Source organism: Mirounga angustirostris, unplaced genomic scaffold (assembly GCF_029215605.1).
Source record: "Mirounga angustirostris isolate CCGP_5_RB_7025 unplaced genomic scaffold, mMirAng1.0.hap1 SCAF_6, whole genome shotgun sequence".
Lineage (NCBI taxonomy): Eukaryota > Metazoa > Chordata > Mammalia > Carnivora > Phocidae > Mirounga > Mirounga angustirostris.
In genome coordinates, this window is record NW_026991714.1 from 120,185,344 (window position 1) to 120,324,637 (window position 139,294).

The window sequence follows — 139,294 nt, forward strand, 5'->3', positions numbered from 1 at the left end:
GACAAGCCTGCTCAGGGCACTAGTGGAGGCAGCGTTGGTGTGAGAACAGATGAGTAAATGCAGACAGTAGCCAGCCTCCTTTCCCACCAGAAGCCCTGGCATCCATGCCTGCTCATCCCATAGAACCTCTGCCAGCCCTTCATAGAACCAAGCAAAGGGCAGCTTTGCTTCAGGCCAAATCGTAGGCAATGGGCCAGGCCCAGCTACCTTGAGTCAATTGGATCACAGAGAGGCCCTGCTCAAATCTGTGCCCCCTCCCACACTCTTTGCCAGGGCAGACTTTTGTGGGGGCGTGTTGGCCAGGAGCCTAGTATAACTTTCACATGTGGGTCTCCCTGTAAGAATCAACAATTACCAACCTCTTGGCTCTGAGGATGGGGACACTAAGAAGCTCTGCTCTCAGCCTCCTCAGGACAAGCATGGCCCAAAGACCCACACAGTCTCTTGCAGGGATCCAGACAAATTGGGCTGTGACTGTATGGGAGGGGAAGGCTCTGTTTTCACTGTGGCAGTGCTGGAGGAAGGACAGAGCTTATCCCAGGACAGGGGTCAGTTCTCCTGTAAGGCCTGCACTGCCTCATCAAGTAAGCATCATCTGTCCTCAAGGCAACTCCTTCTTCAGGCAGAAGGACGGAATTGACCTGGGTTCTGCTCATTCTCCTCTCCTTGATGCCCTGTTGCCTCTGTGGATCCTCAGGATAATGTCCATCCCCAGCCCCCTGTTCCTCAAGGCCAAAGGGAAGGCAGGATCTCAAAACCTGGGCTTGGGACTTAAACCAACAGGGCTGCCCAAGGGAGAAATTTGCAAATGGCCAGGCCTGAGAAATCAGATTACTCAGAAAGGAATCCAAGGAGACAAGCCATCAACTTAGAGATTTACCTGTGCTTACAAGCCGAACACAGAGGCTCCATAACCACAAACAGGGCAAAAGAAAGCAAAAACTTATAGGACAATGAGAGTCAGGCATGGAGCAGACAGAGGCAGGCTGGCCCAAATGGGTAGTGTGGGTGGTTCATGACAAACCCTACAGGGGCCTAACATCTCTGTGAAATTCTGGAATGCTTCATTGGCTCAGGTCAGGGTCCTAAAGGGGTAGCTTCCCTGGACAAAAGGACCCCATCAGCCACTCTTGAGAAAACAACATTCAATTTCAAATACTAATTAAGCACCACTGTATGCTGGGGGCTGTGCCAGGCACTGGGGTACAGCTGTGAATAAGACTGACCTATTCTTGTCCTCATAGCTTCCTCATAGCAGAAAGTATAGACGTGGTACTAGCAGTTACAGGTGCAGTGAGCATTGCAAAGAAGTCCAGTTAGCAAAGAAAATAACATTTTTCAACACTTCTCCACTCAGTTCCCTAATGAAGAGAATTTGAAAATAGGTGTCAGACTTAGAAACTACCCAGCCTAGTCTCATGAGAGGTTAAAAAAAAAAAAGTTATTTTAAAGGGAGTCCTTTATGCTGGTGACTTCATGGTGGCTTACCCTAAAAATTTACCCTAACATTAGGTTTACGTAAATGTATAGCTTTACCCTAAACATTTCCAAAGCTGCTCATCAATTTTATCAGCTATGAATATCTAAATCCCTCTCGAACCTTACCTATTTCCTACTTGATTCTGTTATAGTATTGCTGGGTTCAATCCTTCTTATTAGTTTATTCCTAGTCTCTCAGTTTTCATCTTTCTGTTTGGGAGAACCCTTACCTCCTTACCGGATCTTCTAGAAATTACTCTCTTCCTTTTACCACTTACTCTCCTCCCCTGGATTTTTGCCAACCCCTTTAGGTCATGCTAGAGAGGGGTGGTCAGAAATGGTAGAAAACCTAGTTTTATTGCCAATGCCCTTTGCCAGAATCTGCCCACATCCTCCCCTGGCCAAGAGCAGCCCCTTCCCTGCTGCTACAGGCCCAAGAAGGCCATGGCCAGTGCCTGCTCCTACAGGCCAGAAGCCCTCATTAATAACATCTTTCTTGGGCCTAGGTTTCCTAGTTTTTAAAGATCTTTCATGGACATTTTCTCATTTGATACAACAATATTGAGAGGTAGACAAGAGAGATGCTGGCATCCCTATGTTACATAAAGAGAACAAAGGTTCACAAAGCTTAAATTAATTGTCCAGCATCATAAAACTACCAGTGACAGATGCAGAAATTGAACTCAGATCTCCTGGTTCAATGCTGGAGGCTAGAAGTCCAAGATCAAGGTGTCCACAGGTTTGGTTTCTTCTGAGGCCTCTCTCCTGGGCTTGCAGATGGCCACCTTCTTACTTTGTCCTCACATGGTTTTCCCTCTGTGCTCACCTGTGTCCTAATGTCTTCTTATATGGACCCCAGTCATATTGAATTAGCGTTCACATTAATGTACCTATTTTAACTTAAATACCACTTTCAAGGCTCTATTTCCAAATATAGTAACATAAGGTACTAGGGGTTAGGGCTTCAACATAGGAGGTGAGGGGGTAAGGACACAATTCAGCCATAACAATGAGTGACAAGAGAGTGTATTCATAGATGCATAGGGAAAGCAATGTTATGACGGTTATCTGGATGCTAAAGGATGAATTCACAGCACAAATAGGGAGAGAAGGCAATCCAGGCAGAAGGAATAAATAAGCATTATTCCTTCCGAAATGTCAATCATGACAGAGTTCCTTGGGTCACAAAACCTATATCATGAGCAGAGTCTCATGTCCATTCTGATGCTCATTCATCGAGCTCCTGCCCAGGCATACAGTTTGCCAGATACCTCTTCAGTGGGTCACCTCTAGCTTGTTATTCATACATCCTGCAGTCAGTGGAAACAGAAGTGAGGGTCCCTTCCAGATCGGTGAGGAATATGTTCAGCTGCCTCATCATTGTAGCCCTGGCCCATAAAGGAATCCCAACACTAAATTAATACTCTGCAGCTGTCCCCATGGTGGAATACTATGCAGTTGTTTTACTGTGATAGTCCCAATGACAATGGGGAAATGCTTGCAATATAGCATTAAGTGAAGAGACACACCACAAAGTTGCGTTATAACTTTCATGCTGTTAAAAAAAAAAAAAAGCCTAGAAGACATTTCAAGAGGATGCCAATAACAGTGGTCTATGAGAGTAATGGGATTGACCTATCTAGTTTTCCAAATTTTCTATAAAAATACTTCATCTTTGATTTTTCCATATTGCCAAGAATTATAGTGAAAATAACTTAACAGCCCATAATTTTCCCATGGGCACCCGTGGAACTTCCTAATAGATGTCTTACATTGCTAATCCACCAGTTATCTGATAACTTGTAGTAATTTTAAACTTTATATTTTAGCCAATGATTCCACAGTTTTACCTCCAGAAACAGCTGGGTGGATGCCATATGCTCAAATGGTTTATGTACATCTAAATTGTCATTCTGTTCTAGAGCATTTTGTGCATGTATCATCATTTGGCACACACCATCTGGTTTGGCAGCTACCAAAAGTAATTTATTTGTCCAGCATCTTGTCTAAGGTGCCATTCGTGGAGCATCTCAGGGATACTAGACAATAACCATGTGTGAAATGTGCCAGTAAAAGGAAGCCAAGTCAAATTTAAGGTAAAAAAGAAAATAGTAACCATAATAGGGAATCTTCCTGAAATCCAGTACTGTCTTCATTTATTAGTCAGGAGTCAGTGGATTTAATTCAGTAATAGGAAGGTGTTTTCAGTATTTAGAGCATATATTACTCAGGGTTGTCTCAGGAAAATGGAGCTCATGCCAGATGGTTCAGTGGAGATAAGTTAATATAGGGAACCCATTATAAAGGTGTTAGAACAATTGGGAGGCTGAATAAAGAACAATGGGATAACCCAGAGATTCAGAACAGTGGAAAGTTGCTACACCATATTATCAAAACCCAGAAGCCAGAGTAACAGAGCAGAAACTAAAAACACGAGATGCCCCCTGAAACAGAGAAAGTTGAAATGCAGTACCCTGGATTCTACCTTTCTTTTTTCTCTAATCTCTCTCCTGGGTTCCCCACAGGTGAAATGTAAACAGAAGCCAGTTGGCAAAGAAACCTGGGAAAAGATAGTCTACAGGGGGCAGCCCTGCTGGGATTCAGAAAAGAATAGAGGAAGTAGATGTGGGATATCAGATCAGATAAGCAAATGAGCAGCACAGCATATGAGCAAAGAGCTAGAATTTTGCCATGAAGAGGGTACTTCTCTCGTATGGAAGAGAGCCCATTGTCTCAATTTCCCCAGAGGTCCAAATTTCTTGCCCTCAAACTCCAGTCTCCCCATGAATAGGTCCCCCCCCACTTATACTTCTCACTTTTTATCTGTTTGCACTTTGACCAGTGGTACTTACATTTCATCATCTGTGTCCACGGAGGCTTACCTAGACTTTGACCAGCTTTGCACTCTGTGCCTCTTCAATGGCTCTGGACTTTGGGCCCATATCCAGACTTCTGACCTTTACCCAACCCCATGGATCTGTCTGTACTTCCCAGTTCCAGGTGTTCTTTCCCCAAATCACAATGAAACCACAAATAGAGGCTTATATGTATTAAGGTTATAATGGCAACTCATGACATGACTAAAAAATCATGCATATCTATCAGACTGTCACTGTTGACTATATGAATAAATTGTGTGTGTGTGTGTGTGTGTGTGTTTTACTAGGTAGGGAAAAAAATTTAATGACCAAAAAGTATTTTAAAGAAATACTTTCTTTTGCATGTCTGATTTTGTTTTATTTTTTACATTGAGTTAGTTTTGGGAAGATTAAAACTATACCTGAAGTTTTCCAAGTGGGTTACTCCTTTATACACTTGCCCTTGAGAGATTCCTTTAAGTTCAGTCTAACAAAGCTTCAGTCTGGCCTAAGTGCAGGGAACTGGCATCACTGGGAAAAAGGAGAAGAGATTCCTTGGCAGAACACTTCCTTCCCCATGAGGATACAGGTTCCCTAGAATGTCACCCAAGAGAAGAACCTTTAAAATGAGGGCAAGCTCCATTGAGAAATGACATAACCAAAACAACATAATGTCTTAATGAGTAGTTCATTTTGTTTGTTTTCTTAAAATCAGAGTTTCAATGATTTAAATCCTAGAAGCTAAAGAATTAAAAGTTAGCCTTGTTAATGTATAGGTCTTTAGATATCAGAGTCTAAAAACTGTACCTTTTGAGGTTTTTAAATTTATTGTGGTCATTGTACTCTTACCCAATTTCTTCTGAAAAGACAAGCAATTTCTCCCAAAGGAATCCACCAGTATTAACAATATCAGAGGGCGCCTGGGTGGCTCAGTTGGTTAGGCGACTGCCTTCGGCTCAGGTCATGATCCTGGAGTCCCAGGATCGAGTCCCGCATCGGGCTCCCTGCTCGGCGGGGAGCCTGCTTCTCCCTCTGACCCTCCCCCCTCGCATGCTCTCTGTCTCTCATTCTCTCTGTCTCAAATAAATAAATAAAATCTTTAAAAAAAAAAAAAAAAAAAAAAAACAATATCAGAAACACCCAATCTGAAAAGGTTGAAAAACCCCTTCAAAGATTCCACTCTGAACTTTGCTGATGAGTCCTCCCACTAATGTGACTGAATCACTGATATAGTCAAGGAGAGAAGATCCAGAATGCAGAGCAAGACATTCCAGTGTGGTTCAAGACCAACTTACCATTTACAACAGTGTGACTGTGGAAGGACCTCCCTATTCCGAGGACTGGCCCCTTCAAGCCTCCATTTCCTCAACTCTGGCAGGAGTAATGGAACCCACTTCACAGGGTTATAAGGACTAGATAGAATAAGGCACATAAAATGCTTCCCACAATGCCTAAAGCATAGTAAGTATTCAAGAAGTGGGTATTTTTATGATTGTTACCATTATTGGGTAACTGTGATATTTTGTAAAGTCAGGAAATGTCTCTCAAATAAATACTGACTTTAAGTGTGATGTGATACCCATCACCTCACCAATATATTCCTTGCAAATTGCCAGTCCTTAGAACCTATTGAGTAAACAAACATATTTAAGCTTTAATTACATGTCTCTTCTGGAATAGATTATACCCTTACCTTTGACTCAAAACAAGTTCACCCAGTGTTGGTAGACTTGTGCTTTGTTGGAAAAGCAAGTCCCATATATTCTGCTGCTAGTTCCCATGCTGTGTCCCCTAAAATTCTATACTTTAGGATGATTAACAGATGTCCATCTATTGACAACCATTTGCTGGGTAGTGGTTAGATTTTAAGATGACCAACATCTATGTTTAGATTTCATCAGGCAGGACAAACACAACTCAAGAGCTTGGTTTGATCAGAAATTTCTAAGAGGAAAAGGCTACTACCTCTTTCCCTTTCTTGGGGGAAATATGAACAGATTACTAGCCAAGTCCCTGACTCAACAAGGCCCAGGTGCCCTAGAATTAGAGTTTCTAGATAAAATAAGAATGCCCAATAAAATATGAATTTCAGATAAACAATAAATAATTTTTAGTATTATAAGTATGTCCCAACTATTACATCATTATCTGAAATTCAAATATAACAGGGATCCTATATTTTTATTTGCTGGATCTGGCAATCCTACCCAGAGTATAGAGATAACCACTAACCTCCCCCACTCTCCATCCCCCATGATATTATCTTCCCTACTAAATTTTTAGTTTCTTGAAGCAGGCCATTCATCTTTTTGTTTCTCATGCTGGCTGGAATAGTTCAGTTGTTCAGTGAATGTATCTCAAATGAATGAATGAATGAAGCATTTAAATCTTTGAGGACACAGTGAGGGTCAGATTGTCAAATTGCAATACGAGTGCTGCTTCCCTGAGCCCAACAGGAGATTGACCCCAGCTTCTAATCATGTGTCCTGACCCCAGTATCCCTGTGGACAGGACAAAGGCAAGTGATCTGAACTGCATAACTCATACACTTCAAGGGCGCTAATAAATAGCACTGACACTGGTCCACAGTGCTGGAGACTCAATAAGGAAAAGAAGGGTCTGGATAGAACTGGAGAAGAGGCCAACACTCTGTAGTTCCAGCCCATTGTTGCCAACCAGAAGTACCCATTCTTGGCATAGCCAAATAATCCAGCTTTTCAAGTGAAGCCAGAAATCCATGCATTTATGTGAAATCTCCCAGTTTCTAGTTACAGACACTAATTCAAAAATTATTTTATTTTCCTCTGGCCAAATAAAACATATCTGCTGGCTGGATTTGGCCCCCAACCCACAGTTCACATCTTTGGACTTGGTAACTCAAATTTTCTGTCTGCAAAGTTTTTGATCAGTTAATGAACTGTTTTGATTGAAGTTACTGCTATACTAAATAAGTAACTTGAAGGCATCACACCACTTTTGTGGCTATTTAGTTCAGCTGGTTTTACAGTAGTGCTGAGGAGATCAAGGGCAAAGTAGCAACCATCCTATTTTTAAAACAGCACATTTCATTCTCAGTCTTGACCAGTCCTCCCACCTACTTGGCTACATAAAGACAAGAAAGGAAAAAAAGAGAGAATATGGATGGTGCAACATAAATCCACCCCAACTCCTAGAAAGTCAACCCAGAATGTAGTCTTTGGACATCAGGAAATCATCTGTGTTGTTACCTTTAAAGATCATAAAGTTTTTAAATATTTAAACTCCCATGAACCATTTATAAATCCAAATCTCTTTTTTTTCATTCTGTCCTATTCTTTCATTATGGTTTTTATTACTTCTATTATGTATTTTATAATTTTAAACATACTTTTTTTTAAAGTAGCTCTTTTTTTTTTAAGATTTTATTTATTTGTCAGAGAGGGAGAGAGCACAAGCGGGGGGGCGGGCGGCGGCAGCAGGCAGAGGGAGAAGCAGGCTCCCCACTGAGCAGGGAGCCTGACGTGAGGCTTGATCCCAGGTGGGGAGACAGTTTCTAATCCCATTTCACTAAGGGTACAGCCCTTTAAGTGTTTTAGCTCCACGGAAAAGTCTCAGATCTACTTTCCTATTGTACAAGAGTCCAAGACCACAGCTCCGTGCTCAAGTGAACATAAATAGTAAGTCCCCAATTACTAGTCCCTTTGGTCTATGTCCAGACCAATATCTTCCTGAGCCATTGTAGCATCAGATCATGAAGTTACACATGTGGCTTCACATTCCCTCATTGTTTTTGGCAACCAAGGAATGCTCTTTCTTTATTTTGAGCTCAGCCTTTGCATTCAGACTCTGTTGCAAGAGTTTGTCCTGCATTTATATGTGCTTAGAGTGAAGAAAGAAGATAATATGGGGTATCTCAGTAAGCCGTATTACCAGAACCCAGGAAAAAATATTTTTATAAATTGTCCTACTAAATAGAAAGCATACATTGTCTTGCCAAATTCTTACCAGAAAATGGTGTTTCCGGGACACCTGGCTGGCTCAGTCAGAGGAGTGTGCGACTCTTGATCTCGGGGTTGTGAATTCGAGCCCCATGCTGGCTGTAGATAGTACATAAATGAATAAATAAACTTTAAAGAAAATTATGTTTCCATTCCCCAAATCACTTTGGCTTATTTCTTTAGCTTAAAATCCTTTGCTAAAAGTAAGTAGTTGATCCAAAATTGGGTAGATGTTGTATATAACATTTTATGAACTGCCTTTTTTGTATATGGTTTTTATCTTGAAATATTAGACAATTACCATTTCCTGTATGATTAAAAATTCATTTTAAGAAACTAATTTTTATGGGACACCTGGGCTCAGTCGGTTAAGTGTCTGCCTTTGGCTCAGGTCACAATCCCAGGGTCCTGGGATCGAGCCCCACATCGGGCTCCCTGCTCAACGGGGAGTCCACCTCTCCTCTGCCTGCCGCTCCCCCTGCTTGTGCTCACTCTCTCTCTCTCTCTGATAAATAAATAAATAAGTAAATAAAATCTTTTTTAAAAAAGAAAAAAACTAATTTTTAGGACCTGGATATTATTTCACTGCAGTACTATAATTTATTTAATAATTACCCTATAGTGAACATTTCATAATACTTTATATTGGACATTTTCCCAATGTTTTATATAAATAATACTATGGTGACTATCGTCATATTGAAGTATTTGTCCACACTTTTTATTATTTTCTTAAGATATATTCATAGAAATGTCTGTACTAGGAAGTTGCATTAATTCATTTAAACCCATGTATTACATGGGAAATGATTGTTTAAATTGTATCATTGCCAAGAACCTAACTGACTAATTTGCTAACAGGAAGAGAATGATTAGCAACTACCCTCTAGTAAACCACAATTTCATAAGATTATTTTTTGTTTTACTAAAAGTTGGCCCTTGATTGCAAATCATTAGGAGCCAATCATAATGAAAACCCTGTATGAGTTCACAAGAGTGTTTAAATTTCACAAGCTTTGTATATCCCAGCACAAAGCTGAATTCAGTTTGGTGCTTTCATACAGTCTCTCAACCTTGCTTTTCAAAGAGTGCCCTTCATTTCCTTCTCCACATTTCCAAATGTCATAAGTCCATAAAGGTCCAAATCAAATGCTCTTTCCTTTAGGATCCCACCTTACCAAGAGAAACATCTGCCAAATCCTGCCCTCCTCTGTTCTCCTCCTCAGCCCTCATGGCACTCTTACAACATCGAGCACTCTCTGCTCCATCTTACAATAGTTGTGCCCATATCCCATCTCCTATATTAGGCCATATGCTTTCAGGACACAATCTTTTATTCCCAGCTTTACTGAGAAATAATTGGCATACATCACCGTGTAAGTTTCAGGTGTGTCGCATAATGGTTTGACACACATCCGTTGTGAAATGATTACCACAATAGGTTTAGTTAACATCCATCATCTCATATAAATACAATAAGGAGAAAAGAAAAAAATTTGTCCTCGTGACAAGAATTCTTAGGATCTACTCTCTTAACTACTTTCCTATATATCATCCAGTAGAGTTGACTATAGTCATCATGTTGTACATGACATCCCTAGTACTTATTTTCCTTATGACTGGAAGTTGGTACCTTCTGATCACCTTCCTCCAGTTACCCCTCCACTCACCCCCTGCATCTAGTAACCACAAGTCTGATCTCTTTTTCTATGACTTTGGTCTTTTTTGGTTTGGGGGCAGGGAGGTTTAGATTCCACATATAAGTGAGAATCATACAGTATTGGTCTTTTTCTGTCTGACCTATTTCACTTAGCATAATACCCTCTGGGTACATCCATGTTGTTGCAAATGGTAGGATTTCCTTGGTTTTTTTAATGGCTGAATAATACGGCTGAGTAATACTACTATATATATATGTATATATTTATGTCTCAAAACTTCTTTATCTATTCATCCATCAATGGACATTTAAGGTTCTTTCCATATCTTGGCTACTGTAAATAAGGCTGCTATGAACATGGGGGTGCAGATGTCTTTTTTGAGTTAGTGTTTTCATCGAGGACAGAATCATTGATTCATCTTCACATCCCACAAAATACCTAAGGCATAGAAAAGACTCAATAAATAATTCTTGTAGACTTAAATGCACAAACGGTAACAACCCTAACTACACACAATTTCATTAACAACTAACCAAAAATATATATTTCTAGTATTAAAGAGTGAAAAATTAGCTTTTACTCAATGGTATTGAGGAAGTTTGTCTCGAAGAACATAAAGACTACCTTGATAAAAGCTGCCTAGTACTAGATTTGGACACATCAAAACCTAAGTAATTCAATATGATTCACACAGAAATAACGTACAATTCAGAAATTTAGTTAATCTGAATTTTGCATCTAACATCATAACTAACTTTATCTACCTAAGGGCTGAGAATAAGCCTAATTATACTTCCAAATAGCAAAGTTTCATGATTTTTCTTCCTTTTAAATTACTTTTTTCCTGGAGTTCCTGGGTGGCTCAGTCGTTAAGCGTCTGCCTTCGGCTCAGGTCATGGTCCCAGGGTCCTGGGATCGAGCCCCGCATCGGGCTCCCTGCTCGGCGGGGAGCCTGCTTCTCTCTCTCCCACTTACCCTGCTTGTGTTCTCTATTTCTCTGTCTCTTTCTGTCAAATAAATAAATAAAATATTTTTAAAAATAATAAATAAATAATTACTTTTTTCCTTTGGAATTTTTAATACTAATCCTTAACTACTTGATAAATGAATCTGACCACCAGTGACTATTTTGGTGTTCTCTTTTCCCCTGTCAACAGTAAGTTTATAATGGATTGATATGTGACAATACAAATACAGCGGCCTGTTAACTTCGGTATGATTTAAGTCAAAGGTTGGCAAACTTTGTCCATAGGGGGTCCTACGGTAAGGACTTTAGGCTTTGCAATCTCCCTTGCAGCTACTCAACTCTGATGATGTAGCACAAAAGCAGCCAGAAACAATACATAAACTAATGGGCACCACTGTGTTCCAGTGAAATTTTATTTACAAAAACAGGCAAGCAACTGGATTTGGCCCGAGGACTGTAGTTTGCTGACTTCTGATCAGAATGGTGGGTATATTACTATACATTCTTTTGAATTTTCAGTGTGTTTTAAAGCTTTCATAATAAACTATTGGCAGGAAAAATATGTCTATGAATTATCCAAAGGTTTTAACTATTATGCAAAGGTTTAAATATTAAAAGCTTATAATTGTCCCCAAGTCTTTGTTTTTATATATGTTCTTTGTTAAAGCCTTCAGATGGTAGACACTCTATCAAATTGTCTCAAGTGTCTTTAGGTTTGGATGTTGAAATCATCCTGATGATTAATCCAAAATGGCAATAGGAAGAAGAAAATTTTCCTCCTTACTTTTCTCCCTCCGTGCTGCATGGTGACTTTCCACTCAAATGGGACCTTTCTGTTCCTGTCGTGGGGGGAGGTGGATGTTTTTGTGGCACAGTTATTTTATATGCAGTGGATGTGCCTTTTTCTGGGCTTGTTTTTTAATGTTCCATTATTTAAAGTTGACATTATCTGAAGTTGACAGCAGTGACTTTTCAAGTTGTGTTATTTCCCTGAATATTTCTGTCTTCATAGTGCTTAAATAATTTGACATATTTTCATTTTCTTCACAATGTGGATTTTTTAAACAGTTTTATCTGATAGTTGTGACATTGATTATTTAAAGACATTAAAAAGAACCTCAATTTGTAGGTGTTTATAATTTCAGCCTGCTGGATAGAGCAAGATGACAAGCAAGACCTAAGACATCATTTAGGGTATATGTAGCCTTCTTGAATTCAGGCAGAAAAAATTCTGTTTCGTCATTGGCTTAATTCATAATCACAGTCAGACCTTGAGAGACAATCATAGTGTCTTTGTTCCTGACAGAATTTTTCTTCAGGCCTATGAAGTCCTTCTGGCCCTAGGGCCAAAACTGTTCCCCATAGAAAACAAAAAATGGGAACACGGAAAAAAATTGTCTATGTGGTAGTATCATTCCCAGCACAATCACAGGTGCTTCTCTTGTGACTCCCAGTCCTCCAGGATGCTAAATGTTGCCTCTCTGCCAAAACTGAGGGTCCTGCCCAGGCTTCCTGCCTCTGGGCTCCTTCATGGAGACCCTTCCCTTAAGGTCTCCCCAGAGGGCTTGGCCCTCTTCCTGTGCTGCAGTCACCTGCACTAAAACCATGGTCGTTCTGGAGAGGCACCATTTTATTTTATTTTATTTTATTTTATTTTATTTTATTTTTAAGGTTATTTATTTTAGAGAGGGAACATGTGTGTATGAGTTGGAAGGAGGGACAGAGGGAGAAGGAGAATCTCCAGCAGACTCCCTGATGAGCACGGAGCCCAATGCAGGGCTCAATCCCACAACCTGAGATCATGACCTGAGCCAAAATCAAGAGTCAGAGGTTTAACCGACTGAGTCACCCAGGTGCCCCGGCACCATTTTAAATAAAGAAACTGAGGCCGAGAGAGGTTAGATTACTATCCTGCCTTCCCTCCTGCTGGGGTGAATCCCCCCCCTTCTGGAATGCTTCTGCCTGGCAGCCCACTACCGTTTCCTGACAAGACTACTCTCTTCATGAAATGGTGCAGACAGTACAAATTCTGAACTCAAAGAGATCAGGGTTCAGCTCACACAACTGCCACTTACTAGTTATGGATTTGGTCAACTTACTTAACCCTACTGTTGTGGCCTGGTGATGGCTCCTAAGACACATCCACATCCTAATCCTGGAACCCATGAATGTTACTTTATTATATGGCAAAGTTTTTGCAGGTATGATTAATTAAGGATCTTGAACTGAGGAGATTATCCTGATTATCTGGGTCGGCCCTAAAGGCCATCCAAGTGTCCATATAAAAAAGAGACAGGGAATGTAGACACCACACACACTGAGGAGAAAGCTGTGTGAAGATGGAGGTGGGGATTGGAGTGTTGGGGCCACAAGCCAAAGAATACGACAGCCACCAGAAGCTGGAAGAGGCAAGGAATGGATGCTCCCCTGAAGCCTCCAGAGGAACCAGCCCCACTGACTTCTTGACTGCAGGCTCCTGGCCTTCAGAACCGTGCGAGAATTAATCTCTGTTGTTTTAAACCACAATTTCATGGTAGTTTGTTACAGCAGCCACAGGAGATTAATACACCTGCTCAGACTCCATTTCCTTATCTGTTTGACAGAAATAAAATATGTGCCTTGCTGGCTGTTTTGATAAGATTAACAAATGTAAAATACTAGCTCAATCTCCTGGCACATGGTAGGCGCACACAGCCGCTATTGTTCCTAATTACCTTCATCATTTCTGAATATGGATAGAAGAGTATAGGCAGCTTATCCTAAACCCATCACCACTGTTTTAAAAATCAGTCAACCAAATCCCCAGTGGTTTATCTTTGTATAGGAAGAACTGCATATTTATTTACAGTTTGTATCAAAATACTGCCTCTCATCAAAAAGCTCTTTTCTATACTGTTGCTATATTATTATGAAGTGCCGGATTTATTCATGCCAATAACCAAATAAGCCATGTTGCATTTTTCCAAGTATTTAATTGTGCATTTTATTGTAAATTACATGTTTAAAAACGGAAAATAAACATTTCCAGCTGTTTTGAGGACAGCAAATCTAAATTCAAACTGCTGAATTCTGGAAAAACTGCGGATCTCTTAAAGTATACTGCAATTAAGAAAAAAAACAACAATGTCAACTTTTGCTTATTCAAGACTTGAACATTCACTGAGGTGTAATTAGGGGAGGGTGGGAGTTTTATGTGATGAAAAATTGCCTCCCCACACACAGAAGTGTAGTAGTAGGGGAGTACTCATTCATTTCACCAACGATTATTACGGCACAGTGCCAGACAATGGAGCATGCAAGGATATGACAGAGCCTCTTTACCATGGAGGGATTCACAGGACAGTGAAGGACATAAACATATAAACAGACAGAGTAAAATTCAGAATAAGTGAAGCTAACATTTACCCTGTGTCTGCTCTGTGCAAGATACTGTATGACCCTTTACATGCATTCTCATCTCATCCTTACAACAACCCTATGAAGTAGGGTTTTGACAAGGCTAACTCCCCAAAGGCCACATGGCTAGTTTAAGAAGAATCTAATTCCTGAGCCCTCTCCCTTAACCAATCCTGCAGAGGCATAAACTACATAATATGAGAACACAGAAAAGGAAGAAACTTACTATGCCTGAAGGAAGTGAGGGGGTTTCGTCTCACAGCTACATTTAAGCTGGACCAAGGATGAATGAATAGGAGTTAAGACTTCATTTTTTAAGGTGGAGAAAAAGTCAAAAGGCACCCCAGCAGGGAGAAGGCTGTGCAAGTAGGAGGCATCAAGAAAGGACTATGTGTTCAAGATGGCTAGAGTGTCATTGAGCTTAGTGGTCAGGAGTAGTACCCTGTACACAAAGAAGGACATCGAATATTTAAATGTTTTGGCGAGAGACCAGATCATATTTGCATTTTGGAAAAATGCCTAAAGATCCTGGAGGATGGGCTACACAAAAAGAAGTCAGTCCTGGAAGCAGGGACTTCTAGTTCAAGATGGGAATCAGAGCATTACCCACTTAACAATTCCAGTTGGATAATCAAACAAATGCAAAAGAAAACATTTTATATTATTGTTGGAAATCAGGGAAGAATGCCATGCACATACCAGAAGACACTGTGGCAGAAGAGATGGCCCTGGTTGGTCACACTCATCTAAAAATGTCTGAAACAAATTTGAAGCTCAGCTGAGAAACTCCCTCCACACACACTACATTAATATTAGACAAAATAGAATCCAATGGAAAAAATAATTTTTAAAAAAGAAAAAAGGGTAATATTAGGTGGATAAAAGGGAAAATTCAACCAAGAATACAGTCATGAGAGCGCCTGGGTGGCTCAGTTGTTAAGCGTCTGCCTTCGGCTCAGGTCATGATCCCAGAGTCCTGGGATGGAGCCCCATGTCGGGCTCCCTGCTCCGTGGGAAGCCTGCTTCTCCCTCTCCCACTCCCCCTGCTGGTGTTCCCTCTCTCACTGTGTCTCTCTCTGTCAAATAAATAAATAAAATCTTAAAAAAAAAAAGAATACAGTCATGAATGATCATGTACCATATAACATAGCGTCAAAATAGATAAAGCCAAAGCTGCTGTAAATACAGAGAAAAGTCTAAAATTGCAACCGTAATAGAAGGCTTCAACATACCTCTCTCTTCTTAGTAGATCTAGTTAACAGAAACAAACATGGTTAGTGTATAAAAGCATAATTGAAAGCTTGAGTTAATAATATATATCACACTTTGTACCATAAGCTTTATGTATTGTATCACATCCTAGTCAACAAGATTTCCACACATTTCAAAAACTAAAATATTGTACAGGCTACATTTCCTAACCATAATACAATTAATAAAAGGAAAAAAACCCAAAAAGGTAAGTCATTTGGTATTATTAAACACTGTCTTAAATAGTTTGAGCCACAAAAGAATATAATACTGCAGTTACAGAATTGAAGAAATAAATAGAACACTACATATCTAAACATGTGGAGAAAAAATGTGAGAAAACTCAGAGGAAAATGTGAAGCTGCAAGTATTTGTATTAAACAAACAAATAAATAATTCAAATATACTTTATTCGAGGAGCTGTAAAAAGCACCAAGAAATAAAGGAAATATGAGGAAAGACACAATGCAGCAGCTCACAGCGTAACCTAATCAATTCAAAGTATTAATTATTTTAAGAAATGGTTCATTTTTAAAGATCAATAAAACTGGGCACCTGGGTGGCTCAGTTGGTTAAGCGACTGCCCTCGGCTCAGGTCATGATCCTGGAGTTCCCTGGATCGAGTCCCGCATCGGGCTCCCTGCTCGGCAGGGAGTCTGCTTTGCCCTCTGACCCTATCCCCTCTCATGTGTTCTCTCTCATTCTCTCTCTCACAAATAAATAAATAAAATCTTTAAAAAAAAAAAGATCAGTAAAACTTAACTCTGGAAAGCTTAATCAAGGTAAGAAGAAAAAACACAAATGTACTACATAAGGAATGAGAAATGGGACACAAACAAATTTTTTAAATTTCAACTAAATAGACAATTTTCTGAAAATATGTATAGATATATATTATAAAATCTTTGGTGAAAAGATGATAAATCTAGTAGGATAGTAACCACAGGGGAAGCTTTTTAATGAATCAAAAATATCCCCTCAAAGATACCAAGTTAAAGTCTCATGTTGTTTCACAGATTGGTTCTTGCAAATCTTAAAGAGGAATACATAATTTATATGCTCAAGAACACAGAAAAAGAAGGAATGTTGCCCAATTCATTTTACCAGATGATATGACTTTGGTACTTAAACCTGAAAAAATATGCAAAAAATACAATTATCTAACATATAGATTCAAAATTCTAAATAAAATATTGAAATTATAGCCTAGCAGTATATCTTTAGAATAACTTAATTTAGAATTCAATTAATGTAATTCACCATGTTAACAAACTAAAAATGTAAAAGCCATGTGATCATCTCAATAGACCTAAAGAAAGCATTTGACATCTAATTCTCAGTGAACTAGGAATACAAGGGAACTTTCTCAACACATTAAAAAATACCTATGAAAAATGTACAGCTAATATCAAACTCAGTGGTGAAGGTCAGGAACAAGACAAGGCACTCTTAGCACTTCTAGTCACCATTGTACTGGAGATGCTGGCCAGTGCAATAGGTAAGGATAAAATAAAAAGCATCCAGATTGTTAAAGAAGAGGTAAAACTGTTGTTACTCACAGATGGCATATTTGTCTGTGTAAAAGTCTGACGGAATCTACAAAAAAGGTACCAGAAACTCATAAGTGAGTCTAGCAACATTGCAGGATACAAGATCAATACAAAAGAAAAAAATCAATTGTATTTATATACTGCAATGAACAATGAAAATTTTATATTTTAAAATAATACTATTCACAATAACAAAATAATATTTTAGGGGGGGCACCTGGGTGGCTCAGTCGGTTAAGCATCTGCCTTTGGCTTAGGTCATGATCTGGGGTCCTGGGATCAAGCCCCAGGTTGTCATCGGGTCCCCGCTCAGCGGAGGTCTGCTTCTCCCTCTCCCTCTGCCCCTCCCTCTGCTTGTGCTCTCTCTCAAATAAATAAATGATTTTTTCAATTTTTTAAATATTTTAGGGATAAATCTGACAAAAGATGTAGAGTGTCTATGCTCTGAAATCTACAAAACCTTGAGAAAAAAAATTAAAGAAAAACTAAATACATAGGCATACCATGTTCCTAAGTTTGAAAATTCAATATTGTTAAGATGGTGATTTTTCCCAAATTGGTCTATAGATTCAACACAATCCCAATCAAAATATCGGCAATTTTTTTAAGAAGTGAACAAGCTAATTCTAAAATTCACATGGAAATACAAAGGACCTAAAAGCTGAAATAACACTGAAAAAGACCAAAGTTGGAGGACTAACACTAACTGATTTCAATACCTTTTAAAGAGCTATAATAATCAAGATAGTGTGGTATTGGCTTAAAGATAGATAAATTGACAATGGAACAGAATAGAGAATTTAGAAAAAAATGCATACATTAAGAACTAATTTTTGGCAAGTGCAAAGGCGTGAAAAAATTCTTCAAAGAATAGTCTTTCCAACAAAGGGTGCTGGAAACTTAAATACTCTATACAAAAAAACAGCAACATCTGATCCATACCTTGCACCATATACAAAGATTAACTCAAATGGATCATAGACCCAAATGTAAGACCTAAAGGTATAAAACTTACAGAAGAAAATAGAGGATATATTTGAGACCTTGGGTTGGGCCAAGATATCTTAAATATGACAATGAAAGCACAATCCATAAAAGAAAAAAATGATAAATTGGACTTCATCAAAATTAAAAACGGTTATTCTGCAAAAGACACTGTTAAGAAATGAAAAAGATAAGCAACAGAAAGGGAGAACATATTTGCCAAGCATGTACCTGAGAAAAGATTTATATGCTGAATATATAAAGAATTCTCAAAATTTAACAGTAAGGAGACAAAGAACCCACTTTTTTAAAATAGGCAAAATTTTTAGGCACTTCACCAACAAAGATATATGGATGGCAAATAAGCACATAAAAAGATGCTCAACATCACTGGTCATTATGGAAATGCAAATTAAAGCCACAAGGAACTACCACTATATACCTATTAGAATAGCTTAAATTTAAAAGACTGACCATACCAAGTGTTGGTAAGGATGTGAAGGAACTGGAACTCTCATACAATGCTGAAGGAAGTGTTAAGTGGTACCACAATTTTGGAAAATAGGTTGGCTCTTTGTTTTAAAAGTTAAACATTCTTCTCAGGTTTCCCACCACAGATTCTTTTGCCTGTTTCAGAATTTCATCTAAATAGAATCACACAGTATTATTAAATCATTTTGGATAAAGCTTCTTTCATTCATCACAATGCCTTTTAAGTTTATCTGTATTGTTGCATGTATCAGTAGTTCTTTTCTTTTTACCACTGAACAGTATTCAACTGTATGAATAAACTGTAGTGTGTTTATCTATTCTCTTATGCATGGACATCTGGGCTGTTTCCAGCTTGGGGTTATTATGAGTAAGGCTATGAATGTTCTTGCACAAGTCTTTCTGTGGACCATGTTTTCATTTCTCTTGGGTAGATGCCTAGGAATTAAATATCTGGATCATAAAGTGAGTCCGTTTCCTTTAATAAGGTATTGCCAGAACTTTTTCCAAAGTGGTTGTACTATCTTAGATCTTCACCAACAATGTACAGAAGTTTCTGTTCTGAGTAGGTACTGACAGAGCACAATTGTGAGCAACTTTCTGGGGTGCTGGAAATGTCCAAATCTTTATATGGGTTCTGGGAGGCACATATGCATGTATTTGTCAAAACTCAGCATAGGTACACTTTTGTGTACATTTCATTTCATGTAAACTTTGTATCACAAGAAAAAACTGCAAACAATACTGAATACTGGCTAATGATTTGGTTACTGAAATATATAGGGGGAATCATACTGGTGTTTGTAATTTACTTTGTAACGCATCAAAAAAAAAAAAAGACTGGACAGAAGGAGGTGGACAGAGTGATGATTGCATTGATATTTGTCTCATAAAGCAAGTAAATAAAATGTTAATGACAGAATTTTATACTGGGTAGAAAGGAGGTCACTGTAAAAATCTTTTCAACTTCACTATATGTTTAAAATATTTCAAAAAAATGCTGAAACTGAAAAAAGGTGCAATAAACATATACCTACAACAGGAGCCAACTATTCCACTCCACTCCTGGGTATCTACCCAAGAGAAATTAAAGCATACATCCATACAAAGACTTGTACACGGATGTTCAAAGCCACCCCCCCCCCAAAAAAAGTTCATACTGTATGATTTCACTTACATAAAATTCTAGAAGATGAAAACTAATCTATGGTGACAGAAAGCAGAACACTAACTGCCTGGAGATAGGATGTGGGATGGATTGTGGGGAAGGGCAGGGAGGGGAAGAGGGAAAGATTACAAATGAGAATGAGGAAGTATTTGGGCCTGACTGTGGTGATGGTTTCACAGTTATGTACATGTGTCAAAACTTATCAGATTTTACACTTTAAGTAGACACAATTTAGGGTTTATCAGTTGTACCTCAATAAAGCTAGGGGGTGATTTGTTTGGGTTTTTAAATCCTAAAGAAAATATCAGAAATTTTAATCCATCTAAAAAATGTTTTAGAAGATTTTAATAATGTAAGATTTAAGCAATGAATGAAAAGATTATATAATATTGGAAAATTATTAATTGCTAAATTATATTTAAAATTTTACATTTTAAATATTTATTTATTTGAGATAGAGAGAATGAGAGAGACAGAGAAAACACGAGTTGGGGGCAGAGGAAGAGAAGCAGGCTCCCCGCTGAGCAGTGAGTCTGATGCAGGCTCAATCCCAGGACCCTGGGATCCTGACCTGAGCTGAAGGCAGACGCTTAACTGACTGAGCCGCCCCGGTGTACTGAAATTTTAAATTTTAATTAATATTTAAAATTCTGTATTTTTTTTTAAAGATTTTATTTATTTATTTGAGAGAGAGAGAATGAGAGAGAGCAAGCACATGAGAGGGGGGAGGGTCAGAGGGAGAAGCAGGCTCCCTGCCGAGCAGGGAGCCCGATGCGGGACTCAATCCAGGGACTCCAGGATCATGGCCTGAGCCGAAGGCAGTCGCTTAACCAACTGAGCCACCCAGGCGCCCAAAATTCTGTATTTTTAATTCTAAGATAATTCATAAATATTTCGTAAAATGATTTTTAGAAGTTTCTCAAGCTGATATCCAAAATGGTATTAATGGTAAAATCCTATATGGTTTCCCATGAAGTCAAGAATGCCCAATATTGCTACTTTTATTGTTTTTTTAATTAATCTGACATTCCTAACTAATAAAATTAAATAAGTAAATTGAATAAGAGATATAAATTTTGGAAAAGAAGTGATAGAAATGTCATTATTTGTACATGAACTGGTTTTCTACCAAAATTTGTAAAAATAAATCAAATGGAAGAGTAGTGGAAGAAATTCCAGTAAGTAGGTGGTTTGTTATGAAACATGTAAAAATAATCATTTTCATATTTACTAAAAACAACAAAAATACAGAATATTCCAGAATACCTTTAAAATAAATATGCAGACCTGGGGCACCTGGGTGGCTCAGTCAATCAAGTGTCTGACTCTTGATTTTGGCTCAGGTCATGATCTCATGGGTCACGAGATCAAGCCCAGCATCAGGCTCTGCATGGGGCATGGAGCCAGCTTGGAATTTTCTCTCTCCTTCTCCCTCTGTCCCGCCCCCGACCCCCCACCCACCACCCCACACCCTCACGCTTTCTCTAAATAAATAAATAAAAATGCAGACTTAATATGGAAAAAAGTTGCAAGTCTTTATTGGACTTGGAAAACTAGAGAGATGTTTTATGATCCTGGAATAGGAAGGTTCGGTGGTAAGATGTAAATTCTGTAGAAATTAATCCAAAACAACACTATGACAGTAAAAATATCAACAGAATTTCTCTTCAGTTTGACATGATTCAAAATTTTATCTGCAAGAATAAACATACAAGAACAAAAAACAACAATGTTGAGAAGGAATATCAGTGGAAACCTGGAAACCTGCCCAACAAGTTAATAAAATGTACTAAGAAAGCACAATAACTTAAATATTAGGCTGGAATTTGGACAGTTGTAGGCAGATCAGTGGAACAGAGTTTAACATCCAGAGAAAGACCAGGATCTGATGCCAGTAGCACCTCAAATCAACTCAACATTAAAAGTGTAAAAACTGACAATAAAGACTGTAAACTTCTAACAGAAAATACCACAAACAAAAATGAAAAGACAGGTTGTGGGGAGAAAAATACAACATGTGTGACAGAAAAGAAGGTTAGTTATTCACATACAAAAGGATCTCTAACAAAATAATGTGCCTCATTAGAAAAATGTGCAAAATGCTAAACAGTGAATTTTTAAGAAATAATAATGATGAATAGACAAAGAATGAACATAATCATTATTATAAATCTGAGAAATGCATATTAAAATAATGAGATAAAGATTTTCACCTGTCGAATGGGCAAAGATACAAAAGCATAATAATACCAAATATTCACGAAAGTGACTTTTTGTTGCATTTGGCCAAAGGGAGGCACCAGAAAGAGATAGGAAGCAGGGGAGAAAGATTGGAATTTTTATTCCCCACATTAGGGCTGCTGTTTGCCATGCTGTTCTTCTACCTCTATCCACAATACCCGTTAGATGGCCCACCAAGAAGCTACAGCTCCCATCAGGTTCTAATAATAGCTTCCTCCCCATACCTCTTCAGACCCACGGGCCTTAGGTAGAAAAGATTTCCTGCGATACCTAGTCCCTGGATATTCCAGCCTGCTGGTTCCCCTAACCCTGTCCCCACCCTTCTGTAAATGCTCCCTTTATTAAACTAACTCCCTTTAGCAACCTGGTTTCCTGACAGGACCCTGACTGATACATAACCCTACAGTATGAATTTATTGTTTAATTTAGTGTGTGTGTGTATAAATGCAAATGTGCACTTACATGTAGGTAGAGACACTCAGAAAAATATCAGGATGTTTAAACACTAAAATGTGTTACGACAGATAACTTAGAAACACACACACACATATATATATACACATACACATATACATAATATAAATTCAATAAATGATAAAGAACGTAGAAAAGAATCAGTTCAAAAAATGCCATCACTTAGCTTTTTGTCCAAAAAGTCTATTTACACCTTAACTATAAAAAGATTATTTTAGGGGCACCTGGCTGGGTCAGTCGGTAGAGTGTGCAACTCTTGATCTCAGGATTCTGAATTCGAGCCCCACATTGGCTATAGAGATTACTTTAAAAAAATAAAATCTTTAAAAATATATATGCAAAGACTATTCTAAAATTGCATGTGAAAAAATTAAAACCTTAAAAGAAGAAAATATAAATTAAAATTTACCCAATCTCGGAGCAATAGGAATTTATAAGCTCCACAGGAAGGTTGGATGGGGAAGGTTTGGAAAAGATGAATCAACCTACCATTTAAAAAACTTAATTTATACTGGCTATAAATGAAACTAAATAAAAGTGTATACAAAAAAATAATTATTATAAGACCAACAAGAAGTTCAGATCATTAATATAGAAAGGACAATAGCCAATGAGAAAAGAACTTGAATGGAAAGTCCACAATTTTTATACCTCCTTTCGAAACATTCAAGCCCCATCTCTTGTGGCCCCTTCTCAAACCTATGCCTGTTCCTTTGGCTTAGAATTCTCACCCCTTCCCAACCAAATGTTATCCCAAAACCCCACCTCCCTGGCAAGTCTCACCGTATCTGCCAACTTCACAGGCAAACATCTTACCTGGCAAAACCCCAGCCAGAAACCCCCCACCCACCTCTGTGCCTACACCCAGGCAACTTATGTTGCTGGGGAAAACCACACAACCATGCAGATGATTTGGCTTTGAGTGAATGACCGTAAATCCCAATCAGATAGATATCCCGCCTGTCCTGCTCTTAAAGACAGTAACTGAATTTTAAAGCATTGTCTACAAACTGGATCCACTTCCTTATCTCTCGTTCACTTTCAGTCTCCCCCCATCTACCCCCTTCACTCACCCACTCTAATAATGTGTTTCTTAATCAGGTTGCCAAATCCCATAGACACTTTTCAGTCTTCAATCCTATTAAACCTCTCAACTGACCACATCCTCCGCATTGAAACGTCATTCTCTTCTGATTCCGTGAAACTTCACTCTGCTTTGTTTCCTCTTTACCTTCCTGCTTGCCCTTTCTCAGTCTCATTTTCCAGCTTCCCTTCTCTTGCCAATGTCTAAAGAGTAGAGTATTCCAGGCCTCTATTCTGGGGTCTTCTCATTCTATATTGGATGATCTCATCCATTCACATTTATTCTAACATCAGTTCTGTGCTACCAACTTCCAGATTTTTACCTCCAAACCAGGTTTCTCTCCTGACCTCAAGACCCATATCACCGCTACATTCTTGACATCTCCATCTGGATGTCTTGTAAGCTTCTCAGATCTGATGTGTTCAAAGCGGAGCTCTTCCCTTTCTACACCCTCCCCCATCCAAGCCTGTTGCTCCACATGTCAGTAAATGACACCTCCATCAAACCAGTTGCTTAAACCAAAAACCTGGAAGTCCTCATTGATATTTCCCTCTTCCTTACCTTCCAGATCTAATCCATTACCAGTTTTTGCTCATTCAACCTCCAAAATAGATCTCAAACCTATTCTCCTCTACTGAGGACTTGGCCCCATCCAAGCCACCTTCATTTCCCTGCTAGACTACTTTCAGAGCCTTTTGACACTTCTCACTCCCACTGTTCCCTTTCTCCAATCCATTCATCACATAATGGCCAGGAAAATACTCTTGAAATGTAAATCTGATCAAAACTCTTCATTGGCTTCCTATTAAAATTAGGATAAAAATCCAGACTCCTCACCATGATTCTACAATATCTGGCTCCATGTATGTTTTTTACTTCATTTCGTATCCTTTCTGACTTCTCATTCTACTCCAGCGACACTGCTCTTCTTTCAAGTCCTCAAACATACCAAACTCTTCCCATGTCAGGGAGGTCACGTGTGCTTTTCTCTCTACCAAACCATTTCCCATGACTCCTTGCCTGTCTAACCCCTATTTGTCCTTCTGGTCTCAGTTTAAAAGTCATTCCCTCTAAGCCAAGAGGCTTTCCCCAACCACCACTAACCCCCCCCAATCTAAATTTGGTCTATCTATTATACCATCTTATACTTTGCTTTCATAGAAGTTACTTTGGTTTGTATTATATACTTATTTATGCAATTATTTCTAAGTGTTTTCCCACTAGAGCTAGATCATATACTGCATGAGGACAGGTGCCAGCAAATATTTGCTTGGCTCATCACTTTTATAACCAGCACTCTGCCAGCACCTGGCACACGGTCTTGCTTTTTTTTTTTTTTTCCCCCAACAATTGGATTAATGAATACATGAAGATTCAGCTCAAGCCTTACTTCTTCTATAATTTCTTTCTCAATCACCCTTCTGTTCCCCCACACTGGTAAATTTCAGCATGTGTTTCCTTGTTCCCCACTGGGTACTGTACATATAACTCACACTTGACAGTCTCACTGAACTTCTTTTGGGTCCTTAGATGAGCCATTACTCTGTTGTTTCTGTGTCTTCACATATGCTATTCCCTCTACCTGCAATACTGCTTTGCTCATTTAACTAAATAATCCTACTCACATGGTCAGGGTCAATTAATGTTAAAGAATGAATTGTGAACCTGCTTGAACAGCTCCCTCCCTAAGAAGGTGAGAGTAGATCTGCTTAGAAGATCTACTTCTTACACTAAAATTTTCAATGTGATAATCACATTAGAAATAGGAAATTCTAGGGGCACCTGGGTGGTTCAGTCAGTTGAGCGTCTGACTCGATTTCAGCTCAGGTCATGATCTCAGAGTGGTGTAATCAAGCTCCGCATCAGGCTCTGTGCTGGGCATGGAGCCTGCTTGAGATTCTCTCCTTCTCCCTCAGCCCCTCCCTGCCCCAACTCTCTCTCTCTAAATAATAATAATAATAATAATAATAATAATAATAATAATAATAATAATAAAAAAAATTGGAAATTCTAAAATGACCGACTACTGTTCCCAGAATCACACTTTGCTGCTGAAAGTATTACAGACTTAACTCTACCTCCAGCCAATGGAGAGGAAATAAATAAACCAGTTTCTCTGAATTGGCCTCAAGGGACAGTGTCAGTGCTATCTGTGCTAACAAAATTTCAGGCAAAAAAGTAATGATTACATGAGAGTGCCTAATTTTCTACATAGCTGATTGGCTTTTTCAGAAGAACAGCCTTGAAAGTATCCAGAAATCAATTGGGTAATGCACACTCAGCAACCCCAAAGTTGACATAGGATGAAAACCAGGGAGACCTTAATAGGCACTGTCCAAGTAAAGATGTGCCCTGAGAACAGAGAAAAAGGAAATGACTGACATATACTGATACAGAGTCAATCATCAATGATATGGCATGCGCTATTTTTTTATAATAACTATGTCGCAGTCACCATAGGTTGGCTTACTTGGCATCCATCGCTACCCTTTGTTCCTTGGCTTCCTCTACTGTAGAAGCTAGGGAAGCTAAATAATCACTTTCCCAGCCTTTCTCAAAACTAAGGATGGCTAGATAAAAAGTTTTGGCTGAATAAGATACCTCCATTCTCCCATTAGCTTAAATCAAAAACTTGGAGTCATCCCTGACTCCTCTCTCCCACACCCCACATCTGCTCCATTAGCAAATTGTTTGCTCCATTTGTGTGATATATTCCAAGTCCAAATATTCCTCACACTTCCACCACTATTATCTTGCTCTAAGTCAGCATTATCTGTTGTCTGAGCTATGGCAATGGTCTCCTATTTGGTCTTTCTGCTTCCATCCTCCCCCCTACAACCTATTTTCCAAAGAACCCCTGAAGATCTTTTTAAAAATGCAAGCCTCATCATATTACTCCTTTGCTCAAAACTTTCCAATGTCTTGGGGCGCCTGGGTGGCTCAGTCGTTAAGTGTCTGCCTTCGGCTCAGGTCATGATCCCAGTGTCCTGGGATCGAGCCCCTCATCGGGCTCCCTGCTTAGCAGGAAGCCTGCTTCCCACTCCCACTCCCCTGCTTGTGTTCCCTCTCTCACTGTGTCTCTATCTGTCAAATAAATAAATAAAATCTTTAAAAAAAAAAAACTTTCCAATGTCTTTAAATACAGTAAAATATAAACTCCTTGCCATAATCTACAAGGCCTTGCATGATCTGACTTCCAGCTTCCTCTGTGGCCACCCCTCTGCTGCTTGCTCACTCTGTCCAGCATCACTGGCCTCCTTGCTCTTACTCAAACATGCCAAGCACATTCCTCATTAGAGCCTTTCTGTTTGCTGTTCCCTTTGCCTGGAACACTCTTCCTCCAGACACATTTCCCCCTCATTTATTCAGACCTCTACTCAACTATCACCCTATCAGGGGCAACTTCCCCAAACACTATTATCTAAAATAGCATGCTGCCCATCATTCTCTACCATCTACCTTTCCTAACTTCGTTGCACACATTGCTACTTGGCTTTATCTTTAATATGTATTGATTTCTTTATTATCTCTCTAACACATACATACACACATACACACGTATATACATGCACACTATTTTATTTACCAGTATATCCCCAGCATCTAAAAAAGTGCTTCACATGTAGTAGGAGCTCAATAATTATATTTGTTGAGTTAGTAAAGTTTCCATAGACCTCTGCCCATACTTGAGTTATACCATATCACCATTCTTTATCATTTCTTTTATATTTTCTAGGTTAATAATTATGGCAGACATTGTTCATTGTCCACCCATCACTTAAGCCTCATACCCTGCTTCCATGACAATAAAATTTTGATCTGTTTGGGCAACCATAGAGCCATTGATCTATCCCAATCCTAAATGATGAATCATGATTTTCCTAGACTAGTCATGGTTATTCTATTCCACTTTGCCATGATTGTTATACAATAGACATGCGATCTGATTTTGTCAAAGGGAAAGTTAACTAAAAGGTTTCTCTTCTCAAATAAAAGACAGAGTCTTAGAAGTAGCTAATCTTTTGTGCCTGTCTCTTCTTTCCTTCTTGGAGTATGAGTGTGAAGATAAATGTTCAGAGCTGTAGCAGTTATCTTGCAGCCATGAGGTGACATGCATGAAGACTAAAAGTCACTCAGTGAGGATAGTAAAATGGAAAAGTAGAAAGACAATAGGTCCCTGATGACATCATTGAGCCAGTGACTAAACTTGGAACTGCCTACTTCCAAAGTTTTTATTAAGTGAACAATAAATGTCCTTATGGCTTGGGGTGCCTGGGTGGCTCAGTTGGTTAAGCGACTGCCTTCGGCTCAGGTCATGATCCTGGAGTCCCGGGATCGAGTCCCGCATCGGGCTCTCTGCTCTGCAGGGAGTCTGCTTCTCCCTCTGCCCCTCCCCCTCTCATGCTCTCTCTCTCTCATTCTCTCTCTCAAATAAATAAATAAAATCTTTAAAAAAAAAATGTCCTTATGGCTTAAGCTATTGTTAGTTTGGTTTTCCTTCATTAACTACCAAATGAAATCCTAACTGATTCAGTTATTTTATTTATGAGTGTGTTTGTGAGAACAAATGTATTTTTCCTTTACATAGAACATTCTAGTTAAGAAAAGGAAAGGAAGGGCGCCTGGGTGGCTCAGTCGTTAAGCGTCTGCCTTCGGCTCAGGTCATGATCCCAGGGTCCTGGGATTGAGCCCCACATCTGGTTCCCTGCTCAGCAGGAAGCCTGCTCCTCCTCCTTCCACTCCCCCTGCTTGTGTTCCCTCTCTCGCTGTGTCTCTCTCTGTCGAATAAATAAATAAAATCTTAAAAAAAAAAAAAAAGAAAAGGGAAGGAAGAAGGGAGAGAGGAAAGGGAGAAACAAACTCAACAAACTAACTTGTGGATGACATAATCCTGGAAGTGGAATAAATTACAGGAAGGATAATTACGTGTGTGTGTATGTGTGTGTGTATGTATATATATGTATGTATGTAGATATATGTATATATATCTCCCTCACTCATCACCTAGTCTCAACCTCCTCCACTTTGTCTTTATCCAATCTTTCCACTGATATTGAAGGATCATAAACTAAGCCACTGTTTTCATACATCTACCACCACACTATAAAACCTTTAATGGCTTCTCCTAATTTATCAGAGAATGTTCATCTAGTTAGCATTGAAAGATTCTAAGATCCAGTCACACCAATTCATTGAATTTACCTCCCACTATCTCCTAACCTAAGCCTTCCTGCTCAAATAAACAAATAAGAACAAACTCTCCTTACTGAATTCTTATTCCTTATTACATCTAAGTAATTGATCTTGACATTCCTAGTTGCTGAATGACCCAGTAGACAAAGTAGGTATTTAAAACACTAGCAAAGCAGAAAGAGAGAGATGACTATAATGGACTTACCCCAAATTTTGCAACCAGAAAATATGGAATAAGCCATTTTAATTTCATCATATATGCAGGTTTTGTGCTTTACAGTTTTAGAATTGTTTATTTTGAATTACATCTGGTATACAAACATCATAAATTTTCTTCTAAAGGTTAAATTAAGTGCTGACCATTTAGAACACATCTTCTATCTAAAGCCTGCTCCATCCCTCGAGTGCAAGTCAAAATCCAATCTTCTCCAAATAACCTAAGACCACAATAGGATCTTCTTAATTGCATTTTTAGTTTTTATTAAAAACAGTTCATTAAAAATAATATTTGTTAAGAATATTAAAAACTGGACTCAAGTTTTCACTTAAATATACACACTTATTTGTATTGTAAACTGTTCTATGTGAGTTATAGCTCCTCTCTCTTATTAGACTCAAAATTTCCCACTCACAAAATCACCCTCTAGAACGCATCGTACTTTCGCTTTTGTCTCCCACATTGCAACTAGAACAGTAAGAATGCAATGAATACCTTTTGAACCCCTGACCCGCCAGTTTACATAACCAGTGTGCAAATGAATGTTTGAATAAAAATATTTTATGTTTCAAGAGTTATCAGCAAACTATTAGGCTAAAGATAAATCTCGGATTAAGTTATAAAGCAAGATACTATAATCAGCATCAATAAATGAAGAACTGAATCCTCCTTTATGAAGTTCTGCAGGAGTCCACCAATTTTAACCAATTGCTCTTGCAGAGTCTCTCCTAACAGGCAAGGGAAGAGCCACCCAGGAACTCCTTTGGTCAGACATTAATCATCCTTACCCATTCCCGCTCCTGTCCCTCTCACCCAGCACTACTATTACCCGCATCATCAAAAATATGTCTGTTTTAAATCAGAACATAGATTGGCAACCAACAGCATCTATGCCTTATCAGAACTGATTGCCAACACATGCCAACCCCCCTGCTGCCTATGATTGTCTGCTACCTGCCTCACTGACAAAAACTGGCGGCCAGCTTGCTTCTTCCTCCACTTCATTGTTAGCGGGCTATCCTGCTCCCTCCCTGTTTGGAAATCATGTCCAAAGATGCTCTCCATGAGCTGCCTCCAACATGCCAAAGGGAAGGGAGGAGTACTTTGGCACCCTAATTTTAAAAAGGTGCCAGCCCATGATGTAAAAGGAAGACAATATTCTTCTGCAAATGTGGACACTGCCTATTTCCGTTACTGCAGTCATTAGCTGATGTCCTTGGCAGAGAACATATCGAGTAAGCATTTCCAGGATGGGCCTGCAGCCTTGGAAATATATCATCCAAAACAAAAAGCCAAACTTCTGATTGTTTCTCAACTTGCACCCACATATTTGCCAAGACACCTCATTTTAAAACAAATTTTTTAACAAAGCAAGAGCCAAATTCATATTCCCTCTATCCCCATGCCAATGACAGGTCATTCTGATTTTTACTTTTCTTTTTGGCCTGTTTTCTTTCCCTTCTCAATTAAACATTTTCTGTCACCAGTAACTACTGCATTTCCCATTTGCCCATTTCTGTTCCCTGGCCTCATTTTTCCTGTCCTCTACCTGAACAATAGAAATTTAAAAAACTAAACTGAATTTTGGGTAATCTATAATTGAGATTTTAAGGTCAGTATATTAAAAACTGGATATGAATAGGACCTGACTCAATAGATAATTTATTTCCTTATAAATCTGAATATAGATGTGTTTAAGATTCATTATACTTCTAAAGAGAAATGTAAAGTTTTTCTCAGGAAACTTATTTTGGAAAGTTGTGTACTCACATTATGCCAATGTCACATTATGATAGATAATAAAATTGAACTATTATAAACTCTTTTCTATTAGATTCAATGACATGAGTTTAACAGGCAATCCAGAGCTCCAACTTCAACTTCAAGTCCAGTGTTAAAATACCTGATTATCATATGCTCCACTTAATGAGTAACTAGCTGGAGAGTGAGATCTCTTTGATTGCAGCATGATATGTACATACCAGACCACTGTTTTTTCCTATTTTTAGCACAGTTAAAGAGTAACAAGTATGTTTTAGAAGGCCATGGAAAAATACCACATAGCTAGGAATGTTGAAAAAAAATAAATGCTTCTAATTACAAGTTAAGTTGCTCTCATTCTGGGCTTGATTTTCCTTAGGGTCTTAGAAGGATATTATATGATATATCAAGCCACAGAAACAAAAAATAACTTCCACCAACATCCTATTATTTAAGGCTGGGTTGTCTAGTGTGAAAACTAGGTCTTCAAGCACTGATTCAAGCATACCCATAATTTTTAACCTTTTCCTAAGAATTGATCAAGATCTGAGTCCCAATTCTACCACTCAATAGCTGTGACATTAGCTTTTCTGGATTTCAGTTTTCTTCATTTGTAAAACAGAGTTAATAACCCACTTCACAGAACTGTTGTGAGGATTAAATGAGAGAATATATATGAAATACCTAGTTCAGAGGCTAGAATCTAGTGAATTTCCTTCAAACCCCTCTTTATCTTCAAACTTCCATGCTTACTATTATGAGCCAATAGGGATGTATGTGAGCGTCCTTTCCACTCCTCTATAGCGATGAGTTAAATGAGTATCTTTGTTTATAGGTGGTCTTGCAAAAAATATTGTTTTGTGTGTGCACATAATTTTAATTTATATAAATAGTATTATATAATATATCTCATTCTACTCCTTACCCTTTTTATTTTTTGGTTTAGGGCATGGAGGAGTTCTTTGTTTCTTATTACTGTAGTTTGGGAAAAATATAAAACTGTTATGAATTAGTCCTTCATAGCTCCTTTTCAAAAGAGAGACTTTCTAAGTCAGGTATGCCCAGACTTGCTTGGAACAACTTTATCTGAAAAGATTAGATATACGTGCAAAGCAAATACATGATGAAAGCATGCAGGAGGTTTTTTTTATCTGCAGAGGTGGGAGGGTGCGGTGGATGCTCCAGGGTTGAGTTAATCATATTCTTCACAGTCCATTATCATCATTGGTCTGTGCAAGGCCTCGCCCTTATTTAATTTATTTATTCCCTTTAATCATCATTCTTCATGCCTTGTTCCTTCACCCCCTGATAGGCAGCCATGCCGATGAGTTGAATGGGTATCTTTTTGTTTATTAAGTGTACTTGCAAAATATATTGTTTTGTGGAAAGATAATTTTAATTTGTTTAAACAGTATCACTCTGTATCTTTTCATTTCTTATTTTTGTCACTCTGCACTATGCTTTTAAGTTCATCTTTAGTGCCATGTGTAAATCTAAAATCTACTTAGCCATTTCTAATTCTTTTTTGTTCCCATGGTGTGCAACGATCATATGTTACCTAACCACTTTCCCAGCAATGGACACTCAAGAAAGCATCAAACCACCTACCACCACAAATAATGCTGAAATGAAAATTTCTATGAGTTCCTACATTTACCTGTATGACATTTCTTTGACATATATACCCAAGAGTAGAACTGCTATATACTAGCAATATAACTATATGCTATGTACTAGTATACAAGTAGAGTATAATATACTCGCTATAAACCTCTAATTTTATCAAGTAATGCTGGATAATGCCTGTCTAACAGTACCAGCAGTACCTGGGAGTTCCTATAACATCAAACCTGGCATGACATAGCTTTCTAATAAGTGAAAACTGATATCTCATTGTTTTAACTTGCATTTCTCAATTACTGATACATTTCTTCATGTGCTTGTTGGAGTTTCCTATACTGTAAATCAGGCAATTTGTGTTCCTGTCCTTTGCACATTTTCCTATTAGAATTATTGTCTTTTTCTTGTTGATTTGTAGGCGTTCTTTGGATATATTAAATATTAATTTCTTGTCAGTTTTAAAATTTCAAAATATATTCACATTATGTCATCTATTAATTTTGTCCACAGTATCCTTTGTGGTAACTGTTAATTTTGATGTAATACCTTTGTCTTATGATCTGTGCTTTTGGACTTTTGTTAAGTCTTCTTTCCTTGCCCCTGGGTTACAAAAAATATTCTTTTAAGTTGGCTTCTATTAGCTTTGTAGCTTACCTTCCTCATGTCAGTCTTTCAGCCATCGAGACTCCAACTTTGCATGTGAGCTTAGGTAGGAATTCAGTTTTATTTTTCTTCATGTACTGAGCCAATTTTCCCAACACCACTGCTAATAAAATCTATAACACCCAGTGCTCATCACATCACGTGTCCTCCTTAATGCCCGTCACTCAGTTACCCCATCCCCTACTTACCTCCCCTCCAGCAACCCTCAGTTTGTTTCCTGTAGTTGAGTCTCTCCATGGTTTATCTCCCTCTCTGATTTCTTCCCATTCTGTTTTCCCTCCCTTACCTATGATCCTCTGCACTGTTTCTTATATTCCACATACCAGGATGTTTATAATGCTGAGGTTAAAATACTGAGATTTCATAAGAAAAGTGAATTGTAGTGAAAATGATTCAATAGTCAAGAATTTCACACTGCCAACACTTGATTCTCTTTACTCTTCAAAGAAAGAAATCTATGGTATATTAATGGGCATATTTTAAAACTGCAACCAGATGCTGCAAGAGGATACCAAGAAATATTTCTTAGAGCCATATACAACCGAGGAGTGTGTTATTAGATATTCAAATGTTTGAAAAACTTGAAGCATTAGCATCTGACTGAGAACTAAATGTGCTGTTCAGAGAAAAATCTCCCCACACTTTCAGATCTGTATTCAATCCAAAAATCCAAAACTATCTGACAAAGTCTGCAAACACTTTTTCCCACTTCTAATGACTTAAAAGCATTTAGCATTTTCTAATTTAGAAGAAAATAAAGAGTAAGAAAACAGCTACATAAAACCTGAACTACAGTTCAAGTCATCCATGATCAAACCTGTCAGAGAGTATTATTAATTTAATATGCTTTACTTTTTTAAATGCCAATAGATTTTAAACCTAAAATTGGTGATTTATATATGCTCTAAAAATCCATTAAGTGGCCCATGGACATCCAAAGTTAGAGAAACACAGGTGATAATAAGTTATGATGAGAGAGCGTTTTACTCTGTGCCTCTGCATACCACTGATTCACAGCTTGCATCCAAGGTTTCCGGCAGGAGCCAGAAGAGAGTCACTCTCTTCCTCGAAACATGTTGTTACTATACCAAACTATTTTTATAAACAAGAAAACTGTAATTTGGATAAGTAAAACGAGCAGAGTCATATAGATTGCACATACCAGAAGCAGATCTAACTCAGGTCTTCCCACCCCTAATTCAGATTCTGCTTTGCACCATTCCTTCTCAGAATTGGAGCCTTTGGGTGCATTTGGCATAGTACAGTGCTTTTCGGTTTTGTTTTTTGTTTGTTTGTTGCTTTTTTCTTATTTAGTATTGTTCTTCTCCTCCTCCTTTTTCCTCTCCTCCTTCTCCTCCTCTACCCTCCCCCTCCTCGTCCTCCTTCTCCACCTCCTCCTCCTTCTTCTTCTTTAATATAGGTGGCACATTGCTTTAGCTATTTAAACCATCAACTTAAAGGAATACTTATCCTAGAACTCTAACTGGGTTAATGGCTGCTAACTCACTAAAGTTCCTACATCTCAACCAGCTGCAAAGCACTTATTCTCTCTTTTGCACCTATTAATGCAAAGCATCGGTTTCTCTCCCTACCCGACAGCCTGCCTCCACTTCACTTCCAGACCTGCACATAAAATAAGAAAGCATGTGAGTACTGGATATTTTTTTATTTCTTTTTATGCCTTGAACCAACATTGTGGTTTGTAGTTGGGCTGAAGGTTCGTATTCATCCTCTCTGCCAGTCTTTAAAACTCAGTATTACTAACTATTGCCACTAGATGGCGGTCTTTACCAAGAACTGTAAGAGCTATGCCAGCTGGTGGCAATTTACAAGTTTGAAAGCCTACCTTTTACAGAAGTTAAGTATATATGTGGCCATTTAGTAGACTTACTCATACAAAGCTTCTATCTAGGATCCCATTTTTTAACCCCCACTTTGGAAAAAGTCAATAAATGTTTAAAAATATAATGTGCTTTCCGGCGCCTGGGTGGCTCAGTCAGTTAAGCATCTGACTCTTGATTTTGGCTCAGGTCATGATCTCAAGGTCTTGATCAGCCCTGCTTTGGGCTCTGTGCTCAGCCCAGAATCTGCTTGAGATTCTCTCTCTTCCTCTCCCTCTGTCCCTCCCCCAGCTCGCCCACTAAATAAATAAATAAATGAATGAATGAATGAATATCTTTTAAAAATGTAATGTGGTTTTGGGCGCCTGGGTGGCTCAGTCGTTAAGCGTCTGTCTTCGGCTCAGGTCATGATCCCAGGGTCCTGGGATCCAGCCCAGCATCGGGCTCCCTGCTCAGAGGGAGGCCTGCTTCTCCCTCTCCCACTCCCCCGGCTTGTGTTCCTGCTCTCGCTGTGTCTCTCTCAGTCAAATAAATAAATAAAATCTTTAAAAAAAAAAAAATGTAATGTGGTTTTTAAAACATAGAACAACTGTGTTTCAAGTTGAAGTTTTTTGTTTTTTTCTTTTTTTGTTGAAATATATTTGACCTATAACTGTGTCAAGATATCAACATGTTAATTTGCTGTATTCATATAATATGTTTGTAGCAATAATTAGCACCTCTATCATGTTACATATTTGTCATTTCTTTTTAGTAATTGGAATAATTAAGTTCTAGTCTCTTAGCAAATTTGATGATAAAACAATAGAGTTGTTTATATTCACTGTACTGTGCATTAGATCTCTAGGACTCATTTACTATTCAGTGCAAGTTTGTTGCCTTAAACAACATCTGAAAATTTTCTTAAAGAAATAGGGAGTTTTGGGGCGCCTGGGTGGCTCATTCGGTTAAGCATCCTGACTTTGGCTCCAATCATGATCCCAGGATCCTGGGATTGAGTCCCGCATTTGTTTTGCATCTTTTCTCCAGGTGATAAAAATATTTTTAAGTTAAAATATAATCTATTGAGGGCCACCTGGGTGGCTCAGTTGGTTAAGCATCTGACTTTTGGTTTCAGCTCAGGTCATGATCTCATGGGTTGCAGGATCAAGCCCCTTGTGGAGCTACTCCCTGACCACCCCCCAACCCTTGCGCTCAACGGGGAGTCTGCTTGAAGATTCTCTCTCTCTGCCCCTCCCCACACGAGTGCTCTTGTGCACATGCTCACTCGATCTCTAAGTAAATAAATCTTTTAAAATCTATTATAGAATTTATTATGTGCTACAATTTTTCCTCTGGTCATCAATGAGATTGTTTCTTCCCCTCAGATGCCCTCTTATTTATTAATATTTAACAACTTATTATTTGATTAGTAGAAAAAATTGAGCACCTTGTTTGAAGGAGGATTGGTTGGTTGATAGTTTTTCAGTAAACTTTTTATTGAAGTATAACATAGCTAAAGAAAAGTACACAGATCATAAGCATATAGTTTGATTAATTTTCACAAAGTGAAATGAGTGTGTTTTTGTGCAATTGCAGATTTTATGTTTTTAAAATTAATTTGCTATTTGTTTGGTTACACCCAAGTAATCAGCACCTAGATCAAGAATTAGGACACTACCAGCCACTCAGAAGCCTATCTGTGCTCCTTCCTGGTGGTCACTTCCCTGCAATGGTGACCATTATCCTGACTTCTAATACCATACATGACTTTTGCCTCTATTTGAAGCTTATATGAATCTTCTTGCTTCTGTTGCTTCCCATGGTGTTTGTGAGACTTATCATGTTGTTTTCATTGCTGCATATCACAACTTTTTATTCATTCTACTATTAATGGACATTGGTCTTATTTCCAGTTTGGAACTATTATGAATACTGCTTCTTTGAAGTTCATAAATATACCTTGGATCAAAGTATGTATGCATTTCTTGGGGTGAGTATATACCTAGAATAGGTGGGATTGCTGCGTCATGTGATTTGCATATGTTCAGCTTTGGTAAATACTGCCAGTTTTCTGAAATGGTTGTACCAATCTACACTCCCACCAGCAAGACATGAGTTCCATTGTTCTATTTCCTCCCCAGTATTTGGTATTGTCAGTCTTTTTATATTGTAGCCTTTCTGATGGATAAGTAGTGATTGATATCTTACTGTGGTTTTATTTTTTTTTAAAGATTTTATTTATTTGAGAGAGAGAGAATGAGAGAGAGAGAGCATGAAAGGGGGAAGGGTCAGAGGGAGAAGCAAGCTCCCTGCCAAGCAGGGAGCCTGATGAGGGACTGATCCTGGGACTCCAGGATCATGACCTGAGCTGAAGGCAGTCGCTCAACCCAGGAGCCCCTCACTGCGGTTTTAAATTGTGTTTCCGTGAAGACTAATGAAATTGTTTATATGCCTATTAAGAATGTTCCAGGCTTTTGTTCACTTTCTTATCATCTTCTGTATCATTTTTAAAATTAATTTATAGGACTTCTTTATATATCTGAGGCTTTTCAAGTCAGTGGTCAGACATAAATATACTCTATCTTTTCCCACTCTGGGGCTTGACCTTTTTATTCTCTTAAAGGTATTTACCAACTTTTTTCCTATGTTAGCACATTCTTTGGGCCCTCTTTTTAAAACTTTGCTTATTCCAGGAGTGCCTGGGTGGCTCAGTTGGTTGAGTGCCTGACTCTTGATTTCAGCTCAGGTCATGATCTCGGGGTCTTGGGATCAAGCCCCACATTGGGCTCTGCACTCAGCATGGAATCTGCTTGAGATTCTCTCTCTCCCTCTCTCTCTGCCCCTCACCCCACTCATGCACTCTCTAAATTAAATAAATTAAATAAATTAATAAATAAATAAATAATTTTTAAAAAACTTTGTTTGAATTTCATGAATGTATTACTCTATGCTTTCTTCTTAAAGTTTTATTATTTAACTATTTATATTTAAATCTAATGCATCTGCAATTGTTTTTTGTGTGAGGTATGAGGCAAGAGCAAAAACTCATTTTATTTTTGTTAACACCAACACCATTTATTAAAAAGACCATCATGGGGCACCTGGCTGGCTGAGTTGGTAGAGCATGTGACTTGATCTCAGGGTTATAAGTTCGAGCTCCACTTTGGGTGTAGAGATCACTTAAAAATAATAAAAAATCTTTTGGAGTACCTGACTGGCTCTGTTGGAGGAGTGTGCAACTCTTGATCTTAGGGTCATGAGTTCAAGTCCCGCATGGGGTGTAGAGCTTACTTAAATAAATAAAAAACCTTAAAAATAATAATAATGGGGCACCTGAGTGACTCAGACGGTTAAACGTCTGCCTTCAGCTCAGGTCATGATCCCAGGGGCCTGGGATGGAGCCCCATATCAGGCTCCCTGCTCAGCGGGAAGTCTGCTTCTCTCCTTCTCCCTCTCCCTCTGTGTGTGCTCTCTCTCTCTGTATCTCTCACTCTCTCCCAAATAAATAAATACAATCTTTAAATAATAATAATAATAATAAATCTTCTAAAAAATAAATTAAAAGACCATCATTCCACTACTGTACTGCAGTTTTTTATCTTTGTCATAAATGAGGTAACTATTTGTGGGTTTCTTTCTGGAATTTTTGTTTTCTTTCATTGGTCTATTTGTCTTTCCCTGGCTCTTCATTATTATAACAACATAACAAGTCTTGACAACTGGTATTCCAAATCACCAGCCTTGTTCTTCTTCAAGATTATAGTATTGACTATTCTTGGTCCTTTGCATTTGCAGATAAATTTTTGATTCAACTTATCAATTTCTGGGCGCCTGGGTGGCTCAGTTGGTTAAGCGACTGCCTTCGGCTCAGGTCATGATCCTGGAGTCCCGGGATCAAGTCCCGCATTGGGCTCCCTGCTCGGCAGGGAGTCTGCTTCTCCCTCTCCCGCTCCCCCCTCTTGTGCTCTTTCTCTCTCTCACTCTCTCTCTCAAATAAATAAATAAAATCTTTAAAAAAAAAACTTATCAATTTCTATGGGGCAATAAAAACAACTGCTAGGATTGCTATTAGAATTGAATTAAATCAGTAAGTTAATTCGGGAAAAATTGATACCTGTGGTAGCTTTATAATGTGTCAATTTAGGCAGGCAAAACTACATCTTCCAGAATTCCCTTCCCTGATGGTTTTTTGTTAGAGTGGGCCACAAGAGACTTTTTTGGGGGGGGTGGCGGGCATGAGATTTGAAGGGCAGAAGTAATGCAGCAGTCATAATTTTTATGTTTAGAATTCTGGAGCAGGCACTGTTACAGCTCGTGCACGTTGTCACTTACCTCATGGCTCACCTTGTTGTGGTAACAGCAGTGGCGCCTGCAATTTTTCCAACTTCCTGCGAGTGCTCTTCCAGCTTCTCTGACTTCTATTAATTTGGTCATCTTTAATTTATCTCAACAATTATTTGTAGTCTTTTGGTGTGATGGTCTTGCCCACCTTTTTTATATTTATTACTAGATATTTGATGTTTTTGATGCAATTGTAGATTTTATCTTTTTAAATTTTATTTGCTATTGTTTGTGGCTGGTAGATAAAAAAACAAATTGATTTTTACATTGTGACCATGTATCCTACAACCTTGCTTAAATTTAGTTTTAATAGTTCATGAACACTTTTGGATTTTCTACATACACAATCATGTCATCTGAGATTAATCTGTTTCCTTCTTCTTCCTTTTCTTGCCTTTTTTGGACTGTCTGGGACCTCCAGGACAGTGTTGAGTAGAAGTGATGATAAAAGGTAACCTGTGGAGGCACCTGGGTGGCTTGGTTGGTTAAGCATCTGTCTTCAGCTCAGGTCATGATCTCAGGGTCCTGGGATCAGCCCTGCATCACGCTCCCTGTTCAGCGGGGAGTCTGCTTCTCCCTCTGCCCCTCCCTCTGCTTGGTAAACAAGGTAAACTTGTTTCATTGCCCATCTCAAGGGGGTGTTTTTAAATAACTTACTCTTACGTATTATGTTTTCTCCAGGTTTTTTGTAGATATTCCTTATCAGTTAAAAGAAATTCCTTCTAGGGACGCCTGGGTGGCTCAGTCGCTTAACTATCTGCCTTCAGCTCAAGTCATGATCCCAGGATCCTGGGCTGGAGTCCCACATTGGGCTCCTTGCTCAGCAGGGAAACTGCTTCTCCCTCTGCCTGCCACTCCCCCTGCTTGTGCTCTCTCTCTCTGACAAATAAATAAATAAATAACCTTAAAAAAAAAAAAAAAAGAAGTTCCTTTTACTCTAAATTTGCTAGGAGTTTTTATCATCAATGATTTTTGCATGATCAAATGCTTTTTCTGCATCTACTGAGATGATCATGCATTTCCTCTTTTTTCCATTAATATGGTGAGTTACACTGATTAATTTTCAAATGCCAAACCAACCTCAATTTGGTCGTGATATATCATTCTCTTTATACATTGATGGATTTAATTTGCTAATATTTTGTTTAGGATTTCTGCATATCTCCTGTTGTAAGAGATTGTAATGAAAATCATTTCATTTCTTAACGTCCTTTTCAAGCTTTGGTACCAGAGGTTATGCTAACCTCTTAAAATGAGTTGGAAGTGCTTCATATTTTTCTATTCTCTGGAGGAACTGTATAAAAGTAATGTTATTTCTTCCTGAAATATTTGTAAGAATTCACCCATAAGGCCATGTGGGCCTGAAAACATCTTTATGGGAAAGTTTTTAATTACAGAATCAACTTATTTAGTAGATATGGGACTATACAATCTATGTTGTATATATCATCTTATTTTTTTTAATGTCATATGATCTGTAGAAATGGCCTCTTTTTATTCCTGCTTTGGAATTTTGTGCTTTCTTTCTCTTTTTTCCTTGATTTACCTTGCCACAGGTCTCTCAAATTTACTAGTCTTTTCAAAGACCCAACTTTTGGTTCTGTTGGTTTTCTCTATTGTGCATTTGTTTTCTATTTAATTAATTTCTGCTCATATCTTTAATTACTTCTTTTTTTTTTTAAGATTTTATTTATTTATTTGACAGAGACAGAGATAGCGAGAGCAGGAACACAAGCAGTGGGAGCGGGAGAGGGAGAAGCAGGTTTCCCTTCGAGGAGGGAGCCCGATGTGGGACTCGATCCCAGGACCCTGGGATCATGACCTGAGCCGAAGGCAGATGCCTAACGACTGAACCACCCAGGCACCCTCTTTAATTACTTCTTCCTACTTTTATAGATGTATTTGCTGTTGTTTTTCTAAATTTTCAAAGTGACTATTTAGATACTTCATTTTCAGTCTTTCTTCTTTTCCAATATATGAATTTATTTTATTTTTTTATTATTTTCAGTTAGCCAGCATATAGTACATCATTAGTTTTTGATGTAGTGTTCAGTGATTCATTAGTTGCATATAACACCCAGTGCTCATCACATCATGTGCCCTCCTTAATACCCATCACCTGGTTACCCCTTCCCTCCACCCCTTTTCCTTCTGTAGCCCTCAGTTTGTTTCCCAGAGTCCAGAGTCTCTCATGGTTTGTCTCCCTCTCTGATTTCTTCCCATTCAGTTTTCCCTCCCTTCCCCTCTGGTCGTCTGCGCTATTCCTTATATTCCACATATGAGTGAAACCATATGATAATTGTCTTCTCTGCTTGACTTATTTCACTTAGCATAATCCCCTCCGGTTCCATCCATGTCAACGCAAATGATAGGTATTCATCCTTTCTGATGGCTGAGTAATATTCCATTGTATATATGAACCACATCTTCTTTATCCATTCTTCTGTTGAAGGACATCTTGGCTCCTTCCCCAATAGATGCATTTAAAGCTATAAATTTCCCTGTATCTTTTTGGAGGAACACAAGTTAACCCATGACACAGCCTTAAATTAATTGTTATTTTTACTACTTCCCTGACAATGCTAGGACTTTAGAACACTTTAACTCCATTTACCACCTCCTGCCTTTTGTGTTATTGTTATTGTACATTAATTCTATATATTTTAAATTGCAAAGAACATTACTGCTATTTTATATAGTCAAAATCCATTTATATTTACACATATATTTAGCTTTTTCATTGCCCTTCATTTGTTTTCTGCATTTTATTTTTCCATCTTGAAGCATTTGCTTTGCCTTTTGCTCTTAGTCTGCTGGGACTTAAATTACATGTATGTCAGACCCGTTCACTATGTCCCATTTGTCTCTGCTGAGATTCTCTTAATCTATTTTCTCCCTTTTTTCTATTTTCTTGACTATCCTCGTCATAGTTATATTTTAAAAATTGGCTGATATCTATAATTCTAAATCACCTGTCTGATTTTTCTCTTGTGTTCATGGTCATTTTGTCTTATTTCTTGGTATGCCTGATATTTTTGATTGATAGTCAGGTATTGTATTGAAAAACCATAGAGGCTCTGGATCATGAGGGAATTTCCAGGGAGGGTTCATCATTTCCTCTGCTAGGTAGGTAGAGTTAAGGCAATCACCTTAATCTAATCGAGACTGACGACTCAAGGTTAGGCTGCAGTTTTACTATAGGCTTTTTCTACCTCTTCATTATTCCCACCCCAGAGTACAGGCTGCAGAGTTCCAACCAACAACTTGGGCAGTTCCCCACAGTCCCCCCTTCATGAACTATCTTGAACTCTAATCCTTAACTCCTTGGTAGACTTAGATGACCAAAAAACTCCACTCTGCTTTTCAGAAACTTTCTCCCTAGCTTCTTGCCCCCTATACTTTGTTACTTCAGGATTCAGCAAAATGGCTTGGAATAAACCTAATCAATGGGGCTCAGTTTTCTGCCCCTCCAGCCTCCAGTTTGTGTCTGTTTAGATCCACAGGACTACCAAAAGCTTTGATGGTTTCTCTGCCTTCCAGCAGCAACCCTTTCCCCCAAGACTCTTAGGGGTTTCCAGCCACATTCCTTGAGCCCATATTTGTGAAATTCCTCATGGAAAAACATGACTGCAGAATGTTAGTTCAGCTCTCCATGGTTTTCCCCTGTTCAGAATCTTGACCTCTCAAGTTCTAAGTTGCCTTTACAGCATCCCCATACCCAAGATTTTTTTTAATCCAACTTCTCTATTCTTTTTTTTTTTTTTTAAGATTTTATTTCTTTATCTGACAGAGAGATAGAGAGCATAAGCAGGCAGAGGGAGAGGGAGAAGCAGGCTCTCCACTGATCAGGGAGCCGGATGCGGGGCTTGATCCCAGGACCCCGGGATCATGACCTGAGCCAAAGGCAGCCGCTTGCTTAACTGACTGAACCACCCAAGTGCCCCTCTAGTTATTCTTAAAGGGTGCATTTTTCTGCCATAAGTTACTCTATTGTGCTAAAAGTAGAAGGTCTAACCACAGAGTTTCAGAGCTTCCCCTTCAGTAAAGCTATTGATTATGATTTGGGAAGTTAGACTGCTGAACAAGAGAGTTTATCTTTTTTTTTTTTTTTTTTTTGATCAGTATATGATGGTGTCTAAATCCCAACTGTAATTAGGTGTCTTATAACAAAATATATATTTAAATTATAGAACTTATCACTGGACACTTCTGTCTGTAAATTCATTTAGAAAAAGAAATATACAGGGGTGCCTGGGTGGCTCAGTCGTTAAGCGTCTGCCTTCGGCTCAGGTCATGATCCCAGAGTCCTGGGATCAAGCCCCACATCGGTCTCCCTGCTCCTCGGGAAGCCTGCTTCTCCCTCTCCCACTCCCCCTGCTTGTGTTCCCTCTCTCGTTGTGTCTCTCTCTGTCAAATAAATAAATAAAATCTTTGAGAAAAAAGAAGAAGAAATATACAAAATAAAAAACAAATCTTTCTCACAGTTCTGGATGCTGGGGCCGGCAGACTCACGTCTGATGAGAACCCTCTTTTTGGCTTGCAGATGGCCACCTTCTTGCTGGATCTTCACATGGTGGAAAGAGAGATCATCTTTCTCTGTTTCTTCTGAAGGCACTAATCCCATTATAAAATTCCACCCTCATGGCCTGATTACCTCCCAAAGGCCCCACATCCAAAAATCATTACACTGGGGTTTGGGGCTTCAACATACGAATTTTGGTGGGGACACAAACATTCAGTCCATAGCAGCCATGAATTGTGGTATATGATTAAATCAATTTTCTGTAGCTATATGTGATAGATGCTGCATTTGCCACCCAGATCCCTCTCCAGAAATGGAGGACTTATCCCCTCAGCCCCTGGAAGTGCTGCAGGAGGACAGCCCTCAGCTCTCAGCCTTGTTTGGGGATTGTTTTGCCTGAAGAAAACTGGCCCAATATCCTACCTCCTTCCAAAGGTAGCTCATATCGAGTGACTAATCAGTGCAGGACATATAAGCACCTGTTCCCCTGGCCCAAACTTGGGACAATTTTGAAGGGCTGTCCCAGATCCAGAGTTTGTCATCAGGTTGGTTGATTGGGACGGCATCTCAGTTCAACTTTCTCCCTCTACCCAATCCTGTTTCTTTTGCCCCCCTTCCCAAGACCACTCCCTATTAAATGTCCTGCACACTAATCTCCATCTCAGAGTCAGCTTCCCAAAGAACCCAAGTTATGACACAAACATTAATACAAGTACATGGTGTTAACCTTTGTTAACATATTTTTCCCTTTTGCTGACCTCTATTTTTCAAATTTTCAACAACAAACATTTGGGGGAAAGAACAAATATGAAAGGTTCTTTTTTTGTTTGTTTGTTTTTCTTTTTTTACAAAATAAGATGAGGATATATTTCTATCAGCTTTAGCAATAACAAAAAATGCCAAATTTTTGTCTTGAACATAAAATAGCTGAAAATACCATAGAAATTGAGAAGCCAAAATACCATCCCTATTTATCTAGAGAAATTCAAAGGAATACACAGATTAAAGTAAGTAGGCCAAATAAAAAATGCATTTTTATGAAGCCTGTGCATTTAGGTAGGTTTGAAGCTAGGAGGATTTTCTTTAGAATGCTCATTTGCATGTAAAGCACAAACTATGTTTCAGTTTAAATTCATGTCTTCCCTTTAATTTTTATGGGGAAGACAAGTGAGTCACAAACATTCTGTTGAAGGGAAATCTAGTCAGTTGCTTGAAAGAGCACAGCCCAAATAAAACAAGGACTGACTAGGTTGTAAAGAAATGACCTTATGATTTAAAAGAATTGCTGCTTTGACATGCTTATTTAAAGAAAAATACTGTTGGAAAATTTCCAGTTTCTATGTTCACCATCTCTCATGAGATCTGACATATGTTGAAGTTATGTTTTGATTTGACACAGCATGTTCAGTGATGGTTACTCACCTAGTACAAGACATGGAGAAGAAACCTTTGGACGCAGAGCAGAGGACACCTCCTTCCATTTTGTAGTGTATCCTGGTGTCATTTTCTGTGAATGTGGTCAGGTAGACTTGTTTTTGTTGTTGTTGGGCTTTCTTTTTTTTTTTTTTTCTTTTCTTTCTTTTTTTTTTTTTTTTTTTTGTCTCTTTTGGTGGGGTGGGGGTGAGCTAAAGCCATAGGAAGAAAAATGTGACGTATGTGTCCAGTATATACTGTTTTGTTTTTGTTTTGCAAGAAGAGTTGAACTATTTTTGGTAACAAGAGTAAATGGTGGAAAATGAAAAAAAAAGAAAAGAAAAATAAGAGGCATATAATCAGTTCCCATTAGGTAGTAAGTTAAATACCAAGCCACAGCTTCCTCACTAAATCATTTTGCAGTGCGGTCTCATTCCCAAGCTACTACAACATCACACTTGAGCCGAGATTGCTTAGTAACACTTTTTCATTCCCTCGCCACTTGTTCATTTGATCCATCTGCCCAGTCTACTATGATCTTGTGAGCTTTCAGTCCCACACATATCTGTGTTTGACAAGCATTTCTTTTTTTTTTTTCAAGATTTTATTTTATTTATTTGAGAGAGAGAGAGAGAGCACAAGAGGGGGTACGGTCAGAGGGAGAAGCAGACTCCCTGCTGAGCAGGGAGCCGGATGCGGGACTCGATCCCAGGACTCCGGGATCATGACCTGAGCAGAAGGCAGTCGCTTAACCAACTGAGCCACCCAGGCGTCCGACAAGCATTTCTTAACAACCATCAGTGGCTCAGTGTATTAATTGCCCAGGGCTGTGTACCATGAACTGGGTGGCTTATAATAACAGAAATTTATTCTTTTGTAAGTCTGGAAATCAAGGTGTCGACAGGGCCATGCTTTCTCCAAAACACTCTATGGAAGATCCTCCCATGCTTCTTCTAGCTATTGGTGATTGCCAGCAATCCTCACATGACATTTTCCCTATGTGTCTGTGTCTATGTGTCCTTTTCTTTCTTATAAGGACTCCAGTGGTTGTATTTAGGGTCCATCTTAATCCAATATAACCTCAACTTAATTACATTAACAAAGACCCTATTTCCAAATAAGGTCACATATTAAGGTTCAAATTAGACATGATTTTAGAGGAGATACCATTCAATTCAGTATAGTCTGCCTCTGGCTCCCCCAAACCCACATCCATCACATGTGCAAAACACATTTTACCCCATCTCAAAATCCCCCCAAATCTTAACCCATTACAGCATTAAATCTAAATATCATCAACAATCAATTTGCTAGCTATATGAAGAAAATAAAAGATATTGAAAACCTATCTTATGCCATACTCCAAAATCAAGGGCAGAAGGATTAAGGATGTAAGTGTAAGAAGCAACAATTTTCACTTTTAGAAGAAAATAAAAAATATGTTTTCCACCTTGGGGTAAGGGAAAATTCCTTAAACACACACAGAAACACAAAGTAGATGAAAATATTCATAATTCAACTATATTAAAGTTAAGACATCTTTTCATTGGGAAAGTAAGCAAGCAAACCATAATTGGGAGAAGATAGTTTCAACACTGATGAAGGATTAGTATCCAGAATATATAAAGAATGCCCATAAGTCAATAGTAACAGGTAAACACCCCAATAGAAAAATGGGCTAAAGGTATAAATAAGCATTTTACTGCAAAGGAAATACAAATAGACCATAAATATGTGAAAAGATACTCAACTTTATTTGCACTTTATATCATCTTAACCGTTTTTAAGTGTACAGTTCAGTAGTGGTAACTACATTCACATTGTCCTATCACCATTTATTAAAACTCCTTCTTTTCAGATGAGAGTTGCAGTGCCACTTCAAGCTTCCCTATATTCATGAGTCTATTTCTGGACTGTATTTCATTCCATTGATTGATTTAGATATTCCCCCTCCAATACATCTCTTTTTTTTTTTAAGATTTTATTTATTTATTTGAGAGAGAGAGTGAGAGAGAGAAAGAGCACAAGAGGGGGGAGCGGGAGAGGGAGAAGCAGACTCCCTGCTGAGCAGGGAGCCCGATGCGGGACTCGATCCAGGGACTCCAGGATCATGACCTGAGCCAAAGGCAGTCGCTTAACCAACTGAGCCACCCAGGCGCCCCCCCCCCCAATACATCTTAACACATCCTCTAGGACTATCATAGTACAACTTGGTAATAAGTTTTAAAATCGGGTAGGGCAAATCTCACACCTAATTCTTCCTTGCTTTTTTTTGAGATTTGGTCTCCCATATAAATTTTGGAATGTGTCCCGAGTTTAAATCCCATTGGGAATTTGATGAGACTTGCATTGAATTTATAGATCAATTTGGGAAGAATTGCTATGTTCAGGTTATCAAGTCCTCCCATCCTTGGATGTAGCATATCTCTGTTTATTTAGGTCTTATTTAATGAATTTCAATAAAATTTTGTTGTTTCCTTCATATAGGTCTTGCACATTCTAGTTTTATTGCAATCATAAGTGGGTTTTTTTTTTAAGTATGGCTTATCAAACTACTGTAAAAAGACATTTTTGAAGCACTTGTTGACTTTTTAATATTTTATTTATTTGACAGTGAGAGAGAGAGAACACAAGCAGGGGGAGTGGGAGAGGGAGAAGCAGGCTTCCCAAGGAGCAGGGAGCTGGAAGTGGGGCTTGATCCCAGGACCCTGGGATCATGACCTGAGCTGAAGGCAGACGCTTAACGACTGAGCCACCCAGGCGCCCTGCACTTGTAGACATTTTAAATGGACTGGATATTAGATGATATTAAGGTATTGATGTTAATTTGGTTAGGTTAATATGTTCAAATGGTATTCATTATGGTAAAAAAAACAACAAGATCTTTGATTATTAGAAACTTATACCTAAATATTTACTAGTAAAGTGACATGATACTTTGTTTAAAAGTTAATAAAAATCATTTTACATAGTTCATTTTATAAATAAGAGAAGAGATAAAAGAAGAATGGCAACATTGTGACAATTGTTGAAGCTGGGCAATGGTTACAGGGGAGTTCATTATACTATTCTCCTTATTTTTGTGTATGTTTGAAATTGTCCATAATAGACTTTAAAATATATTTTCTACTTATTTTTTGTTAAGGTATAGAAATGTATATACCAATTCTGTGGTATTTTATTATGGCAGCCCTAACAAACTAATACACTTCATATAAGTGGAATAATACAGTATTTGTCCTTTTTGCAACCAGCTTATTTCACTTAGCATATTGTCCTCAAGCTTCATCCATATCATACCATATAACAGGAATTCCTTCCTTTTTTAAAAGTGGAAAAATATTCTTTTTTTTAAGATTTTATTTATTTGAGAGAGAGAGCTCAAGCACAAGCTGGGGGGGGGAGGGGCAGAGGGAGAGGGAGAAGCAGGCTCCCTGCTCCTCAGGGAGCCTGACTCCTGACTTGGGGCTAGATTGAAGGACTCCAAGACCCCAGGATCATGATCTAAGCCGAAGGCAGAAACTTAACCAACTGAACCACCCAGGTGCCCCTAAAAGTGAAATAATACTCTATTGTATATGTATACCACATTTCGTTTATCCATTCATCTGCTTGTGGACATTTGAGTAGTTTCTGGCTATTGTGAATAATGCTGCTATGAACACAGCTGTGCAAATATCTCTTAGAGATCTTGCTTTCAGTTCTTCTGTATATATGCAAGAGGGATTACTGGATCATATGCTAGTCTGATTTTAAATTTCTTGAGGAAATGCCATAATGTTTTCCATGGTAGTCACACCATTTTATAGTCCACCAAAAGTGTGCAAGAATTCCAGAATTTCTCCACATCCTCACCAGCACTCATATTTTCTGTTCTTTTGACAGTAGTCATCCTAATGGATGTGCAGTAGTATCACATTGTGGTTTCGATTTGCATTTTCCTAATGATCATTCGGTATGTATAAAAATGCAGACTAAGACCTTTTTGAAATACCATTTACATCCACTATATTTATTGGAAAAATCAATCTGACAATACCAAGAATTGACAAGGACAGAGATTTAAAAAAAATACACACTGCTGGTGGGCATGTACATCATTAACAATCTCTTCAAAAAACAATTTGGCATTACCTTGTTAAGTGAACATTCATTTTCCCTCAGCAATTCTATTCCTAGGTAGTCCATTCCTGTGGTGCTTTTCAAACCCTGAGTCAACACTCATTTGTGAGTTCTGTAATCCATTTACTGAGAATCACAAATAGCATTTTTTAAGCACTGGGGATGTGAGTATTTAATTATTTCGTTAAACTTTTGTTCTATATATGTGAGTGTGTTTACTGGTTGAAGACACCAATTGCATTTCTGTCTCAAATAAATAAAATCTTTATAAAAAAATAAAATGATCATAATAACAAAACTTGGAAGCAAACCAAGTGGCCAGTAAAATTGTAAATTTGTGGTGTATTCATACAAAGCAACTCTATAAAGCAATGAAAATGAATTCATGAGACTTACAAACATCTCCTTAAGTGAAAAAAGACCACAAAGACTGACATTTTTATAAAGCTCCAAAACAAGTAAAACTGAACAATATGTTGTTGAGGGATACACACATGGGAAAAGATTAATAAGGGCAAATTAGTATACACAGAATAATAAAACTAGGAACACATTTGGCAAGTGGATGAAATGGGAAAGAAAAGCATAGATGCAATAGTATTGATGCTGTAGTTCCTACATGTATTCATGGATATTCATTTTATTAATATGCAATATAAATTACTAAATATATTATGATGTATATATAGTTATATAATTTATATATGTATAAAAATGTTCCTTCCTAAAAGTGTACATCCTCTATCTTCTTGCACAGTAGTGAGTCAACATTCCCAAACAGAAACTGAATTTCCTGAAAAACAGGTTAAGAAGTTAAAGACAACAAGGGGAAAAATGCTTGTCAGCATGCCAAAGGTCAACATGTATCATTTCATGTAAGCGTACCTTACTTTCAAGCAGTTTCCTGAGGCCAGGGCATGGAGTAGGGAATGGTAACAGCTAGATCACTACCTTAAGCGTGACAGTTAACTGTGCTTTCTTTCCTTCCTTTGATTGTGTATATATATATATATATATATATATATATATATATATATATATATATATATATATATATATATATATATATATATATATAGCAAATCATCAAACTTTGTCCGTGATGCGTATACCCAGTGTATCCACACCCCAACCAAGTCAGTACAATGATGATATCCTTATGGGCACATTAGTAACTTCTGAGCTAACGACTTGGGAAGAGTAATTAATCAGAGCCATCCCTCTCAATTATTAATTTAGAATTGGAACAAACTTTCATCGCTTTCCTAATTTTTAAATGAACTTGAGGCAGCTCATCCAAACCTCCCATTAAGTGGAAAGAAATTCATTTGTTTTCGAGATGTGACTCACAAGAAACAACAGAATAGCAGTTGCATGGGGAAGGGAAGAGACAGTAAAGAAAACGGAAAAGAAATCCGTCAGGAGAAAGGGATTGTGAAAGCTGAAAAATGGAAAACTTCCACACTAAGAATTCCAAAATAATATGCAAGATTGGCGGGGGGGGGGGGGACTTTCAAGGGCTCTTTTCAGTGTAATAACAATAAGGAAATTCAGCTCAGGAAATCCATGCCTTAAGAAAAGACAACTAAAACCATCCGACTTCAGCAAAACCCACTGCAAAGATGGCGGTGGGACGAAGCCCCTCTCCTCCCGCGGCCAAAGGTTCTCGCCTCGCATTTCCCACAAGCCCCTCCGCAAGGCCCCCGCTTGCCGAAACCTGCCGGGCCGGTCTCCCCCCACTGCGCACGCGCCGCACCACGTCACGTGCCCTCCCAGGGCTCAGCGGAGCTGGCAGGAGGGGCCTTGCCAGCTTCCGCCGCCGCGTCGCTTCGGGGCTCGAACGGCGGGTTCGCGCTGCCTCCGCCGCGGAGGGGTAGCCCGGGGTCGCGGGGCCGAGCGAGGGGCGCGCGGCGGCGCGGCCATGGGACTGCGCAGACCCCGGTGACAGCAGGGAGCCCAGCGGCCCGGGCCCTGAGCACGTCTCCTCCGGGGGGCCTCGCCCTCTTGCTCGCAGGGCCGGGGCTCCTACTGCCGTTGCTGGCGCTGCTGCTGGCGGCGGCGGCGGCCAGGATCATGTCGGGCCGCCGCTGCGCCGGCGGGGGCGCGGCCTGCGCGGGCGCGGCGGCCGAGGCCGTGGAGCCAGCCGCCCGCGAGCTGTTCGAAGCGTGCCGCAACGGGGACGTGGAGCGAGTCAAGAGGCTAGTGACCCCCGAGAAAGTGAACAGCCGCGACACGGCAGGCAGGAAATCCACCCCGCTCCACTTTGCCGCAGGTAACTGGGACCGACGTCGCCTGGCCTCGCCCTACACCCCACCTGCCCACCCTGGCTCTCAGGCCTGAAACCAAACACTGTGCTCCTCTGCCGCCAGCTGTTCCCCCCTAGGACTCCGGTGCTGGTCGTCTCGTTCTCATCGATTGGGGACCGAGGCGAGGACATAGGGCTAGGGGGCGAGCGTGCCCCACTCACTGGAATTTTTTTTTTTTTTTTTTTTTGCTTTGTTTTATATCAACAATACCTGTACCAACTTCCGGTCTTGCTACTCCAAGAGCCTTACATACACAAGAAAGAGTAGGGGACGCAGTACACCTTGTGGTTTGAAAGGCCAGTTATCTCCACGATTTATCGTTCTTGCAAGTTCCATGATAACTTTATCAATCCTTTGGATTAGGGTCTTAAAGGCCTTTGTAAAATACAAGGATGTAATTTAGGAGGAGTAGCTTAATTAGCCATTGACACATTAGTGTTAATGGGTTTATCAGGGTAGTCATTAGCAAGTTTCTGGAGAGGCTAGAACTGGAAATAGTCTAGTTTGGGTGAACTGAGATCTGACTTAGGGTGGGTGGGGGCGGGTCGTGGCTGCCACATACACACAAGTTGGGGTGAAAAGTGGTAGGATGAGAGGAAAAGATGGTGGAGGTACTTTAGGTTGGATCTAGAATTGAAATTGGGACGAACCTCGCCTCATTCTGAGAGATCGTTTGAATTACATTTCCTTTAATATTTACTAGGTTGACTTTATGATATAAAGGTATTTAGTTTAATTGAAGAATTTAAAAGAACTAGGAATGAAATAGTTTATTTCCATAAAGCATTTATACCTTTCACTTGGAGAAAAGATCATGACTATATTCTCAGGTGAGCTATGCATGATTGAAAATGGGAGTAGGTTCTCATACTTAACGATAATCATGGTTTTTTATTTTGTTTTACATGATTGTTTAATTTTTTGAAAAAGCAGAAGGATACGTTTTAAAATGTTCCCTCCTTTTGGAGTAGAAATGATGAGCAGAGAAAGAGTGTAAGAAAAATTTCCATGTTCACAGACATTGCCTTTACTTGATTTGTTTGCTTTAACTTGTCCCTGTTTTAAAATCTAAATCCTACTAGAAGGTATGCTTTCTTTATCAGTTCCAACTTTGTTGGGTTCCTATTTGGGGAGCCTTTTTAAGAGGAAGGTTTGGTGGGAGAACTAGAAACAGCCTGTGGGCAGCAGAAAGGGAAAGGAGAAAAATACTGAAGTCAGATCTCACCTGTTTGCCATTTTGCCTAAAATTTTAGTGATCAGTGCTATCTTTTGTCAGCTAATTTGGATTGTCCTGTTTGGCCATGTAGTCAACATTTAAACAACCGATTTGGCAAATTGTCGTAACCAACTGATAAGTAATCCAAAGGGTAGTGTTACTTAGATTCTGTTCACTTGATCTGTGGGATAAAAATAGCCAAGCAAGATCTTAGTTGCTACCTTTCAAGAATTTGGTGTATTAATGAGTTCATATCTGAAAATAGTAATATTTAGAGGTTATGGGATTAGCTTCTTATTGACCTTGTTCCTCCTCCACCATCCCACTCTCAGTTCTTTCCCAACATTTCAAAGTACTTTTTTTACATGGATTTCATGTGGCTGTGACTGAAATGGAAAATTTGTTTTTGGAACCAGCCTGTCTCACTGTTTATCCAAATTATCTGGTAAGAGGTTATACAACTGAGAATTTAAGGTGTAAAAGGAGAGTAAGAAAATAAAAGTTGCTAATGGTGTACATTAAACCAGAGCATTAAAAGCCCTGCATTTAAACCCAGGCATATAAGAAACTTTTTAAAAAATTAGCTTTGTAAATTCAATCTGAGTTATTAATTAATGAGAGAACCTATTTTAATTTTTAAATAAATGTATCCAGCTGCATTTTCTCTTATACGTGGAAAATAAATTTTATAATCTCTTGTAGACAGTGAGCTGTCACTCATGTTGGTGTGCATATAAACATGCCATTGGAAGCTCAGTGTAGGTGTGGGGACTGTGGAACTGCTTGATGAAGCAGTTCCTGGTGTTTGTACATCGTAGGGTAAGCTGTGGAGGGAAATTCTTTTTTTTTTTTTTTTAACCAATTAAAGTTTGGCAGTTTTATGGGGACAGGACACATTTTTGTCTTTCTGTTTTGATTTCCAAGGAATAGGAATGAGATCTGTGCAGACTAAGGAAATGAATCATGATAGAACAGTTTAGGAAAATTTGGTTTGTCTTCTGATCTAAAATATTTAGTTAAATTAAAAGAAGGGACGCCTGGGTGGCTTAGTCGTTAAGTGTCGGCTAAGTGTCTGCCTTCGGCTCAGGTCATGGTCCCCTGGGATCGAGCTCCCTGCTCAGCAGGAAGCCTGCTTCTCCCTCTCACACTCCCCCTGCCTGTGTTCCCTCTCTAGCTGTCTCTCTCTCTCTGTCAAATAAATAAATAAAATCTTTAAAAAAAAAAAAAAAGAATAGGCACTTGCTCCCAGTAGTTAACTCCCAAGGAGTTAAGTTCTGTTAATGAAAAATAATCAACATAAATAGGAACTTTTTTTCTATTGGGTGCTTTTTTACTCTTAAACTAGATTGCATTTCTTCTAGATAAATATGATTTAAGAAGCCATTTGGTTTGTTTGTTTTAAGATTTATTTATTTATTTTAGAGAGAGTGAGAGAGCTCAGGGTGGGGGGTGGCAGAGGGAGAGAAGGAATCTCAAGCAGGCTCTTCACTGAGCTTGGATTCCGATGTGGGGCTCAATCTCATGACCCTGAGATCATGACGTGAGCCAGAATCAAGAGTTGGACACTTAACGGACTGAGCTACCCAGGCGCCCCTTCAGAAAAATTGTTTCCTCTTCAGTCCCCCACCACACACAGAGGATATGAATGATTTTTTTTTGTAATACATCACAAAACCTGTAGAGGCAAGTTGATAGATAGGGAGGCTGCAAGTCTAATTTTGCCGAAAGCAATAGCATCTGAAATTCTTGACAGTATAATCCCCTAGAAAACAGCAGATTTCAGTATAGGAGCTTGGTTCTCTGAATTTATTTCTGAAAAATAAAGAAGAGAGACAAAAACTTTGGGAGAAAGTCATGTTGTTTGTCATAGCCGAAGAAAGAAATATGTAGCATTCTCTAGAATCTTAGAATGGGGTTGGGGGTGGTGATAGAATTCCATGGCTTCGGTCTTTGGGGTGTGCAGAGAGGTATCACTCAGTAGAGAAATGTGTAAAACATTTATTAGGTTTAAGGAATTCACATGTAGAGATGATGGAAAGAGATGAGGTACATAATTTATATGTTATTAGACAATGACAAGTTGAAAAGAGCTTGTATTGTAGAGTTCTAGCTAAGCAAGGTAACACTTGTTTTGTATTTATATGCTACTCAGCTATCTACATTGGACTAAACCTGAATTTCAACTATTATATTCAGTTTTGTGTGAATTGCATGTAAAAGGGTTTTGGGGGGGTTGGTGTCTGTTTTTGTTTTTGTTTTTGTTTTAAAGATTTATTTATTTGAGAGGGAGATGGAAAGCGTGCTAGCAGAGGGGAGGGGCAGAGGGGGAGAGAGACAGAATCTCAAGCAGACTCCCCACTGGGTGCAGGGCTTGATCCCATGACCCTGCACTGAAAGGAATAGTCCAGCCGCCCAACCAGCTGAGCCACCCAGGCGCCCCTGGTTTTGTTTTTTATTCAGAGGAGGGAAGTGGAATTAGAGCATCTGGAATTTAGTATAAAAGCAACAGATAGAAAACTAGAGTCACTTTAGAGATGAAAGAAGACTACGGTTAGACAATGTGACTGTCTTCACATATGTAGAAGACAAGTATAAAAGTGAAGTGGATATTGGATATGAGTTGTGTGGCTTGGGCAATCAAAACCAGCGCCAGTAGGTGAAAGGTTACAAGGAGTCAGACTGCCTTTAATAATCTGTTCGACTGTGGAATCGGCTGGAAGTGTCCAAACAATGGTTGGAACATTGGCATCTTTCAGAGATGTTGTAGAAAGAGTGGGCAGTTGGACCAAATGGTCAGAATCTGGACTGGAATAAGAAAGTGGAATGTTTACCCCAAATGAATGTTCTAGCAAGTCAGCTACTGAAGATATAATAGCCTTTGTGATTGCCATTCATATCCTTTCCCAAAATGGTGCTGTTGAAGACCTCCAAAAACATCTCAATAGCATTTCCTAATTTTGGCTATAGGCCAAAGCCATAATTATAGGAGATGCACAAAATGGACCCATATTCCTTACCTAGGACTAGAATTATAGATTGTTTCCAGGATTTGTTTTTGTTGTGGGAAATGATTAAACCCCACATCAGTAAAAAACCCCAATATCGGGACGCCTGGGTGGCTCAGTCGGTTAAGCGTCTGCCTTCGGCTCAGGTCATGATCCCAGGGTCCTGGGATCGAGTCCCGCATCAGGCTCCCTGCTCCGCGGGGAGCCTGCTTCTCCCTCTGCCTCTGCCTCTCTGTCTCTCATGAATAAATAAATAAAATCTTAAAAAAAAAAAAAAAAAAAAAAACCCAATATCAAGTAAAGACCAGTCTAAGAATTCAGAATCTTTCTTGACTTACCAGATCTCCCAGTATATTACCAAGACTTGAGCTATACCTCTTTCTTCAGATCTTGTTGGACTTAGAGATTGACTTCAGTAATAACTAGTTTGGAGTATTTGTTTCAGTACTCCCCCATTCAAATTGTCAGGATTTGAACAACCCAGAGGCTATGGCACTCTTTTCTTTTCTTTTTTTTTTTTTTTAAAGATTTTATTTATTTATTCATGAGAGGCAGAGAGAGAAGCAGGCTCCCAAGGAGCAGGGAGCCCGATGCAGGACTCGATCCCAGGACCCTGGGATCATGACCTGAGCCGAAGGCAGACGCTTAACCATCTGAGCCACCCAGGTGCCCTATGGCACTCTTTTCCAGGTTTCTCCTAGTCTGACCAGAGAGGTAGTGTATCTGTCCCAGGTTGAGCTGAGCAAAACCTTATTCCTTGTATTCCTCATTCTAAAGAAATATGTATGGAAAATACCTTTTCTGGATCTTGGTAAACTAAAGTTAATAGTGAGTGAGAGGTTTAAAATGGCATCCCTCAGAAAAATCTGGTAAGAGTCCTGGCTGTCTAAGTCAAAGCTGAAGGCTTCTTGATTATACATTCCCAACTCCCAGACCACAAGAGCCTTCTCTGTCTCATGGTGTTTGTTGACGTTTTCTGTTTTAGAGCTTTTCCTTCTGACAAAACCCTGTGTGACCAGCCTGAGCATCACTATCATTTCATATCGGACGGGTTATATCAATGGCCCATTCCACATTTGGACTGTAAAAAAAGGGGAGGTGGTGGCCCTCGGTGAAACTTCCTAAGAGGGGTTTTTCTGTTGTGACTTCCACTGCTCTTTGGAAGCCATTCAGATTAAATCATGTTTTAGTATAGTAGCAAAATAAGATGTTGTTAACAATAGTCATGGTTGGCAATAGTCCTGAAACTGATGACACCGAGATAGTAGTGAAATTTGGCAAGAAAAAAATTGAATAGACTCCTTAATGATCACAAATCATCAACTGCATATTCTCTTGTGAGGGCCATTTGCTTACTCTTCCAACAAAGTATTAGACAGTGTACTAAACAAATGTTTATCAAGTCCTGCTATATGCCAGGTACTGGCCTTGGCCAGTAAACAGAAATGAACAGGACGGGCGCCTGGGTGGCTCAGTTGGTTAAGCGACTGCCTTCAGCTCAGGTCATGATCCTGGGGTCCCTGGATCGAGTCCCGCACCGGGCTCCCTGCTCAGCAGGGATCTGCTTCTCCCTCTGACCCTCCCCTCTCTCATGTGCTCTCTCTCTCTCTCATTCTCTCTCTCTCAAATAAATAAAATCTTTAAAAAGAAAAAAAAAGAAATGAACAGGACATAATACCTACCATTAAGTGACACAGTTTATTGATCAGCAAATTTACTTTCCAAATAAGCCTGTTTTGTTTTCCTGCCAGTGCTTTTTAGTGAATTCAAACTCAATGTATGATTTCATCAGTATTTTCAAATGTGGAGCAGTATTTGAAGATGAGTCCTGTTCCACAATTATAAAATAGACTGCAGTGTACCTGAGCAGCCATGACTACTAACTTTAGGCTTCTGATACCTTTGTAAAGAGATCCTTAGGATTTGGAGATTGGCATTAACTCTAAGGATATGCCTTCTCATGTTTTACCTGGCCATGATTGGAATATATCCTGCAAAGCTTTTTTTTTTTTTTTTTTTTAATTTTTTAGAGTACTTACCAGAAGACTTTGAGCTGTTTTTGAGCCCATTAGAATGAGGATTTCATCAAGGATTAGCCCTCAGAGCTTGAGAAGCATCTTAAATCTAAAGGTTTTGGGCGCCTGGGTGGCTCAGTTGGTTAAGTGTCTGCCTTCTGCTCAGGTCATGATCTCATGGTCCTGAGATCGAGCCCTGCATCTGGCTCCCTGCTCAGCAGGGAGTCTGCTTCTCCCTCTCTGTCTGTCCTGCTAGTGCTCTCTCACTCTTTCTCAAATAAATAAATCTTTAAAAAAAAAATCTAAAGGTTTTGCCAAACTCCTAACAATAAAAGATTTTAAAATTTGAAATAGCTACTTACTGACCCCTCTAAATAATTTTTTTTCATGCCAAGAAGTGGCTTCAGACCTTCAAAAGCTCCAACTCTTCATTTAGTCTTTCAGGATAGCAACATGACCTCCACTCACATATTGTAGTCCTTACAATACGACTTTAAAAACGTGCTGATTTTGAGGGTGCCTGGGTGGCTCAGTCTGCCTTTAGCTCAGATCATGATCTCGGGGTCCTGGAATCGGGCTCCCTGCTCAGCGGGGAGTCTGCTTCTCCCTCTCCTCCCCCCCCCCCCCATTCTCTCCCTCTCTCAAATCTTTAAAAAAAATAAAAAATAATTAAAAAAAAATAAATAAAAAGGTGCTGGTTTCTGCTGTCAGTCTCCATACAGGTTTCAGTGATCTTAATGGCTAGGGAATCACGTTGATACGAAGCTATCTTAGTCATCTGTGTCTCCGACTGTTGGTAACTATGTAGCTATAATTCCACCCATATCTTCTCCCCCGCTAAAACTTCAGTTTTAGTATTCAGTCTAGTATTCTTTCATACATGTCAGTATTGAGTCTCTTTAACTCTGGTTTTAAGCAAGCCTCTTCTCTTCCCAAATGATATTTTAACAAAAGGCTACTTCTGGGCACCTGGGTGGCTCAGTCAATTAAGTGTCAGCCTTCGGCTCGGTCATGATCCCAGGGTCCTGCTTCTCTCTCTCTCTCTCTCAAATAAATAAATAAAATCTTAAAAAAAAAAAAAAAAGGCTACTACTTGACCTGTCTTCAGCTGGATCACCAATCCTTCAGAACAGGTGTCTTCCTAATTGACACTATCTGTTGCAACAACCACATGTTCAACATGCCCACCTCACCTTTTTTGAGAAGTTAGCCTGTGAGTCTCCATTTTGATTACTTCAGATGTGTTGATTACCACTGAAAAATAGTGATCCTTCTAAAAGTGCTTGGGCACATCGAGTAACTTTCCAAAAGAAGAGGTACTTTTATTAATTTTTCTTTATTCTGATTACTTTTCTCTTACTCTCCAGATCAAGAATTCTTTTCCAAAAGTATTTCTTCGTCCATGTGGGTACTGAATGGCTGGGGTAGAAGAACCATTAATTGGGGCAACTGTGGATGACTTACTTGGAGAGGACAGTAAGATCAGTGATGCCCAGGCAGAGATAAGGAAGACTCAAGTCAGAGCATAGTGGCAAGAGATTTGGCCTTTTCCTCAGACTTTTCCTTCTTGGCTTCTGCAATGTCATTCTTGCTTAATTTACTTCTCAGTCTCCTTTTCTCATATTATGATGTATTAACTCAGCAAATATCAGTAAATTGCTATGTGCCACACAGTATGAAGGACACTGGGACTGTAATGATAAACTAAAAGAGACTGGTTCCTGCCTTTTATGGAACTTAAGAGTCCAGGAGATAAGTAAATAGTAAATTCAAATTTTAGTAAATGCCAGTGGACATTGCTGTGAACAACAAAGACAAAAATCTCCATTTTTCTGCAGCTTGCATTCTAATGGAGAAGAGGGGGAGACCAAGGAAACAGAACGTTAAGATAGGAAGTAATACAGGTGAGTAGAATGGACTGCTTTAGGGAGGATGGTCAAGGATGGTCTCCTTAAAGTGGCGACATTTCAACAGATTAAACAATAAGCAGAAGGAATGAATAGTGAGGGATGGCTACAGTGAGTAGTGAGAAGTGCAGAGAAGAAAGAGGAGCAGCCCAAGCAGAAGGGCAGCATGTACCAAGTCCCTGAAGTAATGTTGGCATACTTGATAAGCTGAAAGAAAGCTGGGTCACAGCTTGGAAACTGAAGAGTGGCATGAAATGAAGTTAGAGAAGTAGGTAAGAGCTAGTTCATGCAGCATGCCTTGTAGGACACAGTAGTAGAGTGATTGAATTTTATTCTGTGAGCAGTACTAGGAAGCCAGGGAACTATTTTAAAGAAATATTATATCACTGGGGCACCTGGGTGGCTCAGTCATTAAGCGTTTGCATTCAGCTCAGATCATGATCTGGGCGTCCTGGGATCAAGCCCCTCATTGGGCTCCCTGCTCAGCGGGGAGCCTGCTTCTCCCTCTCCCGCTCCCCCTGCTTGTGTTCCCTCTCTCGCTCGCTCTCTGTCAAATAAATAAAATCTTAAAAAAAAAAGAAATATATCATTGATAATATAATATTGGTACATATTATATCACGGTTTAAATAATTTAAATAACAATGATTGTTTATTTGTTTTCTGGTGGAGGTTTTTGTTTTTTTTTTTGGTTTTTTTAAGATTTTATTTATTTGAGAGAGAGAGAGCACAAGTAGGCAGAGAGGCAGGCAGAGGGAGAGGGAAAAGCAGGCTCTCCACTGAGCAGGGAGCCCGACATGGGGCTCGATCCCAGGACTCTGGGATCATGACCTGAGCCAAAGGCAGCTGCTTAACCAACTGAGCCAGCCAGGCGCCCCATCCATGATGATTGTTTTTTAAAGGTCACTGGGAACAGAACTGGAGAGGCCCAATTAGACTATTGAAATAGTTCAGGCTGGAGACAGTAGTGGTTGGGTCAGAGCAAGGGTCATTAGAAATGAAGAGAAGTTTGGGAACATGTTGAGTTTGAGATGCCTTTGAAATATCCAGGTGGAGATATGTCCAGTAAACTGTCTGGAATTCAGCTGAAGAGTCTAGCTAGACTGGAGATTTAAATTTGGAGGTTGTGTATCTAAATGGTACTTAATGCTATAAGAGTAGATGAGGTCATCTAAGAAGGGAAAAACGGATAGAGAACTGAGTCTGGAGGAATGCTGACATTTAGAAATTGGGTGGAGGAGGCAAGATGGCCTCAAGCAGATAGGACTGCCCAAGACGAACTCTTCCTCTTCTGCCACAAACCTATTTTGTCTTCAGCCTTCCCATCTAAGTTGATGCCAGCTCCACCCCTTTATCTCTCAGTCGAAAAACTTTAGTGTCCTCCATTAAATGTCATCCATCTCTCACTCTCACCTTTTCACCCCTACTCTCACCCCACATCCAATCCATGAGAAACTATGCTGGCTCTACCTTCAGAGTATCCGGAATCTGCACTATTACCCTGACAGTTGCCACCAGATTCTTAGAGTGGTCCTCGAGCCTATATATCTGGCCCTCATTACTTCTGACCTCATCTCCTACTTTGCTGCTGCGTTCTCACTCAGCTCCAGCCACTCTGGCCCTCCTGTTGGCAATTAGGCTAACTCCCTGTCTTTCAAGTCCTTGATCAAATGTTACCATCTCAACAACACCTATGGTGACCTCCCTATTCAACTTTATAACCCACCTCCATACACACACACTGATCACTCTCCTTATTCTGCTCTCTTTCCTATAACATTCTAGCATATTTATTTTTGCATTTATTGCTCATCTCCCCCCATCTCCACAGAATAGAAGTTCCTCAAAGGCAGGGATTTGGTCTCTTGTTCACTAGCATGTCCCAGGCACCAAGAAAAGTGTCTGCCAGATATTCCCTGACCATTTGTTAAATGAATGGATGAGACAGGAGGAAAACCAGGAGTGTGTGATGAAATGGACATTTTTAGAGAGGCTGTTTCAGCAAGGAAGAGAGTACTTAGTTGCCAAATATTGATGAGGGGTCTGGTCAAATGACAAATATATGTCCCTTGGATTTGGTAACATGGAGGTTTTATTTATTTATTTATTTATTTATTTTTAACGTGGAGGTTTTAAATGACCTTGATGAAAGCAGTTATAAAGAAGCAGCAGAAGCCAGACTGGATTTGGAAGAAATGTGAATAGGAGATAGAATTGGTGATAGCCTTTAGAGATTTGATTATGCAGGGGAGCAGAGAAATGGAAATTGGAGTTTAGGGAAAATATTGTTCATAAAATGAAAGATGTAGAACATGTTTACATACTGTCAAGAATGATCTAGTAGAAAGAGAGAGGTTGTTGGGAGTGGGGAGAGAACAGAGACCTTGAGAAGGTAAGAAGGGACTAAGGTGCAAGATGAAAAGTGATGGATCTTTGGTAGAAAGTACACCTCTTTCCACAAAACGGATAGAAAACTAGTGCTTTGTAGTCAGCCTCATTTATTTTCACGCATGGTTTCAAATGCCATCTTGATGGTCACAGCTCTAGCTCATACTGGTTTCCTGAGTTCCAGATCTGCAGAACTTTCTACTTGGTATTTGATCCACAGGCACCTCACAAAGCATTTCCAAAACCAAATCATCTTGACTCACAGAACCTGTTTTGTTTCTCAGAGATCTGATTGTCACCCCCATTCCTTCTCTGTCCCGGAATTAAAGAAGTCACCAGATGCTGTCAGTTTTCTCTTTTTAGTTACTTCTGGCAACATTGTGTGCAGTAGCAAAAAATTAGTAACAACTATCCTTGAGAAAGGAACTACAGATCTCCAATTGATGATGGTTTGACTTATGATTGTACAATTTTACAGTGGTGCAAAAGTGGTATGCATTCAGTAGAATCCATACGTCAAATTTTGAATTTTGATCTTTTCCCGGGGTGGCACTATGCGGTACAGTACTCATGATGCTGGGCAGGGGCATTGACCTGCAGCTCCAGTCAGCCATGCAATCGCAAGGGTAAACAACCAGTTCACTTAAAGCAATCCTGTGCAACCATTATGTTACTCTTTCAGTATAGTATCCAATCAATTACAGGAGACACCCAACACTATTATAAAATAGGCTTTGTGTTAAATGATTTAGCCCAGTTGTAGGGTAATATATGTGTCCTGAGCACATTTAAGGTGGGCTAGGCTAAGCTATGATTGATGTTCAGTGGGTTAGGTGTATTAAGTGCATTTTTTACTTAAGAGTATTTTCATTTTAATGGGTATATCAGGATATAACCCCATCAGAAGTTGAGGAAGATCTGTAGTTAAATTATGATACTTCCAACAAATAAAATAGGTACTGATAGGAGTTGATTTCTGGGATATTATTAGAGGTTTTTTTAAAGAAAGATACAGAGCAGTGGTTTGTTTGTTGTTGTTTTTAAACACTACTAGGTATTTGTTTGTTCTTCAGTAACCTCTTAAAATGTATAGCAGTATTTTTCGTACTATTTCTAAGAGATGCCTCAGCAATACAGGGATAATTTTCTTTGGGTCTTTGTGAGGGGCTTTTGAAGAAGGAGGATTCACCCTGAATTGTATCATTACACTGAATTCAGTTAATTTGCAACTCTGTGAGTGCCAGTTATGTACCAGGCATTGGGTATTTTTGCAGTGATCATGCCATATATTGGAATTTTGTAAAATTTCGTTAGGAATTGTTAGCTCAAAAAGGTATATGCACACCCCTGTTCATTGCAGTGTTATTTACAATAGTCAAGACCTGAAGCAGCCTAAGTGTCAATTGATGGATGAATGGATGAAGGAAATGTGGTATATGTATATATTTATAATGGAATATTATTTAAACCACAAGAGTGAAATACTGCCATTTGTGACATGGATTGACCTTGAGCACATAATGCTAACTAAAAGAAAGAAATATTGTATGATTTCATTTACATGTGGAATCTTAAAAAACAAAACAAAAACCCAAACTCATGGATAGAACAGATTGGTGGTTGCCAGAAGTAGGGGATGGGGATGGTGCATGGGTAAATGTGGTCCAAAGATACAAGCTTCCAATTACAAAAGTAAGTGCTGTGGATGTAATGTACAGTATGGTGACTGTAGTTAATCACTATATATTTGAAAGTTGCTAAGGGATGAGAGATTAGATCTTAAAAGTTCTCATCATAAGAAAATTTGTAATTATGTGTGGTAATGGATGTTAACTAGACTTACTGTGATCATTTGACAACATATATAAATACTGAATTATTATATTGTATGCCTGAAACTAATATGTTTTATGTCAATTATATCTCAGATTTTTTTAAGGACAGAAAATGATTCTATTAAAATCTGCTGCCTGAAAACAGTGTTAAAAAACACTATTCACTATTCCATAGACAAAATCCAGATGCTACCTTAGCATGATATATAAAAGGTTCTTCCTCATCTGGCATCTGCCTAATTGGCATTCTGTATCCTATTAGGAATGATTTGCTCTTTCATGTTCCATGCCTGTGTACATTTTGTCTCTTCTGCTTGTGCTCTTCCCTTATTCCAATCCTTCCCCTCATTGTTCCTCTCCCTATTCTCCTAATGACCCCTTAATTCTTCTGTAAGCCTTCAGCTCAGATGTCATTGCTGGAATCTCCTTGGGTAGTCCTTCTTAGTCTCTGCTTTCCCCCAATTTGGGTATTCCCTTCTTTGGACTCTAGTAACGTTTTATATATACCTCTATTATGGCAGTCATATTGTATTGAAATTCTTGACTCTTCTTGTTTCTCCCTGTCTTAAATTGTGAACTCTTTGAGAATAAGGAGAATCAGAGATACAAAGATACTCATTTTTGTGACATGGAGCCTAGAAATATTAAAAGAAAACATAGAATCCAGTTAATCTTTGCAGCCATCTAATTCTTCCATCAGCTGCAACTAGGCCAGCCCCGGGCATACACCTTAAAAGCATTCTACTGCTGCTTTCTCATTCAGCTCCCACTGTGGTCTTAGAAGAACTAGTATTCAGCGTTGGTGGTTTTAAGAATATTGGGGTAAAACTTTAGATGAGTGAGAAGGGTCTTCTGTCTCTCCCAGCACAAAGGTATACCTCCCCATCTGCTTTAACATATGCCTGAAATTCTTTTCATTTCATTTTTTTAGCTGTAAAAAGGTTTTAAGTGCTGTTATGTGAGAATGAGAATGGTAGGAGATTGAAATTCATTGGTACTAAATCCGTAAACCATTATAAATAAGTTGTAGGACTTTTTCGTTTTGTTAGATATGGGGGCAGTTACAGCAGAACTGTGGGACATGGTTTTCTAAAGGAGGCCTCCTACCTAGAAAGAAGTTGCTTGTGTTGTGCATGTGACAAAGTAGGGGCTCCTTTGAAGACACCTGACGTCACACCTTTGCTGGGATCACTTTTATCTTCCACTGCATAGACAAATATAAACTGTAAGCAGATTTCTTTTGTTGCTATCTCATAGTCCCCCAATTTAGTGGAACCATTTTATGAGATAGATGTGGGAAAGGGATTCTGTAGCAAGAGTTACTTAGCACATCTGAAAATGTATGCACTCTAAATATGCAGAACTCCATATTTGCAATTAGAAATGCTATTCTAGAGTGGAAAACATTTGAATGTTGGGCTTTCGGCCACCTATTTCATAACCATTCTCTGAAGCTGGTAGTACAGTTGACCCTTGAACAACGTGAAGGTTGGGGTGTTGACCCCCTGTGCAGTCAGAAATCTGCATATAACTTTCGACTCTCCCAAAATTTAACCACTAACAGCCTATTGTTGACCATAGAAGCCTTACTGATAATATAAACAGTCAAGTAATACATATTTTGTATATTATATTTACTGTATACTGTATTCTTACAATAATAACGAAGAGAAAATACATTTACAGAACTGTAAAAAATCTGCTTATAAGTGGACCCATGCATTTCAGACCCATGTTGTTCAAGGATCAGCTGTATTACTTAAACTGTTAGAGAGACCCTTGGCTTTCTCGTTAAGATTAGTGATATATTCCAGATCCTCTTTTCATCAGTTATTTTTTGAATTGTTGAATCTTTTGTTATTCTTCATCCAAAGACATTTTAGCATGGCTAGTACTTAGCGACACTAATTAATATATTTTCTTTGGCGAACTTAAATGTGGATAATTTGTTTTCTTCTAGGTTTTGGGCGGAAAGATGTAGTTGAATATTTGCTTCAGAATGGTGCAAATGTCCAAGCACGTGATGATGGCGGGCTTATTCCTCTTCATAATGCATGTTCTTTTGGTCATGCTGAGGTAGTCAGTCTCCTTTTGCGACATGGTGCAGACCCAAATGCTCGTGATAATTGGAATTATACCCCCCTCCATGAAGCTGCAATTAAAGGAAAGATTGATGTTTGCATCGGTAAGACTATTTACTTTCCTGAATTTTCCTGAAACAGTTTGTAACTATTCTAAGTCTAAATTGAATTCATTTGTTAATATGATCAAATTCTGCCAGGATGAATTTAAATACTAAAGAACACTTTGTGATTTAATCTAACCATTATTTATTGAGTGTCTGTTTTTATATGGTACTAAGCTTAAGTTCTTTAAAGAAGAGAATACAAAATTCCTGTTCTCTAGAAATTTAGATTTCTTCTGAGAGAGTAAGACACATGAAGAACCAGGTAAAGTCATGGTGGACGTGAACAGGAGTGTTAGAGGGAACTGATTACAGTGACTTGGTTGGAGTCAAGTTGCTTCCTCCTGGAGTCTTTCCAGGAAGTAGTGGGAGAAAGATTGAAAAGGTAGGTAGACTTCTTTAAAAGAGCTTTGAATTCCAGGTTAGGGTGCTTGATATTTTTATGTAGGTAGTATGGAATCACTGAAGACTTCTAAGGAAACAGTCTGATGAGAGTAGCATATTTTCAGAAGAATGATCTGATAGGGGGCTAGGTTGAATAGATGGCATCAGAGAGACCAGCTAGGAAGCTGTAGAATAACCCAGATGAGAAATGATGAGGGCATGAAGTAGGGCTTACAGAAACATTTGAAGGACAAATTATCAGTCATTTAGAATGCTTTAACAAATGATAGAGAATTTCCTGACAGGTTGATCACTGACAAAATTATCATTGAAAAGGTTGCTTATTTGAGAGTTTTCATTAATCTGGTGTTGACTTTTCTGAGCCTACCAGTCAGGGACTGGTAGTAAGCAGGAGTCTGCTTACCTTAGCTCTATTTCCTGATGCAAAACAGGGGCAGTTAAAATCCTGGAGACTGATAGAAAACCAACTGTGTGCATTAGGAAAAGTCCAGGTGCTCTAAGCTGGACTTAACTGTTCTCCCCTCATCCCAGTGCCCCAAATCACTATTTATACTGGTCAAGTTAGTTCAAGTTAGGTCATTTATAAAGATACACATTACCTAGTAACCTTTGCCCAATTCTCCTTTCCTGTGTGTTATCTAAGTTGCTACTCCCTCTGCTCATAGTCCTTTTCTAGTTCCTGAGTCTCAGGCATATAAATAATCAGCTTTAATAATAATGTAGGGTTTTCCAAATATAGTTATAGGTCTTCACTGTCCAATATGGTAGCTGAGGACTTGTAATATGGCTATTGAATTGAGATGTACTTTTTACAAACCAGATTTCAGAGATTTACTTTGGGGGGGAAAAAAAAAGGAATGCAAAAATCTCAATTTTATATTGATTACAATATAAGTAAAATACTGAAATGATGGTACTTTGGGTATATTGGGCTAAGTAAAACGTGTTTAGAATAACTTAACCTGTTACTTTTTATTTTTTTTAATATGGCTACTAGAAAATTTTAAATTACATATATGGCTCACATTTTATTTCTATCGGCCAGCACTATTACAGGTAGTAGTAGAGTGGAATGAATATAACCCTGTCAAAGAACAGGAGGTAGGCTCCGCTTTCTGCATGTTATTTGCCTGTCTTTCCCCAGCACCTTATTTATAGAGTGTGCTAGAATATCCTTATATAACAAATAACAATGCAGAATATAGCACAAGTCTTTTTTTATGTGCTCTAGGATGTAATGTAACGGTTTTGATTTGGGGTTTGTTAACCCTACAGAGAGTATTTTTTTCTTTTTTGAAGAATTTACCTGTGTGATTTTATTTTTCTTTTTTAATTCTATACATCCCTATTCCTGGGCTATCCATAGCTTTAGAAATTCCATTTTTGTTATGATAGGACAGTCTAACATAGTCGTTCATTTGGAATGAGAGAACAAGCTTTCAAGCAAACTAGCCTTTTATTTCCTTATATACTTTTATCTCCTTAGTCACAAAGCAAAGGAAACCTGACATTGAGCTTAGGGGACATTTATTTAACGTGTCTTGTACATTAAATAATGCAATATTTTATACAATCTTATCTTTAAAATATAACATTTAGCATGCTATCAGGATATGAAAGGTCTTTAAATAACTCAAAGACTTCTGGACCAGAATTTTTGAGAAGATGATTTACTAAAATCAGATTGTCATGATTACCATTTTGAAAGGTAGTGTTGCTCTGTTGCAGTGCTCTTACAGCATGGAGCTGAGCCAACCATCCGGAATACAGATGGAAGGACAGCATTAGATTTAGCAGACCCGTCTGCCAAAGCAGTGCTGACCGGTAAGTCTATGTACTCATTGGGTATTCTAGGAAGAATATAAAGAATTGAGCTTGCTAGGTAGACGGTCTGCTTCCTGTAGTTAATGACTTAACTAGATTTTCAAAATACTATCAATTCAGTTGTTACTCTTTTCTACATCTGGACAATTGGCACTTGATTCTTGTCTAAGAAAAGTAAAACTTCTCTTTTTTCTTTTTAAATTGGTGTTTAGATTTGTGCTTCCTGCCTTATTTCAGTCAGGGGTAATAGATTATTGTGTGTTACTGCCATGTTTTCAGGATGTTCTTTAAATGTCCCTGACTTTTCCGAGCAAAAATAAACAATTGGGACTACATCAAAATAAAAAGCTTTTGCACAGAGAAGGAAACAGTCAACAAACTAAAAGGCACCCTACAGAATGGGAGAAGATATTTGTAAATGACATCTCTAATAAAGGATTGATATCCAAAATATAGACCTTAGAAAAATCAACACCCAAAAAACAAATAATCCGATTAAAAAATGGGCCGAAGACATGCACAGATATTTCTCCCAAAAGACATATAGATGGCCAACAGACACATGAAAAGATGCTCAACATTGGGGCACCTGGATGGCTCAGTCATTTAGCCTCCAACTCTTGATTTCAGCTCAGGTCATGATCTCAGGGTCATGAGATCGAGCCCTGCATCAGACTCCATGCCCAGCATGGATTCTCTCTCTGCCTTTCCCTCTGCTCCTCCCCACCCCACTCCTGTGCGCACATGCGTTCTCTCTCTCTCTCTCAAAAAAAAAAGATGCTCAACATCACTTATCATGAGGGAAATGCAAATCAAAACTACAATGAGCTATCCCCTTACACCTGACAGAATGGCTAAAATCGACACGAGAAACAACAGGTGTTGGATGTAGAGAAAAAGGAACCCTTGTGCACTGTTGGTGGGAATGCAAACTGGTGCAGCCACTATGGAAAACAGTATGGAGGTTCCTCAGAAAGTTAAAAATAGAACTACCCGACGATCCAGGAATTGCACTACTGGGTATTTACCCAAAGGATACAAAAACACTCATTCAAAGGGATACATGCACCCTGATGTTTATAAAAGCAGCATTATTTACAATAGCCGAGATACAGAAGCAGCCCAAGTATCCATCCATAGATAAATGGGTAAAAAAGATGTGGTATATATACACAATGGAATATTACTCAGACATAAAACGATGAATTCTTGCCATTTGCAACAACATGGATAGAGCTAGAGAGTATATGCTAAGTGAAATAAGTCAGTTAGAGAAAGACAAGTGCCATATGATTTCACTCTTGTGAGGAATTTAAGAAACAAACAAAAAAAACAAGCAAAGAGGGAAAAAAGAGAAACCAAGAAATAGACTCTTAACTATAGAGAACAAAACTGATGGTTAACAGGGAGGTGGGTGGGAAGATGGGTGAAATAGGTGATGAGGATTAAGGAGTGTACTTGTGATGAGCACCTGGTGATTAAAAAAAAAGGAAAGTAGCTTAAAATATTTGAAATCTCAGAAATTAATGTGCCCAGTGAGTAGGTTTATGAAACATCTCCTTTTGAAATCAGAGAATTGATATTTCCAAGCTAGAACTGCCTAAAAATGCTACTTTTCTAAGCATTGCAGTTCTGATAAAAATTTTTTGTAATGTATATGGTTTTATGATAAGGTTTTATATAGACTGTCAGTTTTAAAAAGTAAAATATTTTAAAATCTAAAAAAAAAATAAATGTCCCTGAGTTTTCCAGATAACATGTTTTACCCCTTTATATACTATTTTTTTAATGTGTTTTAATCTTTTTTTTTTTTTTTAATGAAACCCTTTCAAAAAGCTCTAACCATTATCTTTTCTAAACAGTGGATTCTGGTCATACCAGTTTCAGTACCTTGAAGCATGTCAGTTAATGTTCTCTCGTAACATATTCATGTCTTTGGAACCTATTAACATGTATAAGGCTTAGTCTCAGGTTCATTTTAGACTGTCAAGCTTTTTTGAATGGTAGTATCCCCTTCACATGTTTCTTCCTCATCAGAGTGTTCCTCTTAAAAAGCTCTCTGCCATATTGTTTTCTGGATTCTTATCTGTGTGATCACCATTAGAATCATGTCTGATCTAATAGTCAAGAGCCTGAGGGGTTCTGCTATGAGCTCTTTTGCTTGGACTTTGTGATATTTCTTCTGGTATTACCAGGAAAATTTAGACCAGTCCCCAAAGAGGTTCTAGAAAAGTGAGCTGTTATTGAAACTATCACTTCCGTGTTCATTTCCCCCTTCACTATACCATTTTATTCCCTGCTTTTCTCTTTTTAAAAAATCTTGGGGCTCAAAGAATCCTTGCATTAGCAATCTGTATATATTTGTATTGTGGACAGCAGTTTGGATTTTATTTCAGCAAATCAATAAACACTGTCCGTGACATTAAATTATGTTAATTTAAGTTGTATTCATTTTAAAGTTTTGTTTGTATGCATTTGTAAATATGGAAGCCAAGCTATGGGCATAAAGAATTTACATTTAATCCTGTTCTTATGTGTATATATTTAAAGTAGCACTATAATATAATTTTAGTGTTGGAAAATCTGCATTCATAAAAATATTAAGGATTATGTCCAGTTGGTAATGCCATAAGATTATCTTTTGTTATCTCTATAATGTTGGCATATTGGATTTTGTTTTGTGTTACTTTTGAATGAAGTTGTGGGTGCATTTTGTCCATTGCACAAATAACATTGGTTTTAGGAAATTTGAGGAGTAAAAAGAAAAGGAAAAGCTCTCAGTAACCTACCACCTAAGACAAACTTTGTTGAAATTTTGGTGTATTTTCTTCTTGGCTTTCCTTTTTTGGTGCATATTGTTTTCAAATAGCTTCATTATGTAATATTGGATTTTTTTTTTTTTTACTTTCATAACAAATGTATTCCATGTTCTTCATACAAATATTTTTTAAATTGCACAGTATTGTGTTAATTAATCATTTTGTATTTATTGGAAATTTATTTCCAAATTTATCTACTTTGAATGTAGTTCATGAGGATCTTTATGCATTAAGTTGTTACTACTTTTGTGATTAATTTTTTTTTCATTTTTTCCCCCTAATTCACAGGTGAATATAAGAAAGATGAACTTTTGGAAAGTGCCAGGTGTGTACTGGTGTTATAAATATGTATCGTGGATAACTTCATCATTAATTTTTTTAAATAATAAACTTTAAAAGAGAATGAATTTTTGTTTGCTCACATACATGTCTGCAGACGGGATCTGATGAATACAAATTGCTAATATGTTTTTTTGTGTGCTAGGAGTGGCAATGAAGAAAAAATGATGGCTCTGCTGACACCCTTAAATGTCAACTGCCACGCAAGTGATGGCAGAAAGGTAGTTCCTTTGACAGCTAAGCTGTTGTTCTTCCTCCTGGTAACATGAAAATGCATTTATCTTACTAAAAATTAAAACATTTGATGAGAATGCTGATACTTTCTTTTAAGCAGTAATTTGGATTAATTCTTAAACTTAGTAAAACTTTACTGATAAACATTTAGTTGTTTGCTTCCTACTTACAATAATGAACTTACAAACTTATACTATGCCTTTGGTAAATATGTTGGATTTTGTAAACCCAAAATGAGAACTATGAAGATGGTAAGTTTTTTTCTGGAATTCTGGTATTATATTTGGTTTTTTACCTTTTCACACATTTTTTTAGCTATTATTGTAATTTCATTCATTTGATTAATATTTCAGTCAACTCCATTGCATTTGGCAGCAGGATACAACAGAGTAAAAATTGTACAGCTGTTACTACAACATGGAGCTGATGTCCATGCTAAAGATAAAGGGTAAGTAAGCATTGGGAAAAAATGAGGATTTCTTAAATGTTACTGTCTTTATTATAATCTCTGTAACCATATAAAAATCTTCTTGCTAAATAGTGTAAACATTATTGAGCTTTTACAGTATGCAGATTGCTCTGAGGACACAGGAATTATAAAACCTTAAAGCTACCACTTAGAGGGCTTACACTACACTTTAGGAAGCATGACTAGATACCTAACAATATAAGTTCTCTACTAAGTGTGAGGTGATAATAGAGATAGTACTGTAGGAGTTCCCAGGAGGGAACTCTCAGTGATAGCCATCCTGGATAGAAAATCCTTCAGGAGGAGGTGATACTCAACCTGGACTCAGCTTAAGAAAGCAGAGAGTTTAGGGAACATCATTGTGCAAGAAAATTTGTGTGAGAGGATGTGCTAAAGCAGATATTACAGCATATTTAAGAAACAATGACTAGACCAGTGTGGCTGAAGCAGATGGATTTACATAGGGGAGAAATGAAGGCTAGGGTTGGAGAAGTAGGTACAACCCAGGTTTTAGAGGACTTGATATTCCAGTCTAAGGAATTCACACTGTGAGCCACAGTAGCCGTTGAAAGATCTTAAGCAAGGGGAAAGATTTTTTCTAAAAGAGGAGTTTTAGGGGACACATTCTGGCAGCAATGTGTAAGGTAGTTTGGAGAGAAGGACCAGAGGTCAGAGAGCAGTGAGAGTAATCATTGTAAGGGTTCAGGCATAATGAGGATCTATAATAATGTTGCAGAGGAATGGAAATAAAGACACAGGTGCAAGAGATACTATAGTGTAAGAATGGGTAGGATTTGTTGACTGGATGTGAGGAGAGAGGAATAAAAAGATAACTACATTTCAAATTCTGAAGCTGAGTGACTGATCCCAGTGATACACATACTAAAATCCAGGAGGGAAAATTATTTTGGGGGAATTATTTTGGAACCAGAACTCAGGAAACTCAAGTAGAGGTAGCCATTAGATAGTTGGGGAATGAAATTGGTGCTCAGGTTAGAAATCATACAATAAAAAATGGTGAGGGGTGCCTGGGTGGCTCAGTCGGTGAGCATCTGACTCTTGATTTCCACTGAGGTCATGATCTTGGGGTTGTGAGATTGAGCCCCGCATTGGGCTCCACACTCAGTGGGGAGCATGCTTGAGTGCTCTCTCTCTCTCTCTCTAAAATAAATAAATCTGGGACGCGTAGGTGGCTCACGCGGTTAAGCGTCTGCCTTCGGCTCACGTCATGATCCCGGGGTCCTGGGACTCAATCCAATACCAGAAATCCAGAAATCACATAGGGTTCCTTGCCTAGCAGGGAACCTGCTTCTCCCTCTGCCTGTTGTTCCCCCCTGCTTGTGCTCACTCTCTTTCTCTTTCTCTCTCATAAATAAGTAAAATATTAAAAGAGTAAAAAATAAAATAAATTTAAGAAAAAAAGTGGTGAGGAAAGCCGTAAACCTTTAAAGAGAGGACAGGTAGAATTAATGACTACACTGTCAGTGGCCATTACTCACCAGAGGCCATCATAGCAGTGTCTGTGGTAATTAGTGAGTGATTCCCCAAGTAAGAGCAGCTTAAAGATACAAGTCAGGATTTTAAGGTTCCACTGTACCTTCCTATATAGAAAGTTCTTTCTCCATGACCATCATGAAGGAATTGGGTTTAGTTTATTAATTTACCCTATAGAATCTAAAAAAAGGTTTCAAAGAAGAGCCAGTGTTCGAGCTCTGAGTTTGGAAAGGATTGTAGGAGTAAGCCAGGAGGGAGGAAATCTGTTCTACACCAAGGGGACAGTATGCCCAGAGGCATAGAGGGAACTACATGTGGTTGAGCATACCATCACTAAAGGGTAAGGCTCCAGAGTGTTAGACCATTGCATGCCAGGCTAAGCAGTTGGAACCAGTTTTCAAAAGCAAGGAAGAACCAATGAGACATTAAAACAAGGAGTAACTACATCAGGGGTGCCTGGGTGGCTCAGTCGGTTAAGTGTCCAACTCCTGATTTTGGCTCACAGTCATGGGATCAAGCCCCACATGGTGCTCCACACTGGGTGTGGAACCTGCTTGAGATTCTTTCTCTGTCCCCCCACCAGCTGTCTCTGTCTCCCCCCTTAAAAAAAAAAAAGGAGTAGCTACATCAGATTTACTTTTAGAAAAATCTGGCTACAATTTGAAAAAGAAATTGAAATAGGGGCTGTTTGAGTAGTACAGGAAGAAATATTAAAGGCGTGGTGGTAGCCTTGGAGAAAAAAAAGATGGATGTGAAAGAGACTTGGAAGTTAGAATTATTGGAACTTAGTGTTCAGATGGATGTTAAATTTTGTGCATTTCTATTAAAGATCACAAAAGCCGTTTGCTATTTAAAGCTAAGTGTGAATTTAATTTAAATTAAATGAACTAACTGTAATAACACAAGCTTCTTTCATCCCCCTGCCCTCATATTGTAGTGATCTGGTGCCCTTACACAATGCCTGTTCTTATGGTCATTATGAAGTAACTGAGCTTCTGGTCAAGGTTAGTTCTCTTCTATTTTTCTTAGAATTATATAAAATCACTTGAAATACATCATATACCTGTTTACTTTGTGTTTTTAGTGCTTGGTGGATATAGAAGGAATACATATAATCATTCTAAGATGTAGATGAGTGATAAGTCAACATTTGACTGCTTTGAGATTTTTGAAATACCTTAAGATTTTAAATATAAAATAGCACTGTCATCTTGTGAATAGCACCTTAAATGATTCTATAATTTGTGGCTAACGGTGAAGTTTCAAAATCCTTGAAAATACCAGAAAGCAATTTTTAGTGATTCATATATTATGAAAACCACCGGTTACATTTGCAAGATCTTCCCAGTTATACTTTGGGTTGCAGCAGGCTCATTTGGTAAGCTGCACTTCTTCCAATATGCTGGGCGGCTCTTGTTTAACAAGCAGCTTCCCAGGACCAAAAACAAACTTATTTTGCTCCCTGTTGGATGAAAATAGAAGATACATATTCTCCTTCAGAGTAGGCAGGAGGATGTTATCCACATCTATTTCCTTTTGTCCCCCAGTCTCTGCACATATATTTGACCACATTTTTTAGGCTTCTCTTACTCTGCACCATTCTGCCCCTTTTAATGCTTTCCCTCATTCTAGCAGCAGCCGTCATGGCAAAGATATCTGTTCCCAATGCCTCCATGCTTTCTTTTCGGCATGTGCTACAACAGGATTATTTTCCCACAGAAACAACTTCAAGGATTAGATACTCTCTGAGTAGCCCCTAAGCCTTTTTAAATGTATAAGGCGGTGGTTGCAACATTATACATTTGTAGCAGTAATGCTTTTCTTATTGTAAAACTGAATCTTGAATTCAGCAGAACATTTGGAATATTATTATGGATAAAAGTGAAACATGAGACAGACTGCATTGGGACCTACAGACAACTGAACTGTGTTTTCCTAAGACCTGATGTTCAATAAATAAGAATGGCAGGCTGGGGCACCTGGGTGGCTTAGTTGGTTAAGCAACTGCCTTCGGCTCAGGTCATGATCCTGGAGTCCCGGGATCGAGTCCCGCATTGGGCTCCCTGCTCAGCAGGGAGTCTGCTTCTCCCTCTCCCGCTTCCCCCTCTGTGCTCTCTCTCTCTCTCTCAAATAAATAAATAAAATCTTTAAAAAAAAAAAGAATGGCAGGCTGACTAGAGGTCATATGTATAGAGGAGGTTAGCTGAGGTGAGGTTGCAGTTAGCAGAGCACTCAAGCTCAGGAGTGTCTGGATTTGGCAAGTAGATAGAGACAGGGAATACAGGCAGAAGGTGTAGGCAACACTGAGTCAGTTGGCAACTCTTGCTAAACAGTTGGCTAGCAGAAGCTGGCATTTAACTGCAAACATTCACTTAACTGCTTTTCATGACCTGGACACTATAGAAATTGTGATGTGTTTCCTTAAAAAGCTAACATGATCTTATAGTAGAGTAGAAGTAATAGTGTCAACAGCAAATGTAGCAATAGATGGAATGTACTTTTTCTCAGACCAAATTGAGACTCTGTTGTTATTCTAGGCACTCAATAATTTCTTTAATGGAGCTTTTAAACTAAAGTATATTTAGCCAAGGGCCGTGAGGGTGAAAGGAAATCTAGAAACCATCTGATAAGAAAGATGAGTGAAGGAGCTGAAGGTGTTTAAACTCAAAAACGTAAGAGTTGCTCTTAAATATTGCCAAGAATATGGATCTCTTTTGCTCCAAAGAAAACCAGTAGATCAAAGTTTAAAATACATATTTAACTTAATGTAGAAAAGAACTTCTAGTAAGACAAGTTATCTAGTAATTATGAAAAGTCATAGTAGTTGAGAATTAGTTTCCCATCATTGAAAGTACTAAAGGAGTGAGTAGCTCATTTGCCATCTGAAGGAATGCTATGGAAGGGATTGTGAGAGATGAGAGATTGAACTAGAATGACTTCTGTGGTCTCTCCAACTCCAGTACTTGGAAATGGCTGAAATTAAAAAGACTAACAATACCAAGTATTAACAAGGATGGGGGAACACTAGAACTCAAATATTGCTGATGGCAGTGCAGAAATAATACAGCCACTTTAGAAGACTATTTGTCAGTTTCTAATAAAAGTAAACCTGTATCTACTATATCATCCATCCAGCAATTCCATTCCTAGGGACAAAGCACGTGTCCATAAAGAGACTTACAGATGAATGTTCATAACACCTTATTCAAAATAGTCAAAAACTAGAAATAGTCCAAATGCCCATCAGCAGGATGATGGTTAAGTAAATTATGGTCTGTCAGTACAATGCAATGCTACTCAGCAATGAAAACTATTGATAACGACATGAATGAATCTCAGAAACATTGTGTGTGAAGGAAGGTAGACACAAAAGTACATACCGTGTTACTCTGTTTTTATGAAGTTCAAGAACATATAAATCTAATATATGGTGCTAACAGAATGGGGGCATGAATTATCTATAAAAGCATGAGGCAACATTCTGGTGTAATGAAAGTGTCCTGTATCTTGAATTGGGTCATGGTATCATGGATATATACACACACACACATATTTGTCACAATTCCTCAAACTATTCACTTAAGAACTATGTTCTACTGTGTGTAAATTATACCTCAAAAAAGGGGAAAACTTAGAGAAGATGCAAGTTAAATCTAAAGCTTCATTCTTTTTTTTAATGTTAATCACCATACCTTACATCATTAGTTTTTGATGTAGTGTTCCATGATTCATTGTTTGCATATAACACCCAGTGCTCCATGCAATACATGCCCTCTTTAATACCCATCACCAGGCTAACCCATCCCCCCACCCCCTCCCCTCTAGAACCCTCAGTTTGTTTCTCAGAGTCCATAGTCTCTCATGGTTCATCTCCCCCTCCGATTTCCCCGCCTTCATTTTTCCCTTCCTGCTATCTTCTTCTTTTTTTTTTTTTAAACATATAATGTATTAATTTATTTCAGAGGTACAGATCTGTGATTCAACAGTCTTACACAATTCACAGCACTCACCACAGCACATACCCTCCCCAATGTCTGTCACCCAGCCACCCCATCCCTCCCACCCCCCACCACTCCAGCAACCCTCAGTTTGTTTCCTGAAATTAAGAATTCCTCGTATCAGTGAGATCATATGATACATGTCTTTCTCTGATTGACTTATTTCGCTCAGCATAACACCCTCCAGTTCCATCCATGTCGTTGCAAATGGCAAGATTTCATTCCTTTTGATGGCTGCATAATATTCCATTGTGTGTGTGTGTGTGTGTGTGTGTACACACCCACATCTTCTTTACCCATTCATCTGTCGATGGACATCTTGGCTCTTTCCATAGTTCGGCTATTGTGGACATTGCTGCTATAAACATCGGGATGCACGTACCCCTTCGGATCCCTACATTTGTATCTTTGGGGTAAATACCCAGTGGTGAAATTTAAAGCTTCATTCTTGTTTTTAACAATAAAAGAGTTAAGTAAGGGTCCTTGTGCATACGCCTAGCAACCGGCTACTTGGTTTTCCATGGGGAAAAAATGTATTTCTGAAATAATAGGTTTAAAAAATGAATTTTGAGGGTATAACCTATTTAAGCTTGCATGATGTTAAATTACACAGTACTAATAATTCTAAATTCTCTTAAAAAATTGGACACTAAATATATGCTTTACCCTCCCCCCCCAATCCCTCAGCATGGTGCCTGTGTAAATGCAATGGACTTGTGGCAATTCACTCCTCTTCATGAGGCAGCTTCAAAGAACAGGGTTGAAGTATGTTCTCTTCTCCTAAGTTATGGTGCAGATCCAACACTGCTGAATTGTCATAATAAAAGTGCTATAGACTTGGCTCCCACACCGCAGTTAAAAGAAAGATTATCATGTGAGTATACTATGATGAATGTTCAACTAGGATATTAAGATGCCAACAAACTAAAAATTTGTTCTTTCTCATTTGTTTTTAGAAATTTTTAAATAATGGAAAATTTTCCTTACCATGGGTATCTATTGTTCATACTAGCGTATTTAGTCATCTGGAGATTTCTACTCATTCTACTCTTAAGATGCTATGAAAAGAAAATATATTTGTATTTGTTTTTTCAAGTCAAGTTAAATGAGATGGTAATGCTTTTGAAAAGAATGAATTTGGGTTTTGTTCCTATCTTTGATGTGAGTTTCTTATTAATCTGCCATGTCATTGGTAGGATTACTGTCTTGTAAACATGGTCCCCAGATCCTAACCATCTAATATTCTTTGGTATCTGGCAGTTGTGTGGTTTTCTGTCTGTAACTGAAGTAAACATAGTGAGAAACAGCCACCTAATTCAGATATAGTATTGCTATACATAAATAGGAAACTTGTATTAAATTTGTATTATTCTAGAACAATAAAGGATAATGGGTAGTTTCATAAACCTGATGAATAAAAGAGGAATCTTGAGAAAATACTCTTTGATTTGTTCATCAGTAGGTGGCTCTTGGAAATACTCAATTTTCTGGTCACCAGCTCTCTGATGTTTGAGCAAAAAAATCATCTGCTACCGCCATGATGTTAGTGTACGAACCATGATCACTCTTTGTTTTATTTCTTTACTGAGAAAAGTTCTCTGCTTTGGAAAATTCTTAGAACTCTCAGGTCTGGTAATATATTGCAGTACTCCAGATTCCTACAGACCAGAATAGACCCTGAGTTGGCCATGGGCTATTTTATCCGTGTATACATTTAGGGATGAATTATGTCATAACTGAGGGAAACTGGTATAGCACTGTCTCTGTTTTGGGGGGTTATATTTGGAGAATATCTTTACAGCTTCTCTCTGACTATTTTGGTAGATAATTTTGAAAATAATTTCAAGAAAAATACTAAGTATCTTTTACTAGGTAAGTCCCATCAATTTGATAATTCTCATGCAGATTTACATGTTTTTCTCTTCATCTAGATGAGTTTAAAGGCCACTCACTGCTGCAGGCTGCCCGGGAAGCTGATGTAACACGAATTAAAAAACATCTCTCTCTGGAAATGGTGAATTTTAAGCATCCTCAAACACATGAAACAGCATTGGTAATGTTTCAGATTAAAGTTTTTAAGATGCAATAACCAAAAACATGTTGAACTGATCATAACATCCTACTTCTTTTGATGATACAGAGTAACATAACGTCCTACTTCTAGTAAAAGAATTGTTTTTAAAAATCTGTGTTTTTTAAAAATTAATGCCTGAACATAAAGAAAAAATGTCAAACAGTACAGAAAAATAGACAGCCTCACCCCAAAAGGCAATACTGTTACTCATTTGAGTATCCTTCCAGAAAAAAACTTAATTCATATACTGGCGTATGTATGTAGCTTTTTTATTATTGTAATAGTACATATCATTTCCTTTTCTTATTATGAAAATTATAAGTGCTTGTGATTGAGAATTTTAAACCCACTGAAAGTAATGAAAAAGAAAATAATTCTGTCATCCATAGAAAAACCACTTGGTTTTCCTTCCAGTATTATAATTTTTTTCAAAATTAGATCTGAAGTCTGTATATATCCCCTCTATACTATGTAAGTAAAGTGTCTGTGTGAATAGAGGCTACTTCCCTGGTAGAGGTAATAACACTTCTTTGGAGCTGTAACAGAGTAGATGAAAATCGGACAACCTATGGAAAAGCAGTCAGAAGAGAATGAGAGCTAGTAGAGATAAAGTCGGTGGAAGATAGGAAGGCAATGGTGTAATCAGAGACTACCTTAGAAATACCAATTTTGGGGGGAAGATTTTTATTTATTTATGAGAGAGAGAGGGCACGTGAGCATGGGGAGGGGCAGAGGGGAGGAAGAGGCAGGCTCCCCACTGAGCAGGGGGCCCAATGCAGGGCTCGATCCAGGGCTCAATCCCAGGACCTCGAGATTGTGACCTGAGCCAAAGGCAACACTTAACCGATTGAGCCACCCACACGCCCCAAATAACAATTTAGAAGGAAGAAAATCAGTCCTGCTGTATGAATTGCAGAATGTGGTTTGGGTGAAGGAAGAGGACCCTAAATAGACCGATGTGTTGCAGGGCAAATTTAACTCATACTCTTACCTAATATTTTGTAGGTAATTAATTTTCTTGGTTATTGATTAATTTTCTTCCTTATACCATGATGTAAACTATGTGAAGGTTATGTAGAAACCTATCTATAAAACATATTAAGCCTTTTTGCTAACTTAAGTTGTAAAAAAAAATCCAAGTAAAAAAATAAAGCTGCAGGGGCGCCTGGGTGGCTCAGTTGGTTAAGCGACTGCCTTCGGCTCAGGTCATGATCCCAGGGTCCTGGGATCGAGTCCCACATCGGGCTCCCTGCTCTGCGGGAAGCCTGCTTCTCCCTCTCCCACTCCCCCTGCTTGTGTTCCCTCTCTCGCTGTGTCTCTCTCTGTCAAATAAATCAATCAATCAATCAATCAATCAATCAATCTTTAAAAAAAAATAACAAAGCTGCAGATTAATAAGAAATGCTAGTGCAAATTTAAAATCATAACATTATCAAGATGGTGCAGAGAAATTTAGAAAAACTGACAGGAAAATTTTCTGGTCTGAAAAGCTAATACTACCTATTATCTCCCCCTAAATATTCTGCTATTGAGCAACTTATTTTTGTTATTAACCTTAAAACATACTAGGAGTTAAGTATTGATGGACAGTTGTGGTGCAGGGGCAGTGTCTTCCAGGTTTCCAGAGATTATAGGCACTGGCTCAGGATGGGACAGAGGAGTAGATGTGCTGTTTTGAAATGGACATGATCAAGAATACTTGGAAATAAACCATTTCCATTCTGTGTGCTGTCCTGATAGATGTCCTGGGATGATTACTCATAACATACCAAAGTAACTATGTTTACCAGTTAGAAATGGTTTTATTGAGGGCAAAGGAATGATTTTGGTAACAGCAACCACAACAAAGAATGAATCTGAAGCAAAGTCATGAAGATCAGATAAGCTTTATAATTAACAACAGGTTAAAATAAGAGAATAAATTTCATATGTACTGTATATTCAGATGTATAGAACAACTTAGCAGTTATCTAGAACTTTTATTCCATGAATTCTCAAGCTTCAATTTAACTTCATATTTTTACATTGATCTAGTCATTCATGCATCCAGACATTTATTGAACGCCTGTTGTAAATGAATATCATTTCAGAATTGGGGATGCAAAGATTTGGGACATGACCATGAGATACATTCTAGGTTTATAACTAGCAAATCCCTACCACCCGTCTCCTTTCCTCTTTGATATATCATAAATATAGATGCTACAGACTCCAGTTTAGTGTATCATCTGCTCCCATTGATTTTGACAAACAGGTAGTCCAAGCTCCTTATTCTGTTTGAGCAACTAATTGAGAAAGATGTAAATACTAGTCTTGTCACCTGTTTGATCTGTGCTGTTACCAGGCAGCATCCAGAGCTGATGAGTGTCTTTTATTACTTGATGTAAAGAAACTCCAACCTTTGGAGTGTTTCATTAATTAAACTTTTAAAAATAACATAGACACCGTGCTATGTGGGAATAGCTTTAAAAGGAGTGTTGGTGACATTAATTTAAATTTCCATCACATCAGTAGTGGCTTTTTCAAAGATATAGGGCAACTGTAAAACTTGATCAGAATATTTAGTAACATATCTGATAAATAGGATTTGCAGCCCTGGCCAGAATTTGGTAATTGTTGTACATTCTATCCAATAGAAAGCCTTTGAGTAGCGAAGTCAGGTCAAAAATAAAACAAAGAAGTTAAATAACTTCTTAGTTGTTCTTGATTGGAAACACAAATGTTCTTAAGTAAAAATTAGTTCTGTGTAGTCCTTGATTAATGCTGCAATTTAAATTATCTAGCATTGTGCTGCTGCATCTCCGTACCCCAAAAGAAAGCAAATATGTGAACTGTTGCTAAGAAAAGGAGCAAACATCAATGAAAAAACGAAAGAGTAAGTCTACTTTTAGTAATTAAAAACTACTGACACTTTTTTTTTTTTTTGAAAATACATTGATTCTCGGCTGACTTTTTCTTTTTAAGATTCTTGACTCCTCTCCACGTGGCATCTGAGAAAGCTCATAATGACGTTGTCGAAGTAGTGGTGAAACATGAAGCAAAGGTAGACTTCCTTTTTGGTAATCCTTGGTAATCCACTGAGTTATTTTCTGTTTAGCAGATGAAACTCCTGGCTTCCTAAACTGTTTACTCTCTCAGAAGTATTACTTTTTTCCTCTTAATCTGTACTTAAAAGTAGTCTAGCAGATACTTTCCTTTAGCTGATTTTTTCCTAGAAAGCCTAAGGATTTACTCAAAAGTACATGCTTCCTATATATCCTTCCTTCTCCATTCCTTTTACTCACACCCCACTGGTCTAGTTATCCTTAAGGTCTTTTTTTTTTTTTTCCTTAAAGATTTTATTGATTTATTTGACAGAGAGAGACACAGCGAGAGAGGGAACACAAGCAGGGGGAGTGGGAGAGGGAGAAGCAGGCTCCCCGCTGAGCAGGGAGCCCGGTGCGGGGCTCGATCCCAGGACCATGGGATCATGACCTGAGCTGAAGGCAGACGTTCAACTACTGAGCCACCCAGGCGCCCCTTTTTAAGGTCTTTTTCTAATAGAATACTCTTCAGAACATCCTCAGCTAGAGACACACTGATTATGACCAATCATCTCCAGTCTTCTCTCACTCGTATCTTCTGTTCCTTGGCTACCATGATAACTCTAGTTGTTTACACTAGCCACAGTCTTTCTTACTCTGTTATTTCTGTGACTAAACCAAAGGACTTGGAACAGAAAGAAATAAATTATTTAAATAATCTGACTGAAAACAGTTCCCCTTTTTGTGAAGTCAGTGTTCTTTAATTGGCATTTGTATACAAAGCATTTTATTCTTGGAATAATTATGTTTTCATCAGGCTAGAAATCATCATTTCTTACCCAGGAACTTTAAAAAACACTACTCAGTAAAAGATACATTTGGCATCCCAAATTGGAAGAGATGACAGTCACCTAATTCAACAGTTTTCACAGTTTTCAGCCACGGATCCTTGCCTTTTCCAAACAAAATCTTTAGTAGAAATTCATTATGTAACAAAGAATGGTGCTGCTCTGAATGAAGGGAAAAGAAAGGAGTAGAGACCCTTAGCCCTTGGGTGACCTCAAGGCTCTTCCCTAAATGTGCTTTGCAAAATAGTTTTCTGATCTGTCCTTTCTTGGGTTCCCACTCAAGGAACCACTTAGAATTCTTTCTACAACTTCTTGTTTGTGTTTCCTTTCAGTGTCCTAATTTCTCTTTGATTTGGGGGAATTCTTGATAATGTATAATCTCAATCTTTCCTATTGTAAATTATTGAATAAAATAAAGTTTATTCTGCTTGACTGCTTGGCATATCTCGTCTGTCTGTTCTATAACTTCTCATTGATTGCTTTTTTCATACATGTGGTACAATACTAGAATATCTGGATACATACTAAATGTGAGTTGTGAAACTCAATGAAACAGTCATGACTAGTGGGACCAACCATCCAGGAACTGAGGGATTTCCAGAAACACAGGACTGTCAGTACTAAAACCAGGGAAGTCCCAGGCAAACCAGAACAAGTTCGTCACCCTGATCTTAACACAAAGTGGTACCCAACTAAAGTTTTCAAGTGGATGTATTTCACATTTCAGTGAGTTTTGGTATGTGAATAAGTAGATTAATTGTCCTGAGCAGATTAATTGTCCTGAGCATTTTAAATCAATTTTCAAGTTCCATAAGCATGGAGACTAGCAATTCATAATCCAGTTTTTTTGGTTTCATTGAGAAAGTCTTACTATATTCCTGTTCAAATATTCTCCAATTCCATGGATATGAATTGGACTATGTGTCAGATCACACTAGTGGCCAGAGGGTTGATTACTGAGGAACTTAATTTCTCACTTGTGTTTTAAAAAATTAGTTACCTGGTGGGGAAGGGTGCAGGTACAGATGAGATGGGGGAGTTAATGTTTTACGATATTGTCTTATTACATAGCCATCACTTTCTCCCTTTATCCATAAATGTATATATACATATTAAACATTTCAAAGTAATTTGCAAATTGCTATGCACTTCTCCCTAAATATTTCCATGTATTCATCATCTAGAGGTCAGTATTTATTTACAGGTTTTTGGGGGGTGCAAAACTTACATGCAGTGAAATGCACAAATCTTCCATGAACATTTGCTGAATTTTGACTAACGTATACACCTGTGTTACCAAAACTCATCAAGGTACAGAACGTTATTTCATGGCTGAGGCAGCGCCCCATCCAAGGCAATCTCCACCCCTAATGCAACAACCATTTCATTTATTTCCTAGGTAGATTAGATTTGCCTGTTCTAGGCCTTCATGTCTATGGAATTGTACAATTCATACTCTTCTCCAAGGCTTTCTCCTCTGTATATTTTGGAGATTCATCCATGTACCGATCCTTTGTTCCTTTTATTGCTTAAAATAGACCATAATGTATTTATCTATACAGATTATATTTGTAAAAAGGGTAGAAAAGCCAGTAGGAATAAATATTTTAATGCTAAGTTAGTCTCTGGCTTTGTTACTGTTGTCTATCTTGGAGTTTCCACATTTCTGGACCTCAGAGATCCATAAAAACATATGGATTAAACTTCGTTAGGCAATATCTACCTCTAAGTGCAGTAAATATACTAATACTTTTTAATGGCAAACACAACTGTTATTCAACATTTCCTGCTTTTAACCCAAAAGTCTTTTCTGATATCAACCTTCATGAACTGGTGAATTTATGCTCTAAATTTGAGCAAAAACATTTGTTTTGGCCCTGGATAATAGGCTTCATGAGAGAATAATTGGGATTTTTAAATTAGTAACAAGCGTTAAACACATGATTGGATGGTTTTAAATTTTGAGTTATACCTAATTTTAGCACTTTCTGCATTGTTAAGGTTAATGCTCTGGATAATCTTGGTCAGACTTCTCTGCATAGAGCTGCACACTGTGGTCATCTGCAAACCTGCCGCCTACTCCTGAGCTATGGGTGTGATCCGAACATCATATCCCTTCAGGGCTTTACTGCCTTACAGATGGGAAATGAAAACGTGCAGCAACTTCTTCAAGGTATTAAATGCTTTCATGAAATGAACTTTTTTTTTTTTTTTTTTTAAAGATTTTATTTATTTGACAGAGAGAAACACAGCGAGAGAGGGAACACAAGCAGGGAGAGTGGGAGAGGGAGAAGCAGGCTTCCCGCGGAGCAGGGAGCCCGATGTGGGGCTCAATCCCAGGACCCTAGGATCATGACCTGAGCCAAAGGCAGACGCTTAACGACTGAGCCACCCAGGCGCCCTCATGAAATCAACTTTTTAAAATTAACCTTTAAATTTTTTCACATAGGGGCGCCTGGCTGGCTCATTCAGAAGAGCATGCAACTCTTGATTTCAGGGTCGTGAGTTTGAGCCCCACTTTGGGTGTAGAGATTACTTAAATAAATAAAACTTAAAAGTAAAAATAAAGTTTTCCACATACTATGTAGAAGTTGGTAATAAAAAGAAAATGTAGAATATTTAATTCATTATACTCAAGTGTTCCAAATGTCATTAAGTCTATGATTTTGTTCCAGAAGCATTATCTGCTCAAATTCTCTAATAGCTGGCTCTTAAGTTTTTATCTAGAAAGTATTTAAGGTGTAATAGTTGCTATTTTTTTTAAAGACAGGAAAACATAAAAAAAGTAGGGTCTCCTGGGGAGGGTATGTGCTCTGGTAAGCGCTGTGAATTGTGCAAGACTGTTGACTCTCAGATCTGTACCTCTGAAACAAATAATGCAATATATGTTAAGAAAAAAAAGAAGAAGAAGAAGAAGGTAGCAGGAGGGGAAGAATGAAGCGGGGGAAATCGGAAGGGTAGACGAACCATGAGAGACGATGGACTCTGAAAAACAAACTGAGGGTTCTAGAGGGGAGGGGGGTGGGAGGATGGCTTAGCCTGGTGGTGGGTATTGAGGAGGGCACATTCTGCATGGAGCACTGGGTGTTATGCACAAACAATGAATCATGGAACACTACATCTAAAACTAATGATGTAATGTATGGGGATTAACATAAGAATAAAAAAAATTTTTTAAAGTAGGTGTCTCTCAGTTGAGCATCCATAATGATAAATAATACTCTAAAGACTGGCCCTGCCTCTTCACTGTTTTTTTAGGTCTTTTATATATAAGGCATATAGAATTTTTGTACAAGGTAACCAATTATTTGACTTACTAAAACATATTTGACTATTGAATACTTGTATATTCATTATATTTTTAAATATTTAGATCAAATATATCTATACATTTTACATAGGTTATACATTTCACCCTAGAAATCTGGTCCAATAAATTTTAAAGTGACTTTGATGTCTGAAAGCTCAGATGAGAAGAAATACAACAGATCAAGCCTCTTGTATCTTTAACATTTTCGATGATCTTTATGCCTGTGATCTGGAAACCACCTTTTGAGAAAAATACTGAATAGATGAAGGCAGGTTGACAAAACAACCTGGAAACTGCCAATTGAACTATGAGACTCTTTCAGAATTCCCTTTAGTGCCTCATATAACACACATTTGTTTCAGTGTCAGTTTGGGGGTTATAACACCAGTCCTATTCAGTTGCCTCATGATGGACATTTACAGTCTTACTAGTTTTGTGCTAAGTGCGATTTCTTACCTTTCCAGCTAGTTTCTTTTTTTTTTTAAGATTTTATTTATTTAACAGAGCACAAGCAAGGGGAGCAGCAGAGGAAGAGGGAAAAGCAGGCTCCCCACTGAGCAGGGAGCCTAATGCAGGACTTGATCCCAGGACCCTGGGATCATGACCTGAGCTGAAGGCAGACGCTTAACCAACTGAACTACCCAGGTGCCCCTCCAGCTAGTTTCTAGTAAATTGTCAAGGTAGAGTTTCCAGGTCAAAGGATAACATGTAATTGTTAAATCATCTTCTAGAACAGTTGTTAAGTACCATATTATATTCCTACTAACAGCATATGACAGGACTTGTTTGTCAGCACTGGGTATTATGATTCTTAATCTTTTCGTTTGGTGGACGTGTGTGTATGAACTTAAGAAGTAATAGATGCTTTTTTTTAATACAAAATATAGAAATATTGTCAGTGTAGTTCCCCCATTTCCTCTTTGCTCACTAATGGATAAAAAAGAAAAACCCAGGATCTCTCATTTTAATTTGCATTTTTAAGATATATGTTGCAATATTTTTTCCATTTTTTATTTGCCTTATAACTTTGTTTAATGTTATGTTATTGCCTGACATATTTTTCCAAATCATCATTGGTTCTGCCTTTAGTGTACTACTCTAAGATGCTTTTCTACTCCAAGTATAAAAATACTCACTTATATTTTCTTTTAATATTTTTAAGGTTTAATTTTTTTATCTTAAGGTCTCTAATCCATTGGAGTTTATTTTCTTATAAGATACAAAGGTACATGTTTTCTTCCTTTCCTGTGAGATTTTAAATGAGCTATAAAACAGAATTTCAGATCTGAAAATGACTTTAGTTACCTTCTAGTCCATCTCTTCTTTTTTTAGAACTGAAAAAATCTGAGGCCCCTTGCCCCAGTTTAGATAGCTACTTAAGGGCAGAACCATGGTTAGGTCTCTGGCCATTGGTCTCCTAACTTAAAGTTTTTCCACCATCCAGTGGCCTTGGTTATAGAACATGCCATCTTTCATCTGTTTTATATTCCATTACATTGTTTAAATCACATTTATTATTCATATTTACACACGTTTTGCTTATTTATATGTATATACATGAAATGTTTCCCCCAAAAAACTTTTTTTGTCTCACAAAAAAAATTTTTTTTTTTTTTAAGATTTTATTTATTTGACAGAGACACAGCGAGAGAGGGAACACAAGCAGGGGGAGTGGGAGAGGGAGAAGCAGGCTTCCCGCGGAGCAGGGAGCCCAATGTGGGGCTCGATCCCAGGACCCTGGGATCATGACCTGAGCCGAAGGCAGTTGCTTAACGACTGAGCCACACAGGCGCCCCTTGTCTCACAAAAATTCTTAACAAAGTCTTCCTGGTGTTCCTCTGCTACCATGGAGATTTATTATATAATCTGCCAAACTGTAAAAGAACTTTACTTTGAGATAAGCTGCCTCTCTTAAAGCTTGGTCCTGCCTTTTCCATGGGAGTTAATCACTCTTTCCTTCTCTTTTCAGAGGGTATCCCGTTAGGTAATTCAGAGGCAGACAGACAATTGCTGGAAGCTGCAAAGGCTGGTGATGTAGAAACTGTAAAAGTAAGATATGATCTTATGTTTTTGTTAACTTTGGGTTTTTATTTTCCGTATTTAATGAATCTGTACTGTTGTAATGAAGAGCCTAGTTATATGTGCCTTGTTTTAAAAGATAAATAATGATAATCTAGTTCTCTGAAAGTAAGAATCATTGTTCAATGAAAGAAACTTTTTAGTTTCACATGCATCTCAGTAAATACCTCACAATCACAAATTTAAATAAAGTGCATGTTTATGGAAATAAATTTCATTTAAAGAGCCTATTCATTTGTCCCTTTAAAAGAAAAAGATATCAAATTATTGTCCATTGTTCACATACGACACAACAGGAAAGGGACAAAGAACTAAACAGTGTGTCACTGTGTCGATGTATTTCTTCTGGTTTCATTTCTTTGCCCTCTCTACCACTGTGTTGCCACTGCCTCCTAATAATCTTCAGTTCATAGAGCCAGCTTCAGCTCTTATATGGCCCATCTCCTGTGGTTGTCCTCTGTAGAATAACCCTTCCTCAGATTTTCCTTTACTTTTTATCATAGAGTCATATATAATGTCTTAATAAAACATATTTGTTACCTACAGAAGTTGTATATCCCAGTAAATAACTCAGAAGCCTAACATTCTGAAAGAGCAAGACTACGTTTCCATTCAACTAATATGGATTAAAATTAACTCAACATGTTTTGTGAATGAAATAATTCTTCAGTAATGCGATGGAGTTTGGGGGTTTTTTCCAATTTATTCTAATGTTATTTTAATTCCCAAAGCTAGCAGGGAGATAAAAGCTTTGTTATATTCGCCCATCCCTCCCCCAATTGCCCCTAGACTTTTTCAGAAACAGTGCTGGTCCCATTTGAGGGAACAATGACATATAATAAGTTTTATGAAAATCTAAATTTATTGATTTGTGACAGAAGTAGCTACATGAAGCAATTTCACTATATTTCTATTTGGTGTCCTCAATCCTGAACAGATCCACCACACAAAGTCAATTTTAGATTTTCTGAGAATGAAATATGTTGGGCCCATCTGAACTTGAGCTCTGAGGAAACTTACTCACTGTCCTTTTAAGTAAAGAGATTTCGGGAAGTTGATTTAAAAGTCCATGGTATCTTTTCCTACTGCTTTATCTGTGTAGATAGTACAATCATCTCCAAGTAACTTAAGATTTTTTTTTTTAATAATTTCATTTTTCAAAGAAAAAACACCATTATAATGGAATCTTACTGTTTGACATGTTTTATATTTACATTCTCATTCCCTTAAGTGGGGGGTTAATAAGATATTAGGAGGATTTGGTTTCTATTACTAAATACTGCTGACTTGTGGAAAAACAAGTCACTTGAGTTAAAAGTAGTGAGCTGATTTTTTTTTTTTTTCCTGGAAAATTGATTTAAAAATTAAAGGCAGGGGCGCCTGGGTGGCTCAGTCGTTAAGCGTCTGCCTTCAGCTCACATCATGATCCCAGGGTCCTGGAATTGAGTCCCACATTGGGCTCCCTGCTCGGCGGGAAGCCTGCTTCTCCCTCTCCCACTCCCCCTGCTTGTGTTCCCTCTCTCGCTGTCTCTCTGTCAGATAAATAAATAAAATCTTTTTAAAGAAAAGAAAACTTGTTTCAGAGTACACAAAACTAAACTGAGAAGTAGGGAGTAAAGTGGCTGGTAAAAACTACCCAGTGTAGCAGCACTTGGCACATGTATTAAAAATACTCATTCCTAGAGCCCAACTTCAAAGCCATGAAATACTGTTTCATATGGGACCCTGAATCTATATCTTAGCCTCTTCTTTGGGAAGCATAAAAAAGCTTTATCAGTCTGGTAATTAAACCCCTTGAGGTGAAACCCACAGATAGCTACCTCCATTGAGTTACTAGGCTTAGGTTATCCCTAAGGGATAGGGTAGAATAGTAAAAAGTAAGACTTTTTACTAATATTGATAGTCTTTAAACTTTTTTTGAGCACCACGATTTATTATTTATGTTGCTTTTCTTCCCCAAACATTTGTACTTTTCATACAAGCATGAATAAAAGTGTTATTCTTAAAGCTTTTCTCAGCCAGGCTTCCTCATCGAAACCAAAGAACACAAAAAAGTACTTGAGTATTTTCTTAATTTTCCCAAGGATCATAAGTGTAGTTCCTTGACTATAAGCATCACCTAGGAACTTGTTAAATTCTCAAAAAAAAAAAAAAAAGAAGAAGAAAAAGAAATGCAAGTTCTTAGGCCCCACCCCAGACACACTAAATTAGAAAATCTGGAGGCAGGACCCAGTGCACATGAAAATTTAAGAACTGCTGGTGCAGAGCAGAACTTTTTAAACTTTAATGTGCTTACAGATCATCTAGGGATCTTGTTAAAATGCAGATTCTGACTCAGTAGATGAGGGCAGAGATTCTGCATTCTTAACAAACCCCAGGATCCAGCGTACCTCTACTTATATTTGTCACAAAATGGAAGTTAGGATTGCTGATAATTGGTACTTTAGATTACATTTATGTTACTATTTGTAGTAGTGGTAATGATAAAATTTACCCACCAGCTTTAGCAAAAGATGATACAGGCGTAGATAAGAGGACCATAGGGATTCCCAATAAATGACAAGGTGAAATAAGTAGTTTCTGAGAATACTGATTTAATGAGATAAGAAATTAAATCAAAATATGTAGTGTTATGTGTATACTGTGTTTCATCCTGCAGAAACTGTGTACTGTTCAGAGTGTCAACTGCAGAGACATTGAAGGGCGTCAATCAACGCCACTCCATTTTGCAGCTGGCTATAATAGGGTGTCTGTGGTGGAGTATCTGCTGCAACACGGAGCTGACGTGCATGCTAAAGATAAAGGGCAAGTACCAACAATTGCCGTGGCCTCTTTTCCTTTATCTGACCTTTTTAGGAAAATCTGGAAAAACATTTTTTTAATAATTTTATGATAATTGGTAGCTCTTTTGTTTTTAGGGAAGTCTGTTACCTAATACTGGCTTAAATGTAGCTTCTTAATTTCAGTTAAGATTTTATGATGATTAGCATATATATATGTAAAGACTTATTTGCATAATGCCTTATAATCTTATAATGACTAAGGAGATTAATGTGATTGATTTTTAATATAGTAAATTTTTTAGTTTGCATTGAGGATATTTGAATTCTTCCAATTTGTCTTAAAATTATTATTTTTTTTAAAATACACAATTCTTGGGATGCCTGGGTGGCTTAGTCGGTTAAGGATCTGACTCTTGGTTTCAGCTCAGGTCATGATCTTGGGGTCAGGGAATCAAGCCCCACTTGGAGTCTGCTTGAGATTTTCTCTCTCCCTCCCTGCCCCCCCATGTGTGCGCTCTCTAAATAAATAAATAAATAAATAAATAAAATCTTTAAAAATACACATACACACCTCAATTCTAGATCGAGTCTATAGGTGTTTGTTACGTTCTCTACAATTTAAAAGTATTTTTAGGGCAACCCTCTCACATCCCCTCCCTTTTCCGGAGCTTTGTACTAACACTTTACTATTGCTCCCACCAAAAAGAAAAAAATATATATTTTTAAAATTTCCTTCCCACACCCTCCAAAAATAATTCCATTTCTGCTTTCAATAAATTTAGGTTCTATAAAATATAAGCAGTGTGATCCCTTATGCAGTTCAAGAAATTTATCAACTATATGCAGTTATCTAAATTAAACATATCTTTGTGTTGCATCGCTTATGTAGTCTTTCATTTCAGAGGCCTTGTACCTTTGCACAATGCATGTTCATATGGACATTATGAAGTTGCAGAACTTCTTGTTAAGCATGGAGCAGTAGTTAATGTAGCTGATTTATGGAAATTTACACCTTTACATGAAGCTGCAGCAAAAGGAAAATACGAAATTTGCAAACTCCTGCTCCAGGTATATTTAAGTACTTACTGTGGACCTGGTTTATTACATAGATGTTTGTATTTCTAATAACTTTCAATATAAACTTAAACTGGTAAAGGGGTATGAAGCAAAGCTATTTAATTCTCTACCTAGATTTCAGAATAAATGTCATGAACACTGTATTTTAACCTACAAGGATGTTTACCACACACAGGTTTATTATTGTATAAAGTCAGGTATCATCAAGTAACAGTTCTCTGATTATTATCCTAATTTTTCCTATATAGTACTTTAACTCAAAATATTTGATGGATTATGTAATTTATAAGCCAGATTTATTTGGCACTAATAAAATTGATAGTACTGGTTTAATACAGGTACCCATGTAGATATTTTACAGTAAAAGCAAAAGTTAAGGCACTTGGCTGGCTTGGTAAGTAGCTCATGTAACTCTTGATCTTGGGGTTGTGAGTTCAAGCCACATTTTGTGCGTAGCGCTTACTTAATAAATACATTAAATTAAAAATATATATATATGTTAAATTTATACTTTATTTCAGGGTTTGTGGAAACTAAAAATAACATACATGAAAATAAGTTATTAATGAAATTCTGCCTTATTTTGAATGTAGTTTAAAATTTTTACTAAATTACGTTATAGGGGCTCCTGGCTAGCTCAGTCAGTAGAGCATGCGACTCTTGATCTCAGGGTCATGACTGAGTTCAAGCCCCATGCTGGGAATGGAGCCTACTTGAAGAAACAATAATAATAAGTTGAATTATAAAAGCCCAATAATATTTAACTGTCTCTGTATTCTTTTTATTATAATTTTCTGTGTACTAAATAAAATATAAGAAACGTTAACCTTTAAGGTAGTCTGTCAGTATAAAATAGTTTTTTTTGCTATAGTTCCACTGACTGTTTTCTCATAGATAGACTAAGGGCAAACTTAAGTCAGTTCCTCCTTATCTGTTTTTCACATGCCCAGCATGGTGCAGACCCTACAAAGAAAAACAGGGATGGAAATACCCCTTTGGATCTTGTTAAAGATGGAGATACAGATATCCAAGATCTACTTCGGGGAGATGCAGCTTTGTTAGATGCTGCCAAGAAGGGTTGTTTAGCCAGAGTAAAGAAGTTGTCTTCTCCTGATAATGTAAATTGCCGTGATACCCAAGGCCGACATTCAACCCCATTACATTTAGCGGGTAAGTGAATGAAGTTTCACAAATTTAAGCTGGTGACATCTAAGGTTCATTTTACCAGAGTAAAATATTTCCTGAAAGTAAACTGAAAAGATGCAGCTCAAATATCTCCTAATGCCACCATAAACCTGAGTGTGTTTGTGCAGGCCAAGTGTGTTTCACGTTCACTTTAGTACTGGTGTGGTTACCTGCAGTAAGAACAATGGAAGGAGACTCTGCCGGTCAGTATAGTGCTTTGGAATCTCTATTCCAGTCACCATAGTTTTAAGTCCTCTTTGGTGAGTGAGTTTTGGCTATAAAAACTTGAAAAATCAGCCTGCTTGAACAGCCTTTCTCGTGGGAAGCTAAAGCTTTCCATTCTTTTGAGGACAGCCGTTAAGCACAAGCAGAAAGAAAATCTTAAGGCTTTCAGAAGTTACATAAACCTATTACCAAAGTTGTTACATTAATTCATGAGGCCTGCCATAACAAGGTACCACAGACTGGGTGACTTAACAGAAATTTCTTTTCTCACAGTTGTGGAGATAAGGCATTGGCAGCATTGGTTTCTCCTGATGCCTCTCTCCTCCACCTGCAGATGGCCACCTTCTCACTGTGTGGTCACTTGGCCTTTTGTCTGTTGTGTGCACTTGCCTGGTGTCTCTCACTACATGTCCTAATCTTTTATAAGGACACCAGTCAGATGGGATTAGGGCCTTCCCTAACAGCCTCATTTTAACTTTTATTACCTCTTTAAAGACCTTACCTTCTAATACAGTCACATGCTAAGGTACTGATGGTTAGAGCCAATACAAGAATTTGGAAGACAGTTGAGTGCATAACATTTTTGTAAGTTTCACTCATGAAATTGACACAGTCCACCTTTGTTTCTAGTGCAGGTGCACAACATTTCGGTTGAGCTTTAGCTGCATTGAAAATGCTAAGGAATGGGCCATTAAAATCACTGAGCTTACAGCTAATACTTCAGTGGTGTTACATTGTAGGCATAATTTGACTCAGACAAGTTTATTTAAATACATATAGTTTAAAAAGAAAAAAGTAAATAGAGAAAAAAGTATGCAGATGATTCTACCACTTTGTGTAATATGGGAGATGGAAGTCTACCCTTCTCTTTTTTTTTTCCTCTGTTTATTTTAGTCTCATAGTGTGAAAAACTGAGTGTGTTCCTAGTATTTAAAAGATAATTTTGGTTATATGTGATTTTTACCTTTAAATTTTCACCCTCTGTAAGTTAGGACCCCACTGTCCAAGGAAAAGAATTATTCTATCTATATGTCTTTTAGAGAATTTTGGAAGTGATAAGCACAAATGCTAACATGGTGAGAAAAGGCTTTTATACTTCCACTTGCAATCAGAAGTTTCTCGTCCATGCAAGACAGGATGTGACCTGTGTATATCTGAATTATGCTGTGTATATTTATTTAGATTAGCTTTTCTATATCTTTATGGTAGCTTATCTAGAACATTTAATAATTACTATTTAAACCCATGTTGTTGGGCACCTGGGTGGCTCTGTTGGTTAAGCGTCTGTCTTCAGCCCAGGTCATGATCCCAGGGTCCTGGAATTGAGCACCATGTCAGACTCCCTGCTCAGCCTGCTGAGCCTGGGAGCCTGTGGAGCCTGCTTCTCCCTCTCCTTCTGCTCTTCCCCTCTGCTCGCTCTCTCTCCTTGCTCTCTTTCTCTCTCTTTCAAATAAATAAAAATCTTTTGAAAAAATAAAAATAAATCCATGCTGTCTCTGTGAGTGGTAAATAGGTTGTATATACAAAACATTTCTGCCCACTTGTGCAGTATTATACCTTGAGACTTGGAAAGACTTTGGATTCATTGTAATACTTAGCTTATGGTAGTTCTGTGGTTTTGTTTTTCCCTCCTTGATCTTATTAAATTTTTTGGCTTTAAATCCTTCAGCAAAAGAATAAAAACTACAAGAAAGTAAATGTGAAAAATATTTTGAACTGTTCTAAAGTTTCAGGTGATAGCTGGTTTTATTTTGGCGAAGTTAAGTTCCAGATTTGCTCTCGATCTGTGATACTAAGCTAGCTGACAATTCCCAAGATGACAGCTAAGAGGTTATGGTATATTTATAAAATGCTAAGTTTTATTTCATGGCTTTAGCAACACTAGATTTTGCTGCCAGACTTGCAGAGATGTATATCCCAAAGATCTCTCTCTACAAAATGTCTCTGTGTCCTTCTGGGAAAATAGGGTCCTGAGCCCCGTGCTGGTGTGCTATCTCCTACTCTGCTGGCTTCTTGTGTTCCTTACTTGGCTTTTATATGCTTGAATGCCTCTTACTTATAGCCCTTGAGACCATGTACCTGAATTTAGGAAGTTGCATATAACAACCATAAAGGCAAAGACTTTGGTAGAAGATTTTAAAAGGAAAGATACAAGCAAATCCATCATATAACTTTTGAGAGTCTCTGAAATGAATGAGTGTCATCACTGAAAGCTTCCAACTTGAGACCAGTGGGCAGTTTTTTCCATAAGATAAATTTTTAATAGACTCCAATGGGGAATATCAGATTTCTATAAAATCTCTTTATTTTTTAAAGAATGTTTGTGCTTTTTATACAGATATATACAGATACATAGATGTAATTAATTTTTATATTAACAAGTGAAAGTAATTTTACTTCTTTTCTAAATTAGCTGGTTATAATAATTTAGAAGTTGCAGAGTATTTGTTACAACATGGAGCTGATGTGAATGCCCAGGACAAAGGAGGACTTATTCCTTTACATAATGCGGCATCTTATGGGGTAAGTTCTTTCATATTACCTTTAAAAATCTCTGATATTTTCTAAGTGAAAATCAGTATTGCAGTTCAAAGGGCATTTAGTTTGACTTTCTCATTTTATAGAGGAGTAAATATGAGGACTAAAGAGATGAAATAATGTCCAAGTCTCAATTCTGAATCTGTTGTAAGTGAGCTGTGTGACATGCAGCACATCTGTCATTCATTGTATTACCTTTCTTAGCACCTCTTATTTTCAGTGGGATGTTGATGGTTTTGTTTATTTGTTGGTGCTAGGAAACCCACTAGGACTCCTAGGAATCTGTAGAGATTCAGATGCATTGTTCCTGAGTTTATAATAGCCCTAAATGTTATAATCAGTATTGACCATCTTCAATAGTATAGTTGGAATAAGTGAGAAAGGTTGCTGGTTTATAAATTGATGTTCAGCAGTTATAACACTTGAATAAATGAGAAATTGTTTAAGTTGTATTCATTTATTTAGTTCCCATCCTGTGTAGAATTCTTAAATATTTTCTAATTTCTCAAGTTATTAAAACATCTGTAATTTTTAATCAACTACACATAAATTATGATGTTGGGGAGAAACACAATTTTTCATTTCCAGAGTAGGTTTGAAAATATGGAAAAATAGGTATATAGCTAGTTTCTTTTTAGGAACTAAAATGTGATAATATTTCAGAGTGTAACAGGAGTATTTTCTTTTACAGCATGTAGATGTTGCAGCTTTACTAATAAAATATAATGCATGTGTCAATGCCACGGACAAATGGGCTTTCACACCTTTGCATGAAGCAGCCCAAAAGGGACGAACACAGCTTTGTGCTTTATTGTTGGCCCATGGAGCTGACCCTACTCTTAAAAATCAGGAAGGACAAACACCTTTAGATTTAGTTTCAGTAAGTGATGGACTCTTTGAAAAATCTCAGTGCTTTTCTGACTTTTTATTTTTTATTTTTTATTTTTTTAAGATTTTATTTATTTATATGAGAGAGAGAGAATGAGAGACAGAGAGCACAAGAGGGAAGAGGGCAGAGGGAGAAGCAGACCCCTGCTGAGCAGGGAGCCCGATGTGGGACTCGATCCCGGGACTCCAGGATCATGACCTGAGCCGAAGGCAGTCGCTTAACCAACTGAGCCACCCAGGCGCCCCATTTTTCTGACTTTTTAAAGTTCACTTGGTGTATATAAAATGTCTTTGTGGTGAATGTGGCAAAATCTATTTTTTAGCCCAATTTAAACATAGGACTTCTTTGGTGTTAAAATATAATATGTAAATAATAGGATTATCAGTCAGTTATTGTATCCTGAGTGCTTTTGGAAATAGGAAAAAGAAGTATATGGAATATAGCTGCTTACATTATAGTTGGGAAACAAAACAGGCACAGGCCCTCAGTGAAGGCTGTTAACAGTGCATACTGTGCAGAGTCATACAGGACATACGGGTCTTGATGAACTTGCCTAGCCAGGGACATTGCCCTCAAGGTACAGCCAGAGCCTGCTTCTAGTAGGGATTCCCTTCCCTCCCCACCGCCTCTTCCCAGAGTTCCTGTTGCTTACCTCACCAGTAGTGTTCATGAAACAAGCTTGTTCCTCCAGTTTTCTATGAAGTTTTGGGTTTTTTTTCCTTCTTCTCAAGGGAACTCGTGTAGGCATCTCCATTGTAGCCTTTACCTCTGCTTTGGCTGCTGGGACACTGGCGCCTCTCTGGCCTCGACCACTGGGGAAATTGACCAGCGTGGTGGAGGGAAAGGGAGAAATTCTTGTTGCGATGGGATGGAAGGGAAGTCTTTTCTGCAGATTGCTTTCTACTGAGAGAGAGTCCACTGTTTAAAGTTACACTGAGAAGCTGATTGAGTTCAGCTGCATTGGGGGTTAAATAGATTTTTCTCAGCAGGCTGACAACCCAACTGTATCTGCAATATTTCTTCAGGGAAATGTCTTTGTGGTTCCAAACTACCTGGGAAGTGCACTTTTCTAATTCATTCCACCCATTTGTTAGTCGACCAGACATAAGTGATGTGAAACAAAGTGCTCTAGAGGACAGGTATGGGCTTTAGAGTCCAACAGACCTGCCGTAGAATTCCAGCTCTACCACTTGGAGTTGTACAGTCTTTCACCTTGCCTAATCTCGAAGCGTCTGTCACATCATCTATAAATGGGGGTTAAATATGTCTGGTTAAGGGGCACCTGGCTGGCTCAGAAGAGCATGCTACTCTTGATCTTGGGCTTGTGAGTTTGGGCTCCACGTGGGGTATAGAGATTACTTAAAAATAAAATCTTTAGGGGCGCCTGGGTGGCTCAGTCGTTAAATGTCTGCCTTTGGCTCAGGTCGTGATCCTTGGGTCCTGGGATCAAGCCCCGCATCAGGCTCCCTGCTCAGCAGGAAGTCGGCTTCTCCCTCTGCCCCTCCCCCAACTTGTGCTATCTCACTCTCTCTTTCAAATAAATAAAATCTTTAAAATAAATAAAATAAGGGCGCCTGGGTGGCTCAGTTGGTTAAGCGACTGCCTTCGGCTCAGGTCGTGATCCTGGAGTCCCGGTATAGAGTCCCGCATGGGGCTCCCTGCTCGGCAGGGAGTCTGCTTCTCCCTCTGACCCTCCTCCCTCTCATGCTCTCTGTCTCTCATTCTCTCTGTCTCAAATAAATAAATAAAATCTTTAAAAAATAAAAAAATAAATAAAAAATAAAATAGATAAAATAAAATTGATACTACTATAACTCATTTCAGTGTTTTTCAGAAAATCAGAGTATCAAAGTTAGATTTTTTTTATGCTTTGCCACATTTAACAGGTTTTTTTTATTTTCTGTGTCTTGAAACATGTTCTGAATTGTTTTATATTTAATAACAGTTTGATGATATCACTTGTTCTACTTTTTAAAATAATTGTTTTTATATAATATGCAATTCTAGTGCAAATCTGCTGAGTCTTTGTCATATTTTTAAATGCATTCTGTTGGGTGTAGGAGAATTTTAAAACTTGCTCATCACAGATTTAATCTCTCTCTTACACACACACCAGGCAGATGACGTTAGCGCTCTCCTCACGGCAGCCATGCCCCCTTCTGCTCTGCCTTCATGTTATAAACCTCAAGTGCTCAATGGCGTGAGAAGCCCAGGAGCTACCGGAGATGCTCTGTCTTCAGGTCCATCCAGCCCATCAAGTCTTTCTGCAGCCAGCAGTCTTGACAACTTATCTGGGAGTTTTTCTGAACTGTCTTCAGTAGTTAGTTCAAGTGGAACAGAGGGTTCCTCTAGTTTGGAGAAAAAGGAGGGTGAGACATTCTGCAAAAATAACTTTCTGTCTTGTAGCCACATATTTGTCATTTAGAATGCTAACAAGTCATTTTTTAACCTTAAATACAACTGTTAGTATCAGATTAATTAGCATAGCCTTCAAGTTTTAGTCTTTTATTGTTTTCTTCATGTTAGTAGAATTCCTAATGAAACTTTCTCCTTCTGAGTTGAGAGTTCATGAGTCTTATGCCGCTAACCTACTACTTAGATGTAAATATGCTTTTTGAAAGGTTTAGAAGTCTTGTGGTTGAGTAGGTCTGCCTTTATTTACCTCTTCCAGTGCATTATTACAGTTATGAAATACCTTTATTCCATGTCAAAATACCCAATTGTGAAGATCGTTTTAAGAGAAAGAAAAAGACACACATACTTACAGTCTATAAAACTGTTCTCTTTACTTTTTACCTGTCAAAATTTATCTCACCTTATGCAGCATTGTGGAACTCTTTTGTGAAGTAGCTTACATTCTCAAAGATAAGGAATTTTTTTTTGAGCAGAAATAAAATTGACTTATTAGTTTCAGTATGGACACTTATCTTAAAGATACAGTTAAAAGTAAAAATTTTTTTAATGAAAAGATTTTTTTTTTAACCTGAGAGTGCCCCATAGGCTGTTTCTTCTAATGATGTTGAAATTTTGTAGCTTTTTCTTTTTGCAATTTTTGATGCTATGTTCAGATATTCAGTATTATATCCCAAATGCCAATTAGTAGTTTGCTTCATCTTTACATTCTTCATGTGTATAGTAATACCACAAAACTTTGATGTTATAATGTTGATATACGTTACTCTGTTCGTTCTGGATTTTTTATTTTCCAGTTCCAGCAGTAGATTTTAGCATAACTCAATTTGTAAGGAATCTTGGACTTGAGCACCTGATGGATATATTTGAGAGAGAACAGGTGAGTAGATGAATTATTTTGCTTGGTTTGGTTTTCTGTGGGACCTCAAGGAAAAATTAGGACATACTTGAAATGCCCTGGACCATTCAGCCTGTTTGTGGGGAGAGGAGAAGGGTTTTTTAAGACTGGAAATCAGTCACTCTTCTAATTTGGCTATCTTGGAATTTCTGTTTAGTTTATTAGCACATAAAGGTGGACTCTCATGAAATTAAAAAAAATACATGGAAACAAATGAAAGTACACATTTCTTTCAAGTGCACATGAGACATTCTCCAGAATAGATCACATTATTAAGTCACAAATCAGGCCTGAACAAATAAAAAAGATGGAGATCATAGCATGCATATTTTCTGACCACAATGCTATGAAACTTGAAGTCAACCACAGGAAAAAGTTTGGAAAGACCATAAATACATGGAGGTTATACAGCTTTGCTATTAAACAATGAATGGGTCAACAGGAAATCAAAGAAGAAATTTAAAAATGCATGGAACAAGTAGTAATAGTAAAATAGCTTTCTCCAGTGGAAAGCTTAGCTTATTTAGCCCTTAAAGTAGGTTATCTTTGAGCTCTTGTTTGTTCAGTTCCGTTGTGTCAGTCACTACCTGCTCTTGACACTTCGCTGGCCACTCTGGGAAGGCACATAGGTACGCTAGGTATAGATCTGGGCTTTTCTGGAACAGTCCCAGTTTAAAGTACACTGTCAGAATATATTTACTGATTTTTTTTGGTTCAGAGAATATGGTTAACGTAGACTTGTACCCCTAAGAAACTTTTGATCTACTTATGGAGCTCTAACAATATATGAAGAAATAACTTTGAGGCATGGATTTTAGAAATTCCAAGAAAAAAAGGTTACTGCGTGCTGGACTATTCAGGGAAAGCTTCAAGATTTCTGAATGTCTTCAGTTTCATAAAGTGAGAATAATATATTTGAGGGAAAAGGAATAGTTTGAACCCTGAGGCAGAAGTACTAGTTAGCGTAGTCCGGAGTCTGGAGGAAGCAGTGAAGGCATTGTATAAATAGGTTGGTTGTAGAGTGATGGTAGATAAGTGCATTTTTATTTTGCAGTTTAAGTCAGCTCAGGTTCTTATGCTGAATGAAAATAATTATATTTTTGGTAGTTCATACCTGTAATTTAATCAGCTGCAACTTTTCAGCTTCAGTTTAATAACTGATTTGCTTTCATTTCTAAGCTGTTCACAAAAATCCGAAGTAAATATATAAATCTAATACACTATAAAAACACCAGTATATGAATGTCTAGCAAATGTAAGCCTTCTAAACAGTTTCATCCTCTTTTGTCAGATCACTTTGGATGTATTAGTTGAGATGGGGCACAAGGAGCTGAAGGAGATTGGAATCAATGCTTACGGACATAGACACAAACTAATTAAAGGAGTTGAGAGACTTATCTCTGGACAACAAGGTATTTCATTTTAAATTAATGCTATCATCAATTTAACAGTTGGCATAAAGACAACCCTCAACTTACTAAATGATAATATATAAATCTGTGAGAGCAAGTCCATTTAATAGGAAGAACACTAGGATTCAGGAAACCTGGAATCAAGTTGTAACGCTGCTACTGTTAAGTTTCCTGAGCTTCTGCTGGTAATTTTGTGAACCTAAGTAAAATTTCTGGGCCATTCAGAAGTTTGGGAATTTTTTTCGCTCTTAAGTTACTCTAGCTCTAAAATTTTATGATTCTAAAAGATCAGAAACTTGAATATCTCCTATCTTATGGTAATATAATAGGCAACACCTAGGCATTCAGGCTGCCTATAAAATGTTGTAAATCTCTCTTTTGTTGTAAATGGCTAAATTCTAAACACTTGTAGTGGAAGTACTGGGAAACAGTGTTCTGAGGAAATCTGGCAGAACAGCATTGAATAATCTCTTTATTTCTTCTGAATGTTGGTACTTTAAAAAAATGCAAATTGCATTTGTTCAACAGACGTTAACATTTCCTATGTACCAAGTCCTGGGTATGAAAAGGTGAACTGTTCTAAGTATCAAGACCACATTGTTAAACTGAGGGTGTGATTTACCATGCCTGGGGTCAGACACTTCCTGTCATTGAGGTCCTGGCTATACACCTGGAGTTCAAAAAAAACCTAGACTAGCAAAAATGAAGACATTTTCAGGGAAGGATGTATGATAGGATAGGGTCCATCTCTTGAAAAAGAAAAAATACCTCTAAAAATTAGGTGATTGAAGCTAAGGAATACTTTGAACTGGAATTCTGGAATAGGATCAATTAAAGGTAGATATACTTTACTTGCCTGGTAGGGTCTAAGGCAAAAATGTTTAAAATATGAGGTAGTCTGGAATATGTCTTATAATGACAAAATTGTATAAGAAAAAGGAGGGAACACCCATGGCTCCCTGGAATGTTAGTATACAATATAAAAAACATCAAAAATGAAGAGAAACCAGAACCCTCAGTTGTGGACGGCCATCATGACTCTACTAGAATGATAGGTAGATCTGGTTAGGATAGAAATTACAGTGGAGTACTGGAATAACGGATCATTTAGGATAAAGAGGCAGGTTAAAAAAGAAATTAGGCAGTGTTTGTTCATTAAACGTACAGTGTCTGGGATACAGTTACTAAGACTGCATTGAAAGGCTCAGGAAACAATGGCAGAAACAAGATATACTGCCCCCAAGTGGCAGAGGTGTGTAACTCCATGCCGTCTCTGGTCTGTAGTCATTCTGTTACATCCAGCTGCAATTGCAAAGGAACGTTTGTTCGTACATGAAGGAGAATTGTCATGACACAGAATGACTGTGTCTGCTCTAGCACATCAGGGTCACTTGCCTGCATAAAGTTACCACCTTTCTTGTCTTCGTTTGAAGCCAGGATTCTATACATTTGTTATACGCAATTTTGCAAAGTGGAACCAGTGGTAGTCTTCTGACAGTCTGTCATTTTGCTGGCTTAGCCCTAGCTATAATTCAGTGCATCAAGTCAATAGATTACTTGTCCTTATCTTTGAGCACTGATAAAAGATCTTGGGATGGTACACAGATGCTTTAGTCAAGCATGTGTTGTAGTCTTTATTCTGTTAAGTCTTTATTCTCTGAAATATTCCCCTTTATAAGTCCCCACACTTCTTGTAGCTATTGTAATTCAGCTATAAGTCTTTATCAGAGTTTAGCATGTTGCTGGTAGTCTTGTTATTCAGACCAGTACTCAGAACTAGAATAGTGCTCTAACTCTCCAGGGCAAACTGCCATGCTCTGATCTAGCAGTAATGGATTTGATCCCTGCCTGAGAAAACAGCAGAGCTTTAGAGATCTTGTTGTAAGGACTGAAGGAGAGGTGTGTTACAAATATACCAAAGAAAGTAGAAAATTCTTTTTGAGATTCCACATAAGAAACTTTTGTGAGAGTAAAGGTTCAAAATATATAGTTATCTTGACCATTGACGTTCAGAAAACACAACATTCGTTGCTGAATTAAAAACTGTTATGGGTTAGAATAAGCATTAAGTAGTTAGTAAACATTATGGAGTTATCATTCTGAGATGATTCAGAATTATCTGAGGCTATACAAGTTTCTGTCATAATTCATCCTCATATTTACAAAAATTAAAGACTAAATGCTGAAAGGGCTGTATAGTTAGTGAAGGGAAGTAATCTGAAGAAAAAATGTGTGACAAGCTCCTTAAGAATAAGAGATAAAGAATAAAAAGATTTTCTGAACTATTCCCAGAAAACCCTTACAGCTTGTTGAGTCAAAATTAGTAGTCCAAATGCAGTGTGGTGTTCTGATTTGGATCCTAGAACAGAAAAAGGACATTAGTGGGAAAAACTGGTGAAATCCAAATAAAGTCTATAATTTACTGTGACAGATGCACTGTGGCTATATAAAATGGTAACATTGGGGGAGCATTAATGTCCTTAATGGTAACATTAGGAAGTTGACTGAAAGGTACACAGGAATTCTCTGTATGATCTCAGCCTTCCTGAAAATCTAAATTCGTCTAAAATTAAAAGTTTTTAAAAATCGGTAGTAAGCATCAGATAAATGAAGTGGCTGTTTTGGGTTGATGTTAATTGGGGCGTTTTTTTGGCAAATTTTTTTTTACCTTCAAATTTCATTTGCTAGGTCTTAACCCATACTTAACTCTGAACACCTCTGGAAGTGGAACAGTTCTCATAGATCTGTCTCCTGATGATAAAGAGTTTCAGTCTGTGGAGGAAGAGGTATGTTCATATACCTTAAATGAATCTTGGTTCAGTAGCTAAACTTCCTAGAGGTTTCCAGATCTTAAAAATGTAGGGTTTTTTAATTGTCCCTAACTCTTTACCACCTGGAAAACATTCACAATCAGCATTTAAGGTACACTCCCTCAATAAACTTTAATTCCAGTAATTTGGTTCAGTACTACAATTAATACTAACCCAGAATTCTGTTGGAGAAGAGTTTACTGTCATTTGGAAGAAAAAAAAAAAAAATGCCAATATTCCCTCCCTTCATGAAGGCAATTACAAAGCCCAGTATCTCAGACAAAACCCAGAGTATGTGGATGCTACTTATCCAGGAAATTTTTCTTCCAGCTTTCTTTCCACAAAACTCTAGGATCTACTGAAATCTCTGAATAGTGCCTTACACTTTGAAGAACATATGTGTGCGGAACACAGATAAAAAGTTGAGTAGGACTGAGTTCTAAAATTCAAGAAACTCCAATTCTCAATGAAGTACAAATTGTGCTTTGTTATAAGGGCAACATGAATGGAAACAGATAAATAATTGTTTTGTTTTTTAGCATGTCAGGTGGTTAGCTTTGTATGTTTAACTCACCTGTGCATCTTTTTTTTCTTTAGTTTGCATTATATAATTTTCACCTGTAGTTTTCAGATTGACTAATTAGCTAATAGCTATCTCTAGAAAATAATACTTGTGAACTTACAGAACTCATTCCTTAAACAACAAAAATATTAAAATCTCATTTTGTATTCTCAAAAATAGAATCATAGGAGTCAAGAACCATGTTCTCCATATCAGAAAAAACAAAAGTTAATACACATATATTTGACATATTTTTCCATCAGATGCAAAGTACAGTCCGAGAACACAGAGATGGAGGTCATGCAGGTGGGATCTTCAACAGATACAATATTCTCAAGGTAAGAAGTTAGTGAAAACAAAGTTTTCTGAGACCATAGTTTTTCAAAGCCTGAAATGATAATTAACTTTCATAAGAATATAATGGTCTTTCTAGCCTAGTAAGTCTTTGACATAGCATCAGGGGCTATTTTGGGAAAGATTATATCCTTGGAAGGTTAAGATTTTCAAAATCCTATACTCTTTTCTTTTTTTTTTTTAATACTGTTTTCTTTTTGGTGCTGTTTTCATAATGAATAATTAAGCCCCTGCTGAACATGCTCAAGTTTAGAGGATATGCTTTATCTTGGAATAATGATAAATCCTGTAGGTTTAGGACTTTAAATATATAAACTACTGTTAAGGTACTCTGTTATAACAAAGCTGAATTTCTTTTGTGGCTCAGGAAAGGCCTCCATCTTTATATTTATACCATGCTTCCTTTTATTTGTCTTGTGACTACTCCAAGTTTCTTTTTTTTTTTTTTCTCCAGGTTTCTGTGAGTCCCCATACATATCACTTTTCTATAATTTTAATAGTACTCCCTCTATATCTTCATCTTTTCCAAAAACAGTCTTTAAAAAATGTTTTAAGTCATTCAAATGAGAGTCCTGTCTTTTACTTGACAGGACTTTCTCAGGTATTCTTCTCAGGGCCTTTTCCAGCTTTGCTATGTTTTTCTTGAACTACAGCAAGCAAAAATGCATACTCTACTTGAGATGCATAAATATTTTTGTTAACTATGTTGATATATTTTAATTCTAAAATAAGACAATTAAAATGTGGCAAGTGTCTTTATAATACCTAAATTTTAAACTCAAAAGTGAATAGTATCAAATCTTTCATCTGTTTTATATTAGTTTCAGAATAATAAACTATTATGAGTATATTAGTTATCATATTTTAGAGTTAGTGAATACTAAAACTATTTATTGAGATTGCTATGTTCATACTATTAAATGATTTAAAACAAAAGCACACATTATTCAGGTAAAGGAATCCTACTTCTGGAATTTCCTTTTTATTTATATCATAGTATGACAAGAATAACATCTTGAGATTTCCATTCATGAACATATATAGTAATTTTTAATAAAACAAATAATTATGCTTATTATAGGCAAATTTCAGTCAAGGCTGCATTATCTGCAAGCAGTAACAAAATGTGTAGAGATTTATTAAGGGTAAGGGCAGGAGAGAGAATATGTTTTTGATTTTCAAAATAGTTAAAGTCAAGCAAAGATATGCTGTTTTCTTCCTCTGTAAAGATATTTTAATGCAGTATTTAATGAATTTTTCAATGATTTTTGTTCCTTTTTTTTTTAACATGAATGAGATTTCTGTGTCAGTTGTGTTCGTTGATTACATCTGTGGCAGTATTTTGAGTGTTGTTGGTTTTTTTTAAGGTTTTTATTTATTTATTTGACAGAGAGAGACACAGTGAGAGAGGGAACACGAGCAGGGGGAGTGGGAGAGGGAGAAGCAGGCTTCCCGCAGAGCAAGGAGCCCAATGCGGGGCTCGATCCCAGGACTCTGGGATCATGACCTGAGCCAAAGGCAGATGCTGAACGACTGAGCCACCCAGGCGCCCCTATTTTGAGGGTTTTTGAGCCAAGACTAAAACCACCACCTCCCAGATGTGCTCTAGGACCAGCAGGGGGTGTAACACCTTTAAACATAGCCAAGAAATAGCTCTAGGATTGTGAATTTTGATCCTAGAAATACTCCAAATAAGACCAGCATCCATCCATCTTTAACTCTTCTCCAAACAAAAATTTTAGGAATTGGAGGGATAGGGAAGAGTAGAGGGTGTGTCTGCGTGTCTGTGTACGTATTTTAAAAATGGTGTTTGAGGGTGCCTGGGTGACTCAGTTGGTTGGGCGATTGCCTTCAGCTCAGGTCATGATCCCGGAGTCCTGGGATTGAGTCCCACATCGGGTCCCAGCTTGGTGGGGAGTCTGCTTCTCCCTCTAACCCTCTCCCCTCTCATACTGTTTCTCTCTCTCTCTCTCTCTCAAATAAATAAATAAAATCTTAAAAAAAAAAAAAAAATGTTTGTGGCACCTGGGTGGCTCAGTCGTTAAGCGTCTGAGGTCTTCAGCTCAGGTCATGATCCCAGGGTCCTGGGATGGAGCCCTGCATCGGGCTCCCTGCTCCACAGGAAGCCTGCTTCTCCCTCTCCCACTCCCCCTGCTTGTGTTCCGTCTCTCGCTGTGTCTCTCTCTGTCAAATAAAATCTTTAAAATAAATAAATAAGTAAAATGGTATTTGGTGTGGCTATTCCAAATATTTTTAATTAATAACAGATAAAGATGATACTTTGAGCCAGATAAGGTAGGGAGAGGTGAAAGAGACTGTCTCTTTTTAATACTTATATACAGAACTCAACCTACCTGATCGGGAGATGTTTTAGTAATAATTCTAAATTAGAATGGAAGTATTTTAGTCAATTGACAGTATTCTTGACGTTCACATAAGGCTGTATAAGTTTTTGATTTCCAAAATGTAGCTATATTTCTATCTTTATGTTTGAGACCAAGTATTTTTAGTTGAGTAAAATAAAACAGTTTACATTTCGGAAAAAACTTTTGCCTCTCTACTGGCTATGTGGCCCATTTTGGTTGAGATGAACAAGTAGGTAAGTATGACCTAAAGATTTTGATTTCTCCGATTTCTTTTTTATAGATTCAGAAAGTTTGTAACAAGAAACTATGGGAAAGATACACTCACAGGAGAAAAGAAGTTTCTGAAGAAAACCACAACCATGCAAATGAAAGAATGCTATTTCATGGTAAGAGTCCTCTTCCCCGAGATGCCTGGCTGGCTCAGTAGGGAGAACATGCAACTCTTCATCTCAGGGTTGTGAGTTCAAACCTTACTTTAAAAAAAAAAAAAAGATTCTTCTTCCCCTACCCTACCACCATCCTCTTCTACATTAGTTTTTTTTGTCACATAGGAAATAATGAGTCTGTTTTTCTCATGCCATTTTTAAAAAGTAAACATTATTTCTGTAAATATTACATTTATATTTGTATTTCCAATCTCTTTTGAGTTTGTATATTTTATAATGGATTTAAAAATAGGATTGCCATAAGGACAAAATGTAGAAATGGAAATGTTAACTATTCATATTTTCCTATTCTCTTTATATCGATGCTGCATATTATGATCACTCTTGAGAAATGGTGTATTTTACTTTTACCTAGTTGATTGAATTAAAATTAAAATAAGGTCTGAGGGGCGCCTGGGTGGCTCAGTCAGTTAAGCATCTGACTCTTGATTTTGGCTCAGGTCATGATCTCAGGAGGTCGAGCCCCGAGTTGGACTCTGTCTGCTCTGAGTGTGAAGTCTGCTTAAGATTCTTTCCCTCTCCCTCCCGTCTGCCCACCTCACACAAGCTCGCTTGCTCTCTCTCATTCTCTCTCTCAAAAAAATAAAAATAAAATGAAATAAGGTCTGCAAATCGCCTCAGAAGACCGTATACATCCTATTCTGCCTTTGATTCTAAGTGTCAAAACTACATTTAACTTCATTGTGTTAAAAGAGCCATTGTCAGTTAGGGGTGCCTGGCTAGCTCAGTCGATAGAGCATGCCACTCTTAATCTTGGTTTCCTGAGTTCAAGCCCCATTTTAGGGATGGAAATTACTTAAAAAAAATAAATAAAATATTTTTTAAAAAGCCATTGTCATTGAACTTAGAGAATTTTCTGAGAACTTCTGTAGAATTGAGAGCACCTTTATTCTTGAAATTTCTTGGGTTTTTTTTATGTTGCAAACTAACAGATGTTGATTGGTCTTTCTTTTTTTTTTTTCTCTAAGCAGCGTGGAGCCCAATGTGGGGCCTGAACCCACAACCCTGAGACCAACACCTGAGCTGAGATGAAAGGTCAGACGTCCAACTTACTGAGCCACATAGGCGCCCCTGGTTTTTCAAATTTATAGCAAAGATGAATATAGATAGTAATATAGTGTTTATCAAGTCTTCAAGCACATAGTAGCTCCCATCTGTTTTTTCATTTGGCCTTAATTGCAGAAAATTTTTTAGAGACCTATAAAGTTCTATAAAACACAGCATTTAAATTTCACAATCCCCTGGAAGAATGGCTATAGCGAACTGAATTGGTGCATAATATCTAAATAGCATTTCTCATTCTGAAACCCTAAAAATCATTATGATAATGATTTGGCACAGAGTATAATATTTATTTATGTACTGACTTGATGATTATAATGAATGATTTTTCTGTTTTATAGTATAAATGATTTTGGTTTTTCCAAATTAACTCAAATAAGTGATTCTATTCTTCAGTGTATCTGTAAAGTGGAATTTAGCATATTTTCCTGTCCCTTTATGAACGGGGACCTAATCTTGATGAATCAGTTAACTGTTATATTGGCTTTTCCCAACGCCCACCCCTCACCCTACTCTCCGGCCTGGTTCCCATGGCTACCTCCTTCCCTTTGGCTAAGCTCTCCTTGGCACACATGCAAGGAAGGGGGAGAAAGTAGTCAGTATGCAGAGAATGAAGGAACATACCACATATGCAGATAGAGTCTGGTATAACAGGATGAAAGGCAGAGAAGTGGAAGGATGGGAGAGAAGAGGTATAAAGAAGAGAATAAACAGGGGCGCCTGGGTGGCACAGTCAGTTAAGCATCTAACTCTGGTGTTTGGCTCAGGTCATGATCTCAGGGTCGTGAGATCGAGCCCCAGGTAGGGCTCCACGCAGAGTCTACTTAACACTCTCTCTCTTGACCCTGCCCCTCCCGCACCCCCCCCACACACACATACACATGCATGCGTGCTCATGCTTGCTTGCTCTCTCTCTCCCTGTCAAATAAATAAATCTTTAAAAAAAAAAAAAATGAACATGAGAAGACCACTTTGGGGATGCCTGGGTGGCTCAGTTGGTTAATCTCCCCCTTTGGCTCAGGTCATTGTCCCAGGGTCCTGGGATCAAGTCCCACATTGGGCTCCCTGCTCAGCAGGGAGCCTGCTTCTCCCTCTCCCTTTGGAACTCCCCCTGTTTGTGCTCATGCTCTCTCTCTGTCAAATAAATAAATAAAATCTAAAAAAAAAAACAAAGACCACTTTGGCCACTTTTGATACACAGATATGAGTGTCAGTGTAAGACATAATTGCGTGCAGCCTTGCTGTATGAGGTGAATTGTAAAACTCTTGGTTCTGGATTTGTATGGATTTGGGGTCTGGAATTTGATAACTTTAGCATTGGTATTTCAAGTAATCTTTTTTCTAGTTGAATCTATGTGTGTCTTTTTTTTTTTTTTGACAACTCATCCACCACCTTATTAGAAACATCAATCGATATTAGCAATTCTTCTAAAGTAGTTATTTATTCTAAAGGCATAAACTAGCTGACAGTTAACTTGTTATCCTTGTTTTTTTATATTCTTTCTTGTGATGTTCATGTATATATGTTTAAGAATTTAACTCCAAAGAGGATTTCATTTTATTCTTCTTCTAAGATAATTTTAAATTGTTACCCATCTACATGTATTTTAGGATCTCCCTTTGTGAATGCAATTATCCATAAAGGCTTCGATGAAAGGCACGCCTACATAGGTGGCATGTTTGGAGCTGGGATTTATTTTGCTGAAAACTCTTCCAAAAGCAATCAGTATGTCTATGGAATTGGAGGAGGTACTGGGTGTCCAGTTCACAAAGACAGATCTTGTTACATTTGCCACAGGTAAGAGATGTACTTGTTCTCATTTTTTTTTTCTTTAAATTCAGTTAACATATGATGTATTATTTGTTTCAGGGGTACAGGTCTGTGATTCATCAGTCTTATATAATACCCAGTGCTCATTACAACACATACCCTCCCCAGTGTCCATCACCCACTTACCCCATCCCTCCACCCCCGCTCCCCACCAGCAATCCTCAGTTTATTTCCTGTGATTAAGAGTCTCTTATGGTTTGTCTCCTTGTCTGGTTTCATCTTGTTTCTTTTTTTCCTCTCTTCCCCTATGATCCTCAGTCTTATTTCTTAAATTCTCATTTATTTTGATAAGAATTTGATAAGAACTGGTTTCATATTTGAGAAATTTGGGGAGAAGGGCATCATCTTCGACAACTTTAGGTATCCAAGCCAGGCATGTTTCAGGTTGCTTTTGGCCCTCTCACCAGTTGTAACAATAGCTAGTATTTATTAAATGATCTGTATAGGACAAGCATAGTTCTGAGAACTTGACCTATTTAATCATTGGAACACCTAGTGTTTTAAAGAATATGGAGTAGAAAATACCTTTGGACTTGAGAGATTTTATTGTGTCCCTTAAATATTATAGGACTGTAGTTTTTTTTAAATATAGTATTCAAGGGACCCGTGGATGGCTCAGTTAAGCGTCTGACTCTTGATTTTGGCTCAAGTCATGATCTCAGGGTTGTGAGATCAAGCCCCATGTCAGGCTCCATTGCTGGGATGGAGCTGCATAAGATTCTCTCCCTCTCCCTCTGCCCCTCCCATCCCCCCTATTTAAAGTTTATGGGGGGTTTTTTTTGGTTTTTTGTTGGTTGTTTTGTTTTGTTTTTTTATTTTATTTTATTTATTTATTTTTTTTATTTTTTTTTTTTTAAGATTTTATTTATTTATCTGAGACAGAGAGAATGAGAGACAGCATGAAAGGGAGGAGGGTCAGAGGGAGAAGCAGACTCCCTGCCGAGCAGGGAGCCCGATGCGGGACTCGATCCCGGGACTCGATCCCAGGACTCGATCCCGGGACTCCAGGATCATGACCTGAGCCGAAGGCAGTCGCTCAACCAACTGAGCCACCCAGGCGCCCCTGTTTTGTTTTTTTAATTTGAGAGAGAGAGCGAGAGAGATCGCATAGGGAGAGAGAGAAGCAGACCTGCAGCCTATCAGGGAGCCCTGTGTGGGGCTCCATCCCAGGACTCCGAGCCCAAGGCAGATGCTTAACCAACCAAGCCACCCGGGCATCCCCCCCGCCCCTCCTATTTAAAAAAAATATATATATATGTATGTATATATAGTATTCATATATATACATATATAGTACTCATATATGTATTATTCAAATGCCAAAATGGCATTACTTGCCAAGCCTAATTATTTCATAGAAATGCATGAAGGAGTGAGGGAGTCTCTCTTCCACTGAGATAGGATCCTAATCCTCTATTTATGATATTACTACTTGAAAAGTTACAGTGAAACATACCAATCCCTTTTAAAAAGCACGTTATTATCAAATAACTACTTCGCACTTTCTTTCTCCACCTTTAGTTACCCTGGTCTAATAACTCAGTTGTTAAAATCATTCAGATAACTTGCCCCTATTAATAAACTCCTCATGGGTAAGTATAAATTATCTTTTGCCATTTGAAAAATTGAGTAAAATTAATTGTTGAGATTTATTCTGTAGTTAGGACACTGCTTATAAAAATCTAGAACAATCTTCATCAAACATTAGCAAACATGAGAATCATTTAGAGGGCTTGCTAAAACAGAGATTCCTAAGCGCTGCCTACTCAGTTGCTGATTTAGTAGGTCTGAGATGAGGCGCCAGAACTTGAATTTCTACCAAGTTCCCAGGTGATGCTGATGTTTTCTGGTCACTGATGTAGAAGAAAGCCCGAGAGCAGTAGTTCTCAGCCTTGATGACACAATGGAATCACCTGGGGAGCTTTACAAACTACTGATGCTGATGTCTCTCCCCGCCCCCGCGCCAAGAGATTCTGTTAGAATTGATTTGGGCATTAGGAATTTTTGAAGTCTTCCCAGCTGATTTTTGAAAGGTTGCCAAGGTAAAGAACTGTAGTCCTGGAGGAAAACAAGGTCTGTTTTTATATTACTCTTGTTGGTTTCCCCTTAAATTTAGACTTGTGTGGGTGCCTAAAGTCAGCCCTTCTGGGCATGAACTCCCATCCACTTCTGTTTTAGATCATAAATTAATTGGACAGGTTAAAAGGCGTATAATTTCTTGAGATTCTATAAATTGAACTCTGCTGTCTTACTATCTGGAGGTAAAAGTTCTGAGCATTTACTTTTTTTTTTTTTTTTTTTTTTTAAAGATTTTATTTATTTATTCATGAGAGACAGAGAGAGAGAGAGAGAGAGAGAGAAGCAGAGGGAGAGGCAGGCTCCCAAGGAGCAGGGAGCCCGATGTGGGACTCGATCCCAGGACCCTGGGATCATGACCTGAGCCGAAGGCAGACGCTTAACCATCTGAGCCACCCAGGCACCCAAAAGTTCTGAGCATTTAACCTATTTGACTTATAGTTAAATAATTCTGATTATAATAAGCAGTGTTTTAGTACCTCTTGTAAACTGTCTTTTGAACGGAATGGTTGGTTCTCTGCAAATAAGTTTATTTTTATTTTTTTATTTTTTTTAAAGATTTTATTTATTTATTTGAGAGAGAGAGAGAGACAGAGAGCATGAGAAGGAGGAGGGTCAGAGGGAGAAGCAGACTCCCTGCCAAGCAGGGAGCCCGATGCGGGACTCGATCCCGGGACTCCAGGATCATGACCTGAGCCGAAGGCAGTCGCTTAACCAACTGAGCCACCCAGGCGCCCCTGCAAATAAGTTTATTAACTTAAGACTTTTGTATTTGGATTATCATAGGGCTGATTTTAACTGTAATAGAAATCTATTAGAAATGCTAAGGTTTCCAGCAGGCATATTTAGAACAAAAAGTATAGATAGCTTCTCTTCTTTGGAGAACAGAATCAACTGGTTCACCAAAATCTTTTCTCCTCTGAAAAACAAGAGAAACCATGAAGTAATTAAAAAAAAAAAAGTTCATTGGAAATAAGGAAGGTCGGTCATATGCCTGAGGGGATTGGGAGAGAATCTACTTAAACTTCTGGTAAGGGAACACTATTTGAAGAACTAACATTTTAGCTGAAACCTAAAAAAATGAGTGTTAACCAGTTGAAGAGTGGCAGAATAGACACCATTTTTTGTGGTAGAGGAAACAGTGTGTATGATGGCCGTGGGGTTAAGAAAGTTGGCCTGTGTGAAGAAAGAAAATTAATGCTCCTGGTGCACAATGAACACGAAGCAAGATTTGAGAATCTGGAGCCATTGTAAGGAATTTGGATTTTCTTCAAGTACACTGAGTAGCCTCTACAAAGTTTTAAGCAGAAAAGTGATGTAATTTGATTAATGTTTTATGTGTTGGGTTATTTTTTTCTAAATAACTGGTTGCTTGGATAGAAAATAGTTTAGCTAGGAATTAGAGGAGAAATAGGAAGAGAAGTTCAGAGGCCATTGTTCCCAGTCCAAGTTTGTTTTTTTTTTGTTTTTTGTTTTTTTAAAGATTTTATTTATTTATTTGACAGAAAGAGACACAGCGAGAGAGGGAACACAAGCAGGGGGAGTGGGAGAGGGGGAGAAGCAGGCTTCCCGCAGAGCAGGGAGCCTGATGCGGGGCTCGATCCCAGGACCCTGGGATCATGACCTGAGCCGAAGGCAGACGCTTAACGACTGAGCCACCCAGGCGCCCCTGTTCCCAGTCCAAGTAAAAATTTTGGTGATTTGAACTTAACAGTAGCCATAGAATTAAGAGAATGAATTTCAAGTACATTTTGAAGGTGGAATCAATTAGACTTAGTTACATGTCTTAGATAAATGTCCAACTTTGCAAGTTACTTCATGGGAGCCCCTTAAATCCTCCTTCCCACTTGGGCTGTGGTTTGTGCTTTTGCTCTGGGTACAACAAGATAGCAGAGCCTCCATCTCTATAAGGTTGTTACATTTTCAGTTTATATAGTTAACATAAGAATTCAAGTGGCAGATTCATTAATGAGAGTAGTAGAAGACATTCTTACAAAGTTTTTTTTAAGGATGAAATGACAAAACCAACTCTGTTTATGTCTGAGTACATTAAAAAACTTAGGTAGCATACAGAAATGAAACTGCCCTGTACTTCCTTGTTGTCATGGAGATCTTTTCCTTTTCCTGTTACAGGCAACTGCTCTTTTGCCGGGTAACCTTGGGAAAGTCTTTCCTGCAGTTCAGCGCAATGAAAATGGCACATTCTCCTCCAGGACATCACTCAGTCACTGGTCGACCCAGCGTAAATGGTCTAGCATTAGCTGAATATGTTATTTACAGAGGAGAACAGGTAATTCAGTTTTATTTGTTCATCTTCAGAAATGATTTAGAGCCATACTTCTTACTAGTCTCTTAAATTGACAAGGAATATTGCCTTAAAAACTGGGTTGGGGTTTTTTTTAACTTTTATTTGGAAATAATTTTAGATTTATGGAAAAGTAGCAAAAATAATAGAGAATTCCTGTATACCCTTTACCCAGATTTTCCCAGTGTTAACATTTTATCATTCTCCCGCGTATGTGCAAATACAGATTTTTTTCCTGAACTGCTGGAGAGGAAGTTGTAGGTTTGCTGTGTAACCTTAAATGCTTCAGTGTGTATTTCCCAAAAACAAGGACATTCTCTTTTAAAATTATCAACATTGGGAAAATACCATTGATAGACTATTATCTTACAGACTTTATTCAGATTTTGCCAATTCTGGTGGATCTTTTTCTTTTTTTTAACCTTCTGTAAAATATAATTAATCAGAATCCTGTATTTAGTAGTTAACCTGTCTGTAGCAAAGAAACGTACAATTCCTTCTTGCTGTTAGTGACACAGATCCAGTCAAAAGCATCTCTAGAGCAGTATTCTGAACTGAGGATATGTAGCAGGATCACCTCAGTTACTAAAAACAAACACATGCTTAGGATTCATCCTAGACCTGCTTATTCGGAACCTAAGTGGGATTGAAATCAAGGTAAGGATGTTTTTAAGAAAATGTCCTTAGATGATTCAGATCCACACACTAACTTAGAACCTCTTCTCTGAAGATTAGGAATCCTTATGGTAAAATCACCTTTCAAAAAAATTTGTTTACCAATATTTAAATTAATCTTTCTCTTCCAGGCTTATCCTGAATATTTAATTACTTACCAGATTATGAGGCCTGAAGGTATGGTTGATGGATAAATAGTCGTTTTAGGAAGCTAAATCCACTGAACCTAAAATCATCTAAGCAGCTGGTGGCCTCTTAAATTTTACTCCTTTGCTGAGAAATATCATCTTGTCCACAAGCCTGTGGCAAAAGGATAAAAAATGTGAAAGAAGTTTAACATTCTGACTTGATAAAGCTTTAATAATGTACAGTGTTTTCTAAATATTTCCTGTTTTTCAGCACTTTAACAGATGCCATTCCAGGTTAAACTGGGTTTGTCTGTACTAAATTATAAACAAAGTTAACTTGAATCTTTTGTATGTTGTGCATTGATTCTAACAGAAATTGTAATCCCCTCAACAGAACTCATTTTACTAATACAGTACTGTGTTCTTGAAAACACAGCATTTACACTGAATACAATTTCATTTGTAAAACTGTAAATAAGAGCTTTTGTACTAGCCCAATATTTATTTACATTGCTTTGTAATATAAATCTGTTTTAGAACTGCAGCGGTTTACACATTTTTTTCATATGTACTGCACATCTGTACTTCATCTTGCATCATTATGATTGAGTGAACTTTACATTTGATTCCAGAATCTATGTTAAGCTGTTAACAAAGACTTTGTCAGTTGGGAAAGATTGATTTATCAGATTTAATTTGCTGATGGAAGCATTTATCTCTCATTAGGAATCTTTCCCATTGAAGAACTTATTTCATGAATACTCTGGGGATTTAATTTGTGATAACTTTGTATGTATAAGACACATTCCAAAGAGCTTTATGAACCTCCTGATTATTAAAGACACTTCTTTTCTGGGTTTCACATGGGAAAATTTTCTCATTTCATTTTGTGAAAATTAGAGTGAGTGCTTCTTTGTTTTAGAGGCTAAATCCTGCCACTGAGCAACTATGTATTCTTTTCGTGGAGTGTAAATAGGAAGTTACATTTCAGAGGTAGGAAGGGTAATCCTGAATAATTTTCCAATCTTTTCTAATTACCCTAAATCTAAAGAGGAAAAAAAAAGCAAATGGGAGTGGGTCATTTTTTTTGTCCTAAGTATTTTTTTCTTGTTCTTCTTCCTTGGCCTCACTGTTATAGCCAATCTGTACACCATAAGTAGGCTGAACCCAGAACCATGAAATAAATGTGGGTGTCCCAGTTCTCTCCAGGTCACCTGCATGGGCAGGTGCTGTGACACGGTGCTTCCTGGTCCTGGGTAGCCTCACTGTGACATTCACAGTCACTTGGAAATATGCTTTGTGCACACATGGTGACAGGCTTGTTGGGCAGCTGTAGAGGGGAATGCTGTCCCATAAAATGCCATTCCTGTTTTCTGATGGAAAACTATCTTTTCCATGAAATAGGCTTAACGCTTCTTGGCACAGAGACATGAATTATATATAGCTTGGCAGTCTATTTGTTGACTCTAGCTGCCTCAGGAGGCAAGGCAGGTTTATACTGACTTAAGTCTCTGTAAGTGAGAATGTTCCCCTTCGCTCTATGTACCAGTTCACTTTTGTTTTATATTTTATTCCATCTCTAAATTATCTGGCCTTTTACAGTAACTTGTACATAAAGTGCTAGAAAATCATGTTTCTTGTCCTAAGTAAGAGTTAATCAGAGTAAATGCATATCTGGAGTTGTTTCTATAATGTAAATTGTGATCATTATTTAAGAGGTCAATTTTTGACCTTGAAAGTGCTTTTATACAGCTCTCTAATAATTGCAGTTATGATCCTAAAGTAATTTCTTGGAACACAAGTGGAGTCTGCCAAACTTTATATAATTTTTCAGATTCTGGAAGCTTCCAGATTTTATAATTAGAAGGTAATGAGATGAGTTAATGGAGTTTATATTTACATATCTCTCAACATTGAGCCCATACCACTCCCCCTATAAGTGAATCTGGAATTGCTTATCACATAAAGTCATCAAGGTCTCTGAGTTTATATAGTGCAGCCTGTGTTCTTTCATCTAATCCATTGCTTAATTACTGTGTTGTTTTCCTATGAATGATTACATTGTGGTTAATATGTTAGCATGGCAATATTTTCAGATAGCTTTTTGTTTGTTGGCAGTTTGGGGGTGGCTTAGGGGGTGGTTGGGAGGATTTTTTTGGAGTGTTTGCATGAAATATCTTACTTTATAATGATGGAATTGCTTTTCTTTTGTCTTGTGATTTTGGTTTTTTTGAAGTGAGATTTAACTTTGTGTGTGAGTAGTGCTATTCTATCCATCTGGGATGTCTTGTACTGTATCACATTCCATGCCCTCATTTAATTCTTAATAAAGTGTTCATTGGTTTTTCTGGGTAGCATGGTAATTACTGGAATAGTATAAATATGTTGAATGGTCTTTGAGAATATGGATTAAGATTACAATAAACCACAATTGCAGGAAAACAATGTAGTTCTGAGTCTAACAGTGATAGAGTGCAGTTTAAAGTTTGAAATTTTGAATGTTGTGACCATAACTTACTCAGATGCTTTAAGATGGAAGTAACTGTAAGATGCTTTCAGACATTTAATTGCTCCAATACAAGTTTTGGCAAACCTTGTAGCTTATTCCTGGGAAATCTGTCTTCTTCTAAAGAGGAATGAATTTTTTGTTTTTTGTTTTTTGTTTTTTATTTTTTTATTTTTTAGAGAGCGAGCGAGAGAGAAACAGCATGAGAGGGGAGAGGGTCAGAGGGAGAAGCAGGCTCCCCGCTGAGCCGGGAGCCCGATGTGGAACTCGATCCCAGGACCCTGGGATCATGACCTGAGCCGAAGGCAGACGCTTAACCATCTGAGCCACCCAGGCGCCCATCTTTTTTTTTTTTTAAGTAAGCTCTTGACCCAGCTTGAATTCATGACCCCGAGATCAAGAGTTGCTGTTCTACTGACTGAGCCAGCCAGCCACCCCTAAAAAAAAACTTTATAGGGGCGCCTGGGTGGCTCAGTTGGTTAAGCGACTGCCTTCGGCTCAGGTCATGATCCTGGAGTCCCAGGATCGAGTCCCACATCAGGCTCCCTGCTCGGCGGGGAGCCTGCTTCTCCCTCTGACCCTCCCCCATCTCGTGCTCTCTCTCTCTGTCTCATTCTCTCTCTCAAATAAATAAATAAAATCTTTAAAAAAAACTTTATAAATTTTAAAATCTTAAAGTTAGTGGTATTTATTACTCTTAAAAGATAGTAATGTCTCTATTTTATATTTCAGTATAAGCGTTTTTGTGTATGTGATCAATTCTCTGCTTTCCATGATAAGAAAATAATGATGCAGATAACCCATGAGTCATTTTGCTTTGAAAGATTTTTCAGCAGCTTTATCTTACTGCTTTGGTTAGGATAATATTAAAGTGTGTGCTTGTTAGTTCCTAAGCATCCCAGTGTCTGATATGATCCAGTTGTTTGCTAGGTGGTGAGGAAAGAAAACATGTAAATAAATTTCCATAAGCTTTTGTAATTAGTATTCCTGACTGGCCCTTTACCTGCTGTCCTGCCCTGTTAGAGAACTAGAGTGACAGAGGAAGCAAGTAGTAGTAGCCAATCTTCACCAGGAAAACGGTCAGATTTTTATTTTTATTTTTTTAAGATTTTTTATTTATTTATTTGACAGATACAGCGAGAGAGGGAACACAAGCAGGGGCAGTGGGAGAGGGAGAAGCAGGCTTCCCACGGAGCAGGTAGCCCGCTGCGGGGCTCAATCCCAGGACCCTGGGATCATGACCTGAGCCAAAGGCAGACGCTTAACGACTGAGCCATCCAGGCGGCCCATGGTCAGATTTTTATAAAGTTAGACCATAATGTGGCCTTTTCACTATCTGCTCAATCTCACCCCCCACCCTGCCACCTCCTTTTCATGCATATTCCTTAGGCAGACTGTGACCTAAAATACTTAATTATACCCCCCTTTTTTTTTCAAATTTTTATTTAAATTCCAGTTAGTTAACATATAGTATAGTATTGGTTTCAATTATGCTTTTAGAAGGCTTTTGCTCCCTACAGAGAAGCCACCATTGTCAGAAGTATCTTTCTAAAAAAAAGATAAATTAAAAAAAAAAAAGTATCTTTCTACTTCATCATCCACCCACAGTTGTCATCCTCAGAGCCCCCCGCCAGGTGGTCTTCCAGTAGACCAGTGCCGCAGAGAAGTTCCTGCAGGGGGAGTTGGTCTGCACACTGTTTGGTACCAGCCCACGGAGAGATGAAAACAAAATTGAGGGGAAATTTTTTTTTTTAAAGATTTTATTTGTCAGCGAGAGAGGGAGAGCACAAGCAGGGGGAGCCACAGGCAGAGGGAGAAGCAGTTTCCCCACTGAGCAGGGAGCCCAATGCGGGACTCAATCCCAGGACACTGAGATCATGACCTGAACCGAAGGCAGATGCTTAACCATCTGAGCCACCCAGGCGTCCCGAGGGGAAATTTTTATAGCAATTTGACATTGCTACAATGTTTTTAATTTCTTTAACAAAAATATTGGTCTGCAACAAATTGGAAGTTAAGAGGAAATAAAAACTGGCCCCTTAAAGATCATTTGAAATAGGAAAAATGTCTGTTTTGTTAACCTCATACTTATCACTTCACACATCTTGGCACATAATAGTTCCTCGGTAAATTTTTGTTGTGTGAATAAATTAATAGTGATTAAGTGGATTAGTGATTGGGTTCTAGTGTCAGATAGGTCTAGATTTGAATTTTACCCTGTCCCACACCAACTGTGCAACCTTAAATTATATAACCTTTATAGTACTCATTTCCTAGGGTTGTTGAGAGAATTGAATGATGTTCTGTATGTGCCTCTAAGTAGTTGGCAATAACTGGTTATTGTAACTAATATTACTGTTTGCTAGAATGCTCCAGGGCTAGTGGTTGAGTGTTCTCGGTTGTCATGGAAACATAGAACATAGAATTTTAAAACAGCAAGAATTATTAGCCACTGATCCCTTCAGTGTTCAAATGAAATCTTTAAAAGCTCAAAATGTCAAGTATATAAATCTTTAGATGCCTGAGAATCTTAGTTTGAAAATTGCTAATAAAAGCACATAGACCTTCTGGCAACCTGGTTGGAGAACCCACAGCCCAAGCCGCATCATATTCCTACAGTACAGAAAAAACAAGTGAACTCATCAAAAACCATCCATTGTAAGCACAAGTCAGCAGACATAATCTTGGAGGATTAGCACCCCCACAAACTTAAAATAGTAGAGGGCGCCTGGGTGACTCAGTTGGTTAAGTGACTGCCTTCGGCTCAGGTCATGATCCTGGAGTCCAGGGATCGAGTCCCACATCGGGCTCCCTGCTCAGCAGGGAGTCTGCTTCTCCCTCTGACCCTCCCCCCCTCTCATGCTCTCTGTCTCATTCTTTCTCTCACACATAAATAAATAAAATCTTTTAAAAAAAACAAAATAGAAAAACTGAAATAAAAATGGTTATAATGATTGGAGCAAGGGAAGAAAGCATAAAAACCATTAGAAAAGACACTATGAAAAAGGCAAAACAGATACAAAAAGCTAAGTCTCTTGGAAAAAGTATAATTCGTGAAATTAAGAACACAGTGGACAGATTAAGCCACAGATTGGGCATATCTGGAGGGAATTAGTGAACTGGAAGATAAGTCAGGAAAATACCTGCATTGTAACAGAGGAAGAAATGGGAAATAGAAGAGGGCTAAGAAGACAGGGAGTATAGAAGATCCAACTTAAGAGGGGAGGGAAGACATTTGAGGATTTTTCCGCAATATTAAGGACATGAAATGGAAAGAAAACATAACAAATATCTAGGAGGGTGAATGAAAACAAGTCTACTTCTAGACAGGTAGTAGAATTGCAAAAGACGAGAAAAATCTAAAAGCAACCAAAGAGAAAAGACCTCACCTGCAAAGGAAAAATTACACTAACAGCAGGCTTCCAATGGCAGCAATGCAGGCCAGGAGACGATAAAATAAGTGCTGAGGTAGTTGGCTATGAATTCTACATACGATAAATTAGTATTTAAAAGGGAGGATGGGGGACGCCTGGGTGGCTCAGTCGGTTAAGCGTCTGCCTTCAGCCCAGGTCATGATCCCAGGTCCTGGGATCGAGCCCCACATTGGGCTCCTTGCTCATCAGGGAGCCTGCTTCTCCCTCTCCGTCTGCCTGCCACTATCCCTGCATGTTCTCTCTAAATAAATAATAAATAAATAAAATCTTTTTTAAAAAAGAAAAAGGAGAATGGAAAAAACATTTTCAGATTTTGCTGAAAGAACATAGGATTGTTCTTTAGGAAAGAAGGCAGTTGAGACCAGAAGGAAGGAGTTAGATGCAAGCAGGATGAACGAAGAAATTGGTAAACAGAAATACTTCCGTAAAAACAGAATAAGTGTTTTATTAACTGGTAGGGAATAATCTTCAAGACATAACATGAAAAAGGCATGAAAAGAAAAAAGAGGTTAACCAATACCTATGATTGGCTACTATTCTATAAAAGGAAAAAATAAAATATGCATTTGCTTCTTTATGCATAAAATACCTCCGGGATACATATGAACTGTTGGAAGGACACCTGAGGTACCAGGGGGACAGAGGTGTTAAAAGACTTTTCACTATATATCCTTTTTTTTTTTTTAAGATTTTATTTGAGAGCAAGAGAGCAAGCATTAGGTGGGGAGGGGCAGAGGGAGAGGGAGACTCCCCACTGAGCTGGGAGCCTGACATGGGGCTCAATCCCAGGACCCTGTGATCGTGACCTGAGCCAAAGGCAGATGCTTAACAGACTGAGCCACCCAGGTGCCCCTTAAGGCAGTGTATATCCTTTTATTCTTTTTGAATTGTGTATCAGGGCTATTTTATCTATTTAAATGAAACACTGTAATAAGTGTTGTCTATAAAAATACTGTAGAAGTAAAAAATAGATTTGATGTTTTAAAGACAAGGTGGAATGTACTACTTGACAATAATATAGAAGATGGGAGAAACTTTAAAATGTTGATGAATTTCAGAGTTTCTTAAGTGTGCATATTAAATTTTTAAGAATAATCACTAAAAGTGGAAATAGAATTGTAAAGATAAAAAAGGGTTAAAAAAAAATGAATACTCCCATAGAAATGAAAATAAGAGACAAGTCCTGCACTTTTTTCCCATAAAATAACCTAGGGTAAGTGGGAAATACCTGTAAAGAGCTAAGAATAGGCTAGACACATTCCAGGGGAGAAAGGGGGTGGAGATTAAGAATATAATTAATGCTTTAGCAACTAAGTGTAATATTGGTGCAGGAATAAGCTCATTGAACCATTTGAGCAGAGTATATATGGGATTTTTATATACACCAGAGATAGCATTACAGATAATGTGGAAAGGAGGACCTTAATGGAACAACTGGTTATCCACATGAAAAAATCTATTTGGATACATATACAAAAATTGTAAATGTATTTTATGTAGTACTTATATATGAAAAGCAAAGTATGTTAAATGTTTAGGAGAAACTATGGAAGACTTTCTGATTTGGAGAGACAAGAGAACTTTTAACTGAGCTTTAAAGAATGCTAGCCCTAAAAGAAAAGACTGATAAATTTAACGTGTTAAAATTAAGAACATGTGTTCATCTAATAACATCTAGTTATTAGTAGAGAAAGTAAAGAGGCAAGTACACAAAGTGGGAGAAAATATTTGCAACACTTATAAAAGGGCAAAGGACTCAGACTATATTAAAAACTGCATATAATATGTGTATTTAAATCAATTTTATGTATAAGCCAAAAGCCAGCCTCCTGCTTATGGGAGAAACATAAGTCAAGAACCGGATGAAGGCTGCCCATTATCACTACTTAGCACTCTTCTAGAGGAGCTACCTGATACTATTAGTCAAGAGGGAAGACGTTAAAAATGATAAAGGAGACAGTGAAACTGTTTACTTACAGTTGATAGTATATGAAAAACGCAAGAAAATTGAAAAACTTTTAGAGTAAGAAAATTCAACAAGATGAGTAGGTACAAAATAAGCAGAAAGTAGTAGACTTCCTATTTATGCATAAAAAGCAGTTGTGAGATGAAATGGAAAGATCTCATTTATAATAACAAAATATATATAATACCTAAAAAATATGTAATGCTACTTAGAGACAGAAAATAAGACAGCACAAATAGAATACCATATATGCTATTCCTAGAAAGATTCAGTATGATAAATATTTTGTTTCTCCCTAGATTAATATATAAATTTGCCATGACCTAATAACATACCGAGCCTTTTCTGTTTTAATTGAAATACAGTTGACACACAATGTTACCATTAGTTTCAGGTGTACAACACAGTGATTCCACAAGCCTGCTAACACCTGCTCACCACGTGTAGCTCCCATCGGTCGCCTACAACACCGTCACAGTACCATTGACTACGTTCTACGTTCCCCATGCCGCACCTTTTATCCTGGTGCCCCGCTCATTCCATCACCAGAGCCAGTGTCTCCCACTCCCCTTCACCCATTTGGCCCATCCCCCCACCTCCTGCAACCATCAGTTTGTGCTCTATTTATGGATCTGTTTCTGCTTTTTATTTGTTTATTCACTCGTTTTTTAGATTCCCTGTGTAAGTGAAATCATACACTATTTGTCTTTGTCTACATGCCAACCTTTTTGATGGAAGGAGTGGAAAACCAAACATTCTAAAGCTACCACGGAAAAATTAATATACAAGGACTCTTACTAAAAATTCCCTAAGGGGTACCTGGGTGGCTCAATGGGTTGAGCGTCTGATCCTGAATTTGGCTCAGGTCATGATTTCAAGGTCCTGAGATCAAGCCCCGAGTCGGGCTCCACGTGGAGTCTGTTTCCTTCTCTCTCTCTCTCTCCCTGTGCCCCCCCTCAAATAAATAATAAATAAATAAAATCTTTTTTTAAAAATCTTAAGAAAAAAGTAGTGAAGGACTATTAGCCATATCATATGTTAAAAATATTTTTAAACTATTATTAAAATAGTAACCCTGATACATGAGCTAATCAGTGGAATGGAAGAGGGAGCCCAAAAGTGTGTGATAAGGGAGCCCAGTCTGTGATAAAAGTGTAGTATATTATGAAATTGTGGGAAACATAATGGTCTTGCAACAACTGAGCATTCATCTGGACCCAAGGCTTATTCCTTACATCAGAATATTTCAGGTGAGTCAAATGTGTAATGATAGAAAATGAAAAAAAAAAATTATAAGAAAAAAGGCAGAACAATGTTACTCATCTAGGCATAGTGAGGATCTTTCTGATGTAACACAAAACCCAGAAGCTATGAATGAAAGGATCTATAAATCCAACTTAAGAAAAATGTTACGTCTGCAAACAAAAAGGTAAATGGCAGACTGACGAATGTTTGCAACACAGCCAAGGAATTGATTCTCTTTAACAAAAAGCTCCTGAAATATCAAGAAGCAAAACAACAACCCAAAAGAAAATGAATATACAGAAAAGGAAATTGGCATTTAAATGGCATTTAAAAAAAAGAAATGCAACTTAACCCATGTACTGCGATACCATTTTCCACCTCTATTAGCAAAGATCAAAGAATGGTATTCAAAGTATTTAACACCCTGGCCCTGGTCAATCAGAACAGATTCTGAAGACTCCTTCTTCTGCCTGTTGTCAATCCTTCAGTTGGTGGATTGTGGGAGGGGTGTTGGAACTGGAGCGGAGATATCCCAGTGGAGCACTGGGGGGGGGCTTGGGGCAGCAGCTTGTTGCTGGTGGGTATGGGAGTATGCTGATATTTACCAGTACAATCCCAGTGCAGTGTAGCTACCTATCACACCTGGTGGAGGAGAGTACCTGTCTTGCATTGTTGAGAAACAGCCTCGAAAAGGAAAACAGTATTATTTGCCCAAATTGTAAATGGGTCCTTTGAGTGAAAGGTCCCATGATAAGAAAATACATCACAGCCTTATTTGAAAAGACAAAGTTGTACGTAACACATCTATCAATAGGAAACTGGTTAAATAAATTATAGCACATTCATACACCAGAAAGTCTGGAGTTATGAAAAGAATGAGCCAGTCTGTGTGTACTCATCAAGACAGATTATTGGAGAAGGAGTGGGGAGCAAGACTCTTGATCTCAGGGTTCTAAGTTCGAGCCCCATGTTGGGTGTAGAGATTACTTAAATTATTTAAAAAACAGGGCGCCTGGGTGGCTCAGTTGGTTAAGCGACTGCCTTCAGCTCAGGTCATGATCCCAGGGTCCTGGGATCGAGACCCGCATCAGGCTCCCTGCTCTGCGTGGAGCCTGCTTCTCCCTCTCCCACTCCCCCTGCTTGTGTTCCCTCTCTCGCTGTGTCTCTCTGTCAAATAAATAAAATCTTAAAAAATATATATATATTTAAAAAACAATATATATATTTTGTTTTCATTTTGTTTTAAGATGAGATTAAGTTAGGGAATATCTAAGGGTTCTCTTAAGCTCTAAGTCTGCAAAAGGGTAACCAAAACTGAACTGAGAAGATCCCCAAACCTGCTCTATCTTGAGTCTTCCTCTTCCTGGTTCATGGCCTCTCCATTCTTCCGGGTGTTCAAAACAGAAACCTTGGAGTCATCATCATCTTTCCCTCATGGCCCACATTCACCCTTGTCCACCACCGCCCCCCACTTCCAGATCCCATAGTTTTGGGGTTTTTTTATTTTTTAATTAAACTCTAGTCTACTTTCAATTCAGGAACCAGAATAATCCTGTTGAAGCATCAGTCGAACTATGTCCTGCCTCTCGCTCAGAATTCTGCGGTGACTCCCCACTTCGCTTAAAAAGATGAAGTCCTTCGAATGCACAGCTTGACATGCATGACCTGCCTGTGTCACCCCTCTGTCACTACTCTCCCACTCAACCCCTGGCCACTTCAGCCTAAGGAACAGGCAGGCATCTTCCCCCCAGTATTCCCCATGACTTACTCCCCCCCCCCACTTCCTTATTGTTCAAATGTCATGTTCTCCAGGAAGCCACCTTGTTTTAAATTTCATTGCATTCTCCCTCTTCCCCAGCCCACTCCAATCTTCCTTAACCTGCTCTATTTGTCCTATTAAACAGGTTCTAAATTCACTATAGTGTATTGATTATATTTATTGCCCATCTCCCCCCACTGAAAGATAAACTTCACAAGGACGGATTACTGTGATGTAGCCCGGTGCCTAGAACAGTACCTGGCACATAGATGACAATGAATACCTGGTGAGGGAGTGGGCTTCTATGTTCTTCACTCAGGTCCTGTAGAGTCTACTTAACCATTATATGGAGAGAGCAGTAGCTAATAGTGGTATTACCAGTAGTAACAATCATAAAGACAGTCATTTATCTAATTCACTGCCAGCAATAATGTACTGTCAATACTTATAGTTATTTTTAAAGTTCACCCCCTGTAACAATAATAGCCACAATCCCCGTCACCATGTATTAAATCCTTACACCAGGAATCAGATAATCCCACATTGAATATCTTTCAGATAAGGGAACTAGAGCCAAGAGTTAAACTTAATGCCCATGGCCAAGGCTGATAAATCTTTTCAGATTCCCTTTCTTCTGTGTTCCTCAACCTTGTAAGTGCTCTTGGCAAGCTGTAGTCTTTTCTCGAGACTCTGTGGGAATGCCGTTTGTTGCCCGAACCACACAGAGATGCAGGATGGGTCAGTCTCTGAGTTTTCTGGTACTTCCAGTCTCAAATCATGGGTCATGATCGCTGTGTTTCTCTCCTGGAGCCAGCACTTCTCCCCACCTCAGTCAGCTCGCAGATGCTGTCAGAGGAGCTTTATGTCCCTAAAGCAGAAAACTAGTCCACCGGGCCTGCAGTGCCTCCCCTCCTCAAACAGATGCTGGGAAGGATGTTTTTACTTAGGATCTCGAACCAACGGAATTTTAAACGGACCAATTGGAAGAACAGATGGATTCTGGATGAAGCTGTAATCCGGAGGTTGAAACTGATTTCCGTTGGCAGTTTCAACCCTATTTGTCAGGAAGGGAGAGTGGGAACTCTTCTGGGGGAGTGTTCTGTCCCAGAAAGAAAAGAATGTTTTCTGTTCTGACCACTGAATAAAGGGAGAATGAATCTAGGCAGAAATGACCTGGCTGAAGTTTAATAGATTTTAATATAAAAAGGCTAGCAGATTCCAGTGGAAGCGAATATAGTCAATTTGTATTTATTGACAGGGATTAAATAAACTAATCCGACAGGAGTCTTTGCAGGCAATTGTTTGGGAGCAAGATAGATCCATCTGCGTGCAAAGAATCGTGAATGAATGAGGATCCATGGCTCAGCGGGCAGGCGGAGCCTGGAGGAGACCACCAGTCCGGATAATCAGACATTCACATTTCCCACTGTTTTGTTCTATTGTATCCAAATGTGAGAAGCTGCTTTCCAGTCCCCCACATACAAAGCTCTTTATTGGACTTTACTGAGGCATGAACCCCACTGCTTTACCGAAGCTGCCAGCCTCAGAAGGAGTTTTGCTTGATGGCGTCTGGCAGCTTGGCTGTGCCCCCAAGTAGATTTATGAGCTGTGAAAGATGGTCAGATTCACACCCTAAGCATTCCTGATAGGATTAGAGGGTCGGAGACATGCCTGCATTTGCATACCGCCCCGATACAGGGCACAGCTTTGTGCCTTCCCAGCCCTTCTGGGTGGGGTGCGGAGAGGGGCGCAGGAGGTGACACCACGCTCCCCTCTTGCAGGTGGCAACACAAAGGGTCACCAGGAGACTCCAGATGATGTTATTTGGCATTTAACATCTTCGAATGGCAGCATCTCCCAATGAAAAGGACTGAACTGAAGTGGTAAATGCATCCCCTTTCAGGGCCAGCTACCCGTCCAGGACTCCCCATGGAGAGAAAGATCATCTCTTCTCTGGGGGTGGGATCGACTCTTCCAACCGCCCAGACGAGCCCTGAGGGTGGGCCTTAAAAACACCCATTTACATCATGCTAATTACCGATTGTTCTGATGGTAGCAGTAAAAGCATAGTGATTGTAGAAAATCTGGAAAAGGCTGAAAAATACAGCAAAGTGAAAATCACCCATTATCCCATTTCTTAGAAATAGCTAACCATTACCATTTTGGTTATATTTATTTACAGTCTGCTTTCTAGGCACATAGGCAAGTAATTGGTGGTTTTTGTTTTAACAAAGCCGGATCTTATTGTATAACAATCTTTTAATATTCTATCTGAAGCATTTTCCCATGTTCTTAAGTATCTCTTTAAGAGAAAAGCTTTTTTTTTTTAAGATTTTATTTATTTATTAGAGAGAGAGAGATCACAAGTAGTCAGACAGGCAGGCAGAGGGAGAGGGAGAAGCAGGCTCCCTGCTGAGCACGGAGCCCAATGCGGGGCTCAATCCCAGGACCCTGGGATCATGACCTGAGCCAAAGGCAGATGCTTAACGACTGAGCCACCCAGGCGTCCTGAGAAAAGCTTATTTTTAATGACTGCATAGTGTTCCATCATAAAGAATAAAATATCTCAGCTTAGGTTACATTAGCCCAAGTAATGTGTTTTACTTCAGGGGACAACGTGCATGAACAAGCGTGTGCCACACAAACAAGATGAAGTATTAAGACTCTCCCCCTGAGTTTAGCCTGACACTAAAAGGCTATAGGAAATTATATTAGGCTAAAGGATATTCTAAGTCTATAATAATTAATTAAAATATGGGCTATCCTTGCAAGAAGAGACTGAAAATTATTAAAACAGTAAAAAATATTTCAAATCAATGGGGGAAGAATGAATTCTATAATGGTTCTAATACAAGTGATTAGGGGAAAATTTAAATTAAATCCTTACTTCAGGGGCGCCTGGGTGGCTCAGTTGGTTGAGCATCTGCCTTCGGCTCAGGTCATGATGTCAGGTTCCTGGCTGGGATCGAGCCCCACACCGGGCTCCCTGCTCAGCAGAGAGCCTGCTTCTCCTTCTCCCAGCCGCTCCCCCTGCCTGTGCTCTCTCTCTCTGTCAAATGAATAAATAAAATCTTTAAAAATAAATAAATGCTTACTTCACATCATATTCTAAAATAAGTTCCAAGTGGGGCTCCTAGCTGGCTCAGTCCAAAAAGCATGTGACTCAGTCTTCAGGTTGTGAGTTCGAAGCCCACATTGGTGTAGAGGTTACTTAAAAAAATAAAATCTTACAGGGCGCCTGGGTGGCTCATCGGTTAAGCATTTGACTCTTGATTTTGGCTCAGATCATGATTAGGCTAAAGGATATATATAAAATATATATAAAAAATAAATAAACAAGGGGCCCCTGGGTGGTGCAGTTGGTTAAGCACCCAAATCTTGATTTCGGCTCAGATCATGATCTTGTAGTCATGGGATCAAGCCCCATGGCAGCTCTGCACTCAGCTCAGAGTCTGCTTGAGATCCTCTCCTTCCCACTCATTCTCTCTCTCTCTCTCTCAAATAAATAAATCTTTTTTAAAAATTAAATAAATGAAATCTTTAAAAATAAAATAAATATTCTCTACCTTCCCTCTACCGCTCGTCCCCCCCGCAAAGAAAATAAAATGAAATAAAATCTTGGGGTGCCTGGCTGGCTCAGTAGGTGGAGTGTGCAACTTGATCTCGGGGTTGTGAGTTTGAGCCCCACGTTGGGTGTAGAGATTACTTAAAAAGTAAAATCCAAATAAATACAAATAAAATAAAATCTTTTAAAAAAATAAATAAAAATAAATCCCAAGTAGATTAAAAGTCAAATATTCTTTTTAAAGATCTAATTTATTTATTTGACAAAGAGCACAAGCAAGGGGAGTGGCAGGGAGAGGGAGAAGCAGGCTCTCTGCTGAGCAGGAAGCCCGACAAGGGGCTCGATCCCAGCCAGGACCCTGGGATCATGACCTGAGCCGAAGGCAGATACTTAACCAACTGAGCCGCCCAGGATTCCCTCAAATGGCAATTTTTTTTTTAAAGAATAACACTCTGTAGTGAAGGTGCTAAAAATGGGTACACCCACACTGCAGGTGGGAGTGTAAATTGGTGGAACCCCCCTGGAGATCAGTCTGTTATATATAACACCACACAGTAGATGATACTTGTTACTATTTCTTTTACTATCTAAAAACGGGGGCTGGGAAGTGCTATTTGAGGATTTCCAGATTGTACAGCAGTTAAAACATCTAACGCCATTCTATTTTGTAATACTGCTTTATGCATTTGTGGGTTAGCGAGTGGTTGGAGAGTATGAAAAGGTCAGATTGTGGCCTGGGAGATTCCAGGTGGTATTGACCACAGGCCAGAGAGGAACATTGCACTTTGTTACAGAGCAATCGTGAGATATTTGAGTCCTAGATCCTAAGACATAGTTATATAAGGAATGCCGATCTGTGCCCTGAATGGGGAGACCCACCGGGGCAGACCAATACAGGCAGAATCCCACATATCCAGCAAGCTGTTTGGTTTTGAAGTTCAGCATAACGCTGTGCCCATTGTAAGAAGGAATTATCAGTATAAGTTAGGGGAAAAAAGAATGAGAAAGAGAGGTACAACCTTCATTGTCATTTGAAGAGAAGTCTGAGGTCTTCCACAGTTCAGAGGAGTAAGAAGGCATGTTCACTGGCACGTGGATCCCTGCGAGGAAGATACAGGTTTAATGCTTGATATGTGAATCCATGAGGAATGTCCTTCTAATTTTATGGCTGTGGGAATGCAAAAAATGACCCAGTAGGGGCTCTTCCATTTTGGAGTTAAATCCCCTGCTGTATTAGACTTCCAATCCTTTAAGTAAACCATGTCTCCTGGGTTTACGTGAGGTAGGTTGTTAGTAACAGTTAAATCAGTGTGGGGAGGATATGGTCTGTGTGTTTGTGTAGAGATTAATGAATTAGCCGAACCTCAAATGAATAATTTAACAAAGCAGTATAGTCTTCATCTGTTGGTAGGTCTACAGTGAGAAAAGGCTTGCCATATAGTAATTCAAAGGGGCTTAGCCCTATTGGGTGTTTTTGGGCAACTCTCATTCTGAGAACCCCTACTGGTAAAAGAGTAATCCAATTTTCTTGAGTCTCAATGCTGAGTATAAAGAATTTTCCTCTATCGTTTATAAACCAGTCTTGGGCACTTTTTTTTTTTTTTTTTAAATCCCTGTTCCTGGGCTGCTTAGATTTCTTGATGTAAATAGACCAGGGATATATCTTTTATTGGTATTAGGACTGGTCCGAGACTCAGTATTTGCAGACATTGTGAGGCTTGCTTGGCTGCATGGTCTGCCAAGTTATTTCTTTTAGATTCCATAGACATGTCCTTTTGATGTCCCCTGAGGTGAATTACAGCCACCTCTTTAGGATTGTGTGCAGCCTCTAAAAGCGCTATTATTTTAGGTCCGTATTTGATGGGACAGTCAAGACTTGTTAATAACCCTCTCTCTTTCCAAATTGCCCCATGCGGGCGAGTGCTTTAGCTCCGCTTTCTGGACACATGTATTTGCTGGGAGGCCTTTGGCCTCAAGAGTCTGGGCTAGACTGACTAAAGCATTACCCCACTTTTCTTATCCCCTTTTCCATGAAACCACTGCCATCAGTAAGCCAATTGTCATCTGCATTATCAATAGGAGAGTCTTCTAAATCTGATCTGCTAGCATAAACAAGACTAATCACTTCTAGACAGTTATGTTCTCTAGAAGTACCACAGTCAGGTCCAAGCATAAGGGCAGCTGGGTCTGAAGTCTGACGGGTCTTAACAATCACGTCGGTGTGTCCAAGAGCACAGCCTGGGATTGAGTCCGTCAGCCCCACCCCCCACCCCCCTTCATTCATTGGTGGCCTTTAGTGTCTAAAACACTTTCAACCTGACGTGAAGTCCTCAGTCAGGGACTGTCCCATAGAAAGTTCCGGAGGCTTCCTCTGGCAGGAGGGCTGGTGCAGCCCCTGCTCGAAGACAAGCCGGCCACCCTTGTGCTACGTTTGTCAAGTGGCTTTGAGAAATAGCTGGTCTTGTTTCATTTCCTAATTTCTGGGTAAGAACTCCCAAAGCTTGACCCTATTTCTCGGCTACATATAAAGTGAAAGGTTTTTCTAAATTTGGTAGAGCCAAGGCTGGGGCTGATAAAAGCTTAGCTCTTAATGGTTGAAGGCCATCTGCTGGGCTTTAGTCCAGAGTAAAGGCTCTTCATCAGGGCCTTTCACTGAATCAGAGCATGGCTGGGCTAAGAGCCCAAATCTAGGAATCCACAGGCGGCAGAAGCCTGCCTAGGAAAATGTGGAGTTGCTTCTTTGTAGTTGGGGGCTCAAGATATAATATAGCTTTTTTTTTTCTGTCAGTAGATGGAGTACAGTGACCTGGTGTTATTAGCTCGTATTCTAAATATTGTACTTTCTGTTTGGATATTTGTGCCTTTTTAGGGGAGATGCGATACCCTGTCTGCCAAGAAATCAAGGTTATAGAATTACTGTCAGACATTTCCTTGGTGGGACTACAGATTAAAATATCATTCACATATTGAATTATAGTCCCTTAAGGCAAGGATTTATCAGGTCTTTACTAAGTGCAGTCGCAAATAGGGGAGGACGGTCTCTAAATCCCTGGGGCAAGACTGTCCGGGTGGACTTGAAGGTGAGGTCCATTCAAAGGCAAATAGTGGCTAAATCTCTTCACTTAGAGGGATGCAAAAGAAAGGGTCTTTTAAACCAAGTGCTGTAAACCAGTTAGCATCACCTGGGTGAGAAGAGCATATGGATTTGGCCCTATGGGATGAATAGGCACCACTGCCTCATTTACTGCTCTTAAATCTTAGACCATGCGACCCATTCTCCATTTGGCTTTTTTTTTTTTTTTTAAGATTTTATTTATTTATTTGACAGAGAGAGACACAGCGAGAGAGGGAACACAAGCAGGCAGAGTGGGAGAGGGAGAAGCAGGCTTCCCGCTGAGCAGGGAGCCCGATGCGGGGCTCGATCCCAGGACCCTAGGATCATGACCTGAGCCAAAGGCAGACGCTTAATGACTGAGCCACCCAGGCGCCCCACTCCATTTGGCTTTTTACCTTTGGAGTGTTATAAGGAGATTGACAAGGCCTTAAAATACCATGTTTAAGAAACTTATCAATATGTGGTTGTATCCCAGGCATTGCTGCAGGTTTTAAAGGGTATTGTCTTTTATAAGGTATAGTAGTTGGGTCCTTTAGGGTCACTTTAAGTGGGTGGGCTTTAAAAGCCCATCCTGGGACATCACAATCCCAGACCTGTGGATTTACTTCCTCCCAGATATTAGAAGGGATATCAGGGTAAGGTCTTGGTTCCCCAAGTGTTAAAGAGAACAAGCTGTCCTTTTCTTTAGTAAGAGCAAATCTGCTCCCTAGTTTATACATCAAGTCTCATCCAAGTAATGGAGTGGGACAAGATGGAAGGACCAGAAAAACATGAGTAACCAATCGACTTTTTGTATTTACAAGTTAAAGGCATTGTCTGATGGCACATTTTAGTTTCCCCTTCTATGTCAAGTTTTATGGTTAGAAAGACAAGCAGGACCAGGAGTGCTGAACAAAGGGCGGAGTAAGTAGCTCCTGTATCAGTGAGAAAATTAATGAACTCACCTCCCCCCTCCAGGGGGACCTGGGGCGCAGTGATTTTGCTGTCAAAGGGAGCCAAGCCAGCCTCAGGGGCCCTTCATGCCAGATTCTCTGGTTCCCGCTCTCGGGCGGGGTAGTGGGTACCTGACTTCCCCTCTCTCTGGAGACAAGGACAGTCTCTCTCCCAATGTCCTTCTTGTTTCCATGCAGGACATGGCCCCGGGAGAGAGCTTTTGTCGGGACATTTTCCGCTCCCTCTGAAACATGGGTCTTACCTGACTTCTTGTCTGCAGTCAGCCATTGCCCCTGCTCAGTCTGGTGTGTGTGTGGGGGGGGGGGTTCCCCAGTAGGGATAGCCAATACTCCAGCCTGTGTCTTACCCTGTAACTATGCCTTTCAGTCCTTTCCCTGTCTGAATATAATGTCTCTATTATTAAAAACTCCTGTAGCCACCTCCAGGAAGGATTGGACAGGAGTTTGAGGGCCTAAAGCCATTTTAATTACCTTTCGGCCGATGTCAGGTGCCAACTGATTCCTGAATGCATGTTTAAAATAGTTATTCCCCGGGGGCTGGCTCGGTAGGAGGAGCGTGGGGCTCTTGCTCTCGGGGTCGCGAGTTTGACCCACATTGGCTGTTGAGATTACTTAAAATAAATAAATAAATTTTTTAAATGAATCAAATAAAAGAGTTATTCCCTAAAGCATAGTAGGGTCCAGGTTTGTATATTTACGGATAGCCTCTCTGAAGCGACTCTGAAATAGGGCAGGATTTTCATCAGCTCTTTGAGTGACTTCCCAAATCTTGTCAAAGCTTATAGGTTTCATAAATCCTTTTTTCATTCCTTCTATCAGACAGGTGATGGATCATAACGATTTCTTCCCCGACTATCCTCTTGATGGGGCCACTGTGATTCAGTAATTGGGACAGCAGTGCCCCCTACTGGATAACATTCCCTATCAATAGTCACCGGTTCATCAGCGAACCCTTGAGGCGCCCCCCCATTCCCCGCCCAGATCCCGCTTTTCCTCAGGGATACAGCAAAGAGCTAGTATGATTATATATATATATATATACACACACACACACACACACACACATACATATATACATATATATATATATTGCCAGGTCAAGTCAAACATATTGGACACTTGTTGAAAAACCTCAAAAAACTGAGAAGAGTTTTCAGAATGTCATCCTAACTTTTTATTTGAGCCAAGTCTGCCATGGAGAACAGGACATGGACTCTGATAGTGCCCATTTCTCCATTAGCAACCTCCCTTCAAGGATCAAATCCTGATTTAGGGGGTATTCCAGGAAGATAAGGAGTCCCACTCCTCATGTGCCCTTCCAGGCTATGTGCAGAAGACTCTGGGGGCTTATAAAGAGGAGGAAAAGTGACAGAATCAATTTCCCCTTTATTTGGAGAGGAGGCCTATGATTCCTCCAGTAAGCTGAGTTCATTAGGAGGAGGAGCAGTGAGAGGCTCAGTGTCCCCTTCATGAGGGATGGCCTGTGATTCCTCCGGCAATCTGGGTTTATCAGGGGGAGGAAGAGGCCTGTTTAGACAATCATCATCCAATATATCAGGAGGGGGCTTGTTAGCCTGGTTAGCAGCCACATTCTGCAAGAGGCCTTTAGGTCACGGTCCTGATTTAGGGCCACAAAGGCTGAGATCTCACGCATGCAATTTTCACTTGCCTTGTTTCTACAGAAGAGATCTAACTAATAGATGGTATTGAAGTTTCATGTCCCATTAATGGGCCATTTTTTCTTGTCTCCTAAGGGGTCCTGAGGCCATGCAGCATTACAGAAGATCAGTTTTTTCTTTCTTGAATCTTGCAATCTGAATTGTTTCCATTGGGTTAAAAGGCATCCCAAGGAAGAGTCCTTGGGAACTGAAGAAGACAATCCCATGTTCCTAGAAAAGTAGAGAAGGTCCATTCCTAAGAAAATCCCACCCCACCCTCGACTCCCAGGTGGCGTCCCACGAAGGATATGTCAGAGGTTCCTGGTGTCAAAGCAACCTGAGGCATCCCTTAAACAAAACCGCTATGATGACTGCCCTACCCAGTAGGAGGGATGCCAGCATCCCCCCACTTCCCCGTTGCATCCTAGCCTACAAATGGGTGCCAGTGAATGGACCAAAGAAGAACCCACTGTTCTAACCCATGGAGAACACTAGGAAAACTTTACAAGGGGAAATTACCCAATATTGTAGGTTAAGTAGTCAGTAGGGGTCATTGATGAAAAACAGTAAAGATAGAAATCCATCATGATCTCAGTAACATTCCAACGTATGTAGTCTTTTCAGCCAACTTTCCTAGAAAACGGTCCCCAGTTGGTTTTAATTCAGCCGGGTACTGGTTTCAGCCAGCTCTGAGTGGAGAACTCTTGGCCCCAAGTGGCGAGCCCAGAGATGTGGAGGCGATCACATTAGACCAATGAGGAAGAGACCTTACCTGGGAGTCAAGATCAGCAGCTGTCCTAGTGATGTGGGTGGCTGTCCCGTGCCCCAAAAAGACAATTTGTGTAAGAATAGGGATAAAGAAGGGGCACCAAGTTTCGGGTCTGGTTACCATTCGGGCCAGGGTACTAGCTTCCAGCCAAAAGGCCCACTTTCTCCTCCCCATAGAGTAGCCAGAGGCTAGAGGATTGCAGCCTGAGCGATGGACAGGAAAGTGTTCCAGTAAGACCACACTCCTTGAAAAGCCCCTGGAATGAAAGTAGAAGAAGAGAAGGAGTACTCACCAAGTTGGCACTAAGGCTGAGTCCAGTTGAGAAGACTCAGGCCCCGCTTTCGGGCGCCAAAATGATGTGATGTGGGCCAGGAGCGAATGGTCGAGAAAGAATTCTTGGGACGTTTTCAGTGCAAAAAGTTTCCCTTATCACATTATACGAGGACAGGACCCGTTGGCAGAAAAAGCTGCACCTCTGTCCGTGAGAAGTGACTGATTAAATACCTTCTAGTTAGTGGGGGACTGAGGATAGCCTAGGTCTCTAAGGAATTTGGAAGTGAAGCTGTCAGGACCGTGAGGGGCTAGCTGCTGCTAAGATAGGGTTACTGGCTCCTGCCTAGCATCACAGATGACTTGAGACCCTTCGGATGTATGTCAGCGGGCCACAGGTTTGAAGGACGATTGCTAACATATAGCTTGGCGAGTGTTTACGGCTTTCAGGGAAAGCGGCACTAACGAGAGCAAAGCTATGGTGCAAAAGCAATAAAGAAAGTCCTGGAGAGAGCTGTGGAAGCATGACCATCTGCACACCTCACGAGTTCTGCCCGGAGACTGTGGGCTGAAGCCAAGTCTGGGCTTCGCTTCTTTTTCTCCCACCATTACCACAAGGGGGGCCATCCTGTTCATGGCTAAGCCACGATCACTCTGTGGCCTGTTAGAATATTGTATGCCTCGCATTGGATATTTTTTAAAGCCTGTGTTTGGGCCTCCTGTCTTTTATTTTCAGGATTAAATTGTTAGTGGTATGACATGGGTTTTCAGAGCAGTACCCTAGTTTCTAGCCTTGTGTCTACAGAAAATAAATTCAAATTCTATTATTCAAATAAGGATTATCATCTAGGAGTCATTTAGATTGTATTATTAAGTAGGAGGTTGTGTAAATCCATTGTGCTAGAGAGGGGATCCCCATGCTGGCTGTCGGTAGAATCACCTGGAAAGTTTAAAAAATACGCTGTTTGGGCCTCACCTCCAGAGATTCTGATT

The 139,294-nt window shown here is 38.7% G+C and overlaps 1 protein-coding gene across 2 annotated transcripts; it reads left to right on the top strand.

The window, feature by feature from the left end:
• Window positions 1-51,067: 51,067 nt before the first annotated feature.
• TNKS2 (tankyrase 2) lies at window positions 51,068-119,412 on the top strand. Of its 2 annotated transcripts, XM_045878411.3 has the most exons (27): window positions 51,069-51,526; window positions 65,887-66,111; window positions 68,245-68,340; window positions 71,448-71,484; window positions 71,644-71,719; window positions 72,086-72,180; window positions 74,633-74,699; window positions 78,381-78,567; window positions 79,625-79,746; window positions 82,551-82,642; window positions 82,732-82,810; window positions 85,640-85,811; window positions 88,918-88,997; window positions 91,687-91,832; window positions 92,713-92,878; window positions 93,838-94,057; window positions 96,711-96,820; window positions 97,527-97,715; window positions 99,841-100,093; window positions 100,934-101,016; window positions 102,326-102,446; window positions 105,135-105,232; window positions 106,082-106,156; window positions 108,819-108,924; window positions 111,658-111,844; window positions 116,087-116,243; window positions 117,065-119,412. In XM_045878411.3, exons 1-27 carry the CDS (start codon window positions 51,328-51,330, stop codon window positions 117,125-117,127), a joined length of 3,501 nt encoding a protein of 1,166 aa, XP_045734367.1. In that variant the 5' UTR covers window positions 51,069-51,327; the 3' UTR covers window positions 117,128-119,412. The 2 variants fall into 2 exon arrangements, with proteins under 2 accessions (XP_064451087.1, XP_045734367.1); XM_064595017.1 differs by lacking the exon at window positions 97,527-97,715 and having other exon boundaries at window positions 51,068-51,526.
• The last annotated feature ends 19,882 nt before the right edge of the window (window positions 119,413-139,294 follow it).

Bases quoted from the DNA above. Each gene is read 5' to 3' on its own strand.
- TNKS2 (XM_045878411.3), top strand. From the start codon at position 51,328: ATGTCGGGCCGCCGCTGCGCCGGCGGGGGCGCGGCCTGCGCGGGCGCG. The intron at 79,747-82,550 runs GTAATGTTTCAG...TAAATTATCTAG, and splicing joins AAACACATGAAACAGCATTG to CATTGTGCTGCTGCATCTCC. The intron at 94,058-96,710 runs GTAAGTGAATGA...TTTCTAAATTAG, and splicing joins AACCCCATTACATTTAGCGG to CTGGTTATAATAATTTAGAA.